The 144,179-nt window shown below is 37.6% G+C and overlaps 6 protein-coding genes across 13 annotated transcripts; 4 read left to right on the forward strand and 2 right to left on the reverse strand.

Annotated features, from left to right (window-relative positions):
* The first annotated feature begins 1,411 nt into the window (after positions 1–1,411).
* synj1 (synaptojanin 1) lies at positions 1,412–32,993 on the forward strand. Of its 5 annotated transcripts, none has more exons than XM_066650571.1 (31): positions 1,412–1,493; positions 3,453–3,606; positions 3,891–3,977; positions 4,469–4,736; positions 5,439–5,664; positions 6,206–6,289; positions 9,233–9,294; positions 11,630–11,726; positions 11,850–12,025; positions 12,205–12,286; positions 12,415–12,567; positions 14,542–14,707; positions 15,448–15,471; positions 16,198–16,389; positions 16,861–16,945; positions 17,076–17,216; positions 17,527–17,719; positions 18,249–18,407; positions 18,566–18,722; positions 18,815–18,932; positions 19,802–20,014; positions 20,603–20,681; positions 20,861–21,023; positions 21,977–22,162; positions 22,591–22,722; positions 23,836–23,874; positions 24,607–24,647; positions 25,234–25,423; positions 26,717–27,054; positions 28,662–28,685; positions 29,396–29,531. In XM_066650571.1, exons 2-30 carry the CDS (start codon positions 3,483–3,485, stop codon positions 28,680–28,682), a joined length of 3,996 nt encoding a protein of 1,331 aa, XP_066506668.1. In that variant the 5' UTR covers positions 1,412–1,493; positions 3,453–3,482; the 3' UTR covers positions 28,683–28,685; positions 29,396–29,531. The 5 variants fall into 5 exon arrangements, with proteins under 5 accessions (XP_066506668.1, XP_066506669.1, XP_066506664.1 ...); XM_066650572.1 differs by having other exon boundaries at positions 28,665–28,685; XM_066650567.1 differs by lacking the exon at positions 28,662–28,685 and having other exon boundaries at positions 29,396–32,993.
* A 1,683-nt stretch (positions 32,994–34,676) lies between these two features.
* On the forward strand, positions 34,677–38,734 carry cfap298 (cilia and flagella associated protein 298). Its single transcript, XM_066651242.1, has 7 exons — positions 34,677–35,184; positions 35,645–35,812; positions 36,211–36,278; positions 36,371–36,529; positions 37,309–37,440; positions 37,803–37,898; positions 38,060–38,734. The coding sequence occupies exons 1-7, from the start codon at positions 35,046–35,048 to the stop codon at positions 38,168–38,170; spliced, it is 873 nt and encodes a 290-aa protein (XP_066507339.1). The 5' UTR covers positions 34,677–35,045; the 3' UTR covers positions 38,171–38,734.
* Positions 38,721–50,189, reverse strand: eva1c (eva-1 homolog C (C. elegans)). Of its 4 annotated transcripts, XM_066651240.1 has the most exons (9): positions 49,839–50,187; positions 49,628–49,713; positions 47,161–47,330; positions 45,680–45,803; positions 44,358–44,510; positions 43,819–43,962; positions 40,955–41,032; positions 40,773–40,862; positions 38,723–39,527 (listed from the first exon to the last, which is right to left on the reverse strand). In XM_066651240.1, the coding sequence occupies exons 2-9, from the start codon at positions 49,650–49,652 to the stop codon at positions 39,157–39,159; spliced, it is 1,155 nt and encodes a 384-aa protein (XP_066507337.1). In that variant the 5' UTR covers positions 49,653–49,713; positions 49,839–50,187; the 3' UTR covers positions 38,723–39,156. The 4 variants fall into 4 exon arrangements, with proteins under 4 accessions (XP_066507336.1, XP_066507338.1, XP_066507335.1 ...); XM_066651239.1 differs by having other exon boundaries at positions 38,721–39,527; positions 45,680–45,800; positions 49,628–50,189; XM_066651241.1 differs by lacking the exon at positions 49,628–49,713 and having other exon boundaries at positions 38,722–39,527; positions 49,839–50,188.
* Positions 50,190–52,031: 1,842 nt separating this feature from the next.
* mis18a (MIS18 kinetochore protein A) lies at positions 52,032–56,271 on the forward strand. The gene is made up of 5 exons (XM_066651630.1): positions 52,032–52,352; positions 53,623–53,689; positions 54,206–54,328; positions 54,746–54,848; positions 55,841–56,271. Exons 1-5 carry the CDS (start codon positions 52,142–52,144, stop codon positions 55,931–55,933), a joined length of 597 nt encoding a protein of 198 aa, XP_066507727.1. The 5' UTR covers positions 52,032–52,141; the 3' UTR covers positions 55,934–56,271.
* A 13,098-nt stretch (positions 56,272–69,369) lies between these two features.
* Positions 69,370–79,011, reverse strand: hunk (hormonally up-regulated Neu-associated kinase). The gene is made up of 9 exons (XM_066651166.1): positions 78,357–79,011; positions 74,733–75,025; positions 74,269–74,324; positions 73,652–73,787; positions 73,414–73,541; positions 71,914–72,040; positions 71,635–71,803; positions 71,308–71,461; positions 69,370–70,153 (listed from the first exon to the last, which is right to left on the reverse strand). The coding sequence occupies exons 1-9, from the start codon at positions 78,579–78,581 to the stop codon at positions 69,507–69,509; spliced, it is 1,935 nt and encodes a 644-aa protein (XP_066507263.1). The 5' UTR covers positions 78,582–79,011; the 3' UTR covers positions 69,370–69,506.
* Positions 79,012–81,915: 2,904 nt separating this feature from the next.
* b3glctb (beta 3-glucosyltransferase b) lies at positions 81,916–124,683 on the forward strand. The gene is made up of 15 exons (XM_066651257.1): positions 81,916–82,093; positions 82,307–82,353; positions 84,464–84,503; positions 86,310–86,419; positions 103,028–103,104; positions 104,883–104,994; positions 107,818–107,954; positions 108,308–108,371; positions 109,281–109,412; positions 113,554–113,623; positions 116,827–116,940; positions 120,362–120,461; positions 122,256–122,375; positions 124,194–124,338; positions 124,486–124,683. Exons 1-15 carry the CDS (start codon positions 82,036–82,038, stop codon positions 124,648–124,650), a joined length of 1,491 nt encoding a protein of 496 aa, XP_066507354.1. The 5' UTR covers positions 81,916–82,035; the 3' UTR covers positions 124,651–124,683.
* The last annotated feature ends 19,496 nt before the right edge of the window (positions 124,684–144,179 follow it).

Consider the following 144,179-nt stretch of genomic DNA (forward strand, 5'->3'; position numbering starts at 1 on the left):
TACATTTTAACCATCAATTTGTATTTAAAAAGATAAGTCAAAAATGAATGTCAAAATTCAAATTTCCCTTGGGCATTTTATGGAATACCCTTATCTGCTACAGCTTTTAGAGGCTTCCTCCCTTAAGGGAAATTTTACATTAACACTGTAAATATCTCCTACGTTTTAAAAATTCTCTATATGTGTTAAAAACTTAATTTTGGACTTAAAATTTAATTTTTAAAGAATCGGTGAAATTACACTTTAATACAGGAGGTGGCAGCACACAGAAATGCATCCTTCAAATCTGGATGAAAACTCCACCCTTAGTGTTTGTACATATATATATATATATATATATGTGTGTGTGTGTGTGTGTGTGTGTGTGTGTGTGTGTGTGTGTGTGTGTGTGTGTGTGTTATTTTATCCGTTTAACTTTATCAACAATAATGGATTTGAAAGCATTATTTTTTCTCTTCATGTTACTTTCTGCCAAGTAGATTTATTACTTAAATATTAATATTTGAGACAAATCTCATATTTAATGCATATTTGAAAAACATTTTAATGTATTTGTAAGTAGACTGAACTTTTCACTACAACAGAAGATTAAAGGTCTACATTTAATGTTCTGAAAACGTACATCTGTGTACATATTTGGCCAAATACTGTACATACAAGAAATCTCACAATAATATGAACTGCTTCTCTAATGGATAACTTGAGCATTTTCTGAGAGGCTAAAGTTTTAAGATACTTGTCTTCTAAGAAAATTAGAGGAAGAATCTGAAGAAGGTGGAGAAAACTCTATGCCCTTTAGGCCTTTGTAATATTTTGACTCTCAGGAAATGAAGGGAAAAATCTAGTCGTGATGAGCGTCCTAGCGGAGATTCGGTTTATGGCCGAGTCTCAAACAGCCCCCTACACCTTACGTAGTGCACTTTTGTTAGCTACATGGCTTTTACACCCAAATGTTGCTCTGTATGTACAGTGCATGATAAAGCATTGATTTTACATACATTACTCAATGCCGTATTTATGGTTGTAAGACAGTGTTTGAATACAGGGCTCCCTGTTTTATATGCCTACATAGCGCACTAGGTCTTCAGTCTTCAGTGATTTGGAATGTAGCCTCTGTTCCCTGAGCTGGTTGAGGCCGGTGTTACACCAAATTCTGTGACCGCTGAGTTCTGTGACCCTAGAGGGAGCTACTTCATAGCTTGGCATAGGTTACAATTTCTGACAGCTGTCAATTTGTGACCCCACTGAATATCCATATACAACTAATAAACATTCCTGTTTACGTACATTTATGTAATTAATATTCAGTGACGCTGACGGCAGCTGTCAGAAACTGTGACCCCTATGCTGGACATGAAGTAGCTCCCTCTAGGGTCACAGAACTCGACGGTCACAGAATTCGGTGTAACACCGGTAGGTGGAGCGCTCTGAGCCGAAGAAGCGCTGTGTGTCATTCAACGAGTGTCAAAGCGGCGCAGGCACAACTCTCACAGGTACAGGCCCGTTTTTATACATTATACCTTTAACTTACCAGTACCGTCAGCGTTACAAAGTGTAGGTTGTGACCGTGTGGACAACAGATGCTGACATGTAAGAATGCGGCGGTATAAACAAGTTCCTGAGCCTGCGCTCTGCAGGTGACAGTGTCTATGAGATGACAGTGTTGAGCTGTGGCTGAATTAGAGTCGTCAGCTCGCGTTAACTCAGCAGCTTCAGAGCCGCAGCTGATATTCATCCAAACGAAACTCGAATGGGTTCATTATCCGCCAGCTCGTAGTTCGATGTTTCCGTTCCACCTTACAATTTAAGGTGGACCGATGTACTGGAATGACAGGGAAGCAAAATTAGCCTTGAATCGTTCACTAAGACAGTGTTCGGACGTTTTTATAAGTATTTACACTAACGTTAATACTACAATTCGATTGTGTGAATTCAGTCATTTAAAAAAATGCTTGTCCTGCTAGCCGCTTATCTCCACACACTCTGAGGAGTGGAGCGGGCTAACGCTAGCTAAGCTCCGTGGCCTGTTTGTTACTGGTTTGTTATTGAGCTTTACCTAAGCGCACTTCACTTGTTACAGTATGTATTTAACCCTCCAGTCGTGATAAGTGCACAATATATCTCCGATAATGTACCTTAAGGTTTTACATATTTTAGTTTTGTCCCTAAAATTGGGACTTAAAGCCTTTAGCGAGTCAGCTAGCTTTCAGTGCGCTTCTGAGCTATTCATAACAACTGAACAGGTACTTTTAATTTATACCAAATGTGTTTTTCATCAAAAAGAGTGATTTTAATTAATGAAAAGTTTTACAGTCGTTTAGTGCAAGCCGTTACATAAATACGCTGACTCCGTCTGGTTTGTTAGACAGGAACTGAGGATGGAGCAAGGACTAATCTTGGTTAAATGGTCGGTTATTCTGGTTCAAGTTGTCGTAAGATTTGTAACGAATTTATTTATGTAGTGCCTTTTATACGAGGCACTATAAAGCGCTTTGAACGCCTCATAGCAGTAAAAATCAAATGTGTAAACTTGATAACACGTTCCTGTGATGTTTTTATATAGTAGAAATAATCCATCAACACTAGCTTAGCATTTCTGTTTCGAAACCCCAGAATATCTAAAACAGTCTTAACTGGGCAGATACAAACAACCAGGATTTCCTGTGTCATAAACCTAAAGAACCAAATCTAGTTAACATGGTAGGCAGGGATTTCAAGCTGCAAGATGTAGGCATGGATTAATAGCATAAATGTATATTTGTCATTTTAAGGTATTGGGGAAATAACTTTTTAATATATAGTTTAAAAGGTATCTGATTTTGAAAAGATTCATTAGTTGTGCTTTAATCTATGGCTTTAACTGAATGTTTAGTGTTTTTAATTATAAGAGGTTAAAAAAACAAACAAATGAGAATTATATAAGCAAATAAAAACTAACCTTTTTAAAAGTTATTTGCTAAAAACCTGCATTGCAACATTGGATTTAAACAGCTGTTTTCAGTAGATTGCATATATAGCAACAAAATGCTTAAAGCTAGTTTCAGTTCATGAAATGAAAGAAGAGTCATTGTTTGTTTGTCCTCCTAAACCTTTACCTTACTGCAGAAATAAAGATGAGCTTTGTCAGTGATTGTCAGCATTCCATAGAAGATGCTTAAGGTGATATCGGATTGCACATAATGTTTTATGCATGCACCTGCTGAGCACCTTCTGTTTATAGATGTTGCGTTACATATCAGAATCAGGATCAGAATCTTAGGAATCTTAGAATATTAGTCTCACGTTTAGGCCACGCCATTAATTCTGGTTTATTCACACTTCAGAATTTGTCATTATGTAGTAAACAGAAGGGTTATATTTAAGGAGAAGCTAGCTCACTTCATTTCTTTGTCCAGCTCAATGAACAGCTGTGAACATATAGAGCTAATATGTCCTTTCCCTTTAATTGTCAGGTGTGAAGTAAGTTGTGTCCAACACCAGCTATGGCATTCAGTAAAGGATATCGCATTTATCACAAGCTGGACCCACCACCGTACAGTGTGATAGTGGAAACAAGGAACCGAGATGAATGCTTGATGTTTGAGTCTGGAGCTGTGGCTGTGCTGTGTAAGAGAACTTTTTTCATTTTGAATATATAGTGTACTTTAAATCATTTTCACTAAGTTTGATAGATCTGAAAAATAGTGATCCTCTTGATTTTCAATTCTGTTCAGTGTAGTTTAAATTGTATAGTGCTTTTTACAAAAGCCAGTGAGTAAGACATTGATTTTTATTTATATATTGTTTTTATTTTTTATACATCTTTAAAAGTTTAGGTGCATTTTAAGGTCGCACTGCTTTGATACTTACAACTAAAAACTTTCTATCATCACATTTCATTATATTTCCAGCCTCAGCAGAGAAAGAGGCCATCAAAAACACATACACCAAGATGCTGGACGCTTATGGTATACTGGGAGTTCTTCGTCTTAACCTTGGTGAGTACAGATTTTCTGGCTTTCACTAGAATACAAAAGGCCTGTCTATGATTTTCTAGCAGAAGTTAAACCGTTGGAGTTTCTGCTTTGTCCTTGTAGGGTTGTAGCCACAACAGGGCTAAATCCCAAAACAGATTAAAGCAAAGTTCTTTAAAGCTTTAAAGATATTTGACCTCTCTTCACACTAAACAGAGAGCAGATTAGTGTGTCTTGTGGAATCTGTAGTTATTACAGAAACTAAATTTCTCAGCCTGTCCCTCCATAGCCAGTAATTATGGTATTGACCTTTTATTACAATACCTTTGTTTATTACAACTCTCTCCAAATGGTGGTGCTTATTTTGGGGTGCTGTGTTACAATAAAATAGCGACATGAAATATTGCAAACCTCTATATTGGGCTAATCGCGACAGCATTTCCTGTTTCACAAATTGAACTCTTTCATGCTTTCTTTGTTTTTTTCATTTCCCTTTTTGTTTGTTCTGTTTCTAGGGGACTCCATGCTTCACAGTCTGGTAGTAGTGACGGGGTGTAGTTCAGTGGGCAAGGTACAGGATTCCGAAGTATTCCGGGTCACAGCCACAGACTTTGTCTCCCTTAAAAATGATCCGGCAGATGAGGACAGGATCGCTGAGGTGCGAAAAGTTCTAAACTCTGGGAACTTTTATTTTGCGTGGTCATCTACTGGAGTGAGCTTTGATCTCAGTCTGAATGCGCACAGGAGGATTAGGGAGGACACTTCAGACAATCGCTTCTTTTGGTAAGTTACATGATTTTTATGCTATTGTTTATAAGCTTACAGCCTAGAAGATCTGTAAATGGTTTGCATTTGCAGTGGATTGTCAGATTGTCTTTTCCTTGCAATATTTAAATGACATTTTGTGACTCTTTTTGCATGTCATAATTAAAAGTCCTTTGCAGCATTGGAGCAACATTTCTCTTGAAGAGTCAAATTACATCAATCTGTTGTTTATTAATATTGTTTTTATTATTATGATAATTACTAAGTAAAAAAAATGTAGTGCAGTTTTTAAATGGCACCATACCAGTGTGTCATTTCTCACTAGTGCTATTTGGCTGCGTTTTTTATTTATACCCTATTTTTCCTTGTCTTCCTTGTCAGTGCCAGTTCCCACCCACTAGCTAGCTGTCTTTTTGTCATGCAGTGATACAAAGCTAGGTTTGTAAAGGCTGCATTCAAGTGTCAGACCTGTCTTCAGGGTCCTGCCACCTATGTCCCCTTTTGTTGGATTGGAGTAGCAACATTGGGGGTTACCTGAAAATTAATGAAAATATTTGTTGTACAACTTATGAGTTAGCCTATGCATTTCTTTTACTGCCCCAAAATGACTTTGATTTGACTGTGATTTTTGAAAGTACTTTTGGAACTATAATTTGCATAAAGCCCACATTGTCATACATATTACATCAGGTTACTGTAAAATATGTTGCTCTGAATCAGGAATCAGTCTCTGCACCTGCATCTGAAGCACTATGGTGTGAACTGTGATGACTGGCTCCTGAGGCTGATGTGTGGTGGAGTGGAGATCCGAACTATCTACGCTGGCCACAAGCAGGCCAAGGCCTGTGTCATCTCCCGTCTCAGCTCAGAGCGTGCAGGCACGCGTTTTAATGTCAGAGGCACCAATGACGATGGTCAGGTGGCCAACTTTGTGGAGACAGAACAGGTGAGCCATCTTAATTTTGTGATTTGTTATCTCACATATATAAACACCCTTCAGACATGCGGAGTAACCCAGGACCTTTCCAGATATTATCTGGAGGAGCTGTATGTCTGAACATGTGTTTGTACTGGGCATTACCCGGATTTATCATGCCAGTCCCTAGGAAAAAGTCCGGTTAATGTCTGAGGGACTATGTGACTATGTGTGAATAAAGCAGGTCCTTTTCCTTAGTTCATTCCATGCCTCATGCACATGCTACACAGCCTTTGCCCCATTCGTACACCATGCAGAACAATTCCTATGAGACTGTATGTGGCTCTTCAATTGTATGTTACATGTGTGAAGGGGCAACTCCAGAAAATACCCGTTTCAAATGTGAAAATAGACTTAAACATATGTTTGGTCTATATCTGCATTAGTTGAATTTGTTTAGGCTGGAAAGGGTGGAATTTAGTGAGGATTGCTGACCTTACCCTCCTATCACCTCTTGTGTTCAGCGTATATATTTAATTATGCATATTTAAATGTGACTTATCATCCACAGGTCATTTTCCTTGACGACAAAGTGTCGTCCTTCATTCAAATCCGTGGATCAATACCGCTGTTCTGGGAGCAGCCTGGCATACAGGTAAGCCTGGTCATTGGCATGGTCCTTTCTAAACATCTTTGCTATAATATAGACCCTTAAAAGGACTCATTTAAGACTACTCACTACATCGGCGTGTTTAAATTAATAAATGCTTACCCATATTGTTCACTTTATTGAAAGAATTCTGTCCAGGACATTTTGTTGCATCTGAATCAAAGTCGCCATTCAGGCATGAACAAGAGGGACATGAAGCCACACCGGGTATTTTGAAGGGTTTGATTCTTAAATTCTCTGCAGTTGGTGAATGGTCTTTTCTGAAATTCTAAAAGCTTGCTGCAGTGTCAGTGGTGATATGAAAATTTGGCTGTGCATTGTTTTGCAAGATGTTCCTCATTCCTGGAATACCAACCCCTGCTTAAATTCGAAGAGAAATTAAGCAATTATTATATATATATTTTCTACTGACACTGAACAGAAGTTGTGGCTTTACATGTTCCATTTTAATGGCGAGCTGGTTAAGGAATGTCTGCTTCTGCTGCTGATTCTCAAAGGAAAACAGTAGATGTGATATTTGACCCAAAATATGACCTCTTTGGCTTCTACACGGCATTTAGTTCTAGGTTCTTAAAAACAGTTATTGTGGAAAAAAGAATAACATATACTTAGTTTTATTAATATATTAGATATTAACTTTCTTATAGAGAGGAAAGGAAGTGCTAAAATTTAAATGCATGTCAAAATCTGTGATTATCAGCACTCAAACTATCATAGACCCAAATAAATTATTTATTAAATGAGCAGATTATTGTTATTATTTCAAAAAGCATTTTTGCTGTGTCATTCTATGCCTTGTGGAAATCTGTGGGAGGTAGTATTTTACATTGTATCTCACTTTAGAGCCATACACCACATACATAACAACCATTACAATATCTAATTGAATAACAATGAACATAATTCATAAAACTGTATTGTTGGGCTTTGATTCTGTACTTTTTAGCAGTACAGCAGAAATAGGAAATACTCAAGCCATAAGCTAATTTGTTCTAACGAAGCATGTTTTTTCCTCCATGTTTTTGAATTTGAGCTAGAGAGGAAACAGTACTTCCATGAGGGAGGGTCATACCTCATTGTAAACTTGCCTGGTTTGTCATTGTATGTAGTACAATATAATCACTACTGGTACTTTTAGCTGGTACTTTACTGGTAGCTTAGAGTCTTAAATATTTATGGCAGAGACCTGCCCAAAGAGAGAAACTTGGGTGCCTCTTTGGGATATGCCTAGTACAGATCAGGACTAAGGTAAATAGAGGTTTAAAGTCCTTAGCAAACTGCCAAGTCACTGCCAGTGAGTAATAATTGTTGTTGACTGAAAAAAAAAAAAACAATGTAAATAAATGGTCATTATCTGGAAAAAATGACGACTGTTTGGTTGTTATATTTGTTGAGAGATAGTGTGCCATTAAGTTATTTACAGTTATTTAAGTTATTGGCATGGAGGATCCTGTGAGTATGGTGAAGTAGGGTGAGGCAGGATGTTAGCTGAGTGTGTCGTGACCAGCCTCTCTTTCACACTCTCTCACTCTTGATCTCACTCCACTTCTTCCTCCTCCAGAATGAGCGTAATCCATTCAATGAACATTCACAGTTAACACAGGAACTATAACAGATTAGACCAGGACTATGCTCAGGGTTGTGTTTATGGAAAACAACATAATCCAGTTGAGCTGTATAAATAATATATACCTTTTTTTTGTTTTCCTTGATTTAGAGAGACAGCCTAAAGATTTAGTTTCTTCATGGTGGCCTAGTGGTAGTGGTTGTTGGTTTGTGATAATATGTAAATGATCCTTTTTTACAAAATGCTTTAACACCAAAACAGCCATTATAATGACAAAGCTGGGGAAGGTTTTTTCCTTTTTCTTCTTCTGTCTGGTTAAGGGGCCTTTCCACATATTTTATTTAATATATTCTTGATTAGCCCACCAGTTTTTGTCCTTTAGAAAAGAGAAAGCATCTAGAGGCTACATGTCTTTGGGTACTTCACAATGAGCCTTATTTCCATTCACTTATTTTGGATTGTTAATATTATAACCATACCACATTACATTCAACACTGGGCTATATGTCATGGTAATCTAATTATTTCAGCTGTGAAGATATGGATTATTAAAACTAACCATTCTTAAAGTATTCTCACAGTTTTTCTTAAAACGTGACTAATATATAACCGACCATATTCAGCTCAACTGTTTAAGCTCAAAATGCTTTGTGTGCTGCATAAAGGTAACACTGGCTACACTTTTTGTTTGTGGCATATCAGAATAAACTTTATGATCAAACTCAGAGTTAGTATAGTGCATGAATTGGTTATTCATCCCCTACTGCTGTTGTGGCTTTTTTGTTACTGTGAGAATCCTGAATGAATATTTTAGTGTGTTCACAGAAAATGCTTAACATAAGCTATCTAGAGTTTGACGTTCATGTGCTTCAGTGGAAAGTAATGATGTAAAAATACATCACTATTTATATGTGAGGAGCAGTTAAACAGTCCAGGGTGTAATGTGTCCTTTTATTAGACCATAACATAAGAAAGAACTAATATTAGAACCTTAGCATATGCACTAGTGCAGGTTACTGTTTGGGATCCTCAAGGGTATCAGTTTGTTTTGCTTGATCTTTTTTTGTTCAACTTTAAGCTGCGTTCAGTACATCAAGCTGGTACTATCTAGAATGAGATTACCATTGATGTCTTCCAAAATAGATGTTTTCCAAAGTTGACAAATGCATGGCACAGAAGAGAAAGGTTCTGTCTAGTCTAGAACCGGATTTTATAGTCTTCTGCTTGTCTTTTTTTAATGATTTTTTTCTGTTCCACTTTGTTTCTTTCTTTACTCTTCTTCCTTTATTACATCTATATTAAACACATCTGCTAATGTGTATCTCTATCTGTGCTCTCTCTCTATCTCGTCTTATATAAAGGTCGGCTCCCATCGTGTCAAGTTGTCCCGCGGCTTTGAGGCCAACGCACCAGCGTTTGAAAGGTAATTAAAACTTGCTGCTGCCTCTTGGTGTGCCAACCACTGTACAGCTGCTTGTGAAAGGGCTTCAGCAACACTGCCGCATTAGAGTCTGCCTGCTCCAGCATGCAGAATGGTGTGAGCTCACATAGTCCGCTTTCATTTAATCTTGTCCCATACATATCTGCATGACTTTACCCATTCTTTATACACAAGGATGAATTACATTCTGTCTTTGTTGTGAAATGATAGCAGATTATGGGCAAAGTATTAATCAGATGGCTTGTATTAAATCTGGCCAGCCCTCTTCACTCTGTCAAAAATTTATCAGACAATGCTGACGTAGTGTTAGAGGCTGACATCATAGTTTGTTAAGGTCAGACAGGACATGGGCAAAGCCTCCTTTGGGGATCTCCAGCTATGCAGAGGAGGAGGAGGACAGCTTTGTACTGTGATGTATTTATTTTATTCAGAAGTGTCAATCATAACTGCTGAAAAAAAACAGTCTATACCTTGATCTTTTTAATATGTTGGGTTATTATTTCTTCATGAAATCTGATCCTAGATCAGTGTTTTGTTTCGTGTGAGAATGTGATTTTTTTCACTGAACAAAATGCTTAACTTTCGATAGGAAAGAGGAAAAATTAGTAGCCACCTATTTCACTTGGTTTCTTTTGCAAGGTGCCGATTGATTGCGATTCATAAATGACAATAGCTTTTTTAACTGATTGTTTTTGTTCTTTGTTTTAAAAACAAGGGTGAGTTTAGAGGAGATGATATTCGGTCTTTCTTTTAGTATGAGTCACCATGTGGATCTCCTGAGTACTGTGCTATTATGATGAAATCAGAAGAAGTCTTGTACACAGCCTACTCATTATTGCCTTTTCTTTTTAACATCCCTCTTAAGCTTGTTTCACACCAAAAGCAACACAATGAGGGAAGCTGAGGCAAATGATTAGCCGATTCTTCAGTTGTTTGATTGGCTGTTTCTCTGCAATCTATTGGCCATTTGGGAAATAACCCAACAGAGTCTTAACTTTTTAAAATGTGTTTTACCGAAAGGACAATAGACAGCATTCATAGCTTAAAAAGCTTCTTCTGGCTGCATTTTCACACACTCTTTAAAGAACAGAAGAAAAATGCAGTTTTGTTGCAAATATGTCGATATGTCTTTAGATATTTACACATCTTTAAATACAAATCCTATTTTAGCGTCATCTTTATTCCCAATGTTATAGGACCAGAGATATTTTATTCAATGTATTCTTCACCCAGTTATATATACCTCCCAATTTATATAGAATAAAAGAGCTTTTTCTTAAGTATATCAAACCTCTATATTTAAAGATTTTGGAATGGAAATATGTTGTTAGGAACTTTCAAAGTGTTTTCTTTTACTTTACATTTACTGTAATTTTCAAGTTACTGTAAATTTAAAGTTTCTACTAGAGATGCTGAATAAAAATAGATTTGTAACAGGTTTTAATTATGGGCCTTTACTGCTTGATATAGTGATTTAAAAAAACAACACCCTAGCAACTGTTAGTATGCTGCATGTGGCAAGCATCAATTTAGAACCAAAGTGTATTTTTGAACTTGATGCATGCTTTACCACAGCAGTGCTGTATGCTGTGGGTATGGCTGGTTTGAAAGGCTGAAATGAGCTTTATTTCTCTGAGACTTATGAAACACTGTACTTCTATTTGATCCCTCATTAGTTATCTACAACAGCTGACCCATTCAATTCTGTATGTACATAACTAATGCTACAGATCCTAACAGTGCCACACAACACATTTCAGTTTCAGTTCTGCCTGTGATGCTCTGCTGGCACATGTGTTAGTGATAAAAAATACTTGTCAACTTGAAAGTCAAGTGACAGTGAAGTAAATTTGAAATTCAACCTGCTCTTTGTCCTTGGTTCCAGGGAAATTATGCTGAAATGACACGTCTATGTTGTGTGGTGAATATATTTGTTAGCCTGCTTTAGTCATAACATTTTGTTTGATTTTGTTTTGTATTTGCATTTCCTGATTTAGCAGCAAGGCAGGTGGAAAAAAGAAATTCAGTCTTACAAAGCTGTACAGGAATAGCATGATATTGCAACAAGAAAATTAAAATACCAAATGGTTCTAATGCCCTTGCCTGAGCTTAAGGATGCCAAGCCTTTGGTACACTTTAGTAATACATCTGAATAATTTACAGTCCATGGGAAGCTAAAAACCCTCGTAAGAGCACTACTGGCCTATTGGCAGCTGTTAATTGTACAATCTGTATATTTAGATCACTTCTTTGGCTAAGTCTCATATATCTGAAGTTCATTCCACTCACACCAGCATGTGGAATATTACCTTTGCAGGCACTTCACAGCTCTGCTGAGACTCTATGGCAAACAGGTGATAATTAACCTACTGGGCATGAAAGAGGGGGAACACATGCTCAGCAAAGCTTTCCTGGTTAGTATGTGCTTCACTTGAAAAACGTACCACATATTATTTTGTCATCATTAACATACAATATTATGTGACACTGATGCATAAATAGATCACACGTTTCTGATTTATTTTTTTCCCATCCAGAGTCATTTAAAGGCCTCAGAACATGCCCATGCTGTGAAGATGGTCAACTTTGACTACCATCAAATGGTAAAGGGTGGTAAGACAGAGAAGCTGTCTATGGTATTGAAACCACAGGTCAACAAGTTCCTGGATGAGTGTGGGTTCTTTTATTACTCTGCAGAAACTGGAATTGAGAGGTAAGTTCACTAAGCTGACATATTTTTATTTTTTATTATTATGTTTTTTTAATTGTTTTAAAAAAAAGCTTTATTTAGTTTAAACTGAGCCCTTGAAGGGGATCAGTGATTCAAGCATTCTTCTGCTGCAGCTTAATCCATAGCTGTACAAAGGGTATTTTATATTTCTTTTCATGTAGATGCCAGACTGGAACCCTTCGAGTCAATTGTCTGGACTGCCTAGACAGGACAAACAGTGTCCAAGCATTTTTTGCACTTGAGGTTTGTTAACATGGCATGCACACTGGTAGACCTATATTTGTCAGAACCTGTAAATTCACCTATTTGTTACTAAATACATGGCAAAGGTAACTCAAGTAATAATATTGTTTTCTCTGTATTTTGTTTAGATGCTGCCCCAGCAGCTGGAGGTTATGGGGCTTACAGAAAAGCCTCAGTTGGTAGCACGTTTTCAGGAGGTGTTCCGCACCATGTGGTCAGTCAATGGAGACTCTATCAGCAAGATCTATGCTGGCACAGGAGCTCTGGATGGAAAAGCTAAGGTACTCCTGTTAATGTAGCCAACATATGAAAGGGAGATTATATTCTTCTGTTTTTTACTAAATGTAGCAAATTTAAACCTATAGTTACTTTATTTGACATTAAAAATGTAAAAAAAAAAACACTGAATCATGCTGAGTCTGCATGCATACCCTTTCAAAAATGATGTTTATTTAAAGAATGAATCTTGTATACCATATATATTTATAAGTACCCCTTTAAAAACACTTTGTAGAAAATAATGACCATGAATATTGCATCCATCAGAAGTCAGTTTAAAATTTAAAATATATGTTATCATCAAGTAAACAATGTTTGCGATAAACAATATAAAAGTGATTGAAATTTAACATTTAGTCTTAAAATACCACTTCTGAAAATCTTTTGCTTATGAAAGTGCAGCAGTGGTAAAAGGGTGTTTAATGCTCTGTGTCTGAATGGCTGAAAAAATTGTCAGATTTTTAATTTATTTATTTTTAACAGCTTGTGTTGTGCTTATGTTTGAAACTAAAAATTACTCCTCTAGCACTCATGAAGCAGGTGTGAAATTAAGAGCATGTATCTGTCGCCTTTTTTATCACATGTAAAGTATAACATACAAAGGTGTTTATTGAGCACCAGATCAGTGTCAGATCAGATTGTGCATATGTGCATTGTCACTAATCAAATAAGGCTAACTGGGGATAGCACTAGCTTGCTTAGCTGTTGGCTCTTTTTAAATATATTTATTATATAACACTTCTTTATGTCTTTTCACTTAAAGCTAAAACTGTTTTGGCTGTTAAAAGCTGCAGTTTAAAAAAGAAGGTAACAACAATTTTTACATTATCACCACTTCAGATTACCACAATTAAATCACCATCTCAGTAATATATTGTTGATTTAAAGAATGTTTGTTTATAAATTTTGTTATAATACAGTTTGATTATTATTGACACTTTTAATAATAGTAATTAAACTCTGGGAGTTGCAGTGGTGCAAGAGGTAGTGTCGCTGTCACACACTGGTGTCCTGGGATTGTGGGTTTGAGCCCTGCACCGGGCTTTGGTGTGTTCCCCCAGTTGGTTTTCTCCGGGTGCTCCAGTTTCCTCCCACGGTCCAAAAACACACGTTGGTAGGTGGATTGGCGACTCAAAAGTTTCCATAGATGTGAGTGAATGTGTGAGTATGTGTCGCCCTCTGAAGGAGTGGCACCCCCTCTAGGGTGTGTTCTTGCCTTGCGCCCAGTGATTTGCGGTAGGCTCTGGACCCACTGTGACCCTGAACTGGATAAGCGGTTTGAAAATAAATGAATGAATAATTAAACTCTGGTTATTATCCTTGTTTAAATAGGCCTTTGCGGTTTAGATTTGTGGCCAAGACCCAAAACACACCTGTTACTAACAGACTTTCTGGTTGTCTTAATTTTGTTGGATTCTCCAGTTTGAAGATCTTAATGCTAAAGGGGCACCGATTTTTACTTATAATGCTTTCTTAAACACTTCTGTGCACCTAGTCTGTCTCTTAACTTAATCTTGTATATGTGTGCTATTGTCCTCTGCTTTCCTCTGGACACTTCTACTGGGTTGGTAAGTTGGCAAGCCAACCATGCTGGCTTGATTCTTTGTTCTTTACGTCTGTGTCGTCTCTGCTTTTCTGTGCATCTGATGCTGTGAAGAGAAGGGTCAGAGAGAGAGAGAGTGCTGCTGGCTCTGCTGTCAGATTTAGTTAGGTCTTCTTCCACCCCACTTAATAAAGTTGTTTCTTGGCCTTAAACCGAAGGCCACATCATCCTCTCACCACAGATAGCTAGCGTTCATATGATGGAATGTGAATAGATGTAAACATTGAATGTGATGGTATTGCCTTGTGGTTATTTAAAATCATGAAATCATAACATGTTCAATGGTTATCTCACATACTAGGACAACAGCCTACCTGTAACAAGTGCTTATCAATTGGTGTATTCCTGACATGTGTTTTATGATGCTCTGCAGGCGGGAAAGCTAAAAGACGGAGCCCGATCTGTCACCAGGACCATTCAGAACAACTTCTTCGACAGCTCCAAGCAGGAGGCTATTGATATTCTGAGGCTGGGCAGCACTCTGAACAGTGATCTGGCTGATAAAGCACGAGCCCTCCTTACTACAAGCAGCCTGTATGGTATGTAGCCAGGAATTTTATTGGCAGTTGAAACATAAAAATAAATTGTGATTATGCTTCTCTTTGTTACAATTAAATATATATTCTATATTTATTATAGACACATTCAAAAATTAATATAACTTGATTAAAATGTTTTCGCCTCCAATCATCCAACAATTGTACAAACAACTGAAATTAGCACTTTGTTTTTCAATGCACCTTATTGATCACAATAAGTCTGCACATTATAAACCAGGAGTCCCCAATGCATTGATCGCAATGACCAGTTCAGCCATGCAGTTTAAATATTGTGAACTACTGGGATGATTTAAGGAAATTACATAAAACAAAGCAATTTTGATAAAATAATAATAATAAAAACAACAAACTTTAGCCCCATCAATTATATTTTTTGCATTGTTATATTTGTATACATTACACTGTATATATTAATCTCTATACTCCGATTTTTTAATCTAGCATTCATATAATACTACATGTTTAGGAATATGTAATGTTTTTTTTGTGTCAGAAGAAAAGGATTGGGAGATGAGCTGTTCATAAAGGATGGATTCTTTCTTGCAGAGAGGGATAAAATGGGAGTTACCACATGTTAGACATTAATCTGCCTGCTCCAGCTGCTTTGGGTGTGAGATTAGCTCTGAAAACCTCTCTGCTAACACTGTTATCTGCCTTGCTGTCTAACTGTTAACCATGCTGCCTCTTTGTCTCTCCCTCTTTACTGCTTACATGGTTAGTCTCTGAGCCCATTTTACAATCAGGTACAGTAAGTTAAGCTTAGTCATAAATGTTAATGATGTCTCATTATTTGAGCTTCATTGTTTTAAGGTTTTTTCATTTTATGTGCTTGATTGCCTGTTTATGTAGTTTTTATGACCCTTTCAGTTTTATCATCCTTTCCCTGAATGTTGTGCTCAAATATAGGCCTGTACCGGTGACAGACTAGTTTTATTTGCCTAACCCTACTTTGTAATAGATTAAGCTACAACCGCATGATATCACTCCTACATTCATTTCAAAATGGCTTGCTTTTTATAAATATTTTTTGTAAAGGATAATACATCATTTTACTAAAACGTTATCGTATTTGGACTTACTGTATGAGAATCAAGTCTCTGATATTTGAAACTTCGTCACCCAGTGTGGTCAAAACTCAAGTTGTAGTTATATTTGATGTATTGCTATGGCTTGCTTTTATTAAGCAAATAAATAAATGCCTTTTTAAATGGGTGGTAAATTCACCATCAGTGGAGGGCTCTTACCACCTTAACATTGTTACCTGTCACCAGGCACCAGCCTACTCAAATAACATGAACGTGTAACCTAACATGGATGTTCCAAATTGTACAGCTGTATCAAATGTCACACCTTTGTTTAAGTACCATTTGTTTAGTGGCCATATTTACCTTCATTTTATGTAATTTAATGCAATGTATTCTAGGTGGTTGAGATGTATTATCATGCCAATGTTGCTCCTCTTTTTGTAGCATCTCCCAGGGTGTTGCTGGGCATGTGTCAGAGCCACCACAGATACACCAGACCTAAGAAGATACGTGTGTGCGTGGGCACATGGAACGTAAATGGAGGCAAACAGTTCCGCAGCATTGCTTTTAGGAACCAGACACTCAATGACTGGTTGCTGGATGCCCCCAAGATTGCAGGCCACCCAGAGTTCCAGGGTCAGTCACTCCTTCAATTTTGCTGCTTAGTTTTTTATGTATTTTTTAAGAGTTTCTATAACCTAACATTAAAAAAAAAAACTTTAATGGAATACCCCTAATATCTTAATTAACGTTTAAATAATTTTTTTTACTTGTTTAATATTTCTTTAAATATTGTTTTTGAATTTAAAAACTATTTACACCAGATCCCATGTTGTCAGTATGTGTAAACTAAGACAAAAAAGACATTTTAATTGCTTTTGTGATATTAAAATCAGCAATGTGTCTCTACATTAAGTGTCCATTCTCACAGCTCAACTGACTATACATACATGAAACAAAACCAGCCTGTTTAGGTCTATGGGATAAAGAATAGGACAATTCAATATGATTTCAGCTGCTTTGTGAAATAGCAGCTCACAAATATTATAAGTAGATTTCAGACACTCAACTGTACACCACTCTGATGGTGATCATTTTTCCTTACAGACAGCAGATCTCATCCTGTGGATATATTTGCTATTGGCTTTGAGGAAATGGTGGAGCTGAATGCTGGTAACATAGTCAGTGCAAGGTACAAAAATCTCTTCTTTCAAACTCTCATGCATACATTTAAATAAGTAGAACAGTGTAGTCCGGTGTAGATTTGTTGTTGTCAAATCTACTTTTCAATAGAAACAAAATATGCCTCTTGTCCCTCACAGCACCACCAATCAGAAGCTTTGGGCAGCAGAGCTGCAAAAGAACATATCACGAGATCATAAGTACGTCCTGCTGGCATCAGAGCAGCTAGTGGGTGTCTGTCTCTTTGTCTTCATTCGTCCTCAACATGCTCCTTTCATCAGGTATTATATTACAATAAATGCCTTGCTGCACCTGTTCATCATTTGCATTGATCATTTTATTATCTTAGGCTTTTGTTTACTCTAAATTGGACAATGTTATATGGTAGTTGTCTGTTAGGTCATTTGAAAAATATATAGGGCAAATTCGTTTTTTAAGTTCAGTTTTTAAACATAATATTTTGCTAATTCAGTTTTTAAACATAATCTTTTGCCAAGCACACAGTCAAAACATATTAAGTATTTATTTGCTTAAAAATCTATCTAAATTAACACTTACTATAGAAGAGATCATTATTTATTTTTTGTACAGGGATGTTGCTGTGGACACTGTCAAGACTGGCATGGGTGGAGCCACTGGGAACAAAGGGGGTGTGGCTATTCGTATGCTGTTCCACACCACCAGTATCTGTTTTGTGTGCTCACATTTCGCTGCTGGACAGTCACAGGTCAAAGAGCGTAATGATGACTACACCGAGATCACCCGCAAACTCTCATTCCCTATGGTAACTATGGCAAAAGATATTATGTCTTAAAGCATCAAATTCCATTTAATTTAAGTATAAATCTAAATAACTTGTGGATTATCAACCCTAGATTTACAAAACTACTTACCCTCTGTCATACGGCCAATTTCAGACATGCACAGTAACGCAGGAATTTCCAGACATTACCTGGAGAAGCTGAATGTGTGAAAGCATATGACTGAATCATTTGTACCAGATATTGCCCAGACTTGATCCTTCTAGGCCCCTAGTACAAAGTCAGGGTAATGTCTGTTTGAACCCAGTGTTCTTTCTAAATAGGGCAGGTACATTTCACAATGAATTCATGTCTCGCCTCCTGCTCACTTTACACAGGCACCACCCAATGCCTAAACCACACAGAACATTTCCTGTATTAAAAACATGTCTTACATGTACTACATAAGTGAATATGAACATGATTAACCGCATTAGAGTAGAACATAAATTATATGATTTTTATAAGAAATCCTCCCCTGCCCCCCTTTACTAACATTTTTGTAAAACTCAGGGTCGTCTACTGTACTCCCATGATTATGTGTTCTGGTGTGGGGATTTCAACTACCGGATCAACATACCCAACGAGGAGGTAAAAGAGTTGATCAGGCAGCAAAACTGGGATGCTCTCATTGCCGGGGACCAGCTTGTGGAACAGAAGGCTGCCGGCATGGTAATCACCTCTCCAGTTGTTTATAGTGCATTAGGTCTGTTAACAAAAATGCAACTGATTTTTAGTGTATGTCACTTTTGAAAAGTGACAAACGAAAGAATGAATGATATAAAATCTCCTTTTGAGTGTCACTACACCCTTTTCTAACTTGCTTGCAGATATTCAGAGGATTCATTGAAGGAAAGCTGGACTTTGCTCCCACATACAAGTATGACCTTTTCTCAGATGACTATGACACGAGCGAGAAATGTCGGACACCTGCCTGGACCGATCGGGTGCTCTGGAAGAGGAGGAAGTGGAACTTTGATAAAACGGGTAGGATTGCTGTTAAGTTTTATATTCTGGGCTGTTTTTTTGCTGAATTTCAAACTGCTTGTATGTGATTGGCTAACTGTGTGTTTGTCTAGCTGAGGAGATGGAGCTGAATGTAGTTGGTGCTCCAGTAAATGAAGATGATTTGCATCCTTGGAGCCCTGGAGAGCTGAAGTACTATGGCAGAGCAGAGCTCAAGACATCAGATCATAGGTACAGTAAAACCACTGACACCTTAAACCTTTGTCTGTGGTGAGGTGATGCTCTTAATTAATAACTGAGAATATTTTGAGCATTGACATTTATAAACTTGGCTTCACAGTATAAACAAGATTGAATTCCATAACCTTTGAATTTTTAAGCATTAATATTGAGAGGTGCAATTTACAGAACGAACTGGTTCAAAGTCTTAACAATGCCTTGAATTGTTTTAAACTATTTAAAGAATGATAGTATGACTTTGTAATTTGCATTACTAAAACAAATATTGGCACAAGTCTAAAAATGTGAAAAGCTAATTAAAGGAAACATGGCATTTTCTATCAGTACATCTTCATAATAGAAGATGCTCATTGAAACAAGTGAAAAACCATTGGGCAGAAACAGAATTGGTTTTTGTGACAGAACTGTAAGGAATAGAAAAGAATAAACAAACAAAAATCAGCACTAAAGGTCTATTTATGCTTCTGAATTGACAAAGCAACGCATATGCCATAGCCTACTCAAGTGCCCAGTGCCGCATTGGTATGTCTGCATCGCCCTGCAATAACACTTCTAAAAATGCTTGGGATAAATTACGAATATCTTCTGCCACCTCATGTAGTACACAATGCAATGGTGTATTAGTATTGTAATGGGAATTGATATTAGTGTTTTGGAACAGCTATCCCATAAAATCCATTAAAATATTATTTTTAAAAAAACAATCTCCTAAAAAAAAGTTTTTGCACTGTGTATTTCTTGAATTTTATTTTACTCATTATTTCTAGGTTCTGCGCATTTGTCTTTTATAGGGTCTAACATTGGCCTAACAAACACTAGTACAATTGTGTCCTCATAATAATTCTCTGTGCTCCTTTCAGGCCGGTGGTGGCTGTCGTGGATGTGGATATTCTGGAAGTAGATCCGGAAGCACGTCACCAGGTGTATAAAGAGGTGATCGCGCTTCAGGGTCCACCGGATGGCACCATCTTGGTCTCCCTGTGTAGCTCTGGGCCTGACGACTACTTTGATGATGCACTTATAGATGAGCTGCTGGACAAATTTGCTAACTTTGGAGAAGTCATCCTGATCAGGTAAGATCATGGGCAGGTCATGCTGGTATGCTGAACACTTGACCTGAATAAGGCCACAGATTTGATCCCAGGGCCACCGCCGTTGAGTTTTGAGCTTAGGCTGCGGCAGGAAAACTACACCTACAGTAGCATGAGGCAGCCCTAATGAATAACTAAAGAGTCTATAGTGGCATTTTCTTTGATGAATAAATATATTACTTTAAAAAGTCTTAAAACTGAAGGTTTTTGTTCATGCTTATTTTTGCAAAATGTATTTACAAGCATGCATCAGACAAATATGTAACGTATATAGTATAGTGAAGTCCTGGCTGATAATAATTGTATTCAGGGTACAGCAGCATGCTCCCTAGCTCTTTCATTTTCTGCTTTGCTGTGGATGTCTGGTATCATCCAGTGCATATCGCCCTCTAGTGGCTGAGTATGATGCTTCCTCAAATACAAAAAACAGGATTTATACATAAATCTAATATGGCCTTCAGTTAAAAAAAAAAAGGAAAACGAGGATCATGTGTGAATATTAATGAGGACTTTGAGGCATATAATGACACTGTTTGGTCTAAATCATTTGTGTATTTTCTTCTTGAACAGATTTGTGGAGGAAAAGATGTGGGTAACATTTTTGGAAGGGTACTCTGCCCTGGCTGCGCTTTCATTAAGTGACTCCACTGTAAGTAACTGAATTTCAGGTGTTTGACAGAATCTAGTTTTTAGCTCTTACCACTTTTACTCATAGCAGTTGCATATGTGGCGGTGCTTATCTTGCAAATGGTTTAAGTTTAAAAGATTTATTGTGTCACCGCTCATTGTCTAAGTAGATTCTGGACTCACTGTGGATCATTTTTTCAGGTGCTGGGAAAGACCATAGACATCCGTCTGAAAAGCCCTGGTTGGATTAAGAGTCTAGAAGAGGAGATGAGCGTGGAGAGGATCTGTGGCAGCATCCCAACCTCTGCCAGCTCCACACTACTCGCTGAGGATACTGACATGGGAGATGAGTTTGATATGGAGGGTATGTGGGTCATGACTTTTTATCTCTAAGCAGGAGAAACTGAAGTAAGGAATGGGGTATATGTTTTGAGAGAGATAAGCAAGTAATTATTGTTGTTTCTCTAACAACGTTAGCGTCATAGCTTTAGCACATAATAATGATGCAGATTTGTTGGGCTGAACCCGAATCAATCATTCAATTGTTGGGTAGGTATTGGGACAAAATGTAGGTCATTGATAAAGGTAATGCTCCACTACACCTGTTTTCAGGCTCTCCAATTCTAAACAACAGATCTCAGCTTAGTCTCCATTGCCAGACTCTCTAGGGAAAGTCTGATACCTTTCACTAGTTAACGTGGCCTAGAACCACCTGCTAGTGCAGGAAAGCAAATTTAACTGACATGCAAAAGGACCAGACACAAGTCTGCTATTTTGGCATGACACGTAGAAGGAGGCAGTCTTCATGATTAACGTCAGAGTAGAGACATTATACCTGGACGTACAGCTAGCCAATCAGAATGCAGCTGGCAAAACCCTGAGAGATAGGCCAGATTAGTGCACTACAGGTACTACTTGTGGCGGCCAGAGTTTCTGTGGCGGAGACTATCCTCAACTCCCCACCATTCTCCTCCCCCCCCAACACCACACTCACACTCTCGAAGTTCAGACTTATCAACATAATAGAGATTTTATAATAGGCATTGGACAGGGATTTTCATAACCAGAGACATTGCTGCACCTCCTCCTGAATATTTGAATATTCACCAGATATTAGCTAATTGACTACATTTGCTAAGGGAAAATTGTATAAATTTGATATTTATATATCGATATTTATCACATTTATATAACCATTATATAGTTTTTACAGTGGTCAACAAAATAGTTAGGAACAGTAAACATTTCCTTGTTGTATGTTAACTGTGGCTGAGATTAAATCTGAATTAAATTAACTTAAATCTGCTGTTTTTGAAGGTGATGTAGATGAGGAGGTAGAGGATATTCTCCCTCAGCACTTGCAGCCTGGACTGGGCATGGGTCCTGGAGCTTCCCCTGCTGCCTCTCCTCGCTCCAGCCCCTGCCCCTCACCAACCCACGGAGAACCTGCACCTCCCTGCAGACCCAGCAGAGCCCCCCCACGTACAGCCGGACCCCCACAAGGTAGAGAAACTTGCTGTGTTTTTTTTCTGTTTTAAAATATAATTGTAAAATGCTGATCAAAGAATATAAGCACTGTTTTGTCTGCTATTGATATTTAGCTTTATCTAAACCCAGTTTAAACGTATTGACATACGTATTGACAAACGTAAACGACATACGTATTGACATACGACATCTTTTTTTCCACTGTGTGAAAGGCGGTCTAAGTCCAGTCACATGTAAGAGAGAACTGGAAGGTAAAGATTGAAGCTTGCAAAGTGTCACTGATGATTTGAGTATGTAGTGCAGGCTTCCAGAGTGTAATAGAGTACAATAAAGTTTGTGCTGTGCTTTCTTAGTGCACCGTTTTACACCAAAATACATTCTATATGGAAGCAATAATGTTGATGCTCACAATGGAGAATTTAATCAGTTATGACTCTCTTTAGGATCTCCTGTGGATAGTCAGGCAGTAGGAGCTCCTCCATCTCAAAGTCTGGAACCGAAACGCCCCCCTCCGCCACGCCCCAACGCCCCCCCTGCCAGACCTGCACCCCCACAGCGGCCCCCACCCCCCTCAGGTACAGCAGATGTCTCTTTTTTAGCATTTTTTGACATAGTTACTCAAATAACTATCATCTCGATAGCAATAAGTCAGTTTATCACTAAAAACAAATAGTATTTATGAAAAATTATTAATATTTTCCAGTTTATGCTTCATAGAATGGGTTGGCCATGTTAAAATAGGTTTAGGAAATAAAGAAATGATTGTTCCTTTTTTTTTGTCTGCATATTTAATTAAATATAACAGAAATTTAGAATAGTGTCTGTAAATGCTAACTATATTTCTGTGTAATAGAATGACCATAATGAAGCTTTACCAGTGTACATTGATTTTTAATTATTTTTCAATAATTATTATTACCTCAAATATAGATAAAAGCCCTTCATCTGGTTGGAGGGAGTCAGAAGGTAATTTTGTGTTTGTTGTAGCAAGGTGTTAAGAGCGTGATATGTTTTTTTCTTTTTTTTTTTTTTTCCTGTAGAAGTTTATTCATGCCTGGATCCAGTGTTATAGTCACTTGTCTTCTAATACTTCCTTGTAGACATTTTGCATATACTTACAATCAGCATGGGCCTGAATATTAAATACCACTGGGCAAATATTAATATTCCGAATAAGTATGTATAGATTATTTATGTATCTATGCAGATATTTCTCAGTGTTTTATCAGCCATTGCACTTTGTTGAAAACTTTGCAAATCCTTGTTTGAAGGCTTTGAAGAGCCTCTAAACCTATGTGACTTGAATGAAAATGAAGGTAATTATGACAAATATGTAGTTTCAGGGTGACACCCCCTAGTGTTTGTCATGTATAATTGTTATCCTTCCAAATGAAAGTCTGTGCACTTCCAAATGGTATTTGCTTAGACTGATTTAGATTGTTGAGAGCCCCTATTTAGTGCATAAAGTTCCAGTTGTTCTAATCATTCAGCTGTTGTGAGTTTTGTGTGAAGCTGTAGATATTTCATTCCAGCATAGTACAGTTTAAAGAGGAATAGTTGTGATAACTACTTTAATCAGCGTGACATGGTAAGAGCATTTCTCAAAAGAGTTTGCATATAAAAATATTGCAATGATTATGATGATAATGTGAATAATAGCGCATCACTTCCTCCTCCATGCTGCAAAGGACAAAAAAGCCCTGCTTTAGCCAGAGCCGACGTTGCTGGTAAGTATCTGTGGACTGAAATGTAATGTCATTCATTTCGTTACATTGTAGTGTAGGGGAAGCATACAGGCCTTATGCATGTCTCAGTGGCATAATCCTTGGCTAGACTTCCAGAGCACAGCGAGCCTTAGGAGGGTTGGCCTGTCTTCACGTGGCTGCAACAGTGATCCCAGCTTGGCCACTTTCAATAGCATTTTCCTGGCTTCCCAATTCGGGACATTTCAGTCATTTAAGTTGCGTGGGAAAGGGAGTGTACCTGGGCGCCAAAGAATAGTTTAGTGATCCGAATTTGCCGTTGGCCAGGTAGCTCCGCCTGGCAGCATCTGTTCTGTTTGACCCTTCACTGACCAGGAAGAAGGGAATCATACCAAGAGCCTTGCTGAGAACTAGGGAAGAATGGAGAAAGAGAAGAATCAGAAGTGTAGGGGAGATCAGCATGTGATGAGAGAACTGCAGCAAATCAGCATACAGTGGCTCAGATGTTTGCCTTTATTTCTAAATCCTTGTTCCTCCAGCGGCTTCTGAAAGTGATATGCATGAGCTGGTTGGTATAAATGTGTCTTTCTGGGCATGCTATCAAATCAAGAGAGGACTGAGCTGAAAGAAAAGGGTTAGAACGGAGATCACTGAAGCAGAGTCCGCTGATAGTATTAGGAATGTAATAATGCAGTTGTTTATGTCCAGAGCAAATATGGACTTTTAACCAAAAGCATTATTTTTGTTATGTTTCAGGACGAGGACAATCCACTGGTGCGCCAGGTGTCCCAAGACCGGTGGGTATAACTTGAATAGCATATAAAATAATCTTTAAAAATGAGAAACAGTTAGAGCCATTGTCAGATATTTGATATCGGCACTGTCCAGTGCAAGACATGTATCTCCAAAATAGCAGATTTACAGAAGGAAAAACTAAAATTTCAGTGGAAATCATTGTAAAAAGATTTTATTTCAAGTCATTTTTGGAGCACTTCTATTGATGCATTCATCATGAAATTTGACAAATAATGAGATACATGTTTTAGACTGGACAGCAATGATCTAAATATTATAGATATCTATATTTTAGATATAGATTTATTTGCTGAGTTCTGCCTTAGTGCATCAACGTAATCATTGTACTATTCATAAAATAATCATAGAATTATGATTCATAGAACAATCTGAAGTTTGTTTGCCTTTTTTATATTATAAAATAAAGTTACAAAATCAAATTATTTTTGTTTTTTTAAATAATCTTAATTATTTACTGATTTGTTTACTTTGGAGTGTTGACAGAGAGTAGGTATATGAGACGAGATGTATAATTTAGCCAGAAAAGGACATTTACTTGAGTTAAATCATTATTTTTTTTTATTTCAGAACATCCCTCCTAGAGCAGGAGTTATCAGTGTGCCTCCTCAGTCCAGACCTCCTCCTCCTTCCCACCCTGGTGCTCCCAGACCTATCCCTGAAGTTCATCCAGGAGCCCCCAGACCTGCCCCAGACAACCACCCAGGAGCACCAAGACCCATTCCAGAGCCACAGACCAAACCAGCAGAGCTCCCTCTAGGTAGGTGAACAATCACCAACATGATAATTTTGTGATTCTAGCCATCCCAATGTTTTTCTTATTTTGGCATTTTCCCTGCTCTAACGCACCTGATATTTTGTTAGAAAGGAAATGTATGATGTGCAGGACTGGGTACTCCAGCACCAAAGTGGGAAACACTACCACTAGACTAACATACAGATGCTTACAAATTTAATATTAATATTAAAATCATTACACTGTATTGCTCCATCATTTGGGCAAAATACTTGGATTGTGATTCTGTTCACATCAGGCTTTGTAATATATTGAACTAAATGGGTTGAATGAATAAATGAATAACTAGGCATGATTAGTGACTGGACGTTTTTATTTTGAACACAATTATTTACTTCCATTGAATTTTCATGAATCTTTTTTATTTATCGAAGCACCAATAATGACACTGGAACTGTAACCAGTAAATATCTTTAGTGCACACAATAAAGGATATGAAGATTGTTTAGAGCTCTCAGTCTTATACAGTGCTTGGAAGAAAAGTGTCATTCTTTACAAGCTGCTGCTAACACAGCTTGTGGTAATACGCTTGGAGGAGAACATTACCCCACAGATGTTATGTCTGTGCTGTTTGGCTATAGATCTTTTTACAGTTAAGGGGTCTATGAGCATTTTCTTACGGGATGTCCACTACAGTCTACTGGTGATTTTCCACCTCATAGGTCCGGCTCTACACGACACAACTTGACACGGCTCGGCATACTTAAAGCTTGTCACTTTCCCCCATCTCTTACAGGAATCGCTGGCTTTGAAAACCACAACAACGTAAAGTTAGGTGTTGTTTACTCATCATGTATTCGCGTGTTGTTTTTATTTTTTGGACTAAACACGGCTCTGTGCCCCAGTTCTCATAGATCAGTTTTACTTGTTGCACGCTCGGCTTTCACTGGAAAGAGCTTATGAAACTCTTCAAAACACCCCGAGGTAAAGTTAGGAGGTGCCATTGTGAGTCTGATAAAAATAAATATGAAAGCTGCTGTCTTAAGAGCTTTTACAAGCAGCGAGTTTGTGCTGGATTTGAATGAGCTCTGCATTTCATGGCTCTGGCCAATCAGGGTTTACACGTCACATTTTAGTACTTACTTGGCATGGTTGGAACCCGGAAGGAGCTGGGACTGAAAATGTACCGGGTTCCAGCAACCAGGTACCAGATTTGGCCCATGGAAAAGTAAAAGAGCCGTGCCTAATGGTGTGGGTTCCATGCAGTGAAAAAGCACCATATGTAACACAGCCCTGTTTTGTGCTTTCACCTTACAGGTCCTCCTCCTTCCATTCCTGGTCCCATGAGGCCACAGATGACCTCTCCCATGCAGCCTCCAGCCACTTCCCCCATGCAGCCATCAATACAGTCACAGCTTCCACCACCCATGGTGCCCCAGCTGCCCCCGCCCATGCAGCCAACTTTGCCTGCCCCAATGCAGCCTCAACCGGCTGCAGCTGCCACAGGAGCAGCAGCACCCCCTCAACCTGGTTTGGCCTCCCCAAAGCCCCCGCCTCGTAGTCGCTCCTCACATGCTCTTCCACGTGAGGCTGCTGAGGCCCCTGCTCCTGCTTCTCCACCTGTACCTACCACTGCCCCAGATCCTGCCTCTCAGGTTAGCACTGCACTACAATATACACTTCATTTAGTTCAGTTCTTGACCTTAAACACCACTGAAACTACATTAGTTTTACCGTTTTAGGGTCTGCAGTGTAATTTGTAAGAATTTCAGTTTCAGTTTGTACAATTAAACTCCAAATATCACAAAATGAAAAATAATAGCGTATATATACACCAGCATATTCAATAACAGAAACAAAAAACCTAACTTTTATCAGGTTATGTTTTTAAATGAAAGCTTGAATAGACAGTGCCTGGTAGCACATTAAAGTAGTAGAACAGGGTGCAGAGCCATTTCGACTAGCAAGTTTTCGAATTGCTTCATACCTTGTCCTTAATTGCTTAAACCAGTGGTTCTCAAACGTTCTAGACCAAGTACCACCCATTATCAAAACAAAACCTCCAAGTACCACCTATTCATATCACAGAAACGTGTGTCCTTGGTTCATCCTCCTTTACAGAGTAAAAAATTTAAATAATTATCTATTTTATTAATTTTAAATAATTATCTAATAATCTATGGGAAAATGGTATCAAGCATAAAAAATGAGAAGGGAGGTCAATTTCGTATTTTTCAATTATGAACTTTAATAAGAGAAAAAAAAAACAGCATGCTACTTGGAGCATGTGCTCACAGTGGCTCTCGCCGCTTGTATAAATAGGTCAAGGAGAAGGCATTTGGCCACGTTTTTTCATTCACCTGAGTGTTTTCTTCTATTTTTCTTCACATGTACAGAATCTTGCTTTGTTTCTCTGTTTTTGCCTCTGGATTTTGCCCTTCTCGGTTCATGAGTATCTCTGGATTTGTTCATGTGCTTGATCTCAGCTTGTTTTGCTCGTCATAGCCTTGCTCTTTTTTTTTTGTAATAAAATCCAAAATGATCACATCTGTGTCTAGCCTTTGCTTATGTCCAGAAATCAAGCTAATAAAACCATGGGTTTTCTTTACATGGATTTTGCAAAATACTGGGGGATTGTGTTCCCTCCCTGGAATAAAGCAGGAGAACCACAGTGGTTGCATATACTACAGTTTGAGAACCACTGGTTTAAATGGTGAACAGTGGCTCAGAATGACACATATCATTTCTAAGTTATAATTGAACTCTCCATGTGAAACTATTTCGCTTGAACAGAGTGTAAAATGATGATTTATTAGATTTACAAGCATAACTGTTGCACCAACTTGACTGGTTTTATTACTGTAGTTTAAAAAGCATATTTCCTGAACTCAAGCTCTGTTTCTGCATTAAAGTTTTGTGAGGAAAAACAACAGTAACTATAGTTTTGGAATGTCTTGTGAACTGTTATCAAGAATTAAGTTATCTATCTTTTTATTTATTTATTTATTTATTTATAAGAATTTGCTTATATCCATTTGCTATTGCATGAATGGTAGAACACTAAGGGTTTTGTACGTTTGCGCTTCAGGTCTGATCTATAATACAGATGAAAAATCAGACTCTTAAGCACCCCTGCTTTCTCTTCTTTTCTTTATTTCTGTGGTATCTCTAAATTGTACCCTTGCAACTTTCTCTATCAGTAATATTTCCAACCTTTTTGATGCATGTCTGTGTGTGTTTATCTTCTTCTCTCTCTCTCAAGCAGGAGCAATCCTCAGGTTGACAGGTATTTAATGCTAATTCTGGCCTCAGAACTGTCTTCACAGATCCATAGTTCTCGTTTACAATGTATGCTCATACATTGTAGCATCCTCCATGTTCGAGTTGATTTTTCACCTGTTTCACTTGGCTGTTTTAAGTCTGTAGATTATTTTGTAGTATAATAGTATGTACATCTTTGGTAAAACTTAACTTGAACATCTTTACACTGAGTACTGTATATTGGAAAGCATTTCCAAAATGTAGTTGCATTTAAAGAGATAAAAAAGCTTGTTATATGGATAAACAGAAGGTTCAAGGAAAGTTTCACCCAGTTTTTGTCTTAAGACATTTTAAGTTGACGTTTTATGCATTCCATATTTCACAAAACTATAATCATGGATATGACAAGGACACACCTTAAGTCCTAGTTTGTGAGATTTAATTTTTGTTTTAGAAAACCAAAAACAAGCATAATAACTCAGTTTGACAACTTTTCATGTTGTACTATAAATGTGTTATATATAATATACTTTAATATTTATTATCTATTATGTTTATGTTCAGTAATCAAATGTCTGTGTGCTGGGGATAGTACTAGTCACTCAAACACTGTGATATGAACAAATGATATTTCATAGTAATATACTTATTTAGCCAACTGTGTTACTTAAGTTTCACACCCTTCTGAAGCTTAAAGTTCACTGCTTCTACCTGTGTTTTTGTTTCTCCTTTCAGACCAATGGAATGAATGGAATCCAAAGAGAAGCACAATGGAAACCAGACCCCTTCGACTCGCTCACATCTGACCTGTTTTCCTCTTCCTCTTCCTCTTCCTCATGGCTGAACACCCAGTCCCTTTCACGGAATACCTCCCTCCACACCTCATCCGCTGGTTACACCTCTTCCTCATCCACCTTACCTAATACCCTGTCCTCTGGTCCTACTTCTCTGTTTTCCTTGCAGAGCCCAACAGCAGCTCTGGATCCCAGCAGAATTGCTTCTTTGCTGGCCCCGCCTCCACCTTCCCGCAGCCGTTCGCAGGAAACCCTTCGCTCTTCTCCAAACCCCTTCATATCTGACCTCCAGCCCAGACCCAACAGCACTAACCCATTCACTGGTTCAGTGTCCGCGCAGCGTCGCTCACTTACACCTGATTTCTACGCACAGCAGCAGGCCCAGGAAGCCAAGCCTGGCCTCCAAAAAGCTTGGTCTGCCTTGGGACAAAGCTCCACCCTCCCTCCGTCTTTTTCCAGAGTTCCACCCTCAGATCCATTTCCATCTTTGGGTCCACCCATTCGCAGCCAGCAGTGGGTCACCTTTGAGGACGATTCGGACTTCACCATATCAGGAAAAGCTAAAGCAGCAGCAGAATCAACAGGGCCTTCTCTGCTGTCTTTGTCCTCAAGTGTAATGGCGAACCAGCCCCAAAGCATCTCTGGCTTTGACTCTAACAGCAACTGGGCAAACCCTTCCTCCACACCATTCCCAACACTGGCCCCTCCCGCCCCGGTCAGGACTATTCCCAACATCACCCCAAGGAACCCCCCAATTCCAACCAGAACTAATGAGTTCACAGAAAGATGATGATGATGGCTATGATATTTTATTATGTAAAGCTCTACTGAATTGTGTGGGGAGACTAGAGGAAATCTGATTTCTGGTATGGTTTGTACAAACGTGTGCTGTCTCTGATGTTTTGACTTGTCCCTCTGAAATAACTCAACCCGGAGCAGGCCTTTGCCCAAAATAATACACCCCTTCTAGCTTAAAGTAATGGTTGGCAAAGAACTGGTGCCTGAATCTGGACATACATTTATGAATACATAGACGCACACACACGTGTATAAAAAATACTGTGCAATATTTTAGCGTTCTTTGGCCAGTTGCTTCCTATCTCAGATAATCATATTATCGTATGATTTGATGCATATTTTTGCCTGCAAGCCATACAGCATTAAAAGGATAGTTAGAAACGGCTAAATTGTAAATGTATCCCTTAAAAACAATAAGTTTTGCACATTATAGTATGTCTATGGAATCTTCAGTGTAGAGAGCCATTTTAAACATGCCCCTAGAGTTTTACACAAACAGAGCTTGATGGTTCTTTAACTCCCTTTATGTACTTTCTCTCATTATGAATGTATGTCCAGTCTGTTATAATGTCTACATTTTTATCACCTTAAATTGTGGCATCTTACGTCGCTGTGCTTTCTGGGTGGTTACGCTTGCAGTGATCATGTGTCTGATCATAATGGACTCACTCTTCTCTCTGTATTCTCTTGTAATTCTAAACCAACGTGCTAAGTATATAAGTTGTGAATATATATATTATATAGCTTTCCTTGTATGTTTTTCCCAGTATGAACAATGTAAAGTAGTCTAAAATGTGTACATATCTTTTTTTTTTTTTCATAATATATACATGCCATACTGGTGATGCACTGAAAAGCTCTATCCTTTAGGCTTTCACGTGTACTTTAAGAGCCAGAGTTTTTGAGTTTTCAGGTTTATAGTGAGAGAGCATATCAGATTATCTGTTGGCATGAGAGCTGTGTCTGCCCCCCCCCCCCACCACACACACACACACACACACCCCCCCCTCCTAAAAAGCTTTGTATTCTTGTGCTTATGTTTCATCTGATCCAAAGCTTTTCACTGTGCTACAGTACATTTTATTGAATGTGTTTGTTTTAGTGAGTTCTGATGTCAGTTTCGGGTGCCAAGACAAGGGACCCTGGCTATAGTTTGAAGCCAAGGCTGTGTATTTGCTGTTAGGTTTTTAATTTGTTGGTACTTTAATTTCAGTGGTAAACATCTTCAACACTATTTATTCTACTGTGGGGATTATAATGTGATGTGTCTTGGCTGGTGCCGTCTGTGTATGTATGTGTGCTCTTTTGTGTTTATGCTGTTGGGGAGAGGGGCTTCTCTATTTTTTCCATTTGTTGAAACTGGCCTAGAAGCCAGACTGGTCAGTGAAGGCTGTTTAGGAATCATTCTCCAGTACAGTACAGTAAAACAGCCTTTTCAGTACATGCAGATTGCCTTTAAGCATGCTGAATCACGCACATGGGGGGAAAAAATCATACCAATTTTATTCGCATTTTCTTTAACTAAAGGGCACTTTGCTCTGCTCACACTAATCAATACACAGTGTCGTCACCGACCACTGTACAAAGCATACAATTATCAGCTTGGAGAGGAGGCAGATCTATGTTATTAATAGTCCCAGCTTTTTGACTACTGTGCATTCCACACTGTATTGCTTTGTTCTGATCTGGTAATTAGCTCTCAGGCATGGATATATATTTTTTATTTGTTTTGGATATTGGCTGGTCCTTTATTTGTACTGCTGCGATTGCAGTATGGTACATGTGATCATGCTCTAGCTCCAAGGCCTATCTCTATGCTTTTAGATCTTGCTTTGGTATTTTCTCTTCACTCCACCTGAAAAGAGAATCTCTACATATAAACACAATCCGAAGGGGGAGTCCAGTGTAACCAAGACCAGCACTCTACTGTGAAGCGAGGGGCTTAAGTCTTATTTGAATGTGTGTGAATACGGAAACAAAGTGTTACATTTCAGTATGACCCTATTCCACATTCAACTTCACATATGAAGGGTTCGGATGTGGGATAGTCTTTACATCAGTTGGTCTCTATAGGGAAAACTGAGGAAGAGGATATTTTTGAGATGCAGGCCAGGTTTACATGTAGCTGTGAACAGACACTTTTTGTCACGGGCCAGTTTTGGTGTCAGAAATTATTTTCAAGATATAGCATGATATATTAAAAGTGAGGCATAGAGTCGTTAACAAAAACCATTCCAGAATTTCAGGGTTTAAGAATGCCAGCCAGCATTTTGTGTATTTTATGCAAATGGAGAAATGACCATTTACTGAAACTGAAATCGTCCCAAAATACGTATTAAAAACCTCCTCATTAAAAGAAGTTTTAAACAAAACAGAAAGGGGGTAAATCATTGAATTAATCTTCAGCTACTGGATATAATGTAACCACTGGAAAGCATTAAATGTACTGTTCAGATGTATTCAGCTACAATGACAACATTCAGTCTAAGTTATTAGCCAGTGCTTAAAGTCATGCAAAGGTTTTATAGGAAACTATTAATTCCTTTTTGTGAGGTTGATGTTTCTTTGTAGCTTTAGCTCAGTAGTAAAGAGAACCCTGTGGTGTTAACTGTAATCAATGTATACACACAAACCACGACTGCAATTCAGTACTAAGTATTCAATCTGTGATTTTAAGTGCATATCAAAATGCACAGATGTATGAATTAATTGGTGTTGTACGTATGCAATAATAAATGTAAATGGATATGTATTGGTCTTGGACCTTTTTTTTTTTTATTCCCTTTCAAATGTGTGTGTGTTATAGCTAGAGGCGTGTGATTATATTATCATTTCCAGGCATTCCTAAATTGAAAGTTTACAATCAATGCATTATAATATCAATTGGCTGAACATCCATCCATCCATCCATTATCTGTAACCGCTTATCCAATTTAGGGTCGCGGGGGTTCCAGAGCCTACCTGGAATCATCGGGCGCAAGGCGGGAATACACCCTGGAGGGGACGCCAGTCCTTCACAGGGCAACACAGACACGCAAATCGGCTGAACATGATAGAGGAAAATATCACACTGTCTGGCTAGCCCATGATAAAAGCTAAACTGACCTGACCACTCCAGGGGGCGCCAATCCTTCACAGAGCAACACAGTCACACCTATGGACAGAGTCGTCAATCCACATACCAATGTGTGTGTGTTTAATTTTTTTACTGTAAAAGGAAATCGGAGCACCTGGAGGAAACCCATGCAAGCATCTCCTCACAGACAGTCACTTAGATATTTGATCACTTATTTTTTGACATTTTAGGGGAAGCTGAGCTTCCCTTGCAGTCTTAGAGCAATAGCCTCTGATATATATATATATATATATATATATATACTTATATTGATTTACAATTCGTTCACACATTTTAATTCATTTGAGTGAACAAATTTAATATTCCTTCTATACTTTCTTTCTTAATTGTTTTTTTTTTTTTTATGTGAAGGCTGTTTCAGTTTGTTTCTAACTGTAAGCCTACATATTGTTCTTTATTCATTTATAATCTTGAGTTTAAAACATGTTCCTGCCCGGGGAGGCTGACCCTGGACAATTGTAGGAAATGTAGCTAGTGATCCACTGCAAATAATTATTATATTTTTGGGTGGTTTTGTTTAAATGTCAGCTGTCATTTTACTTCATAAGCAGTGAATGAATTAGTTTTGCACACACTAATTAATTCATTCATTATCTGTAACCACTTATCCAATTCAGGATCACAGTGGGTCCAGAGCCTACCTGGAATCATTGGGCACAAGGCAGGAATACACCCTGGAGGGTTTTTCGAGTCGCCAATCCTCCTGCAACATGTGTTTTTGGACTGTGGGAAACCCACGCGGACACGGGGAGAACACACCAACTCCTCACAGACAGTCACCCGGAGCAGGAATCGAACCCACAACCTCCAGGCCCCTGGAGCTGTGTGACTGCGACACTACCTGCTGCGCCACCTTAATTACTAATTCATTCACTTGAATTAGCTAAAATGTGTGCACGAATTACTAATTTCTATATCGCTACTCAAATGAAATGTAACCTGTGCATGAATTGCAATTAATGCACTCGTATTAATTAAAACGTGAACGAATTGTAAATCGTTCACTCGATTTTTTTTAAACCCACGGCCGTGGGTTTACTTTTCGTACTTTTCGCCTGCTGGTTCTGCAGTATTTTGAGTTTGTTAATAACAACTGGGTGTGTTGTAACATTATATTATACATTGTATTATATTAATGTTTTCACATCTTTCAAAAGTATTTTTAATTATTAGGAAAAACGTGTGTAGTATCGACTCCTGTCAATCGCTTGATATTGTATTCAGACAAAAACCGCGGGCTCTTATAGTAGATAAACTACGGTGCTCGGCTGTGACGCGATACATCGCGGATGTGGTCAGCGAAGACTGTAGTAAACGGAGATGTGATGAACTGCCACAGAGGCCCTGGAGAACGACATGACCACGTTTAACTGCTTCATTCATATTTAGTTTCTTTCTTCTGCGTTCTGTGTCACCGCCTCAGAGCTCAGCGTTTGCTCTGAAGCTAAACGCCTGAAGCGCGAGGGGCTGAAGAAATTTCTAGAGCTGAGAGGGGCAGGAAGAGAGTCGGGCTCCATGGCAACGGGGGCAAACAGTAACTTAGGTCAATAAAGCCCTGGGCTCGGTTGAGTGAGCTCTCTTCACTCTGCGATAGTTCGCCACAAACTAAACGCCTTCTGACTTCTTTTGTACCAAGTTGGTCCTCTTATCGTCAGCCATGGTCCAGCTTCATGTTAAACGAGGAGACGAGAGTCAGTTTCTCTTTAACACCACGGTGGACGTGTCTATTCAGGCCCTCATCCAACAGGTCACTGAAATATACAACAGCAGACTGAAGGTGGACAGGATTTGCTCTGGTAGGTCCAGCATAGCGTTATGATATTTCATATTTAATGTAACACTTAGAAGTTGCACACCTGCCGGACATAGTATAATACAGCTTATTAATTCACTTACTAATTGCAAGTGTAGGTTTAAATGGTATAGAGAACACACCAAACTCCTCACAGACAGTCGCATGGAACAGCGCTAGAGCTGTGTGACTGCGACACTACCTATATGTACATCATTTTCAGTGCATACATATTTATGAAATGTGATATGAGTCTACATTTAGCTGGATTAGTGCTGCAGAGAACTGAAACCCTTCTGTAGGGTTACAAATACAGTATAATTAAAAATGTAAAACAACAGCCCACCAGATATTCTCTTCAGGAGCACAATAAACACAATAAGAAATAGTGGAGATAAATATGTCTGATACTGAAAATTATGTGGTTAATTAAATATAATTTTTCTGTCTGTGTGCTTCTACAGAAATTCCAGAACTGGCAGATCATGGAGTCGCACTTCCCCCTAATATGCAAGGCCTTACAGAGGATCAGATCACAGACCTAAAATTGAAGGATGAATGGGAAGAGCAGTGCATCCCTAGCGGAGGGGCAGAGTTCAAGAAGGATGAAATTGGACGTAGAAATGGACGTGGTAAGCACTTTGTTCTTTGTACCAAAAACATTCTCTTCATTCATTATTTTCCAAAAGCTGAGCTGAAACGGAACAGGCGGCCCGGTGGCGCAGCAGGTAGTGTTGCAGTCGCACTGCTCCAGGGACTTGTGGGTTCAAGTCCTTCTCCGGGTGACTGTGAGGAGTTTGTTGTGTTCTCCCTGTGTCCGTGTGTGTTTCTTCCCACAGTCCAAAAACACACATTGGTAGGTGGATTGGCAACTCAAATGTGTCTGTAGGTGTGAGTGAGTGTGTGTCGCCCTGTGTGTTCCTGCGTACAGTGATTCCGGGTAAGCTCTGGGCCCACCACGACCCTGAATTGGATAAGCAGTTACAGACAATGAATGAATGAGCTGAAATGAACTTAATCCTTATTTCAGCTCCCAATGAAAAAATGAAGAATGTTTTGAAGAAGACTGTGGAAGAAGCCAAAGCTCTGGTATCAAAAGTAAGTAGTCTGAACTGTAAACTGCATGATTAATGTGAGTATAAATTGAGAATGTTGGCCTGTTACCTCTCATATTTTCCTTCCTCTTGAAGAAACAAGTCCAGGCAAATGTGTGTGTCACCATGGACATGGTCAAAGAGGCTCTGGACCAGTTGCGTGGAGCAGTAATGATAGTTTACCCAATGGGCCTTCCACCACATGATCCCATCCGGATGGAGTTTGAAAATCAGGAGGATCTTTCTGGAACACAGGTTTCCTACAATGTTTTGCACATTTCACAGGCTTGAGCTTAAACTCTGGCTGAATGTTAAGTTTATACAGTTATTTATGCTAACAGTTAATTTCTCACTGTCTTTCAAGCTTGAATCAACAAGACAGTCTAAGTACTCCACAGTTTTCACACCCCATTGCTTTCCTGCACTACAGTCTTTAAAGTCAACATGAATACATCTACCTTCACACTGTGACCTGGTTCCAAGGGAACACTATCAGGGAGGGTTTCTAGCTTAGTGATATGTGGGGTTGGTGGAAGGAGGAAATGCATATTTTGTTTTATTTTCCTGCCTGCTAGGGCATGGTGACAAGATCAGATTTCAGGAGATATTTCAAAGTTTATAAGAAAAAAATAACAATTATTTTTTGCAAAACTCAATATACTTTGGATGTGAACTAATTAATTATGATAATTATTTTAACTAATGTGTTACAATTTATTATTATTTTTAATTCTAGAATATCAACTAGAATATCAAACAGTTCCATGTGTGTCTCCATTAAGTACAGTACTGTTAGTTTTCAGTGTATATTTCAATGTTCATCCTTTCTCTGCAGAGCTTGTGGGAACTGGAATTACGTTCCAGTAATTCACTGAAGGAACAAAACAATTTAATGGAGCATTGGTGGTCATTTGAATTGGCCATTTCAAAATAAATGCCTTTTTCTTAGTAAGACAATGTAAAATATGAATATGAATGTAATTAAAACAGCCTAAAAGAAACAGAGGGTAAAGTAAATTCCATATTCTCTGAAGGCCTCTCTGCAGGTGATCCCAGAGGAAGAGGCTCAGCTGTGGTGGGCATCTAAAGAAATGCAACATGGCAAAAAACTGCAAGATTACATTGGAAAGAATGAGAAGACAAAGATTGTGGTGAAGATCCAGAAAGTGAGTTTAAGCCTTGCTTTGGCTTTAAGTAAGTTGTGGATATCTAGGTTCTGCATGGACATGATTGTGACTTGTTTTTGATTTTCTGGATGTGCAAAAAAAAAAAAAAGATTGAAAGATCATCAGTTGTGGAGTTTGACAGGAATAACACGGGTATGTTTTTGTAAAAAATATCGTATTAATAGGCCACTATTATGCCAAGCCCACTCCCATCCGATTATACATTGAGGGGAAAAACAGAATATCCTGTAATATTTCTGAACAAAACCCTTCAGTTTCAGTGTACCACTGTACTTTGTGTAAATTATACACTTAATACTTAGCATGATACCTGTATTAGTCTAAATTGTTCTTTCTTTCAGAGGGGTCAGGGGGCACCAGCACGGGAGCCTTTGGTCAGTGAGGAGGAGCAGAAACAGATGATGTTGCACTATTACAGGAGACAGGAAGAACTCAAGGTGAGACCCTGCCTGAGTTTGTTCATTTTAACTCATGCCATTTAAGGAAACTTAAAACTTACTTTAACACCAGCATCTGACATGTGCTTTATCTGACTCTAGTTTTCCATACAGACATAAAAACATTAACTATGACTTTTCCTGTATACTTTCCTTTGCAGAAGCTGGATGACGCAGATGATAATTCCTATTTGCAGTCAGAGTGGTCAGACAGACAAGCTTTAAAGAGACAGTTTCAGGGACTTACCAATATCAAATGGGGTCCAAGATAATCATCAGACCTGTGGTTATTCTACTGATGCAGATTTTGATGCCTTAGTGTCCACCTACAAACTGGATGACTTCACATGCTGCGAATCCAGACTGTTCCTACTCTTTTTAATAGTGATTTAATATTGTAAATACAGTTGGAAATGCTTGTTTTGTGCCATTTAAATGTGAATTATATATGACCTTGAATCACTACTCATTGAAAAGCATGGAGCTCTCTTGCAGAATTTGCTGAAATGAGGATGCAACACCTTTCCTCCCTTTGTCTGTGATGCTGGCACTTGCTCTATTGAAATGTGATGCTGTTTACTGGCAGGATGTTGCTGCATAGGTTCCGGAGCTGTGCCCTTCATTCAGTGGCTGTAAAGAGTTGTTACACATTTGTTCCTCAAGGCCAGGAGTGAGGTGTAGTGCAGTGAGATCAGAGCAACAGACTTTTGTACAACACCCTGTAAATGAGGAAATCCACAACTCAGGTCGAAGGAATTGTTCATTTCTCCTTGTGTATCTGTCAGGCTCCAAAGTTTAAAAGTGTGAATTAAAGCATCTTTGGGTTAATGATTTGTCCTTTTCTTGTTAGAAAGATATTTTATTCAGTATGAAATACTTACATAAAGTTTTAATAAGAAATATATAAAACAGTGTCAGGTGGATAAGTAAAAAATATATTTCTCAAATGACCACACAGTGATCATTACCTGAGGATCCATTTGTCTTCCTACATAACATGATGGCTATAGACTTATGCATGGTTGCTGTCCATATAAAACTGACAACTACCTGACAATGCCAAAGCATTCTTTCTTTTTTCTAATGCAATTCAGTGTTGAGATTTTATTCCAAACAATTTTGGAGCAGCTGATGACTTCAAATGTAGATGTAGAAAAATGGAGATACATAGTTTTCTTTGGACAGTGATGAGATATATATATCTCCATTATAACAAAACAGGCCAACCTGAATGGTCAAATTCATGTGCACATGTAGCTCACTGATTAGTACTGGAGGTACCATTGAGATACGCATTCATTCTGATCTCCTGGATGACCAGTTCCCTTCGTTCTAACCTCTCCATCAACTCCGCTGCCTCAGTGGTATAATTAATTTCTTCCCAACAATACACTTTCCTGCCCACCTCTGACATCATGGAACTGTCCATCAGTGGCTCAGATTCCTCTTCATCATCACTATCATCGTCCTCAGCTTCAGTCTTTGGTTCCTCTAGAGTTTTCTTGTGTAGAGGTTTTCTTCCTTCATGTTGTCTAGTACATGTTATCCTTATGGAAATGGCCAACAGAACAACAAGCAGCCCCAAACACACACTGGAGACAAAGAGCAGACCTGCCATTTCTGCATGTTCTAAAGGGTGAAAAAGCACAACGTTATTGGTCATAAAACAAGCTCAAAATATACAGAGCCAAATGGTAGCTTTTCTCCATTTTCTGCAGTAACACCCTTCACTCCTTCAGGGGAGCTGTATCCTAGACACTGAAATATTTCTTTGAAGATTTTATAGCATTTAGCCACAACATTAGTGAGGCCAGGTGCTAATATTGAATAACAAACCCAGTGCAGGTTATAGCCCTCTAACATACATTTTTGATTGAGCATGCTAACCTTAAGTTCATATACAGCTGCTTCAGAGTGTTGTATTTCATGTTTTTTTCTAGGGAGATTAATACAAGCAGTGCATGCACAATGTCTTTGTGCAAACTGTGTGCACCTTAAAGTAGTTAAAAGCACACAATTACAAATAGTGTCTACAAACCATTGGCTGTACTGTGTCAGCAAGAACATTTCATCCACAAAGACACAAAAAGGGAATTTTTATAAAAGGGTTGCAGTAAATAAACTCTACATTACAAAGACAAGTGCACATTTGAGAGTTCAGAAGTACACAAACCAATCTCTTCCATACCTTGTATTAACATTCATTGTCTATTTTATCAGCTCCACTGACAATACTGGAGCACTTTGTAGTTCTACAATTACATACTATAACATTCTTTTCCCCATTTCACCCTGCCAATCAATGGTCAGGGCCACCAAAGTACAGGTATGAATTGGGCGGTGGATCATTCTCAGCACTGCAGTGACACTGATGTAATGGATCAGACAGAGCAGTGCTGCTCGAGTTTTTAAAGCCCTCAGTGTCACTGCTGGACTGCAAATAGTCCATCAACTAAAAATATTCTGGCAACAGTGTCCCGTGACCACTGACGAAGGACTAGACGTCGACTAACAAACTGTTCTACTGTCTCTGAGTTTATACCTACAAGCTGGACCAATGGCATAGGTATGTCTAACAGAGTGGTCAGTAAGTGGATACAGTGTTTAAAAACTCCAGCAGCAGTGCTGTGTCTGATCCACTTATACCAGCATGACACACGCAACATATACCACTACCACATCAGTATCACTGCAATGGTGAAAATGATCCATGATCCAAATCCTACCTTCTATGTGGTGGTCCGATAGGGGTCTCATTGGCTATCATTGGGTTGAGCAATGGTGGAGACTCAAATGAGTTAAGACAAATTGTACTTAAGTTTATGTCTTTAAAAGGGAAACTAAAGCTATAAAATGGAAAAGATAATTCTCTACCTTTGATGTAGCCGTATACCATGAGAGAATTGCTCACAATAATTCCATTATTCTCTGGCAATCTGGAATCTCTGACATTGGGGAGGTCCTCTAGGAAGTTTGAGGTTAAAAAAATTATATGCAGCCATTCGCACAGTTTTGTCACACGTAAGTCACCAAATGATATAACTGCATGTGGTTACCTGCCTTGGTGGTCTCATGGGGAGCTGAGGTAGTTCTGAAAAAGTCAGGGTCAGCCTCTTTGAATAAACTCTGTGGAACTGAATAGAACAGCAAGAGTGACCACTATGTTGAGTAACATTAGTAAGACTAGTCATAAAATATATATTTAAGATAGAGTAACAGTAGTTTTGATCTTTATGACTCTAAAGACATAGAAGGAAACTATTATATTAATTATTGTTCAGTAAACATTTTCTCTTCTTAACCTGAAGTGTGTACAATACTGAAATGACAGAACATTTCATTTCTTCCTTCTGTGCAGTACTACTGTGAAAGCTAGGTCAAGGACAAACATGACACGGTTTTAAATTAACTGCACTATTCTCTGTTCAAATAGCACTGTGCAAACTCCCAATGTTCTGTCTAAGGAACCAAGCTGGCATGGGAATTACCAACCCAGTCTCACACTCACTCGTGATATAGTCACATATATAGGAGACTTCAATTCGTGACATAGTCGCATATTTTCGACATTTTATGTGACAACATCACAATCATAAGTGTATGGGTAATTATCATACAAACACTATGCGACAGAAACACGAAAACTCTCCCTCATTACAGGCGTCATTACTCATATAACATAGAAAAAGGCATAATGCGAATTACATAAATTAGGCATAAAGTGTTTTATTATAATATTTCTCCTAAGTAACGCTTATTATTGGTGTCCTACTTTAGCTTTAACTCTAACAAGAACATTTCTTTCACTTAATGTTATTTTGACTAATTTTCAAAAGGTTAATACGGAAAAGGACATTTCACTAGCCATTATTTGCTTCAATATTTTAGCAAATAATGAATTAGTAACGTTACATTTTCTGTAAATAAATATAAGACAGTGGTATTAACGGATGGTAATAATGCCTGTAATGCGACAGTGTTACTGTCGCATAACACGGGGGCTCTGGTATGACGGTTTGTATGGTAAGTACCCATACACTTATAATTGTGATATAGTCTCATAAAATGTCGAAAATATGTGACCATGTCACAAATTGCAGTCTCCTATGTATCCTATATCACAAGTAGGTGTGAGACCGGGTTGGAATTACAGCATCTCCAGGGCTGATGAGTAATTATATTATATATGTAAAAGAGCCTGATGCCAATCGGCAACAAAGGCCTGGCATTCAAACCAATTGCAGGAAGTCCTACAGGAAGGCCATTGGGTCTCCAGATGCCAGGGCATTTTCTCTGTTTCTATTCCTGAACAATGTTGTTTTTTGTGGCATTGTCCTTCAGGAAGAAAAGGTATTGATATGCCTGCAAACCAACATGTGGCAGGGGGAGTCCATGAGACTTTCCCCACTTTCCCACACTCAAAAACTATTCACAAAGTAAAGAACCGACAAGATTTAAGGTCAACATCACATCAATAATTCATTTTTGATAGGCATATGTCAGTGTTTCACTAGCTGTGTGGCAGGCTTTACTCTTTATCCTTTTCTGAAAATTCTGATATGAAGTAGGTTTGTTTGAGCTGAGAAAACATTAATATGAGTTGCCAGTTTATATGTTTATATGTTTCCAGCTAGCCTTAGCTAGCATAATATTTCCATTACTGTAAGAATACAGGGATAGTGGCAAATTAAAATAGTTGTTCTTTATTTGACAGGATATTGTTGTAGACAAAATTATAAATAATAATAATAATATATTTTTACAAAATATTTTTTCTTTAGTTGACAAAGAGAATTTTTATGTGCTGTCTGACATTTGCTGAAGGTTTTATTTCAAGTGGAAATACGTCATTGTGGTGTATTACAATTAATACAGCATAATAACAGCATAAATAACCACTAAGACTAGAAACAAATATTTAATTAACAAGATATTTAGTCCCAGTGCTAACTATATGTGTATGATGGCACCAAAATTCAGCCTTACTTGCTGTAACCAAAGCCTGCCTGTACTGAAACTGAAAGTACAGGTCTTTATTGTTTTGGCCTACATATGCTATTGCTTGGAATTATGCTGTATATTCTCAATGACTATAAAAAAGATAAAACAGGAATGTTTTGTAAAATTCCAGCAGTGATAAAATGATACTGACATGTTAGTGCATGTTGCTCTGGTATGAATGAATCAGACACAGCATTGTGTGCAATTACATTTGACACAATTGGTTTGTAATTTTACCTTGAACTAAAGCAGTGCTTGAGCAAAACAAAATAAAATGACAAATCACGTTTACAGTGGAATTATTACAAGTGTCATGCATTATGTATCTGATTCATGTGCCTTGCTGCGGACCCCCTGCAACAACCCTGCACCCACAACCTTGGGAACCACTGATCTAGAGGATTAACGATTCACAAAATCCTAATTTGATTTGAGACAAAAAGTTGTATCTTGATATGCTCAATATTTTCAGATACAGAAAAAAATATGGTATTAATGCCTTGTGTGCATATGTGAACTGTAATGCTATTTGCATATGATGGTAGTGATACCCATTTTCAGATTCAATAAGATTTTCAATTCTGAGTATAAGATTTAACTCTATATTTAACATTTAGTGTGTTAAAAGTGTCTTGGCTCTTTGTGTGTTCTACACGACTTCCTTTGGTTCGATTAAAAGTTGAAAAAAACTTTTTCAGTGTCTGAAGTGCAAAGGTCTAACAAAATAAACACCCATAAATCACTATTTAATTTATGTATAAGTGATTTATAGAAAGCTCAATGATTAAATTAGGTATGCCTGCATAAGCTCCGCCTGCTTTGTTATATTGTTTTTGTGTGTATAGCCAAATTACAGCTCCAAACTACATCCGAATGATAGATGTACATGAAAATAATATGTTCATAAAAATATTTATACCACAAGAATAGAGGATGGTGAGGTACTTTCTTGTTCCAGGAGCACAGGGATTTCTAAAATGCTGATCATCAACAGCAAGGCGGCACCGCTGCTTTCCATAACAGGCCCTTCGTACAGCAGTTAAGGCCCCATGGTATAAACACTCTGTCAAAACAAATACAAATTAATATCACCAGGGTCTGGACAATACATTTGGTAGTTTTTGCCAATTTATATTTTTTGATATCTCATGAAAAAATAACCAGTGAAAATGCTCCAAAATGATTAGGAATAAATGTTTCTACTAACTTCCTTTAAAAATTAAAATTGCTTTCAGCTGAAAAAAAGTTACTATTTTGTAGATACAAGGTTTTGTCAAACAGGGACATGTAAAAGTGCAGACCAACATATGTTTAAAGATCTTAAACGTATACACTGACAAAGTTCAAACTGTTCAAGTATAAACTGACATTGTTTTTTTATTAGCTCATTCTGGTTGAGAGAGACCAATCGCTCCAAAAATTAATTATTTCATAAGACATTTAGACTGATTTACGCACCAAAGGGAGGAGGCTGTTCTTCCTGTGTCAGACAAGCTTCTCTCTCTTCGAGTTCTCTCCCATAAATGGCCCAGTAGATGTTTAGCACCTTAGGATACTTACAGTGAAGCAGCATGTTATCTCCCTCACAGCTCGTCCTGTTCTTGTGTTCAGCTGAGAAGACAAGATCACAGCTTGGTTCATAGAGAAATATCTTAGTCTGTAGCCCAAAGAAATTAACACAGGCTTTCCAAACCAGGGGCCAGAAGCAAAGATACAGTCATTAAATTACAAATGGGATCTCTGGAGAAGTTCCACGTTTAAATATTATTTTATTTTACAAATCACCCGGCCGTTTACCCACAAATCTTTTCATACCCATGCCAGAGTTTGCTATATAGAAGACTGTATTTGACTCATAAGTTTCTATTTGTCTTAAAATGAAATAAACAAGCAAAAGAGCAAGATGTTGGGCTAGAGATAGAAATGACAAATTGGTTCTGGGTTTTTTTGTTTAACATGTTAGTAAAAATGACATGTTCATAAAACAAACGAACAGCTCATGCAGTAGTTTTCTACCATATTCATGTTAAAATCACCTACTCTTGCTCGTAGTGGTGCTCACAAAATGGATAATATCTATAAAGCCATATCCAGCTTTTTCAAATGCTGGTGTTCACAGTGCAAAGCATCGTCAAAAAGCACAAGGAGCTCCATGCTGCCAAAAATGTCAAAGGGCATGGTACGAAGTCAAATGTGACCCCTGTACTGGCCAGAATATTGATGAGAAGCCAAGAAGAATCCAAGTGTAACCACCACTGAGGCCATCCTGATTATTTTGAGCAATACTGGTACCAGCATCTCATTGCAGACACTCCAGCAGACACCCCAAAATGGCTGGTCTTCATTTCTCCAAGAGAATGGAACTAAAGACCAGAAGTAGAGCAAGGAAGGCCTCCAACCTCAAAGACCTGGTCAAAAAAGAGGAGTTGTCCAAAATCCCAGTGAAGACATGCAAAAAGCGTGTTAGCAATTATAACGACCAGTCAATGGCTTATGGCAAACAAAAATTTGCTACTGATTACTGAGAAATGTTAAGAACAAATTTCAACAAGGTATTTTTAAAAAAGTTTGTTTTTCTATCTCTAGCACATTGTCTTTTGTGTATGTCATTTTGTCCCTTGTGTATGTCATTTTGAAAACTTACGATTCAAATCAATTATTTATATAATTAAATTAAACATTTATTTCAATTATTCAATTATTCATTTAAATGGTATACTGTACATTTGGGGTAAGTTCAAAAAGAGAATCCCTGCAATAATACATGGGTAGCTACTCACTGGGTTTACAGCTGTATGACACATGAAGGTATTTAGGGGTTCCAGGGCAAGGGTCATATCCAAACATGTGATGATGAACCAGAACTTGGCAGTATCTACGGCCTTGGCATTCAGACAACATCTTCTGGTGGGGAGAAGGATGGAAAAGTGTTTCAGGGTAATGTTTTGGAGACTTATTTTGCACTATACTACAATTTAATAGTTTCTATAATAGTTAATGTGTTTATTTTTCAAAACTTCTGCACAATTCAAAAACATTCATTCAGAGTGATATGATTCTCCGTAGAGAAATCAGACTGAATGAGACCGCTCTGAATAAATATGTTTACATCTTAAAGGGAATGTCTACGATTGTGGAGAAATGCTGTTCTGTCTGGTTTGTTTATGTTCAGAAGCTCCACATCTTTTAAGGTGAAACAGTATGTCTGAGGAAGAAAACTATTGTTGTTTGTTTTTAGCTCAAGATTAACTTGTCTCTAAGTTTTTTTTTTTCACTGTTTGAATTACCACAGAATCTCATTTGTAACTCAAGTTGTTTAGTTTTGTAGCACTTTCGATCTGTTTGCTTTAATGCAGTTAGCGCTCTCCCAAATTTGGCATCAGTTCCACCTAAAGTAATTTGAAAAAAAAGTTTTTTGAAAAAAAAGTCAATATTTCCCACATAAGGAGCAGGAATAGAGCAATATTCTCATCTCGGTTCATGCTTTTTTAAAGATTAGAGTTCTCTCCATTGTCTAAAAAACTGATTTTTCAGTGCTGCAATCAGAGAGAGATAGAGAGTCTAGCATACTGGATGAAGACACTGTTTATTTTAGACACTTGATTTACAGAGACTCTGGGGCTTTGTAAACACATTAGACTTGTTTTGCGCACGTAAACAGCCTGGAGAGCTAGCAAATGGTGAAGAAATATCCTTAGGCTTTAACATAAAACCTTTTATTATTAAAATCATGAACGTCACCTTTAATACCTGGATAATTGCAGGAATTCCCCTTTGATATTTCGATTTGGGCTTATCTGATCTAAGAGATGCAAAAGCACAACTATCTTCTTGGCTCATACAGAAAATCCCCCAGTGATACAATCCATTTTACAGTGAATGTGTCCATCTATAGAGACAATGTAGGTTTTGGTTCTGCCCTGTTAATTTGAAACCCATGTTTTTCTCTGTCTGACTACAGATTACCTGCTTTTATAATGTGGTGACTGACGTCATGGATTTTATCTCTCGGTGTAGATCTTATGAGGCTTTTGTCTTGTTTTCATAACAGCTTAGGACTACATGACCTATTCTATGCTATTAATGAGTACACAGAGATATTAACCCTCTTAAATTATATGATTATATGAGTATATGATTGCTTCTTTAAGACATTTAAGACATTCATTATAAATATACTTAAATACATAAGATCATGGTGTAAGATGTGCTATATAATAAACAGTGTATCTGAGTGAAGCTCTGTGACAGGCCTCCTCACCTGTAAGGCTGTGTGCTTTGAGCAGCTGGCTGTGAGCTCCTTCCCAACATGCTCTTGCCCGTAGAAAGCTGTGTGCACGGAAATAGTGGAGTGGCGTGGGCAGGAGAGCAATGCATGTTCTCCGTCACGAGCATGCACAGAGTGACTGTTAATGATCCTATACAAGTAGTCTGGTGGAAAAAAAAAAAAAAATAAATAAAAAAACACTGTTTACCAGTTTAACTTGAGACATGAAAATTACTTCTTAGCTAGCTTGTCTAGTATTTCTCAATCATGATGAATCTCCAGAGAAAGCAAAAATAATCAAGAAAAAGTGCTGCGACTTCAACTGCACTAGTCAATTTCACCAGAGGGTTTGTGTTATTGCAATTCGTCTACCAAGCCACCAGTGGATACACATGCCAAATCCCAACAGTGTAATAATCAATGACCACCAGCTGCAAAGCTGCCGAATCACAGCTACAAAAGATAGCAAGGGAGTGGCATTTTTTAAACTGTTTTTCTGAGACACAATGCACGGGCTAAAAATAACTATTTATAGTGCAGACTAATATGCTATTGTTATTTCTTGTGATTCTTTTTATTCTAAATAAATCCAAAACCTTTAACACACATGCTCTATTCAGTGAGTTCATTCAGCTGCTTTATTGTACACTCATTGCAGAAACAAATGCCCAACTGTGCAAATGTAACTTGTATAACAACAGAAGAACATGAAATTAAATGGGAGGCCCTGGACCAGCTACATTTGAGTTTAAAGTCACCAGCTGCAGTTCTCTATGGTTTGTTTACAGTTAGAAGCTCTACGTCTTTTAAGGAGGAACGGTACATTTGAGGAATAAAATGACTGTTGTTGGTACGTGGCTGAATATTAACAAGTCTGTAAGTTTTTATTTATTGCTTGAAATACCTCAGAAACTTGTTCTAGCTGTAATTGTTTAGTTTTGTATCACTTTTTACTTTTTTACTTTCATGCAGTTAGTAGCCTCCAAAATTTCTATCTAAATAATCTGTAACAGTCAATATTAAAAAAAAAAATTTAAAAAGGCAATTTAACTTACTTATGGAGCAAGAATAAAGCAATATCCTAGTCTCTTTTCATTATTTGGAAATTTGTGCCATGTGCAAAAGAGGAAGACTGAGGAAGCATGTCTGACCAAACCACTTTGTTTGTTTTTTTAACTTGTTTACCAACACCATGGTTTTGTAAAAACATTATGCCAGTTTCTGGTTTGCAAACAAACCGGAGAGAAACAAAGGTTGAAGCAAAAATTACTCACTTGAATTTTATAATATGTGTTTTTTATTACAATCTTAGACTTTCCCTTTAATGCCAGATATCTATTATATATGTACTTAATTGACATGAGAATCAGTGGAACTGTGTTTATTTGAACTGTGGAGAAAAGTGCAATTCAAAACATTTGGGAGGAGTTGGAGTTGCAATAAACACTAATAAATATTCAACATCGGTACTTGACCCAAGTAATATTCTATAGGGTGAATACAATGAAACAATCACAGCAACCTTCCTATATTTACCAGAATGAATGCTGTTACTATATCAAATGGGGACTACTTATTATTAATAACCTTAAGCACAACAGGTAGTGGTGCTGTCACAAAGCTCCAGGGTCCTGGGGTTATGGGTTCGAGCTGTCTGTGAGCTGTCAAGGAGATTGGTGTGTTCTTTCCGTGTCTGTGTGGGTTTCCTTCAAGTGCTCTGGTTTCCTCCCACAGTCCAAAAACCCATGTAGGTAGGCGGACTGGCTACTCAAAAATGTGTCCATATGTCTGAGTAAATGTGTGAATGTGGGAGTGTGTGATTCCCTACGATGGACTGGTTCCCCATTCGGGGTGTGTCCCCATCTTGCTGCCAGTGATTCTGAACTGGATAGCGCTGTTACAGACAATGAATGAATGAATTAATGGTGTCCACACGACTTTTTGGCCATAATGTACCAAGTAGGGATCAAGAAATAAAGCAGAATTATCACATCCAAAACAAGTTTTTAAAGAATAAAGTACTTTAAGTACTCCAGTCTGAAAACATTAGTCACCCATTCCATTTGATTCGTTCTGTATCATATTCGCCACTCAAACTCATCCCAAAGCTAATGGATGGAACTCCATTACTTTAGAAATCACAATCACAGGCCAATCATGTGTATTTTATACCACACTGTCACTTGGCATTGAGTATGTTAAGTTTACAGGATCATGCTCCAGTGTGCAGTCCTATTGACAGTGCATAACTATATTAGCATAACTAACTTGAAAATGTAACTACTCTACATAAATACCTACAGCATTTTATAAAATATGTAGCCCAAGTAATTTTGTATTGTAATAAAGTGTATGTAAAGTGCATTTTAACTGTATGTCCTGTAAAGAAAGCCTTGTCCATATCATATTATCATTACTGTATTTATAACTGGAGTAAAAATTCTGAAATAAAGACACTAACTTGAGAAGTCTGAGAGTCCGTTCATTTCCGAGCTCCACAGGAGGAAGGTGAGGATTAAATAAAGAATACGCTGAGCTCTCCGGGGTCTGTGTGAACAGCAGGAGACCATACTCAACACCTCGGCTTCTGCATCAAAGCTTCATTAAAGCCCCGAGGAGGAGGGAATTTACCAGGAATTCCAATAAAAGAGTCCAGCCAACGCCTCCCTCACCTGTCATGGGCTTCAGTCTCAGTCTCAGTCTCAGTAATTGAGTGAAACCCCACAGTCCAAAAACCGCAAGCCAGACGAAACCCAGCAGAAAAACGCCTCCAGAACCAGAACCAGAACCATCCGCCGCTGACAAACACGATTCACAAAGTGATTCCGTGCCAGAGAAAATAAGAAGTGCGCCACAAGTCACATTCTTCTAAAAAAAATACCACTCGACTCTCTCCAAAGTGTCCCCGGAGGGTTCAGGAGACGATGAGCGGTTTTAGACAAGTACTTAGTCCTGGAGCTGCCATTACCGTCATGTTTACTGCTTTAAAGGAAAAGTGTCGCTCCTGTGGAAGGGGGCGTGGCACGGAGTTAGAGTTCCGAACGCTGATTGGATCCGAGGCGGAGGAGCGTTCGCCCTGTAAACAGTAGAATAAAGACTAAACACTTTAATATTTGTTGCAACAGATTTGACTCTGGGACAGCAAAGTGTTGCAACAGGCAGAATGACTGTCACACAGCTCCAGTCTGTGAATGTGCTGTGAGTGTTTTGTTCGTGTCTGTGTGGGTTTCCTCTGGGTGCTCCAGTGTCCTCCCACAGTCCAAAAACACATGCTGGTAGGTGGATTAACTACGCCAAATTGTCCAAAGCTCTAATGTGTGTGTGATACTCTGTCCAACACCTTGTCCAATATTCCTGCCCTGTGCACGGTGTTTCTGGTTTGGCTCTGGACCTACAGTGGTCTTGAACTGGATAAAGCCTACACAGAAAATGAATGAATGAGCAAAAAGCACATTTCTTGCTTTTCAAGAAATCAGCCTCTTATTTTTTAAATGTTCAGGTCAGGTTTTATTCCCATTTCCATAGCTAATTGATATTGCTGTACTATCTTGGTTGCTACAGCCTTAATACTATTGATAGATTGGTAGATGTTTTTTAGTGGCTTGAGCCTCCTGGGTCTTCAGATGAAGAAGGTTGCTAAAGCCTCATCGTTGGCCCTCCCCACAAATAATGAGACCAGGTGACAGCCAGAACTACAATGCTTGGTAAGGGGTTGCTATGGTACATGGTGTTTGCTAGGGTGTTGCTAGTTGCTAGGATATCCCAGGTAGTTACAAAATGTTGCTAGGCAATTGCTAGAGTATATGTATGAGTGATATTATGCATACACATAATGATATATGAATAAAGCCTACTTACTATTTGGCTATTTACAAGCTAATAAAATCTAATCTACTAACATTTAATATCTATCCCATGGTGCACTGTTTCAGGAGATGTCCACTTTGATGAAGAAAACATATAATATATACTAAAAACTGTCGTTATAGAATAAACCGTTCACACACAATGGGAACAAGGAGCCAATGATGTAGGCAGATAGACACCCACTTAACATTTTACCATTCCAGGGACCACCATATTAAACCACATGGGAGCCTGGGAAGTTCTAGCGGCAAAATTCTTTTTGCCTGTGGACCTATTGGTTCAGCCTGACACTGTCCATTCTCTGCCCATCTCATTCTCCTTTGGTTGGTACAACTGTCCAATTCAGACCTGGCAGACCACTTTGCTAAGGCAGGGAATGATATGAACAAAACACCAGAACAAACTAAACACTTACACACTATATAACATCAACAACCATAAACATCACAATAACATCACCCTTTTGGGGGTGTAGGTCATAGCTCCATATCCCATAGCTCTCAATAGGACCACAGAGCCCATGGCACACCTTAATACTATAAAATATGCACCTTAAATCTGTTAAGCCAGTAATTAGTTTTAAACTCAATGTGACATTTTGATCCATTGATTGATTTGGGTTGTAAATACCCTATCAAAAGCAATATTCAATATGTTTATGTTGTATGAGAAGGCATCCACAACTAGTCTTCTTTATCGGTGCTGTGACAAGAATGACACATTTGACAATGTTTGCCTTCATGTGCAGATCAGCCGTCAATCAAAGTTGGCTTTTACCAGACACCAATATATATCAATGTGTGTGTGTGTATATATATATATATATATATATATATAACAGGTGGAGTGTAACTGGAATTACAAATTGCTCCTGTATGGTCAGTGGAGCTGATAAAATGGACAATGACTGTAGATACAAGGTAGGTGTTCCTAATACAGTGATATTTCAGTGTGAATAACGTCGCATAATGTAGGCCGTCTCCAGTGCAGTAGTGGGCGCTGTAAATGGGGTTTGTTGTCCGGTGAACGGCTGAGAAGAAGAGCAGTGAAAATCGGCGGGTATTGTTGGTACTGAGTTGTAAACAAACCGTGGGAATAAGCTCCACGAATGGCGGGTAAGGCAGGCGGAGGGTCCAGCCTCGCAGACACGTTCGTGGTGTGTGAGAGTGAGAGCGAGAGCACGGTGGTTCGCGGCGGAGCGGCAGCGGAGGACGAAGACGCTCCCGCGGTGTTCCTCTGCGGGAAATGCCGACGGCCGGTGGGAGACTCCCTGAGCTGGGCCGGGAGCGACGAGGAGCTCAACCAAATCCTGCTTAAGAGTGAGTCAGTACATAAACACTGACATACATTAGTCCAGTGGTTGAACAGTGGTGAACGTCAACAGCACTGAAACAACAAACAGTCATTTCCCAGCCCTCGCACAAAATCCTGTTCTGAATTCTGCCAAATTCTGAAATGCACATAAATGATTGTGGTTATTTTTCATTTCGACTGAATTCAATTTCTAGCAAAGATTGATGCTGCCTTATTAACCTTTTATGACAAACAGTAAATGGCTTTTCAATTTTGCATTTCTAAACGGCATATTAAAATATATTTGTTGTCTCATAATATCCTGCTAATTTCCTGGACTTAACATTTCTGTTTAAACATTTAAAAGAAGTCAGTTTCGTCGTTCACTCATGTTGATTTGTTTATTCAGAACGCTGTATCTAACTTGATCTTCACATTCATTCATTATCTGTAAGCGTTTATCCAGTTCAGGGTCGCGGTGGATCCAGAGCCTACCTGGAATCATTGGGCGCCCTGGAGGGAGCCCCAGTCCTTCACAGGGCAACATAGACACACTCACACCTACGGACACTTTTGAGTCACCAATCCACCTACCAACGTGTGTTTTTGGACTGTGGGAGGAAACCGGAGCACCCGGAGGAAACCCACGTGGACACGGGGAGAACACACCAACTCCTCACAGACAGTCACCCGGAGCGGGAATCGAACCCATAACCTCCAGGCCCCTGGAGCTGTGTGACTGCGACACTACCTGCTGCACCACCGTGCCACCCCCCAAACCCATCGTGTGTTTATAAAATGTAATCAGCAAGGGAAGGGGTCCTTTAGAAAGTAATTAGTGAGAGGTGATTTTTTAAAAGGGCGGCACGGTGGCGCAGCAGGTAGTGTCGCAATCACACAGCTCCAGGGGCCTGGAGGTTGTGGGTTCGATTCCCGCTCCGGGTGACTGTCTGTGAGGAGTTGGTGAGTTCTCTCCCCATGTCTGCAGATGCTCCGGTTTCCTCCCACAGTCCAAAAACACGTGTTGGTAGGTGGATTGGTGACTCAAAAGTGTCCGTAGATGTGAGTGAATGTGTGTGTGTCTGTGTTGCCCTGTGAAGGACTGGCGCCCCCGCCTTGTGCCCAATGATTCCAGGTAGGCTCTGGACCGACTGCAACCCTGAACTGGATAAGCAGTTACAGATAATGAATGAATGATTTTCTAAAAGACAATGTCCTTTGCTAATGGTTGTGACTTAAAAGATTTGGTCTTCCTTGTATTATGTTAATTTTGACAGTGTGTCTTTATTTTTTCAGAGGTCAATGACAATGTTGTGATTGGCAAAGATCCTTACATGTCTTGCACACCTTATGAACCAGGATGGTAAGAATTAAAAACTTCTTTGCTCTGTTTTTTTGGTCTTCCATATCATTGAATTGTCTTGAATAATAAAACTAACCTGCATGCAAAAAAAGTCAGGACAGCACATGAGATTCAAATACAATCAAGGCAGTGATTTGTGAATCCTCTTATAATAAAAAAAAATAAAATAAATAAAGATAACATATATTTCAGCTCCTCATTCAATAGGAGGCTGAAAATATTCTAAAGACATCCTCACACCTAAAGACAATGAGTCACAGGGTATGATTTTGCAAAGACTGGGGGTATTGACTTACACAACATACGAATATTTAGAAAATCCAATGTTTAATTTTGGATAATTTGCTGTGTTCCATCCCCAAACAGACAAAAAAATCTAGAATTATTAATTGTTGATAAATTGCCTTTTTTTGAAATGTCGCTGGCATAAAACTTACCCCTAACCCCGCCCCCAAGACTGAGTCCTTGTATCATTTCTTAAAAACGTAACCCTCTTTGTTATTTAAAATTTTTCAGCGTTTTGTTGAATATCATGTGTCATGGTTGTGGCTCAACACTTGGGCTCATGTACACATCAACTCCAAAAGAACTGGATTTCAAGAGGTCACTTTACTGCTTTGGTGTTGAAAATATTGAGAGGTAAACAGAACATTCATTTATACAGTCATTCATTTTACTTTTTTCCACAAATATTTACTGCTCCCTTAGTATGTGGTCTTTTATTTCCTGTGTCCAAAAGCATTTGTGTGTTTATATTTAAATGTAATCTTTTGTTTTTTTATATTCCAAATTATTATTTATTTTTACATACATAGAAATCCAAGTGCACAAACGGCACCCATGATTTTTATTTTTGTATTATTATTCAAATTTATATTTTGGTAATTTTTCTTTTTAAAAATCTCTTATTTGGCTTTATTTTCATCTTTATCTATTGAAACAGAATAATTGTCCTTTATCTCTGCACAAATATCATGTATGATCCTGGTATTATACCAGAGTGATAGATTTTGTTTCAGAGTCTTGACTACTTACAAACTGTCTTTGTCTGTGCAGTTATGTGTTAGGTTCTTCTGACCAGCAGATGGCAGCCGTGGACAGTGGAGGAATGCCAGTGACATTAGAGTTTCAAGAGATCATTGAGCAGCAAATGACAAAGGTAAACTCAGTATGTGTACATTAGAAAGACAGAGATAAATATGATTAATAATTTAATTTTATTAGTAATCATAGAGTAATTCTTCCAGTAAACACTGTGTCCCTACAGCAATACACAGCAAGATTGATTTGTAATATTTTACTGTAAAGCTTTAATGGAAATACAGATTTATGTGTGGCATTATTTTTTACTGGCCATACTGAATACACTTCTGTTTAAAATAAAAATGGAGGTTGCAAACTAATGAAAACATAAGGTTTAAGTACTGAGCAAGAGAGCTAGCTGAGTTAGAAAGATTTCAACAGATGGAAAATACACATATTAATATTCTGTATTAAATATGGCTCATAAAGCCAGACTGAAATGTCTGAAGAGTCTGAATTTGTTCAGCTGTTTTTGATTGGGTTAGAATGCATGTTTTGTTTTGTTTTTTACAGACACCCAATTTAAATATCCAAGTTTAACAGTGACTCATTTAAAAAAAAATCTTTTGTTCTTGACAAACAGCTCCAGATTTCCCATTAAAGCAGACTGACTGAGACCCTTATTGTAAATACACAGGAAAGCGTGTGTTGTTTTCTGATCGTGTGCACAGACAGCAGAGGGCAGTCTTTCCGTGACGGAAGACTTCTTTGTTAGAGACGACAGTGGGAGCGTGTCCGGCAAACAAAGAGCTATTAGGACCTGTTCAAGAATTTCAGACACAATGATGTCACCTAGAGAAACCCAGCAAAGGCTTATGTTTTCATATTTTTAGAAATTAATATAGAACTGACTCATTCAAACACCAGGTGCACATCAGACTAGTCCATTTTTGTCTGATTCCTAATGTTTGAACAAAGATACAACATCAAACAATGTCTAGATTTATTAGGAATAGTTGACAGAATATTGTCACATGCTTTGTGTTTGCCAAATATGAACATATGAAGTCTTGTTTTCATGAGAGATGTTTTTGTCATTGCTCTCAATAACACTCATATGTTTCACAGATCAAATCTCTAGCAGTGACAATCGGACAAAGACTTTTGGAGGTCGAGATGGACATTCAGAGCAAGTCCGGAACAAGCGTGAGCTGTAATTAAGTGCTTTGTAAGATGCTGTGTTTTTCTGTAAATGTGATATTTTCTGTATTCTGCTATTTTGTTTTAATTGCACATCACTGAAATGTACATCACTTTCCTCATGTTTGGAAGTAATCAAATATGTTTGGCTGAAGATTTGGATACAGAGATTTGCAGTAGTCTATAACTCCTCTTCAGAAGTACATCCAGCTTTTTGTGTTGTTCACAGAAACCATCCAGAAAGTCAATGATGTCATCAGCCCCTTTTTGAATTTGTTGTTCTGTTGTTTATGGTCCTCCTGTACATGTATAGATTATAGAGTTTATATTGTATACTCTCATATGTGAATTAAAATTTGTTTGGTTTGCCTTGTTTGTGTTTATGTTCATGCTTTTTTTTTTTTTGTGTAAACCTTTGGGACCAAAACAATCCCCCCAACACACGTGTATTTTCACTCCTCAATAACAAGTGCCGTTGGTGGGAGGTGGGTGAGTAGATGGTGGGGGTGAATGAGGGCGGCTCGTGCTCTGGTTTTTTGTTTACGTTTCTCGGCGAGTGTGCCTAGCAACACGCCAGGGCCGGGAGGCGGGAGCATCTCTTGCACCGAGCCCCGCGAGCTGCGAGACGAGGCGAAGAGAAGCCCCCCAACCTCCAGCGCCGGGGAGCATAACAACAACAAGTCGCCCGGATGTTGAAGGCGATCTGTAGACCAACCAGCGCGCTGTATCCAAGGCACGGCTGCCATGGAAACACAGCGCGCTGTATCCAAGGCACGGCTGCCATGGAAACACAGCGCGCACGCGGCGCTGCTGCTGTTGCCATCGCGTCACCGTTTCCTGGAGCGCGAGCCGGCCAGCCAGCGCGCGCCGCCTCCTGTCCGTCAGAAAGCGCAGAAACACGCGCTGCTGATTGGCTAAGGGGGCGGGGCTTCCAGCCTCTAATTCCCCAGGGGTTTATTTCTTTCTCCTTCTCAACCGTCCCCACGTCCCCCCCCGTTTCTTTCTCTTTCCCCATCCCACCTTTTAACCCCCTCCTTTCCTTCATCACCACCCCGCCACTTCTCATCCCGCCAAAATAGGCAATAGTTGTAACCGCATCAACAGGGAAGGAGGAAAACCACAGGCAGCATGGCTCTTTGTTGAATGTATGGTTTGTGTGTTTAAGGGGTAGTTGTTTCACTCCAGTTCTGGTCCCCTAACAAAGTGTTTCTCAAACTGTTCCTCCTCAAACCTAAACCAGTTATTCATTGGTTCATTTATTCATTCATTCATTTTCTGTAACTGCTTATACAGTTCAGGGTCACAGTGAGTCCAGAGCCTACCCAGAAGCAAGGTGCAAGGTGGGAACACACCCTGGAGGGGGTGCCAGTCCTTTGCAGCTGATGTCTGTAAGGAGTTTAATGTATCCTCCCCATGTCCACATGGGTTTTCACAGGGTGCAACGGTGTCCTCCCACGGTTCAAAACCATGTTGGTAGGTGGATTGGCGACTCAAAAGTGTCCATATGTGTGAGTGTGTGTTGCCCCGCAAAGGACTGGCACCCCCTCCAGGGTGTGTTCCCACCTTGCACCCAGTGATTCTGGGTAGACTCTGGATTCACTGTGACCCTGAACTGAATAAAGCAGTTACAAGCAGTGAATGAATAAAAATAGCCAATGTTATTTTGTTAGTAGACTGAATTAGTCTTCTCTGTTGTCTACTGAATGAATATCTGCAAGCTAAAGTTACCTCTAATATATCATTCAGCCATTACAGCTTTAGCTAGAGCGAAATTACTTGAGGAAAATACTTTTGTTTCATCTTATTTTCAGTGGGACCGAATGGTCCACATCCATGACATCATGCATATAATTTTGTTTTTTGTGAAAGTCAGATTTCTTTTCCCCATTCAAGTTATATATTCTAGCTTATATACATGTTCCTATCTAAACAGTGGTACATTTAAATAAACTGTTACATTCAATAGGTAAATATTTGTGATTCTTTAAAGGCAATGTTGATGATTCTGGAGAACTCCTGTTTTCACAGCAAATCAAACACCCCCCTCCCATTGGTATTCATTCAGAAGCTCTGCATGTATTAAGCTGTAACTGTATGTTTGTGTAAGTTTTTATTTGCAGTTTGAATTACCACAGAAACCTGCTTCTAACTTGAGCTTGTTAGTTTTGCAGCACTTTCAGTAAATGTTTACTTTCACGCAGATTGAAGTCTCCTGAATTTGTATCTTTTAAGATGGAATGGTATGTACTCTCAACCAGTAACAATCGTCCACCCAGAAGACTGCATCGGGCCCTAGGATGGATTGTCAATCCATATCTGGACATACACACATATAGACATTCACATACACACTCATTCACTCACACCAAGACAAGTAGCCAAATGGCAAGGCCAGCGATGCACAGAGAACAATCCTGATTCATTTTAAATTGAGGCATTTTCTTTGTTTCTATTTACCAACTAAAGTGTGTGTGCAAAAATGGGACCTTTTCCAGTGTGTAAACAGACTGGAGAGCTAGCAAATGGTGAAAAAATATTCTCTACATTTTTTAAAACAAATTTATTGGATTAAAATCACAAACATTGCCTTTGAATCAACAAAATTGTCTTAGGTCTTTTGTTTAATTTTTATATATAAGAATATGGACAAAGAACACACTGATGCTACAAATTATGCAAGTGTTATATGAATTGTCGTACAAATATTACAAACACTAAAACAATCACAAAGCCTTTGTGATTTTTGTAACATTTATTAGCTCCGCCCTACATGTTTCCTATACCACAGTACAAAATAAGAGCAACCACATGTAAACAAAGACACTGATGTGAAGCACCAAACCACAACCCCTTTGTTAAGGGTGTAGTGTTTGAAGTCTTAATTAGTTGCTTATTTGTATCAGATTATTAGCAGGCAAAACGCCTTAATATACAGGGCAGGATCTCCAGCTATTCTCAGTCTACCAGCTTTCCAGCCTGCACTAGAGGTGGCATTGCCAGCCAGATGTTGGGCTGTGCCGCTCTTTGTTTGAGAGGCTGTGATTTTTCTTTCAGCCTCATTATTTCACCTGCTGCTCCAGAAGCTGTCGTGTTGATGAATGGGCTGGAGCTCTGCGCCTGCGCTCTGAAGACCCCATAGCCCCCCGCAGCCGAAGCGCTGATGCTGGGCACTTTTCAGTGTGATCGATGCAAACTGCCCCCACACACCCACCCCACACTCACCCACTCGCTCCCCTCCCTTCCTCTCCCTCACCTTGTCCAGACACGCAGGCCCTCAGTCGACGATAGGGTCTGGCTGTATGCTGATGAATAATGCAGACAGACTGTCTGGAGGCAAGTATCCTCTACAATCTCCTGAAGTAATCAGAGAGCAACCCCACGGTCACCGTCCCACCCAGGAACAGGCCATCGCCATAGAAACAACCTTCCAATCCTTGACCACTCCAAAGGAAGACCTGCTATACTCCACCCTTCATACATTTAAGAAGCTACATAGTAACAGTCTGGTTGTAGCACCAGGAGAAACCCATGCAGACACAGGTAAAAGACACTCTCCTCATAGACAGTCACAAAGGCAAGGATTGAACCCAGAATTGCGAAATCTGTGGTTTTAAGCGGTGACACTAACAGAAGTAACATAATGCTACTGGCTGTGCATTGTTCATTTATCAGTTTACATAAATACACTGATACACTGATAAGAGTCCTTAGGTAAGACTCCTACCGCTACATTCACTTCCTTCTGTAACAGGATTTGAATTGTAAGTCATTCTGGACATGAGCACAACATATCTCAGCTGTCCAAACAAAAATATGTATCTCAATTTTTGCCGATTTTTAGTTGACCACATCAATTCAACAGAGTAGCTTCTCATTGTGTGGAATTTTCGGGATGAATCGACCAATATCTATGCTCCAGAATTACTTGGAATAAAATCTTTTGCACTGATTTCCAATTAATGTTATGAGTGTTTTTGTTTCCTTCTCCTTTAAAGTAGTTTGGAGGAACTTTCTTTTGAAAATCATTCTTGTCATAAAGAAGAATGTTACACACCCATATTCTGCCAGAAAGTATGTTCTGTGCAGGGACATGTTTGTTCAATACAGGTGCAGACAGTGTTACAACAGTCGTCTTGAGGTTCAGCTGTGTACATTTAATTGACTCTGCACTCTCCTTTCTGCAAAAATATAAAACATAGTTAAAATGAATGAATGAGAAAATCAGTTCACATTTTACATAAAAAAATAAAATAAAAAAATGTTAAATATACTGAAGATGAACCCTTGATGGTCCCACCACAGCAGCAGTATTTTCAAATGTGAAGGATTCTGTCTTGGTGAAATGTCACTAATTAAATTGATACATGGGCTATTAACAATATCCTCAAATATAAAACATTAGCTAAAATAAAAAGTAAATCAAAAGATAAAAAGTAATGTACTAAAAATAGGCAAAAGTGTCCAGGTGAAAGGAGTCCAAGGAAAAAGATGAGAGTGTGACATATGCACAAGGTCTGAGCAGCATAAACTGAACAATTATTAACAGTATATCAGAGTACAGTAAAGTTACAGTATATTACAGTGTGATATGTACATTTTTTGTACATTGTTTTATTGTTTGTATGTTTGTTTAAGAAGGGGAAACATCATAACACATAATGTCTTATTTAATTTAATTATTTCTTTATTTAACTTATCTCAAAATTTCTCTTATACTGTATATTCAGATGCTGTCTGCAGTTAATAATATTTTAGATTATATACATCACTTTGGAAGGTTTTACAAGGCTTTTTTATAACAATAATAATTATGTGCCATGAATTGGATAATTGGAAAATATAATTTTTAAAGGGAATTAATAGAAGTAATTTATAAACAAATATATATATTCTTTATAAGTGAATGGGTCAATGTGTCACAGGGTGATATTAAATATGTTTAATAATTTATAATATGATTAATATATTATTATATATAATGTTTTTCATCATTATTATCCCATAATAATGACTTACTAAGGCAATTATAATTTTAGTACTATGAGATATTCTGTCATTAATATGGAAATTGTAGTCATAATAATGAGAAACAAATCCCATTATTATCATTAGCCCTGTCTTTATTCACACACAAACAAATGGATTGACAAAATCCAGAATTATTTGTGTATGTATGTATGTATGTATAGAATACATGAGTGCCAATTAAATTGCCAGATATGTTCATTGGAAGAGAGTGATTTCTTAGTAATTAACACAAGGAAATACATTCATTCATTCATTATCTGTAATCGCTTATCCAATTCAGGGTCGCGGTGTGTCCAGAGCCTACCTGGAATCATTGGGCGCAAGGCGGGAATACACCCTGGAGGGGGCGCCAGTCCTTCACAAGGCAACACAGACACACTCACTCACACATTCACACACCTATGGACACTTTTGAGTTGCCAATCCACCTACCAACGTGTGTTTTTGGACTGTGGGAGGAAACCGGAGCAACCGGAGGAAACCCACGCGGACACGGGGAGAACACACCAACGCCTCACAGGCAGTCACCTGGAGCGGGAATCAAACCCACAACCTCCAGGTCCCTGGAGCTGTGTGACTGCGACACTACCTGCTGCGCCACCGTGCCACCCCAAGGAAATACAGATACTGTCAAAATAGGACTACAAAAGAAAAAGGGCCAACTAAGGTGAAAACAGAAGATAAAGACTAAATCATGAAAACTAAAGCAAGAAACAAAGGTCAGAGAACAAGATAAACCTAAATAAAAGTACAGAGACCGGGCCAGAATATTAGATCAAGAAATAATCAAAGAAGTAAAGACAGAAGAGCATAGGACCGAGAAAGTGACTAAACATCAAACTAAATGTTAAGACTAAGAAACTAAAAAAAACAAATATGAACATCCAGAAAACAAATCCAGAGATAGAGACCAACCTGGAACAGTTACAAACCAAGAAACCAACTCTGGAACAAAGACTAAAACAGACAAAGGGTCAAACTGAGAAAACAGAAGCATAAAAAAAAATCCAGAAAACTAACACACAAGAAGACAAAGAATTGTAGAAATAATTGGACAAATAGACTAAGACACATAAGACTGAAGAACTAAGAAACAAGGAACAACAACCTAAACATGACTATGGCCCAAACCCACAAATACAAAGAAGGATACTAAAGACCATGCAGGGAATTAAATGAACAGATATACTAAGGAACATGAGAAGCAAGAATAAAGATAAGAAACACTAACCATCAGAAAACTACCAGAACCGTGAGAAACAGAGATGAACACCAAAACCCAAAAATGACTGACACACATAAAAACTAGGGACAAGCCTTATATACAATGGGCAAAATCAGAATACCCACGAGTGTCACATGAGGGACAGGGACAGGGGACATGGCTAGGACAGAAACATCAGGGTGAATCACATGAGAGGAAGGGGCATGACTAGGGAAACATGAAGATGAGGAAAAAATGGAAAAACCTCAAGCAAAAAAGAGGACGGCATGACCAAACAAGGGAATAAAACTATGCAATAACATGTTACTCAGGAAGAGACATGTACCAAATTACTCAGAATCAAAACAAGTAAATCCTGCCTTGGTTTTCCTTTCAGTTCCCTGGTAGCAATCTAGCAGGCAATCTCGGGCAAAAACATTCTCCACAGTCACCTAGGTATCCTTGGGCAAGACTCCTAGACTTAGATGTTAGTAGAATGAGATGTCTAGCAGAGTAGTAGAATTGCAATTTTAAGTTTGCCCTGGATAAAAGTGTCTGTCTGATTTCAGAATTGCACACGTATAGTTGCACATGCATTAAATAATATCTATTTTTTGTTTAAACATATTTTAATACATGATTTTTACTGAAAATATTATTTTGTCATTCTGCTATGTCATTTAATGGTAACTAAGCATTTGTACATTTAATGGCACAAAAAGTAAGGAAATTTGTGTTTGGCAGAGCTGAGCCTGTGGGTTTCGCCTATGAAAAATTTGCAAAATCCTCTCTGCCAATTCCAAACCGCTTATTTTGTGTGAGGGTGTGGGGTGGCATCTCCCTCACTGGAAAAAAACTAGGCTTTGTAACAACATAGAAATAATTTACCAAACACAAATTTCCTTACTTTTTGTGATAAGTTCATTTATACAATATGTTCACAATTACTGACATCAAAATCACCTTCTTTAAATCATCTAAACCAAAAGACACGTGTAATTTTGGATACAATATTATCCCCAGGAACCAAACAAATCAGTGCACTTGCTTTTGTAAGTCTTTTTCCGTGATGGAACTCATAATGAATGCAGTGAACCATAAAATCTTCTGACTTGCCATTTTCAGACTATTTGATTTATTAGGTTTTATTTTATTTATATTTTGTTGAATAAAGTTACACTTGTCATTTTTATTACTACACAACAGTCACCATAAACTGAGTGTCACTGAAAATGTCAGAATTTGGAATTACTATTATGTTACCCAAAAAATGCTTTAAAACTTATTTGTACAACTAATATTTTAAGTAAAGTTCAAGTGTGTTGTGTTAAAAAAAAAAGAAAAATTTCATTTAAAAAATTGTTTGCCCATTTTCAGAAATGTATATTATATTTAATAAGGACTTTTTCACTGAAAGATTAATAAAACAGAACACACTTGAATATATGAACGTCACTAAAAATATTAGTTGTACAAATAAGATTTAAAGCATTTTTTTGGGCAAGATATAATTGTAATCCAATGTTCTGACATTCTCACTGACATTCAGGTTATGGTAGTAATAAGAATGCCAGGTGTAATTTCATTCAACAAAATAGAACCTAATAAAATGGCAAATGAGAAGAATTTATGGTTCATTGCATTCTTTATGAGTTCTATCAAGGAAAAAGCCCTACAAAAGCATGTGAATTGATTTGTTTTGTCATTGGGGATAATATTGTATCCAAAAGTATGTGTACTTTTGGTTTAGATGATTTAAAGATGGTGATTTTAATATTAGCATTTGTGTACATTGTGTTTTAATATTTGATATTTAGGGTTTTTAAATATAATAATTGTGAATACTCAAAATGACAAAGGAGCAGGAGAATGTCTGAATTTACAATTTTTATATTACCCCAAAAAATGCTTTAAAACTAATAATTTGTATTAATTGTTCAGTGAGTAATCTCTGAGTTCTTATTTAATGCAAATATACAAGTGCAATTCTGAAAACAGGAAGACAAGTTTATCCAGGGCAAACGTACTATTACAATTCTATGACTCTGATGGTCTAATGTCTAAGTCTAGGAGTCTTGCCCAAGTTTTATGAATGGTGACTGTAGAGGATGTTTCTAAATAGAACATTATCATGTGACAGTGTCATTACCAGGGAACTCAAAAGAAAAACAAGACTGGATTTACTTGTTTTGGTTCTGTGTAATTTGGTACATATCTCTTCCTGAGTAATGTGGTATTATATAGTCAACTTTTTATGATTCTAACTAACTAATGGCACCACCAAATATGTTGTTGATGACTTCCTATGAAAACCTTGAGTAGCACTTTACATGAGAAGGAACAAGAAATTTTATTGTTAGCAAGTTTTTTTCAAGCCTTTCCTAGCCACGCCTATTGACCCATTTATAGTGGCACTTTCACACGAATGAAATAATAGTTCTTGTGACAAATCAAACCTTTTACCTTCACTTCCAAATGTAAGAAGGTCTTTTCCTTAGAGCAGCAGATGAGTTCAAATGATGTAGAAATACTTAAAAACCAAGATACTTTGGACAGTGATGACATACTGACAACCTGGAGAACACTGTTTGGAGTTCTGGGCAATTGTCATCCACCTCCAATTGTATTCTTTAATGGCATTGTGTTAGTGTCTAATCAATTTTAGATCATATTTTATCTTTAAATAAATTGATTTAATTAAAGAGTAGAGGTAGGATATGCATGATTTATATTTTTCACTTTAGTAAAGTCTAGATTATATTATCATATTTAAATATTTTGCTGTCATTAAAGACCAATTCACTTCAGTAAAGGTATAAGCAATCTGGTGAAAACTGAATACTCTGCTATGGATCAGGCCTGTGGATTGCTGTGATATGGTATTATATGGCATTATCTCTGTAAACAGAATCTCTGATTCAGATAGTCTTGATAAACCTGTATCTTCATTTTTGGTGATATTTAGTTTATTTCATAATTTGAACACAACAGTGATCCTTAACATTGTGTGAAAATTTCATGATGAATGGACCAATAGAAATGCTCCAGAATTACTTTGAATAAAAATTTTTGTAAAGTTAAGAAGATTTTTTTCCATGTCTTGTAAAGTTTCTAATTTGGAGTCACGTGTATTTCTTTGGACAGCGATGATGTGTTCTTTTATGTTTCTCACTGAACTCTGTACTGTTCTGGTGACTAAAAGGACTAATAAAAATGACTAATGTGTATTAATCTCCGTCTCGCGCCATGCTAAGCCCTGAAGACTTTGTGAGGGCCTGTTTACGTCACTGGAACTTCCACAGGATTTGAGACAACTGTACACTCCACTGTAAACAATTCTGGTGTCTCAGCTATAGCCAACATGTGGATTTGTCAATGATTGAACCTGAGGAGGAAAACCGGGTAACACAAACCAGTTGAATGTTTTTTCAGAGCATGTACACATGTAAAGCTCTGTGTCTGTAAAGAATATGTCACAGTATTTTAACTGTGACGTGTGACATCCATCACTCCTATGGCAACATCTGATTAATTGTCTGTTTTTCAGACCCTAAGAAACTGTTATTTTGCTCAACTGGAAAAGCTCTTTGAAAACAGGATTAGTCTCAGTGGATTTCTAAGCCTGAACAGATTGAGGAGGATGAGAGGCCACTACGCAGTGAGAGGTCTGTGGCCTGATGTTGACTCTAATGAAGGCCTTAGCATTTACACAGCAAGAGTAACACCCAGTAAAAGCTTACAGTGCCTTTAACAACCAGGCCGCAGTGTTTAAGCCACAGATTGGCTTTGTCTTCCTGCACTTATTGACATCTGTTTACTTTGCAGCGGTTTGTGGTATTGTTTACTGTTTTTTGGCGATGTTTTATCAATGGGTTCAAATTATGCATGACAGGAATCAACTCCAGGGCATGTTCAGGTAACGACAGTGCAGACAATGCTCTGCTGGCTTGTTTCCAAGATGTTTTTCCATAGACTTTCACAGTAAAACTTGACTTTGGTGTTATTGAATTAGTTATGCCTGACAAATCTTAAAGGAGACGTTTTTGAGTGCATTAGGTCTGGAGGTCCTACCAACCCACAAACTGAAAAAAGACAGCCCACTAAGACTGAAAACGTGTTCTGATTATTTGCTGTATATTATTAGGTGTACAAATATGTTTCCGGGTTTTATTGTGTAACATATAATTTTAATTTCCTGCTCTTTTTTCCTTTTAAGGCAAATTTTTGTAGTATTAAAATTGACAAAAAATGTTTATATATATATAAAAGACCTACTAAAAGTTAAGTATTAATATGATAATGATAATTATTAAAGATATTGACATATGACAAACATCCATTGACTCTTAAAATTATAGAAATTTCTGTATGTATAAACTTTATGGCATGGCTTAATGAATTGTGGTTGTATTGTGATGCTTTCATATTTTGTACTTTCATGAATTTTCTAATAAAGTATATTTAAAAAGCAAAATCATCATCTTTAAACCATCAAACCCAAAATTCAAATGTACTTATCTTTACGAAAATTTTACTCGCTTTTCATTTTCAAATTACGTAATTTTTAGGTTTTTTGTTTAATAAAATGACGGTTAATAGTTTAATACTACAAACACAAATGGGAGAATGTTTGAATTTTGAACTACAATAATATGTTACACAAATAAACACAAACACACACACACACAGATGCACACACAAACACAATAAATGTTATTTGTACACCTATGTATAGTGCACAAACTTTAGAACTGTCCTGCCTCAATCTTATTAAAAGGGCACTGAAAAAAAATTCTGAACATGGAACAGTGCTAGGTTTGTATTTTGACCAAAGCATTTCACAGACTCCAGAACTGTGTTCATTTGTGGGAAGTGTATATATTGTGTCACTTTGATGTCAAAGCCCATTGAGTTTCACTTTATTTGTGGCACCTCATTGCTCTAAAACTATATTTATATAGATCTTTGCTTAGATATCATCGCTGTCCAATGAAAAACATGTACCTCCATTTTTGTCAATTTTTAATTTACCACATCATTTGAACACAGCAGCTCTCCTTCACATTGGGTGAAAATTTCATGATGAATGGACCAATAGAAATGCTCCAAAATGACTTTGAATCAAATATTTTTACAGTCACTGTCATTGGAATTTAAGGTCTTTTCAATTCTTCTATAAAGTTACTATATTGAAGATGTTTTTCATTGGACAGCAAAAATATGTTCTTTCATATTCCTTAGTTAACACTGTTATGTATTGTCCTGGTGGCCACCTAATATGACTAATATGGCTATTATAAAGTGACTAATGTGTATCACTCTCCGTCCCAAGCTCCACTAATCACTAGGCCTGTTTGTGTCACTTGAGCCACCACAGGATTTAAGACAACTGTACAGCCCATTGTAAACAAAGCGCTTTGCTTTAATATACATTACAGCCACTATTGCGGCCACAGCTCTTATCAGCTTAGCTGTGCCCATTCATCTGGGTGTGGGTATGAGGGCTTACGTCGGGGTCCCCCCTTCTCTGTCCGTCCCATTTATGAGGAGTGTGAGAGTACATGTGTGTGTGTGGAGGGGGGCAGCTGACTGGATTAAATGAGGCCAGGAGGTCTTTCAGCTGTCACTCATTTCATGCTCCCCACAGGTGTCTCGTGGGAAAGGAGGACAGCGCAGCAAATGCTGCTGTTTCACATTACACCATACCATCTGAGGCAATTAAACACTGTACTACACGGGAACGTCCTAGTAAATCATTGTTTACACTTTTATTGTGTAATACGAAGTGGCATAAAAGGAAATAAGTGTCCAGTGGAAAAGAAAAACTCAGTACACAAATATTCATTTTGGAAATGTTAAATATTAAATATTTAAAATCTTTTTTTTTGTACAGCATAAAAATCTCTTCTCACTTAAGCACAGCAAACTTGTTACAAAAGCTTAGAAAAAGGATTTTCAGAATCCAAAAGACTTTTGACCTCAGATCCATTCTTCATCATAACAAAGTGGTGCAAAGGAAAGTCTCTGAAAACCCGACAGATTATTCCAAAAAGAAAAAAAATAAATCGTGTTTAATGCATGCAATGAAGTAGTTCACGTTGGAAAAGAGTTCTTTAACAAACAGTTCGTAGCCTTCTGGGCAAGTGAAGACTTTGAAAAGCCGATAGCTTTTTACCTCAACTACAGTAGTGTCCGATGAGAGCAGTCTGAAGTGTACGCATGAGATGAAAGACACTTGGGAGTTCGTATTTACAAGCGTTGTTCTCACATCACAGGACCACAGTCGTCCAATGAACAGCTTTTTAGCAATGTACAGCATGGGGACTATCAACATGTACGCACTATTGCACAGTCTACCGTATCATTCAACATGATGAATATGATGATGTGTGTTACACAAGTGACTATGACCCCACCCTCTTTATTCATTTAAAGTGATAAATCCTTCAGCCAAAGGGCTTAAAAAGCAAGATATTTAAGGCTATACAAGTTCAGCGACCTCCTTTGCTTGAGGCAAGCAAAACAGGGGAATGTTAACAGTTAAACAACAGGTTTGCAGCAAGGCTAAAGGGAGAAGACTTCATCTGTGAAGTACAGCTAGACCTGAGTGTCTGTGGAACTTGTGAGGTGTAACTACCCAGCGATTGCTTGACTCACATGGCTATGTACTACAAACAGTTGGTATACAAACATTCTCAGGCTGTATTGCTTCACAGGAGCTCCGAGGTACATGCAAATACCGTACTGGCAGTGGTGCAGCATCTCTGGATATTGTGGAACGTGAGCGGTCTAATGGAAAATATGTCTTTATCTGATGCTTGAAACAGGGATTGCAGTGACAGATGGTGCAGAAAAACTGCTTTATGGAAACTAATATTAAAGTCGGCATTCTTGATGCTCGTGAGGGTCCGTCTTAGTGACAGACGTGCCACTGGCAGTGTTGCGTAAGAGGTAATAAATCTAACACAGTGTTCGGAGCTGGAGTGTGCGTGCTCTCTCTACAGGCAGGCATCTGTTCTATCTGTGCATATCAAGGACAGAAGTCAGCTAACTCCCCACAGGGTTTATATTAAATCGCCCAGTCACGTTGGAAGCCCTGGTGCTTCATATCGCATTAAAGCAATGGTAAATATGATTACTGCATACAATTCTGTTTTTTTTTTTTTTTTTTTTTTAAGGAATATTTAAATAGGCAAAAATATGCCAATACTAGCCAATGATCGGAGTTGCACATTTTAAATGATGCTAACTTGTGGCTAAAATTTCCATTCATTATTAGTCATAATAGCATGTTTGGTCAAGCTATTTCTGGAACTGTTTACTTCAGAAGATGCTAAATAAGTTTTTACACAGTCTCATTTATCAGCACAAGGTCTTCAGGGCTCCAGAGGCGCAAAGTAGTGTCTGCATGTGGTATGGAGTTGGTGACTCCACCTCCACTGCTTTTTCTGGCCTAAATGGGGGCACCTGGAAGGTGAACGGTGGCACCTTCTTCTTCAATATCTGTCCAATGCCCATAGAGGGGAACTTGCTGTGGTGCTGTGGGCTGTCAGGCCCACTGCCCCCACTGCTGGACTCCGGGGGGCTAGAAGTCGGCCAGTCTGTGGAAGGGGGACTCTTCTTGGGCTGAGGTTTGACAATGAGAACAGGAGGGCTGGGGATGGTGGCCTTTTTCAGGTAGGAACTGTCCGGTTGGAATGCTGATACATGACGAGGTGGCGAAAGAGCACCATTGGTGAGTTTGTACCAGGGAGATGGGGGTGCTTCTTTACTGGGCTCTTTACTCGCTGAAGCCCAGGAATGAGCGCCGAGAGAGGAGGGCGGCCGCGCCGGGACGTCCACGGCTTTTACATCTTTGGAGCTCTCTTTCTGTGGTGGCTGTGTGTCAAGGCGCCGGGCTTCTTGGGGAAACATGGGATGGATTTCCAGGTATTCCAGCGAGGAAGAGGCTATGCAGCCTCCCTGGGCTAAGTAAGCTTCCCTGAGATCGGTCATTGCCTTAAGAAGCCCTGAAAGAGAGGAACGTGCTTTTAGTACAAAAGTGGTAATAAGTTACTAAGCAGTACATATAAAGGAGTCAAATATATGATTTAATGAATCACAAGTCAACTTGATTCTCTTTCATATGCAATAACCCTCCATTCAGCAAGAAAATCAGATGCATAATGCACAAAGCATAAAGACGAAACAAAAAGAGGAAATCAGTTCCAGTCTATAAAGAGGAAACGTAAGGGAAATCAAAAGATTCATTTATAAGTGGGTCTTTGGTACTGTTTAAGGCCAGAAAAGTTAGTAAGGCTTGTATCTCCAATCAGTGAGTCATCTGGCATACAACAAAAGTCAGAATCAACTGGACAATAAGTCCCCTATTTGTATTTTGCTGCTACTGATACTGCTACAGAATGTTCTCTCTGGACTGCACATACTCTGTGTCTCTGCTTTAAGTCACTGTCCACTTTAGTTCATTAAAAGAAGGAAAAGCACACAGGAAACAATGAGTTTTGGAATGGGATACTGCCCCCGGTGTCCCAGTGCATTAAGTGAAAACAGAGCTGTTTGTTTTTATTCTGGAAAGATCACAGCCTTTTTTTTTTAAGAAACAGATCTTCTTTTGATCCCAGGTTTAAATTTAATTTAAAGACATTCTTTGGGGCCTTGAAATGATAAGTGTCAGAAGAAAGGGAGCAGTAATGGGTCAATGTCAGAATCTAACCTTTTCTCTGATCCAGACTGTTCTGTACAGACAAGGCCTTAGGGCTTTGCTTTCCTGAGCAGCACAAACACGTTCCACATGTTGAACATACTTGTCTGGTGACAGCTTCCCATGATACATGAATTCTGCTAAGAGGTGGTGAAAATAAAAAATAAAACACTTCTCCAGAATTTTATTCCAACTATGTGGCTTCACTAATCACCTCTAACCAGTCTCAGAGGTGAAACAAAACTCTGTGCGGGGCTTTTATTTTTTTTCTGGACCTGAATTTGTCACCTCTGCTACTGACGAGGTATGTTCATTAAAATGTTACGCTGATATATCCATTGCACAATGATTGTGACTCACTTGAAGCTAATTTCCTATTGTGCTTAACATGTTCTTGTGCACTGATCTTTTTTAATTTAAGGCACAACTGGGTTTGGCCTTGGTATTCATCTAATCCCTCACCTGTTTTCTGTTTCTTTTCCTTGGTAGGACCTTTGCTCACAGCCAGATAGACTGGTGTCTGCTTGGGAGGGATGGTGATCTTCTCAATGTGTTTCCTCCACTGTGTCTGGAACAGCTCGCTATTTTTCTCCTTCTCCATACTGTATTGCTTCTCCTGTGCAGATTTAGATCCAAGATCAGTTAAAATGTACATTCTAGAACCCATCATTTTCAAATGTGTGAAAGTTCAGATTTCAGAGTTGCGTGCTTTTTTGGAAAGGTTTCATATGTACAGCCTCAGTTTGTGATAACAAACTGTTGCTAATTGTAGACAACTATTGCACTCACTCGATATTCTTTGGACAGCCTCTTCATCTTCTTGTTGAGGAGGAAATAAACGGCGAGAGTGTGGCAAGCTCTGTTTGTGAGAACAGCGCTGAGGACTTCACTGTGCTTGTAGCCCATCCTTTCAGTCATGTGCAAAAGAACTGTGTGGTTAATCTCTTCAATATGGATCCTAGAAAAGAGAACAATAGACATTACTCTCTCAAATCATATATTCATGGTCATATCTCCATTTATCCAATCATGAAAAAAAAAATTGACAAGACAAAGTCTTTTTTTTACCTATTCAAGTAAGGGATTCCAGTGTGCGGGTTGCCCAACTGTAGCCAGGAGTCTCCCATAACTTGGTGAATGTTGGGTCTTTTGGCAGGGTCTGGTTCTAGAAGGCTCTTCAGTAAACTAACTGCAGCTGTGGACAAAAAATAGTGAAGGGTAAACACACTGGACTGTCAGAATCTTTCTAAATCAGGTTTGGTTCAGTGACAGCCATGAGTATCTCATTCTCTGCTTCATTAAGCACAAGAACTGAAATCAGCAAATCTATAGTTTACTATCAATGCCCTATTCAGCAGAGCTCTGCACACAGACACGAGCTCAGTGTAGAGGAACAGCATATTCCATGTTCTCTCAGTATGAAGCTTTATAGAAATACACCAACACTTGATTATATCCAGGGAAAAACAAAGGCATACTGTCCTAACTCTGTCCAGATCTCCAGTTGACCGGGTGCCTCCCTGCAGTGTCTTACATAAGTAGATTGATAATAAGACAGCTCTTTGTCATTGATAATAAACACCTCTATTACATAAGGAGGCTAATCTCATTTCTTTAATGAATCATCCTATTGCTAAGCAGTACACAGAGACTGAGACATAAATTACCGTTGTACTTCAAAACCTGTCACTGTGACGTTCCCATCTGCTAAGATGCCACATTTTAACTGAATAAAATGAACACTAATAGAAATTTAACTAAAAATGTACTAAGAGTACTGAATTAAACAATTTTATTTATATTTTCAGAATGAACTATTAAAACAAACAAACAAACATTTCCATTACATCATAAGCTCAGTATGACTAATTGTAGAGAATTGCTGCGCTTTGGTAAAGCTCCTGTTTAGATCATCATAGGTAAAAACAGCTTAATAAGATGATGAATAAAGGAACCTGACAAAGTGAGCACATAAGAATAAAAAAATATAATAAATACCCAGCTGATTGAAAACAACAAATATTTTTCTTTGCAGTTGCCAGCTAATTCATTTATTCATAAAAAGAACCTATTATTCTGCAAAAAGTAAATGTTCATTTTCCTATGCTTTTAATTGACTATGTCCTAATCATGAATTTAAAGCCTACATATCATAGCTAACCCCAAAATAACTCCACAAGAGATAGAGACAGTTTGACTGAAGCCAGCAAGCAGGAACATTAAACCATTAGTCTCCTAACAAGACTTGAATCAATCAGATTTAGCTATCAGCTCCAGCAGTACATATAAAGTAGCGTGTACCAGTCTGGTAGAACATATTTGGTCCATCTTTTGCAATTAGTTTAACATCAGACAGAAGGCTAGACCAAAATAAGAAGCCTTCTAACAATGGCAGCCTTCATGTGAAATATATAGCGTGTGCTGCCTATTAGGTTCTAATTTACTGCCAGATGGAGGCTTAGGTTTTTCTGGAAAAGGAAAGGGGGGCCATTTTGAAAGGCTTCTTATTGTACTATAGATAAACAGAGGTTAAATTCAGCATCTTCTGTAATGCAGGTGTGGGTGTACCTGAGGAGATTGAAGGAGGCAGAGGGTTCATGTCCTTGTCTATCATTCTCTGGTGCAGGGCTCTGAGGCTGAATGGCTCCACCGTGAATGGGAGGGTGCCGGTGAGCATGGCATACATGTTGACTCCGCTGCATTGGAAAACACAGACTTATTATTGATGATGAAAGTTAAGTCTGTGAATATTTATCAGGGGGGAAAGTCTTTAATAGGAGTGTGAGATAGCGTTAAGTGTACTCACATTGACCAGACGTCTACTTTGGGCCCATATTTTTTCCTGGAGAGCAGCTCCGGGGCTGCATAGGCTGGGCTGCCGCACTGAGTACTGAATGGGTCTGAATATCCAAGGATTCCTGCACAGTTGCTCAGTCCAAAATCTATGGGAAAACAAAGGAAACAAGGAAGATATTAAACAGCTTGAACACCTCTCTAGGTTTTGTAAACAATGAGGCATAAATAGGTTCTGCGGAAGAAAGATATCAGGACTGGCTTCATGTCTGATGTCCCTTTATTTGGAATAAACTGCAGGAGGTTTACAGCTGTCTAAAACTAACAGACCAGCCCTCTCTTTCACACTTAGCTGTTAAGTAGGAACTTTGTATGCTTAGGTGGGCATTCACAGAGGTGAGAGGTTGTTTGGTTTTAATGAGATACTGATTGTTTCATCAGTCCTTGCCACATGCTGAAGAGGCCATTTCCTTGTGCTCTTTGTTTAGATTATTTGGGTCTGGTTTACCTTGCTCTTGCATAGTGGAAAGCCATGTCCATGGCACACTGTGGTGTGTTTGGAATAAATAAACATGAACATTACAAAGGAGGATATAAAAAAAAGATTTGTTAGGACATCAAGTTACTTACCTATGAGTTTTATGTTGTCCTGTTCATCCAGCAAAAGATTTTCAATTTTCAGGTCTCTATAGAAAACAGAAATAAACAGATTGTTGATTTAAACACGGTTCTTTTGTTGTTTTACTTTTACCAATCTTAGCCGCAGATAAACTAACAATGGTAATTTGTATAGAGAGAATTTCACCATTCTTGCATCCGGAAATATGACTCACACAATGCCATTTCTACGCTTATTGTGCCATAGCCTCTGATATTATATGAATCATTGTGTATCGACAAAAGCCATCTCAGTTCCCATATATGTCAAATTGAAATCAAGCCGTGCCTATTCAAAATGGCAATGAATTTGTGTAAAGGTTCCTCAAGTGAAGTTATATGTGCTATTTATTTGAAGCAATATGTAGATTCATATTGACATACTGACATATATTTTCTATATTTGCTGCTTTTAAGGCCATTGTAGGGTCTCCCACCTGTGCACTACTCCGGCCCTGTGTAGGTGCTCCACGGCCATAACTAGCTGGCGGACGTATTTCTGTGCTTCTCTCTCATCAAGCCGTTTCTTCTCGTAGATGTGGTTCATGAGGTTTCCTCCTGGGCAGAGCTCCATGACGAGGTAGTAGCTGTTCTCTGTCTCTAGGATGTCTAGCAGCTGGGTGATGTTGGGGTGGCGAATCATCTGCTGGATCTGACCCTCTCTACGAAGGTTTTTCGTGACGTATGAGTCCTTCTTGGCTTTTCTTTTATCTATTACTTTCACCGCCACCTAGGAGAGGGGCAGAGAGTGGAGTACAACAGACTGTGAGTCCATATCCTAAATGTTTAGGGCCTCACGTTAATGTGAAAGCATCTGGTCTGTGCTGGCAAAGGGGATAGCAGTAGGGAACAGGTGAGGGAGTCTGAGCTAAGCCTGTCTGGATTCTTGTTTCACATGAGAAACTGTGAGGCGCCCATGGTCTGACAATCAAATTGTTTCACACTGAAGTCTATAGAGGTGGGGGTGGGGTCTGGACAAATGACTATATGTAACAGCTAAGTTCCCAAGCCCTTTACACCAAGCCCACTCAGAGGGTAGGAGTCCAAATGGCTTGTTAATGCCAACCATTTGTCACCACAGACACCACAAACCACTAATGCTGGATAAAGACTCCATCTAACAAAGTGGTGACAAATGTGTGCATCCCACTATGTATGGTGGTCCGCCCTAGAAGAGTTTTAGGGTATAGGCCTATATGTGAGGACAAAAAGGAACCTACCATGGAGATCCCTGCCTTACTGGATAATGTGAGGTGTGTTACTGACTCTTTCTATTGCACACTTGTATAGAGTGTACATATACAGTTTAAATCAGTTTTTTTTTTAAACATGTAATTTTAATTAAAAATTCAAACATTCTTCTGCTCATTTGTCATTTTATAGTAAATGTTGCGTTGCCAAAAAATAAATAAATAAATAAATTTGAAGAAAAAATTTTTCACAAAAAATTGTCACATCATCCATTGTTCCATAAATAAAAACATGTGCATGTGCATTGATATGTTGTTCTTGGATAGGTGGATGTTAAAGATCCTGAATGTAGCATATTAATACATTTTTTTTTACCATAAAATGACAGAAGAGAATGTTTTAAATTTAAATTACAATTATATGAAAACACTATAAAATTGAATATTTAATATAAAATATTCCAAAAAACAAATAATTTAAATATGAGGTATAAATTATATGTAATTATTGCAATGTTGAGACTTTCTTACTTATCACGGATATGCTTCCTTTGTCTGAATTTAAATTCCCTCCTGAATACATTGAGTAGCCTCGTGCTATTTGTTCTGATGCTGATCAAAGAACTCAGCTCTGTATTGCCTGAACTAAAGCAGGTTCAAAAGGTGACCAGCCATGCCATGAAATCATCAAACAATGAAGGGGGCCGTGAGCAAACAAGCCATACATAACCAATTGAGCAAATAATTATATCAATTAGACTAACAGAAGAGCTACTGGGAGGTAAAGAAAGAGCTAAAAAGGCCCTCCCTCTGTTGATCCAAAACAGTCACCTAAATGCAAATAGAACACTGCCTAATCTTGACCCATCCGCAGTGATAACCCCCTGTCTCGCCAAAGCGGGGTGTAGGGGGGGAGGCTGATAATAGTAAAGAAGTGGGGGGTAAGGGGCACCCCGGAGCTTGAGGCTGACATGTTGTTTATCTCAGCCACAGACAAAGGGTTTGAGGGTGAAAGTGGGTTACATATGATGAAAAACACAGCGGAAGCATGTGCAGTCTCTCGCCCCACCCAACCCCCATGCTTTTTTTTCCCCTCCTGATGATGTCAGTCGGTGAGGGCGAACGAGGAGACAGCAGCACGAGGCGTGCACTATTCCTTGAGATTTCCACCGTTTGCATCATCATTGAGAAAAGAAAGCGTGAGAGAGGGAGTGCTTCACCCTGCCACAGCAACAGCAAAAAGGGGCTTGTTGGGGGGCTGAACTAATCCCCAATATGCAAAACAGAAATTTCAGGTCATTCATTCAAAACCAGAAACACTTGTTTTTCCCTGTTATATGCAAATTGATAAACCCAGTGCAACAAAAAAAAAAAAAAAAATAAAAAAATAAAAAATAAAACCAGACAGCAAGGGATAGCTGAACCAACTGCTGCCACACTGGACAAAGGGAAGGACGTGAGAAATATGGCATGGCCTATTAAATTAACAAAGCTTTTATGATGAATTGAGCTGGAAAGTAGGCATATCAATGCCCTCGCTGCTCATGCCTCTTCCAAAAACAATCAAGAATTTCATTGTGAATGTTCATTCCAGCTCAGTGGAGAAAGATGCTTATACTTTCCCACCTGCTGAAAACTCATAAAGCAGAAAACTCAAAACTCAAAAACTCAAAAACAGAAAACTTCATAAAGAAATAATTTCCCTTTCAACTGGGACGTCAGTGTCTAGTTTCTAGGGTAATCTAAGATTAATTCAGACACCTAGATCTAAATAAGCCCCATTGGATTGTCTCTGTTACCTAATGCCAGGTAGGTGTTAATGTCATTGAATAGTTAACACCTCAGTCCACTGAACTATAGGGATCTAATGGACTCTTTAGTTAAGAGAGGACAGACAGATCAATACATAATTATATTTCAAACAGTTACTGGTACAGCATACTATCTGTTCAGTTTGGTCACTTCCAGTGCAACTACTGTTTGCTGAAGACTCCTAATGGCTTTCATGAGCAGACGTGCAAACGGCCAATGTTAATGAACACCCATGCCCAAGTGTCACTATAGAGTTTGGCTGGTGAAACTGTTTGTCAGTGAAAAGTCAAAGCAATGTCATAGCCTATTTTTCAGTCAATTAACCAGCACATTTTATCATAAAGCTTTGTGCACTCAAATAACCAAGGGTGCTGTTCATCTTCAAAACTGAAGGTATGATGACATGAACTGCAATCATATTTAATGCTGCAGTAACCAAGTGTGCATAAGCTGACTCTGAAGAGAATACTAAACTCAGACTAATTATTCTGTGTGTTGAACTATGGTGTGACAGGGCCCATACCATGGAAAAAAAAATCTTATGAAGGAGTTGGGTGATGTAAAAATATCCATCCATTAACTTATCCTAACAGCAGTTTGGTGTGTCCATTCACACTGAAGTTATAAAGTATGTGTCAACCTAGACTTAGGAGTTATTTTTGGATGAGCCATTAGAGAGAGAAGTATCAGAACAGAGATAATGATATAAAGGTACTATCTAAATATGTTCAGTGCCAAATACCCCCTCCCCAAACACATAAAGCTCAGCAAGTAAACAGAAACCGTGTGTAAAAAGATGTGGGGAATAATACCCACACATTTAATTTTAAAGAACTTATCATCACTTAAAATAAATCACGAATCATGTCATTTGACCGTGATGTGCATTTGCATACAACGAAGCACAAGTCTTAAAGGGGAAAAGGGGAGTTTGCACAGTACAGCAGTCATGTAAAATTAAATATAACTTGTATTCATTACTTATTTGACTTAATGAATTAGAATGTCCTCAATATTATGAGGACCATCACTGAAAAAAAAGGGGCAGTTTAAACTCACCTTCTCTCCGGTCATAGCGTGAAGACCCTCACGGACTTTGGCGAAAGAACCTTCTCCCAGTTTCCTACCGATGAGATAGTTGCCAACTCTCTTGGTGTGGTAGAAATTCCGGAAGATGTCTCCCGTATGAGCACTGCTCAGAGACGAGGGCGGGAAGCTCTCGGGAGCCACGGAGCTCGGAGCTTTGTCTCCGTCCATGCTCATGTCTGTACCAGCCTCTGGCATCTTCGCGCCTTTTACTGGACCACAGGTCGGTACGAAGGGCTTTCGTTTAAAGTGTCAGTGTCAGAGGGTTGTCGCGTTTATCTCTGGGAAAGTCTCAGTCAGACAGGTCCCAGGACTCCGTTCTGAAAACCTGAGAAACAAAAGCCTTAACGGAAACTGACACACTGCCTACGCCACCTGTTCACAGCAGACGAGTAGCTACAGCTGGCAGAGAGTGCGTTAACGGCGGACACCAGTGAAGAGCTTTACGTAATGGCTGCATTTAGTGAGAGGAACAGAAAGAAAAGCGTAAAAAAGAAATTACAGCGGAACCCTCACTGGAAACCTGACAAATACGCTGTTTAAAGTTAAAATCTTACTGAAAGCTTCTCTCCGCTAACATACCTATGTTCTCTTCTACAGCTTTAACTGCGGTTAAACTCTTCTTGTCCAGCTCTTTGTGTATCTTAGCACGTCTTCCTCTGTCTCGGCTCAATTTCATCTGTTGACTGTTGACTCTCTCCGTGATGTTTTTAAGTTTCTTGCCCGGCTCGCGCAGGGGGCGTTTCTTATTCGGTCCTCAGTCGCTAGGTTGAATTTTGGTCCAATCAAAGACAGGGAGCTCCGCATGCCCCACCCAGTTGTAAAACAAGCCCCGCCCCTCGCCCATGCTCCTCGAGACAACAAAGAGCGTGTTGGAGGGCAGAAAGCGAGAGATTGCGCGTGTCCGTCAGCTTTACCCGGTGATAGTTTAACACGCGCGCTGCCGGTCAGCAGGTAAAATAGCCAGTCAGTTTAGAGAGATGCGTGCACCACACTACTGTGAGCTCACTGGCTTTAAATACACTTACCTCTGTGCACTGAATGCATGCGAAATAGCCTACATTACATCAGCTCAGTTACGGGCGTTCATTTATTTAGACTACTCCAGCCCAGAACGGCACTGATGTAATGTCTCTCTAGACGCCCTTTAATCAAATAAGCTCTGCCTCATAAAAATACAAAGCATATCCCTCTGGAACAAAGCCAACATCAGTCTTCTTTGTCATCTCTGAGGTCCAGGTCAATATTAGCCTATTTTTAAAATCACACTCCATAAACCACATGAGCTCCGACGTTCATATGTCTCTCTATATTTCTCATTATGTCATTTTTAAAGGAAGAGGGAGATGCAGTGTTTATTATTTCACCAGCAACAGATCAGGTTCTGACAAAATCAAACAATGTGATTAAGGTAGTATATATAAATTCACCAAGTTTATTCGTTATATATTACACATGAATTATTCTTAATTTATAATGTACTAATGCATGAATGGAGTTCAGTATAGTATCACTCTTCCAGCATGGCTCCACTGGGCCACACCTCATCGCGCGCGTCTTTCAGCCGTACGCATGTAAACACAGCCATGCGCTCATACATTAGACCCAACACAAAATGAAGTGCACGAGGACACCTCGCGGTAACAGTGGGTAATGCAGCTACAGTGACTCAGAAGTCAATTCCAACGGTTGTTTCAATTGTGTACAGGAACCCTCTTTCACATATATATGGCTTACTAAGGCAATTTTAATTTTAGTACTATGAGATATTTAGTCATTAATATCAGAATTGTATTCATAATGATGAGAAACAAATCCCATTATTATCATTAGCCCTGTCTTTATTCACACACTTAAAAGAAATGGATTGACAAAATCCAGAATTATTAGTGTATGTATACATGTCATTTGAGTTTTATGTAATGTTGGTAACAGTAAATATTAGGAAATCTTTTAAAAATAAATAAATAAAAAATAATACAATTAAAACAAAAAAGTGCTGAGCCCACAGTGGCCATGACAGAGGCTTTGTTCTCTTTATTACAGGTCAGTGAAGGTACAAATATAACATAGTGTTCCTTTAAACATTTAACATAGTTAAAAGGAAAACTATAAACAAGAATTCCTATAAGATCCATCGGGTTCTGTGGAAGAAAAAATTATATGGTTCAAAAGTCTGAGGTTACAGAGCATTAATAATTTCATTTGGAGAATAATTGCCCAAAAAGTTTAGGAAACCCTAAGGCATAAAGGAGTTAACGGATGTACACAACGATGGGTGTTGTAATGCAATAAAATATTGAACATTTATTTACTGGTTGATTGAGAGATATAGACATTTGAAACACTTATAAACTTGATGTTTTTTGGGAATCTTAACAAAGATCTGCAAATAAACACTTATTATACTTATTAATTAATTTATTTATTCATTGTCTCTATAATGGAAAGTGTTCGTATGAATAGTTTCAAATAACAAGGTAATCTGATTTTACATTTGAACTGTTTAGAACATATCTAGCAGAATGTCTCATCAAACCACAACAAATATAATGTAGAGTTTGAACCTTTGAATGAAATCAAGTTCTATTGTCAGATGAGATTTTTAACAGCAAACATTAGTGATGGCACAAAAAGTGTCAGAGACATGCAATAAATAACAAATTTTTCACATTTGGAGGTGAGGTGGTTGATGTGTGATTTTATGCATATATTTTTCTTTCAAAGTCCTAGGATTTGAATAATATCTAAGATCTATTTCTGGCTCTGAAATTCCTAAATATTTTTCTTTTTTAATCTTTCAGAAGAAAAGCTGGCTGATGGTTTACCTGCTCTTGGATACCTTTTTTTTTTTTTTTTTTCCTTTTACTACCTTGAATTACACATACTCTTGGAATAAACTGCAGAAATGGTGAACAAACTCTGGAAATTTGTTCACTATGTCACTAAAAAGGGCTGGGAAAAACAAGAGCGTCCACAAATGAAGACAAGAACTTTGAAGAGATCGGACCCCTTCGTACCATAAATGGTCAGTTTACACTGTACATACCCTCACTGACCATTTTATATATTTACAATATAGAGGCCCTTTAAAGGTATACTTATCTCAGCCACTTAACACTGAAATATTTAATAACATCAGTCTACCTTTTTATTTAATATTTTTTATCAATTCATCATAACACTACTGTTCTAAATCTGTTATAAATCATATACGTTCTCTGTTGGTGTGGACAGTAAATACAACTGATAATAATTTCCCTGATTCGTGATTCCTGGTTACTCTTATTTCAAATCCTCTCTTGAAAGCACTTTGAACGCGCATTTTTGCATCAGTTCAACGACTTTACTCTCAAAAAATGTATTAATATAGAAAGATAGATTTAATAGATTACTGAACTGACCTTAGCTGCTAGTTTAACTGATATTTTCTTCGAAAGTGGAAGTGTATAACTGTATGCCGAAGTCATGCGCTGTACTGTATGTAATGTAGCAGCAGCTGATCACTAGAGGCCGCTGTTTACGCACTAATTCTCTCGGCATCATGGAGGACTCAGTACTATCATTACAGCTTTGTGGATATATTGCTCATATAAATGCTCCTTGATAACGCAGACTTTAAATTTTCTGTTCACAGCGGTGAAGTTCGACTATGGCTGAGCTTGAAGGATGTCGAATTCATGTTTTGTCCTGTGTTCTGCTCTGTTTTGGTGAGTAGTGTCGGAAGCTAAGCTAGTGACTGATACACCCACTGACCCATTCACAAACAGCAAATGCGTTTTCTCTGTGCCGACGAGGCTAGTTCCCTCTTTTGTGGTTCTTTTCATTTGTGGTCACCTTTACTCTTATATCCTTTCATTAACATGTTCTGAGTGTGTCTATTTGTCCTTTGCTAAACATCAGTATCTTCTTTCTTTCAACAGTTGCTCTCCTTTGCTCCATTCATGATGTGACAGCAGGTGGCTCTCAAGTGAGAAACAGCTTCTCCAACTTCTCCTATTTTTTATTTTTTTTTCTTGGAGCTGACAGTGTCTTTATCCCAGTCCCAGATCGAGGCCTGTGGTTCTCATAAAAGTCTACAATTTGGTGACATCAACAACATGAAGACCTTTAGGGCAAATGACCCCACAGGCGCTTGGTCTAGACATGAGCATTTGGGATATACTTGTGTGATTGGCATGCTCTGACAGTGCCTTTGTGTTCTTATAAATACACAGTGGCTCAATACAGATTACAAACATAATCCATCTTAGTGTCAATTTAAATTAATAAATGTATTTACATTCACATATAAATACCCTTTTCATTGCCATGTTGCTAGAGGTCCCTAACGGAACACTAGGTAGTATTTTTAGCTCCAAAATCATTGTGACGATCCACTGACCTGTAACAGGGAGAGTAGTGTCTCTGTTGTAGCTGCATTGGGTTCATGAAAACCATCCCCCACCCCCCACTCTTGATTTCAGGGTGGTGCTGTAAATGTGAACTATAACCTGCAACTCTGGGGGAAGCCCACGAGCAACACAACCAAATCTCACCTTGTGTTCCTTTTAAATTAACCTCTCCATTCTGACTCTTTTGTCATTTTGTAATTTTGGGTAATAGGACTCAGCTGCACCAGCATCCCTGAAGACTGCAGTAAGGTTGCATAGAGGGTGCATAGAGGGCACTCACATGCCCTCTGACTGGAAAAATGAAGAGAATTATGTAACTGCAAAGCTGCAGCACCCCATTTTGTGCTCTGCACTTTTGAATAAACCCCCTCAGTTTATGACTCTGCCTGTAGTGGCCCATTTCATAAAATGATCCATAATATTAAACCCTCTTGTTTATCAACTTTGTGAATGCACATTTAGTGGCTCATCTAGTGGTTTGACCGAGACTTTCAGACACAAAAATTCAACTCTTTAATGAGCGTGCTTCTACAACTAAAAAAACAACCCAAGTATAAGAAAATACGACACTTATCTAACTACGTTTTTATGTCAGCTTTGTAATTTAACCTCATTGCTGCAGATTGCTTTGCTCATATTTGAATGAGGGATTGGCATTGGTCATTTGTGTCTTAATTTTATATATATATATGTATGTATGTATGTATGTATGTGTGTGTGTGTGTGTATGTGTATGTGTGTGTGTGTGTGTGTGTGTAAGTGTTCATTTAATGGATAGTTTAAAGTTTTTGTGTCCTCAATGTATGATAAAGGGAAGGGCACATAGCTCCGGATTTAATGTCACAGTCTAAACCCTTAACAATCTTACATACACACTCCCCTTTTGTCTTGTAGAGTTATGTTTGTAAAGGAATGTGGATCTGAAATTGTTGTTCAATACATTAAATGAACCACTAGAGGCACACTTGTAAAGGAGTTGAAAGTTTGGCTCTGCAGTTGGCTACTATCAGAAGTTAGAAATGGGACACCCTGCAGCTTCAGGGTCCTTGCATGCACATGCACATGCAGATGTGAACTGCTGGCTTTCGTTGCACCATGTGGGACAGGGCTGATTCCCCTAAATGTCCGCTCAATTCCATTGCTGAGATGTAATAAAAACTAGTCAAAAATGGTTAAAAGAGTAAGCAATTAGTCATTTTAACAACAAAACCGTCATATATTAATAAAAGTGATTGTGTTATTTTAACATTTTTTTTCTATAAAGTGCAACTCAAATGAAGTGACATATGGAATAGTTTAGTTATTCATCAACGAAACACTTTCCCCATAGAGTGGATCTTCCTGTGTGAGTGTCCAAGTTTAAAAGAGGTTTTGTAATTTCTGAAATATCCAGGCTGGGAGACTGGTGTGTGTGACACACTGGGAGACTGTGTGATGGCCATTTCATAAAGTGATCAAAAATGTTTACAAAAATTACTTATTGCTCCTTATATTGCTGAGAAATTTACCAATGGGATACCATACCATGATAATGGATGATTTATGATATATTTATATGTTTGTTTAGAAAATCCCCCTCCCCCCCAATATTATTAAGGCAATTAATTAACTATAATTAAAACATTAAGAATGATTATAGGATATTCAGGCTTTTGGCATGAAGTTCTGAATTCTTTTTTTCCACAGAGAACAGTGGACCAACAGTGGCCTGTAAACCAGTTAATTGGTGAGTTAATCTGTGTACAGGTATAGGCCATTTTCCTACTAAATTATTATTATTTTTTTTTCTCATAAATATTTCACTTATTTAATGAATGATCAAAAACAGAATTATTTATTGCTATTTGGATTACATTGGATTATGTTACTGCATTTGTCTAAGAATAACAGAATCTAACAATTTTTAACAATTTAATGTATAATTTAATAGTACCCTGTCACTGTGGTATATTTCTCAAGGGTACACCCAATTTAATCTCCAAAATTTATATTAATTTATTTAAATGTACAAAAATGTAAATGTAAAAAGTCATGTAATGAAATCTTACAAATATTCACCTCCCCTTCTGGAGAAAAGAATGTATTGTACCTTTAGGGAACACAACTGGACTTTAAAACCACTGTTGTACATTTAAAGGTGCATTTACACTATACATGATTGTGCAGCTGAACATCTGGCTCCTTTTTCCACACATTTTTTTTTTACTTGACATAGCAGTGTCACATTGTGGGATTTTTGTCCAACATTTCAAATGCTACCAGAAATTTAGCATAGGCTGTGTTTGGTTACAGAGGCACCAGACCTGCTGCTGTGGAGCACATAATGTAACAGGTAGAAAAAGACCAGAGAGATTAACTCACTATCAGAATTATTTGCTATTAACTTGCTGTTAGTGTCTGCAACTGTTATTGGTATGATTATGGTATACAATTACAGATGTAACAATGTTAGACCCTAAAAAAGATACCAATATGGTATAGTACACAATAATAATAATTATTTTTAGAGGTTAAAAATGCATGGGGCACTGTCTGTAAGCTTCTTGTCCTCTTCAGGCTGACCTTTTTTATTAGACTGAATATGCTGTGGAGAGAACATACCCCATTGCAAGCTGTGTCTTTGATGATACACTCTTAGAAAAAAAGGTACGGTGCAGGTACATTATTGTCACTAAAGGTACAAACAGTTTAAAGTATCTTTAAAGGTACAGCAGTGGTTTTAAAGTCCAGCTGTTGATCCCTAAAAGTACATTATATTCTCTTCTCCAGAAGGAGAGGTGAATATTTGTAAGCTTTCATTAGAAAAGGGGCCATATGAAATTAACACAACATTAAAATCTACAGTTATTATAGAACATGGTACAATTATGTTCTCTAACTGAAAATACTGAAATGTAGCCTTGAGGGTACCACCACATTGACAATTTTTCTGAGAGTGTAGTGAATCGAAATGAAGTAAAATGGCTAAAATTGTTAAGAAATTTTAAGTCATGTCTTTAGTCTTGCAGATAGTAATTTTAGGGTGGTAGAAGGATGTTTTATATAAAAATACAGAAATTGTAGCAGTGTCCTATTGTCAGTAGCAAATATCTTGTGTTGACCAGGTCATTGGCTGTATAAAAACAATATAGAGGGCATTTGTCTACAAAAATTTAAAGACTTTTTAAAATGTTGCACATTTGTGAGTCTCTTGCAGTGTTGTAATGTTCTTGTCTTTTTTTTTTTTTTGGTCTTAGGCAATGCATTATCAGTTTACTAAATTCATGTAGCAATTTTCCAGTCGAATTTCATTAAGAGGACTCAGCTCATTTATTACTTATACTCATCAGAGATTTGTTTCATCTTTATACATACAGATCTAAGTCAATTTCCAGTTTATGAGAAGCGTATTGGGTTTTGGAGAATGTTTGATGAGGTGTTGGAAATAAGACTAAAAGTAGTTTTTGTGGACGCATGCCTTCATTACGTCTAAGCTCTCTCTTTCTGTCTCTCACACCCTCTGTGTTTCACTTTCTCCCTCCCTGTGTTGCAGCTCTCCGAGAGGTTGTATTTGTAATTCAGAGCCAGAAAAACTCCTACCACATTCAGAGGGCAGAGCAGAGGAAAGCACATCTTTTCCACCAAGCACAAAGTCTTAAACAGGTACTAGCACATCCTGTGCTCACACGGTTTACTGCTCACCAGTTGTCTTGGATTATATCTCACAGATTTATGTTTAGCTTTCTAGCATCCACTGTATGTTATTTGAATGCAGATAGAGCATTTGCATGTCACACTGTAGACAATCCTTATTTATGGTCTTCTTTTGGATGCTGTGACAGAACAAAAGCTGCAGATACAGCCCCGGGAGTCATATTTACATTTACTATAAGGCACCATCTGCTGTGTTCAGGATAGCACTCCCGGAACTGAGCAAATGTTTGATTCAAAGCACTTCCTCAGGACCTTGGGCCACATCAATTAAATTTACTTGACTTTAATTCTAAAGACAAGTTTTCAGCATTTGCATACGATTGATTTATTATAAAAGCGTGTTTGTGAAATACGCCCAATGCAACCATTTGCTTGTGTTTTTCAAAAATAGTTTCCATCGCAAAATCTTGAATGCCACAGTTCTTAACATCAGCTGTCAATGGTAGCCTCTTGTTGAAGTTAGTAAACTTGGCATCAGTCAACTGCATACAGTGTCAGAAAGAGAACTATAGAGGGACTGAATAACAAAATAATAATAATAAATATTGTAAATGGCATGAAAAATTGTGCACCCTGAAGGTATTTTGCATCAAAGATTCTGAAAGATAATCTGAATATTTAGTGAATAGTAGCATGGGGACTTAAAATCTTACAATAGCAATGGAATATGTTGAAACCACGCTCATAAATAAAGGATTGAAGAGAGTAGTAGTGTGCACCAGAATTAACATATTCGGTTTCTATGTGCCGCATAACAAACTTTACCATTTTCCCTCAAAAATTTGCAGTTCATCCCTGTTAAAATCTACATCAAATGTTGATCAATGACAAGGTGAAGTAGGCTTTGATGTATTGAATATAAACTAAGAGGAGAAAGTCAAAAGCTGAATTGAAGGAGCAGTCATGCTTCTGTTGAGAGGCTGTAATCCAAGAGCTTTGCCTTTCCTCATGTACAGAACAGTAGGGGGAGGCGTTGTTGCAGTATTTGGAGGGACTTTGAATGCTGATTTTGGGTTTTGAAGAAACAGATCCATTTGTACTTACTTGTGTAACACCAGGCTTAGATGCACCTCAGCTAACCTTTGACTGATTAAAGGGTCTTGCTGTCCCTAATGACCAATGATGGCTGGGGATGTTCCGTTGTTGAGCAGACACTGCTAGAGATATTTGGGACACATCTACATTTGTGGTCATTCATTCATTCATTTTGTAACAGCTTTGTTCTGTTCAAGGTCGAGGAGGGAATCACTGGTTCCTGGACAGGGTGCTAGTCCATCACACTCATAATATGGGCAATTTTGTACGGGCAAGCCACCGACCAGTATGTTTTTGGACTGTGGGAGGAAATCAGAGCACCCGTAGGAAACCCACACAGACACAGGAAAAACACACCAAACTCCTTACAGACAGTGACCCAAGGCAGGGATTGAGCTCACAACTGCAGGAACTTGGAAACCTGTGTCAGCAACACTACCTGTTGCACCACCATGCTCCTCTCAACTGCCACCTTCTGTTGTTGATAAACTGTTCAGTTGGACACAGGCTGACTTTAATTTCTTGGCTTCTGCTGCGAGGTTGCAGAATTGCAGTCTCTTTTGCTCACTTCCCTCAACCACACCATCCTCCTAAGGGAGTGATAACCCTGCAATAAAGACACATAACTGAAATTCAGACCAGAGAATGAGATCTGGCCTAAAGCTGGTGCTGGCAATTTCAGTGTGAAACGGGAGTTTCTGACCTAAGTTCACAAACATTTTCGGAGGATCCACCTCAGTAGGCACTCTGTGTTAAAGTGTTAGACATGGGTACATTGACTAGACAATATTGGATGAAGCGTTCTTCATTTATTCTTAAGTACATTGGATGTAAACCTGTTTTAAATGCACCATGGGAGCCTTTAACTTTGCATTTTTATGTGAATGATCTCTGTTTGGCTATAATCCTGATTCTCAAAGACACACCAAAGTTGTCTCTATAAATGTTAAAAATAAAATAGGTTAATGTAAATAATAATAATAATAATAATAATAATAATAATAAATGGTATTTATAAAGTGCTTTTAAATGACCCAAACACGCTGATTACAATGGGAATTGGATTACATGTAAGAGACAAAAAAATAGTTAGCGTATAATATAATAACACAAAGCTTCAGGAAAGATGGAGGTTATACGCAGCAGAAAACAGGTGTGTTGGATTTAAATAGTGATAGAGCGTTAGAGTGTTGAATTTGTGGAGGGAGTTCCAGATGCATGGAGCAAGTCTGGAGAAGGCTCAGCCTCCAAGGTTGTGTATGTCAAGTGACATAAAGGGTTATGTAGGTGTCATGTAGTTTTTTTAACAATCCAATATCCAATATATGCTGTGCTACCTGAAGTTTAAGAGTAAATGAATAAAACAAAGAATTTGTTTTCTGAACTATTATTGTTACTGTATATTTACAGCAAAATATGAAACAAATACGTGGATAAATGTTTAGCGTATACATTTAAAGAAACAAAATGTAGAATTTATACCTTAAATTACAGCTTCAAAAAATAATTGTGATTCTCCAGTGACATGTAGTAGAAAGAATAGAGCCTCTGTCATTGCTGCTCTGGGCTCTCCCCTCTCTCAATTTTAGGGCAGTGCTGTCAATTTGAGTTACACTCTGCAACTGTAGGAGCAGCCCAGGAGCATAAAGTGTTGCTTTATATTTGAAGCAATAAATAGGTCAACAAATAAAAAGATGAATATATATAAAATATATATAAATATAAATTATATATATTATATATAATTTTATATATATTATATATAATTTTATATATATTATATATAAAATTAGATTTGTTTTATTTGAAGGCTGAATTAAAGAGAGATGTTTACTTTTCTCTAGTTTGAGGCAAGCTTGACTGCCTAATAAAACCTGGCTCTGTGTTCCATTGTTTAGGAACATAGTGATAGAAATAGATCTCACCCCTTTTTTTTTGTATATTAGCACAGGTGTTTGTAGAAGACTAGAGAGCCTGGAGATCTAAGATTGTGGAACATAAACATAAGGCAGACATTTTGTGAGGTACACAGGGTGAATTTAGTCATTTTAAAACACGTAAAAAACCATTCAAATCTATCCTAAAAGATACAGGCAGATATTTCAGACGTTTCTGTTAGGTACAAGCTACAGAGGATGTATTGTATGAGTAGAGTATGTATATATATATATATATATATATATATATATATATATATATATATATATATATATGTATGTATGTATGTATGTATGTATGTATGTATGTATGTATGTATATATATATATATATATATATATATATATATATATATATATATATATATATATATATATATATATATATATATATATATATAATGGAATAATCAATAATCAATGCTTTGTTAGTGAAGTATGTGTGTATACAATCTTTCCGGCCTTTGGTTTTAAAGATCGGAAACTGACTCCTTATTATTTAGTTGATCCTGTTTGCTTAACAGAAAGCAAGGGAAACTGTTTGAGGATATTTGTTTCCTTGTTTCCACATTGGACATCGATTTGCACAGTCTACCTACCTGCCACCTACACATGCACAATCACTCAAGAACTTTAGAGTTTGAAAGTACAAATATTTCTTCTTTTCTCCAAAGCAGTGTCCTTTGGCATGTCTGTAAAGTCTAACCAGATGCTCCTCACAATTCTTCTTTGCTATTCTCAAGGAATGTGTGGTCATAATTTTTTGTAAGTTTCATTGCATATTTATCTCTTTACTGCTCCCACAAACCTGTCTAAAAATTTAGCAACTATTTTAGAGTTATATTTAGAGTTGAAAATGGTGTGTTGAAAATTATAGACGGCAACCATAGGCATAGGTTAAGGGGTGGGTAAATCTCATCACTTCAGGTATTTGGAGAGGAGTGTATTGTCTCCTCCAGTAATTTTCACAGAATGCTTCCTTGTGACTTATGAATTCCTTGTGAAAATAAAATTTATTATTATTATTATTATTATTATCATTATTATTTTTTATTTTATATATATATATATATATATATATATATATAATGTATGTATGTATGTGTGTGTGTGTGTGTGTGTGTGTGTGTTTTAGATCTATAGGTTCTGGGTTTTATGGTCAGTTATACTCTGAATTACTGGACCAAAACAAAGCAATATTTTAGGTTTTTATTTTTTCGTCAAAAGTGTATTTAGGTGTGTGTGTGTGTGTGTTTTGCCCTGTGAAGGACTGGCACCCCCCTCAAGGGTGTAGGGGAAGCCATGGCCATTTGGCATGTTTTTGGCCTGCAATAATGTTCAGGTAGATATTGTGTATCGGAGTAACATCCACAGGATTGTCGATTGTCATGCCAGGTTTCACATAGATCAGCATGGGTATTCTAACTGGTCTGCTACACAGCCCCATATGTTGCAAACTGCAATGCAGTTTGGTTGCACCGATTCTTTTCTTTGATACCCAGCATTAAATAGTTTAGCAGTTTGTGCCACAGTAGCTTTACTGTGTCATCAGGCCAGAAAGGCTAGCCATCAATCTTGCCAGATCTCTTGTGTGTCAGTTGTGATGACAGCTAAGGGGACTTGTTCAGTGGGCAAATGAAAAGCTAGCCAATTAGACAGTTTGATGAGGCAGTATGAGAAACCCATAAAGATTTCACTTTAGTCTCTGCCATTCAAAAAATAGCCTAAATATTAGAGTTTTTAGAGCTGTCAGGGTGATTTTCAGAAATACTGAAATAGCCCAAAAGAGGCAGTACTTTATATAGCAAAACCTGGTGCTGAATGGACTCTCTTATTCTATGGACTATGAGTCAGGACAAAGCATCTATGACTGGTAGAGTTTCTATAATACTGCAGTAAAAGGTGACAGAAAAATGTAATTCCTTTTCCTTTTGGTGGTGCGTCAACCCAATGCCCTAACACACAAACTGCCCATGCTCTCCACATTCGTCTTTGAGCCTTAAGGGCCAGTCACCCTGTCACCTTTTCACCAAATGTCCTTCTTGTGACTTTAATAACTACTGCAAACTGGAAACATCAAATACATCTGCTGTCTCAGAGATTATCTGAACCATTCGACTCAGGCCCTTGTGCTTGGCAATTAATTTTCTTGTTTCCGACATGTCAGCTTCTAGAACGGACTGTTACTTGCTGCCTATAATATCCCAACTTTTTGACAGGTGCCAGTGTAATTAGATAATAAATGTTTATCACTTTGCCTGACCTGGTTTACCTGGTTTTAGTGTTGGGTATTTGCAATCTGTTGTTGTTCGCAAAGCAATGTGACCTTCCTGGATTTAGTTTGTAAAGAGGTCTTTTTAAGATGTCTGTTGGAACATTTCTAGTTTTAAATTGTCCATACCACAGTTTTATGAGTGTATGAGTTGACAAGTTTTACTGTTAAATGTCATGTTTTGTACTGTTTAATTTCAAATACGAAATTAACAAAAATGTGTTTTCTAATAAGTAAAGTTGCACCATAACAGTTTGAGAGCAGTAATAAATCATTTGGAACTGACTTTCTGTTTTATATATATTGCTCAGCATGGGTGAGGATAGACTATTCATTAAAATTTCTGGGGCATCCACGTGAGGCTTAATCATTCCCTCTAAATCTTGTTAACTGCTTTTGCACCAATTTTCATAATGGGTGAAATAGGCAAGATGAAAATCCATGAATGGTCTGCACTCAAACCATTTGTAGTAGCAAAAAAATATGATAGCAGTGGTTAAAAGCTTTTCAACCTAAAAAGACTTTTAACTGATCATTATCTGCCACATCTGTGGCATTTGATATATTGCTTTCTACTATTTTTGTAAGTATATTCAAATTTCAAGCTGAGTAAAGCCACTCAAAAGTTTTCTTTTCGGTACAATTGGAAATGTGGTTCTCAGCCCTGAACCTGAAGTACCACGGTTATGCACTTTTATGTGTTGTATGCTGATACATACCCAATTTAACTCAGATGGGACAGTTGATAACCTTTTCAGATGCAACATGTTTGGCAGGAAAACAGATATGCAATGAAACATGTAAATTATCATCAGTGTCCTCTTGTACATGATAGGACAAGATTGTCAGGAGCAGCAAGTTTGACTTTGTAGACATTGTGTACATTGCTGATCATAAGCTCCTGGTTGTGTAACACCACTGGGGCAGTCAAGATCAGGGTCTTTCATGATTCCATGTCAACTTCATTAATGCCTGTTGTAATTTGTTATGCATGGCAGGGGTGTGTCTACCAGTGGGGTGGAGTGGGTGAGCATTGCCCATCCCGAGGAATCATTTGCCCTTCCAATGAAAATCACTGTTATAGCTGTTGTTTGAGAATGGTCTTGTTCTATTTTACCCTTCTTCCTCCTCTTAGTATTTTAACCTGTGTCTTGTTTATTATATTGTTTATGAATAGTGGTAGTTGGTAGTTGCTTTTTTCTTATTGGCACTGTCCTTGTTTATGGCAAGTGCATGAGTGCAAACTGCTGCTGAGTGCTCCTATAAGCTCTGCACATGATTACATATCCTGTTTAGGAAAAGCAATATTATCATTGTTGGCCACCCAAATTATCCCAGTGCCCACTCAGAGATGATATTCTAGCAATGCCTATGATGCATGGAGGGCTACAGCGCAGCTGATCAGCAGTTTTTGGAGTTGTAAGTAACATGCATATGCAAGAAGCTCATGACGCAAGTTCAACTGTTTGTAACTAGAGTCACAAAACTGTCATTACATTCTTAATTTCTATCTTTTTTGCCAGCTCATGTAATTTATGTTCTGTCTTTTTCCTTGCATTCATCCGGGTGAGTGGGGGGCTTCTCTCTATGACTCACCATCTCCCTTTACTGTCAGCAGGCTCTGTCTTACATGCTGTCCTTCTTTTATTACGACCTCCATATTAGTCCTCCCAGCACTAACATCTTTTTTAACATTTTTTTCTCTGCGGAACTCTTTGCAGCATGCTTTTCTACCTACTTTTTCCTCACTCTCCATCTCATCCATTTGTTTAATCTCCTACACTTTCTTCACATTTTCATATTGCCTTACTGTAGTTTTATCACACTATTAAGCCTCAAGGAATCCCTCTGTTTGTTCATTGCTTTTATATAGTCATCACAGGAGTGTACGGCAAGGGATGTCTGAAATCTCCCAAAACAATGCAGAACATTCTAGAATCTCCCAAAGCTTTGTAACACTTTCTCTAATCATTTAGCCATTATTTTTTTCCACACGAACCAGCCTCAAGGATGGGAAAGTGTTCGGTTTTCTTTTAATTCATATTTTATATTTGATTCTCAACAGGAGGGACGAGATGCTTTAAATATTCTCTGATGTCTGCTTAGAAGGTTTATGGAAGTGAAAAATACCCTGATGCAATATTACAACCCTATGCTTTGGCCATATAACAAAACATTTTACCCTTATTTGGTGGGCTCAAGGATAATAAGCCAATAAATGTGGCTCACAGAGTCAAAATAAAAATATGAGGTTACAGAGAAAGTAATTGTGGGTGCCTGTTTGAAATAACACTTGTGTTCACTGTAAATAATATGTTGCTGTATTTATGCTTGATTCCCCTGTGTACATTAAAAACTACTAGAAGGACGGACTGTAACACTTACCAGCAGAAATAACCATTTGGGTATGGTTGGCAAGAGCTCTTGCTCTCGCTCTCTCGCTCTCTCTCTTTCTCTCTCTCTCGCTCTCTCTCTCTCTCTCACAAACCACTTGATCACAATGTCTTTTTTCTAGACGCCTTTTCATTTTGACTGATTTTTAAGCTCTCACTTGCCAGAACATCACACCAAAACACACATTATGGGTGGTGCCTATCACCCATATGGTGGTGCAAGCTTTTTCTCATTCTCGTCAGTTTTACGCACGGCTTGTGGAAGGCTCCTCTGAACTTTACTGGCTTTTTCTGGAGCCCGATTTTGTGGTCAACTCAAGCATTCAGCTCAGGGTTTTTTTCCCTTTCTTCTATAAATTTGAAAAGGTCTTAGAGTTAGCGTAGACAGATCATCCAGCCCATTACTTCATTTTGGAGAAGCAACATATCAGCATGCTGAAAAGTATTTCAGCATGCTAAATAGTTTTATAAGTGATAGATTTAAAAGTAAAACAGTTTAATACATTCACACAGAAAATAATCACAGGACCCCTCTCACTTGTTTTCTCTTTTTTTCTCTTTCTGTTTTCTCACTTATGTTCATGGAGTTTTTTGACTCATTTAATACATTAATGCATTAAACATTTAAATTCATTTAAACATTAATGCATTTAATGTTAAAAAAAAAGAATGTCCACCGGCCATGGATAAAACAATTAAAGCTTATGAATTTATTGATTGATAGGAGTTGTATGGTTTGCCTTCACAAAATAAATTGGTCCTACATGCATTTATCCAAAATACATATTTCTGACCACTTTAGTCTGTGATAAAATAAAATTAGTTTATTTTTTAATTTTTTTTCTTTTTGTTATACTTACTAAAGGTGATAGTTTGGGTGGTGGTTTACTGAATCATGTCAAAGTTTGTTGTTATGCGCACATGTATACAAAGACCCAAAACAGATGACTGAAGATAAGAAATGAGCTAAAACATATGAACATCACTTCACAGCACTGAAAAAATGTAGAAAGACGTGTTTTTTTTGTTTGTTTGTTTTTTTTTTTTTTTTGAGGTAACCAAGTTCAATTTCTCTGTGTCTGTTTCAAATAAAGTTAAAGTTTTTGTATTAGTAAAGATAATCATCAGGAACTTTTGCTAATGATTTTAATGGTAGAAATGTAATATAAATCTGACAGTGAATTTCTAAATCTTGGAAGCTATACATGTAAGACCTACTTAATGTGGCCACCTTTAAGTCAAATGCATTTACTTATGTGATTTCTGAAACACTAGAAACAAGGATACATCCCTGATCTTAAGCACTGCTAGCAAGAAGCACCAAAAGCTGCTCGAGATCTAACAGGACTCATGGTGTCAAAGCCAATTTACATCATAGAATCAGATTGGGGGACATTTTTGAATACTGTAATTAGACTCAAACAACACTATTTTTTTTGCCTGTTACTATAGGAAGAAACATTGTGTGATTAACATAACTTAATTTGATCCTATTGAAATAACTTAATACAGACATGGACATATTGGTTGGTAAAATTACAGCTCCTATGAAACTAGTGCTGAACAATAATTCAATATCAATATATAATGCGATATAAAATGTTTCAATTTGTATAATCATAACAATGATATGATTTTATACACATTTTTATTATTTTAATATATATTTTATTTACAGCACCTGTCACTGACTAACAGTTATTACAGGGCACTGCCATCAGTTCATTGCACTCTATTTTAAAGTTAGTTTAAAGTTTTTAAAGTTAGTGGTAATGTTGCTTTCTGTTCTTGGCAGCTTTTCTGTGGCTTTGTTCATTTTGACATCAGGATTGTATTGTATTGACTGAAATTAAGAAATTTAATGTGATATTAATTTTGTCCATATCATCCAGCTTTATTTGAAACCATGCTTATTTCCTCCTGAAAAGTGATGGAATTAAAAGCAATTTTCTTGTGTTTAACAGCATGCCTTTGGTATGTCATAGAATAAAGCCAAGCAAGTGTGAAAAGTGACGATTGCTTATTCTACAAATATATTCTACAACAGCCTGGACAAAACTATTAGAAAATAAATAGATATAATTGTAATATAGTAATATTTCCAAGTAACTAACTTCTTTAATTAATATTATGCACCCTCAATTTCATAATCAGTCATTTTGTCAGTTTAATGGAGAAAAGTAATCACTCTGCTGTTTAGTATCTTCTTGTACACCACAATGAACATACACCGCAGAAAGCAAAAGAGAGAGTTGTCTCAGGAAATCAGAAAGAAAAATCTAGACAAGCATGTTTGTTAAAGGTTATACGATTCCGGTTACTACCATTTCTAACATTAAGTTTTAAGTTCCATTGGACCATAGTCAACCTCAATTTCAAGGTTCCAAATTATTTCTGAGAAAATTGTGGGGTTTTATTTTATTTTTATGTCCAAGTCTGCATAACTATGGAATATCTGAGATATTTTTTTTACAGTTTTCCAGTTTAAAAATGAGTGCTGTTCCAGCATTCTTTAGTGTTCCAGTGATTTTCACCTCCTTTCCTGCTGAGATAATGCTTTTAAATTTTCTGCCATTCAGTTATTTTCACTACACTCGATCTAGCCCCCCTTCACATCTTCTGTGGCTCAGGGCAGTAAGGCATAGACATTAACAGCTGTCACTCTGTTTGATGTTCATGGTACAATACTGGTCTATGTGTTCTCTCTCTGCATAGCTGAGCATGAATTTTTGAACATCTTCCAGCATTTCAGTTAGAGATTTAAATAATTCTTTAGCTTATGTAGTTTTATGAAAGCTGATCAGGTTCCTCCCAGTATTTTCAGATTCTGTATGCTTGCAAGTACCATTGTAGTGCCTTTCTTTGTCTATTCTGTCAGAGCATTGAAATCCTCAGTTGAGTCCAATAAGTAATCCTCTTTAGTCCCCTTTAGTCCTTTTGATTTAGCCTTCCTATGTTTTTGAGCAATATTTAATGTATAGTCTGTCGTTTATTTTAGCCTACCTTTTTTTTGTTGCCATGGGAAGCTTTTTACACTTTTTTGAGCATTATTTTTTTTGCTAGTAACTGCTGATCTGTACAAGTCATCTCCTGCCATTGATATTGTTGACAATATTTAGTTTTCCTTCACCTTCTTGCGTAAACAGTCAAATTTTGATTTTTTTTGTACATTTCACTGTGGTAGTACCTTTACTGAATTGTAGATTCTAAAATTGTGTTTATATTATGTCTAATTTAATCTACAAGATTTATTTTATGTTGTATTATTTTACACATTTCTGTAATGAAAGATTATGCAGAAGAGAAGGTAATGGCTTTAAAACTGCTGTTGCACCTTTAAAGGTTCATTTAAACTACCTTTGGTGACCAATAATGTACCTCTACCATGTCTTTTTTTCTAAGAGTGTAACTCCGTCAGCCTCTTGTAGATCAAACGTCTTGATCAAACGCACTCATTCATAGAACTGAACTACTTCTTCTGCATCTGTTGTTTGTGCCTACACCTGGAAAACAGTTGGTGTCTTGTGGAAGACTACAGATCAAATGACTGATTGCTTTGTGTTTCATTAAAGCCTTTAAGCTTTTTTTGATTATGAACGAGAAGCTTGTTTCTTCTTAGCTCATCTTTTCCAGGCGTAGTATAACATGTAGTCATCAGATTTAAAGTGTCCAATGCCAATCTGTTTAAATTTACTGGGGCCCAGCACATCAGTCTGTTTCATTCCATTTTTTACCACAGCCAGATTTCCTTAATTCTTACTTACGATATTCCAAGTCACAATCTCTAGGGATGTTTCAGGAAAAGCAACATTACATATTAGATGTCCCTAAGGCTTTGATCTTAAATGGAGATGTTTAAGAGGCACACTCCATATGGTGTGCTAGGAATTCCTTGTGCAACCCAACCAACACTCAACAAGCTTTAAAGAATATGATAACAACTGCATTATTTTAATGTAGTCTTGATATATTTCTTCATACTTCATAACAAGCATAAACCTCACAAACAGTATTCAGATTTTTCAGTAGTTAGCTTGTAAATCACCCATTCCACCTTAAATTGTGAAGCATTTACATTCTGCTACCTCACACTACTGCAATATTTAATGTGGAATTGAAAGTTTCTAAAACCAAACAACTGAATTCAGCTTCATATTACAGATGTGTGGTAATATATAATTGTCAAATGCTTTTAACAGCAGAAGTCCAGCAGCTAGGTTGCAAACTGTACAGCTCCTCTGACATCACTGCAGACTGACAGAGCTGCTGATGACATACAAGGCTCTTAAAGGGTTGTCCTAATTCGAAGGGGAAGCTTTTAACCACTACATTTATTAAATCAATTCCAAAGGGCAAGATGACACTTGAAAACAAGGAATATGGACTTTATTATCCATGATTTTTGTGTCAGGATATGGAACTAGATTGCGAGGCATTTCTTTAAACATGAGTCTCTCCTTTCTACTGAGGCATATAGCTACTACACATTATGAGGATCTCTGCTAAGTTTGACTGCTAACCAGTGATCTTTGCAAGATAGTTAGAAAGGTGCTTTACTCCACTCAGCATAGCCCTTTGGGTCAGGGCAGTTTAAAAGCCTGACCAACACTACAAGGTGATAGTTTCGATCAGGAGATGTTTTAATGTGCACCAAGGAGGCCCATTTTATGTGTATATATATATAATGGGAAGTTTGGATCTGACATTGCTACTACACTCTAATCTCAAACTGTCACTGTGGTGGTAACCTCAAGGATACACATTCTGTACTTTTAGGTAGGGAACACAATTCATGTTGTATATTAAATATTGATATTTGAATATTGATTGATTTTGTATGCTCCATTTCACTTCCAGTACTTGTTTGTACCTGTACCATACCTTTTTTTTTCTGACAATGTACTACACTACTGCTTGACACTGGTTCGCTGTTTTCTGAGGCTACAAAAGCATCATAAGGCACCTGTTTGGCTGTGCAGATGTGGTCACATTCCACTCTGTGCTGTCCTTGCTTCACTGCTTGATTCTGTGGTTGAATCCGGTACCTTGTGAATGTAAATGAGTATCAGATGAGCCAGAGTTAGACTTGCGCCAGTTAGCATACTGAGTGCCAGGATTACCATGCGGAAAGCCCAGTCACTCAAATGATCTGTGTTTGCCACAAGTTTGAGCTGTGGCTGTTACAAGGCTGTTACAGAAAACTAAACTGAAATGTGTCCAACTTAAGTAAAAGTTTGTTTCTATTCATAAAAAAAATCAATGTTGTTTATTTGAGGCTTTTTTGCTCTGAATTGCAGATATGAAACTAATGAATCTAATTACCTGTTAATCTCATTAATTACCAGTGTGTAGGTTAGTGTATTACTGTTTCATAGATAGTCATAGTATATGTTAGCAGTGTGAATTATGAACAAATATTTCTAAAGAGGGAGTCTTGACAAATATGTAGGGAATTTGTCCTTTTTTACTTCGGTAATGGCCACTACACGTCTATCAAAAATAGATGGAGGAACATTTCTTGTGAGAATTTCTTAATTCACATGAAGTCAAGTACTGATGTTGAATGATTAATTCTGGATAGGGCTGGGCAATTAATCAAAAATGAATCGAAATCAACATTCAGAACTTCTAATTGACGTAATCTTGTCTATCAATTATATACATCTTTTTTATTATGTCCCCACTGCATGTTCATTTACTGTTCTTTTAAAACCACGCATCAAGCATAACACACATAATTTGCATGATTCTTCCCCATTTGCCACATGGAAGCAACTTAAATGCTAAGGCCGACCAAGGAACTCAAGAAGCCTGTACTGAAGAAAAACATCTCGTCTGTGTTTTGGACGTGCTGTGTTTTGACAATAAATAAGACGACACTGAACAAAGAAAATTCGAATGTAAACACAAAAAAAAAACACTCACACAAAAAAAAATGTGTTTCAGCAACCAAAGCACAATCACGGACAAAATATAAACAGTGCTCAAAAAATAAGTGAAGGAACAAGCTCCCAGCAATGTTAGGAAAAATATCCTAGCTTTAATACTGGAGCATATCACAGTCGCAGTTACACAGCTCCAGGGACCTGGAGGTTGTGGGTTCGATTCCTGCTCTGGGTGACTGTCTGTGAGGAGTTGGTGTGTTCTGCCCCTGTCCGCGTGGGTTTCCTCCGGGTGCTCCGGTTTCCTCCCACAGTCCAAAAACACACGTTAGTAGGTGGATTGGCGACTCAAAAGTGTCCGTAGGTGTGAGTGAATGTGTGTGTGTTTCTGTGTTGCCCTGTGAAGGACTGGCGCCCTCTCCAGGGTGTAATCCCGCCTTGCGCCCAATGATTCCAGGTAGGCTCTGGACCCACCGCGACCCTGAATTGGATAAGTGGTTACAGATAATGAATGAATGAATAATTGTAATTGTGGTAAAATATATTAATTAAACGTGATATAGATTTGCACTCATATCGCCCAGCACTACTTCTGAATCACAAGCACCATTGTAACTCAACAAAGGTAGCATTGTGTGCTATTTCACTCCAGAGAACACAGTTATGTACCTTCAAAGCTGTGTACCCTTCCAGTCTTTGTGTTAAACATGGTGATCATAAACTCAGGTGCAGCTATTTCATAGTCTACCTTTTTTATTTATTTATTAATTTATTTTTGCGTCTGTGTCTACAATGTGTTCACATGAATTTGGCTGTATTCACCAATAATAGTGGTGAATATATGTATGCATATATACACAGTGTCATGCCCTCGTCTCGTCATGTCTGTTTTCCCCGGTCATGTGCTCTTTTAGCACATGGCTATGTTTGTTATTATTCTAGTCCCGCCTTTGTCCCGCCTCCTCGTCTGTCATTTGTTAACCTGTCCCCTCGTTATCTGTCCAGGTGTGTCTCGTTTATGTCTAGTATTTAAGCCCTCTTGTCTCACATCCTCTTGTCAAACATTTCTCATTTGTCCTATGTCTAGTTGGTCGTGTTATATAGTCTGTCCCTGTGTCTCCACAGTTTCTCCGTGATTGTTTTCCTAGTCCTTGTTTCATGTCATAGTTTCTTTTCCTTTGTCGTTATTTTGTTAACTCTTTAGTCTGTCAGTCCCGTCTGCCTTGTTTAGCTCCCCGTGTTTAATTTAGCCTGCTTGGCTCCCTGTTTGTTTTCGTTCTGTTTAAGTCTCTTTGTTTTGTTATATTTCTATATTAAAAATCCTGTGTTTTAGCAAGTGTGTCCGCTTCTGTCCGTCCGCCCCGTGATCCGTGACACACAGATCTACCAAAACTTTAAAAGGACCTCCTTGTTTTCACACACATTGTTTATCAGCTCAACCATACAAGGTTATATGGCATAGATAAATGTGCCAGAATCATTTAATCATTTTTTTGTGCAAAACTGAACATCTGTGGTAGCAATATGTGCAGCTTAAGGTAGCTGAAGTTACTTATTAGTTACTTATTCAACAAACCTTTGGACTTATAGTCTACCTTGTCTTGCAAATGCTGACAAAAGTGTTTCATTATTACTTGAGTATTGTTTTCCTGGGCTTATGCTTATGAATTGGTGTAGGTAGCCTACAAATGTATGGTTTGGAATTTTTGCCCCCTTAGTAGCTTCTCTTCATCGTGACAGATAGGAATGGACACTTCTCACAGCTAATTATCTCGGTAAAGGCCATCCTGCATGAGATAGATGTGTCTAAAATGTCCTACCACCATTTCAAACAGCACTTATTTTCTTAACAATATAGTTTCTGAAATTAACAAAATCCACTAAAACTACGTACACATGTGGAACATTTCTTGCCCTGCTTTTGAAGAAACTGAGCAAGATTATGTTTTTATTTATTTATAAATATATTATTATTTTATATTATTATATTATTATTATTATTATAATATATATATATTATTTATTATATGTTTACTGACAAGCCAAGTTTCTACATGTACAATGAACGATCACTGTGGGCAGCCGTGGCCTAATGTTTACAAAGGAGGGCTTAGGACTGAAGAGTCAAATCCTGTGACTGGCAGGAAAAGTTGGGGGGAGGTGGGAATGTAGGAATCCACGGCTGATGTGCCCTTGAGCAATGAACTGAACCCACAACTGCTCCCTGGTGCTGGGGATGGCTGCCCGCCTCTCTGGGTGTGTGTTCACAACCTGTAGTGCACTTGTGTGTGTGTGTGTATTCACTGCTACAGATGGGTTAAATGTGCCACATTTTGTTGTACAATGACAAATAATTGCATATTTAATTTCATTATCATCTCACTGTATTAGGAACACCTACCTTGTATTTACATTCATTGTCCATTTTACCAGCTCCACTGACTATACATGAGCATTTTGTAGTTTTATGAACAATGAGTGTAGATACAAGATTTTCCCAATCCAGTGATTGTTCAGTATATTTGTTATTGTTGAGCTTATTGAGATATTGTTGTCAAATTGAACAACAAAAACACACTTTCATAGCCACTCATTCAAGCTAGAACAACACATATGCAGGTATTAACTGACAAAACTTGTGCCTAAATATTATTTAGAAAAAATAATCACAATATATATTACTTTGACCAATTATAGATATGAAAACCACAAGCAGCATATAATAACTATATATAGCATCAGACGATGTATGTTATTGGATGCCCTTCTACTGTGCCATTATTTTGTTTGTTTCATTTTTATTTTTTTGCCCTGTTGCCCTCTCTGCAATAATCTTTCAGATTATACAGCTGATTGAATCTCTGAGGAGTTATACATACTCTTGCCCATTTATCTTCATCAATAATTCCAGTTAGTCAGAAATCCTACACACACTTCTGTGACAAAATCAAATACAATAACAGTAAATATTAGTAAAAGCCTACTATCCAGGGGAATCAAAGGCATCAGCAGGTCTGTGTGTGTGTGGTGTTTTACAGGGCTCACCAGATGTTGTGTTCCTCCACGAGCTGTCAGAATACAGTGGAAACTGGGGAATTCTTCCAGCACTGCCTCGGTGAGTGCAGCGTTTAATCTAAGTAAAGAAGCCTAGGCACACACAGTGCACATACAGACCATTTCCATAAACCTACGTCTTAAAACAGATGATAAAGTCAGGGACAGAACAGGCAGTACTACACAGTAACTCACTTAAATGTACATTTTTTTCACCACAACAGACATCAGAGTCAGTTTTGAAAAAAAAAATGTTGGGACTTAAATAAAATCAAATGCAACAATGTGCAAATGATCTAAACTGGAACTGTAAAAAGACTATTTTTAATGTTGATTAATATAATGTTGGGCATGTTTACCACTGTATCTCTTCCTATTAACAACACTCTGTAAACATTTGGGAACTGAGGAATTTTCTGTTATTCTGAAAGTTTTCCAATTCTTTTTTGTTAGAGGATTTCAGATGCTTAACAGCTCTGGGTCTATTGTAGTGTTTTATAATGCTCCAATTGTTTTTAATGGGTGACATGTCTGGACTAGTTAGCATCCAGACACTTTTACTAAGGAGCCATGTTGTTGCCTGATGTCTTGATGGCAGCATGTTGCTCCAAAATCTGTATATATCTTTCAGATTTAACAGTGCCTTCACAGATGTCCAAGTCACTCATGCATTCACAGATGTTTTCTTTTGAATTGTGCGCTTATACCAAGCTTAAAGGTAGTGTTCTTTTTTTAGTCCAGAGGATGTGACATCCACAATTTCTAAAAAGAATTTCAAATTTTGATTTTTCAATCCACTGGACATTTTCCATTTCCCCCAATCCATCTTAAATGGGCTTGGGCTAGAGAGGTTTATCCTGTTTATATGTGGTATTTTATTTTATTTTTTATTTATTTATTTTGAATTTGTGAGTTTTAACTGATGACTTGTGCTCACACAATGTGGATTTGGAAAGTGTTTCTGAGCCCATGCAGTGATTTTCTTTACAGGAACCTGTCTGTGTTTAATGCAGTGACACCAGAGGGCCAGAAGATCACAGTTAGCCCATACTTATTTTGGGCCTTGTCCCTTGCACTTAAGAGATTTCCCCAGATTCTTTGAAACTTTAATGATATTTTGCACCATAGATGATGAAAACTTTATGTTCTGTACCATTTTAAGTTCAGAAATGCAATTCTTGAATTGTTTTACTCTTTGTCCATGCAGTCTTTCAGCCCATCTGACCTTTTCAGTGACATGTTGCCAATTAACCTAATTTGGTTTTGTAGAATTACACAACTTTACCAGTCTTTTGTTGCTGCAACCAGAATTTTTTTAAACCTGTTGCTAGCATACTCAATGTTTATTAGTAGGTCAGTGTTTATGAACAAAATTTACAATGAGACAAGGTTAATAATGTTTGATTTCAAAACAGGCCTTGGATGAGCCCTTGTTTATGTTATAGACTGTTTTTCTCATAGGTAAATTTACAACCACCTCATCAAACACAACTATAGGTTTGTGGACTGGCTTTAACATATATTTCAGTGACAATATGATGAATGTTTAACTTCGAATAATGGATTACAAATTTGAATACAACCTTTGACTAAAATTCCCATACCTACAATTTATTTCTCCAGACAAATTAATTTGAATAAGCTTCTGGTGAAAGTAGCCTGTTTTCTGATTTCTGAATAGAATGTATCCCCCTTTCAGGCTGCTTAATGTAATTTGGCTTGTTAAATCTGCCTCGAGGAATTGGACCAAAAAATCTGACCTGTTTGGGTTTGCTGCTGTTTGGTTAAACAATGTGGAAGCCTTTTCAACACTTAACAATCTGTTTTATTGTTTCTCAGTTTGGCTGAAGGCTACTGCCGTAGTTCATCCTGGATCTTCTTTCTGGAAGAGGAAACTGTTGTGGATTTGGCCAGATTGCTGCTTGTGCTGAGCAAATTCAGCTCAGGGAGGGTGAGTTTGGAGCCAGTGCTTACTTCTCATCTTGATCATACATGGCCCAATTGGGCCTGTGCCCCATAGCTAAATTAAGCTCACACATTTTTCTTATTCTAAAGCATAGGATTTTAAATTTAAATTATAATCCAGTCCCTTTCTAGGTCCAGGGAATTCATATTTCCTACACAGTGATTATGTAAAAATGGAAAATAATCACATTACCAATCATTATATAATTGGATTAGGCATGTTTAGCACAACCTGTCAAGGTACATGCAACCATTGTGCATATGATTCATACTAAGTTTACATAACACCTTTCTTCTTAACTATTAGTCCTAGGTACAGTTTATACAGATTTAAAAAGAAATTAGATGATAATTTTACTGTGTGTCTGTGGAGAATCTGATAAAGTTCCTTTAAGATGTTGGATTGTCACACTTTCTTTTTTCATGCAAAAACTCAGGAGTCTTCATTATGTTTTTTTTTTTTCATGTAACCTCTTTTTTAATACATTGCTTTCTTTACAGATATATTACTATTTTATGTAACATTATTATTATTATTATTATTATTATAGGTAAAGTAAATCTAAAATGTTTTGGTACTGACTCAATAATGAAGAATTCATAAAATAAATATCTGTAACAGAATTTGTACTAAAAAAAATAGGGTGCCTAAAACCTTTGCATAGTACTGTATTGCATCATTTGACACAGTAATTCTTGTACATATCTCTAAATAATACTATAATTTGCATTTATGTGTAGATGCTAATTGTGATTTTGAAACTTTGTACTCATACTCTGCACAATGATAATAAATGTTAATCTGACTTAATCTACAAACCGGATTCCAAAAAAGTTGGCAGATGGCAAATATCAATATTTTTTTCGTAATAGAACATAGATGACTGATCAAAAGTTTAATCTCAGTAAATGTAACATTTTAAAGGAAAAATATGTTGATTCAAAATTTCAGTGTCAACAAATCCCAAAAAAGTTGCGACAAGTAGCAATAAGTGGCTGGAAAAAGGAAATTGAGCAATTCCACCATTGTTGCGCAGAAACATAGTGCAGCAATACCAGAATGGTGTTACCCAGCATAAAATAGCAAAGACTTTTAAGTTATCATCATCAACCGTGCATAACATCATCAAAAGAGTCAGAGAATCTGGAACAATTGCTGTGCGTAAGGGTCAAGGCCGTAAAACTCTACTGAATGCTCGTGATCTCCGGGCCCTTAAACGTCACTGCACCACAAACAGGAATGCCACTGTCAAGGAAATAACACAATGGGCTCAGGAATACTTCCAGAAAGCATTGTCAGTAAACACAATCCACTGTGCCATCCGCCGTTGCCAGCTGAAACTCTACAGTGCAAAGAGGAAGCCATTTCTAAGCAAGCTCCACAAGCTCAGACGTTTGCACTGGGCCAGGGGTGTTTTAAAATGGAGTGTGGCAAAATGGAAGAAGTTTCTTTTGAAGTTCTTTATGGAACACTGGGACGCCATGTCATCCGGACCAGAGAGGACAAGGATAACCCAAGTTGTTATCAACGCTACGTTCAGAAGCCTGCATCACTGATGGTATGGGGTTGCATGAGTGCTTGTGACATGGGCAGCTTGCATGTCTGGAAAGGCACCATTAATGCAGAGAACTATGTTCAGGTTCTAGAACAACATATGCTTCCCTCTAGACGTCATCTCTTTCAGGGAAGACCCTGCATTTTTCAACAAGATAATGCCAGACTACATTCTGCAGCAATCACAACATCATGGCTACATAGGAGAAGGATCCGGGTACTGAAATGGCCAGACTGCAGTCCAGATCTTTCACCTATAGAGAACATTTGGCGCATCATAAAGAGGAAGGTGCGACAAAGAAGGCCCAAGACGATTGAACAGTTAGAGGCCTGTATTAGACATGAATGGGAGAGCATTCCTCTTTCTAAACTTGAGAAACTGGTCTCCTCTGTCCCCAGACGTCTGTTGAGTGTTATAAGAAGAAGCGGGGATGCCACACAGTGGTAAAAAATGGCCTTGTCCCAACTTTTTTGGGATTTGTTGATGCCATGAAATTTTGAATCAACATATTTTTCCCTTAAAATGATACATTCTCTCAGTTTAAACTTTTGATCTGTGATTTGTGTTCTATTCTGAATAAAATATTAGATGTTGGCACCTCCACATCATTGCATTTAGTTTTTACTCACAATTTGTTTAGTGTCCCAACTTTTTTGGAATCCGGTTTGTAATATAATCCAAAGAGCAATACTGTATTACAATGAATAATCCCTCTGTCTTTAGCATTTTATTAACTTTGCTAGTGCTGGTGCTAATGATAAATCTCAGATTGTGAGAACATTCATTCATTATCTGTAACCGCTTATCCAGTTTTTTTGGGCAAAAATTTAAGATTGCCAACACATAATTTTCCACAATTGTCTATTTATACAAATTGATCAGCCAAGAAATAAATTAAGGCTTTAATTAAAATATACATTTACTAAATTTCCCATAGTCAGTGAGCCAGTACAAATTTGGTGAAGCCATTGTTTGCTAGTTTTAGACTGGTGCTTTGAAAATTATATATAACTTACAAATCTGTTTCTCACAATCTTAGACTCCTATTATTGTAGCATATTGCTCCAGTGCAGAAGCGCTGGACATCAAACATATCTTGTCTCAGTGACTGATTGAGGTAAAGAGTTAATAGAGTAAATTGGATTTTTGGTTAAATCCTGTCCTATTTTGTTATTACTTTTTTCTCAATTGGGTGCCATTTTAAGGATCTGTTGTGTTGGAAAATCATTTTTAATGATGTCCTGTTCTGACAGGAGTGGTTTTTGGGAAGGGCACTGCATGATAATGAAGCAACAATCATCCACCACTATGCATTCTCGGAAGAACCAACTACTTTTGGCTACCCTGACTTTATTGCTGGTTGGGCCCTTAGCTGCCCACTTGTCAAGAGGTGAGATTGCTCATAAAGATGTTCCATGCTTTTGTTTTGTTCTCAGTGAAATCCTGTAAGGATCATTTAATTTAACAAGTCACTAATAAATTGAGGTGATGAGGATTTATAAGCTTTAGCAAAAAAAAAAAAAAAAATCCTGATAAAGCACAAATATATACCATTATAGATGGCATCACGTAGATAGATAGATACTTGCATACCCTAGAGGGTGAGACTGAAGTCAGGGCAGAAACTGGCTGATTTTCTTGTTTAGCTGATCAATTTCCCCATATTTAGCAAATCAGTCAGGTTCTATTTCACGGTGAGAGGGAACATGACAACTTAACAGCTTTTTTTGGCTTTGATTTTAGACTGGCTGACTATGTGAAATATGAGCCACCCAAGTCGGATTTCACCATTGACCTTAAACATGAGGTATGTTGGTCTTAAATGTACAAATCTGTTAAAAAATTAAACATCACCTCAAGTAAACCTCTCAGTTCTCTCAATTTGTTTATTGTATGCTTTTAATAACTGTGACATTAGAAAGGTTCTCATTTACCCTTGCTTACACACAGTTTTCTCTATCAGGACAAGCTTGTTTAAATTAATTCTTATTAATGATGGATGATATTTGATGGGATGAGGGGAAGGTCATGTAAATTTCAATGTGGCAACTGATTTCTACAATGTCTCAGCAGGTTCTTTTATTCTGATTTTCCTTGTCCTTGACTGGATATTTTTCACAGATATTTGTTCCTTTTAGCATCTGGCTATGAGTTCTACAAAGGAAACAACTGTGGATAATGCACATTTCTCCCCAGCTACCCTTTCATTCAAGTTTCTTCATGCTCTTGTAATGCATGCCTCCAAATTCTCCTTTCAGTGTCTTATCCTGTTTCACACATTATCCACCGTACACATTTTACCTGCTCCTGCAAACTTGCATACAGCCTTCTGCATGGATACTGATATGAGAAAATGTCACCAGTGGGGAGTCTTGAATGCTTGTGATAGTGAGAGATATTGCGCTCTCTCTCTCTCTCTCTCTCTCAGGAGTAAAAAGATTGTCTGTTCTGAAAAAGGCTGTCAGGGTGCTTCTCTGCATCGCTTTCTCATTCCCTCTATCGATTTGGAGTTCCAAACTGTCTCTCCTCTCGCTGACACCTTCCTTTTCACTAATGCTCCCCTATACTATTCCTCCTTCCTATAAACAAGTAGTTCTATTACCTCTGTCTCTGAGGCAAAGTACCTTGTGGAAAGGTTTTTTTTTTTTTTTTTTTTTTTTTTTTTTTAATTGACATTAATTGGGCTAATGGCAGATTTCTGTGATTGTTCTTGTAGATTGCGCTGTATATTTGGGAAGAAGGAAGAGGACCTACTTTGAACAATGTTGATGAGTTCTGTTCAGAACTGACTGGCTCTCCCAACACCAACCACTGTGTTACCACTGTCAACACTTACCTGCCCAGCTGTGTATGTAATGCTTAATGATATTTCACTGCCTGAGTTCATAACAAATCTTCAGCAGACACAATCAATTAGCAACTGTCGAATAATAATTATTGTGCTTTTTTATCATTAATAAGTTGTGCTAACATTGTACAATGTACATTAAAATATATACACTGATCAACCATAACATTATGGCTACCTTCTTTCTACACTCATTGTCCATTCTCTATGTTCCACTGACCATAAAGGAGCACTTTGTTGTTTTATAATTACAGACTATAGTTCATTTGTGGTTCTGTATATTTTAATTTCACTCTTTCACCCTGTTCTTCAATGGTCAGGACCCCCATAGGACCACCACAGAGCAGGCATGATTTGGGAGGTGGATCATTCTCAGCACTGCAGTGACACTGATGTGGTGGTGATGTGTTAATGTGTGTTGTGCTGTGCTGTGGATCAGACACAGTAGTGCTCCTGGAGTTTTTAAACACTGTGTCCACTCACTGTCCACTCTATTTGACAAACCTACCTCGCTGGTCCGCCATATAGATGTAAAGTCAGAGACAGTATCTCATCTATTGCTGCACAGTTTGTGTTGGTCGTCATCTAGTCCTTCATCAGTGGACACAAGACGCCGCCCACAGGATTCTGGTGACTGAATGTTTTTGATTTGTGGACATTGTTGTGGGCAAACAATATATACAGGGTAACTTATGGGACTCCCATAGAACTACAATGTGATCCAGTGGAGCTAAGAGAATGGACATTGAGTGTAGAAACAAGGGGATGATTGAAGTAATTGGAACATTATCTCAAAAGCTATTCAATGGGCTGCTTTTCTCTTGTTAATCCGTCATCAAATGGAAGAAATCCATCAGGGATAGCGGAAATGTTAAGAATGGCCAAATCAACAGTTTAGTACATTCTGGGAAACATCCACAACATCCGCCCAAGTAAGGAACACTCTCCAGGATGTAGGTGTATCGGTATCTAAGTCTATCATAAAGAGAAGACTTCATAAGAGCAAATACAGAGGGTTCACCACAAGGTGTAAACTATTAATCAGCACCAAAAATAGAAAAGCCATATTAGACTTTGTCAAAAAACATCTAAAGACGCCAGCCTAGTTCTGGAGCAGCATTTTTGGACAGAGGAACTAAGATCAGCCTGTACCAGAATAATGGGAAGAAGAAAGCATGGGGAAGGCTTGGAACAGCTCATGAACCAAAGCACACCACATCCTCTGTAATACCCACTGGGTCACTAGTGTTTATTGGTGATGTGACAGAAGCCTAGTTCTTAAGTGTACAGGGATATATTTTCTTCTCAGATTCAACCAAACGCAGCAAGGTTAATTGGACGGCACTTCACAGTACAGATGGACAATGACCCAAAACATACAGCAAAAGCTACCCAGGAGTTTTTTAAGGCAAATAAGTGGAATATTCTGCATTGGCCGAGTCAATTTTACTTGCTTAACTTACTTACCTAAGGAAGAAAGACCCACAAACAAGCAACAACTGAAGACAGCTGCAGTAAAGGCCTGACGACGTGTCACACAGGAGGAACCCCAGCATTTGGTGATGTCCATGGGTTCCAGACTTCAAGCAGTCATTGGGGTTCTTAACAAAGTATTAAAAATGAACGTCTTATTTATGGTAATGTTAACTTGTCCGATTAATCTTGAGCCCTGGAAATTAGGAGGTTTTTCTTAAACATTTCATAGGATATTTGTCTTCAAGCCCTTGAATTAAACCTGAAAGTCTACACTTCGATTGCATAGCAGTTGTTTCATTTCAATTCCAATGTGGTGGCAAACAGAACCCAAACCATTAAGATTGTGTCTTAGATTTCTTTCTTCCTACTGCCTAGAATGCCAACCAGTAAATTGACCCAAAATGGTATTTCTGAAATGTTCTTAGCATTAATATTTCTTAAGTGTATCTCAATGATAGCAATGCAGATGTTTTTATACCAGTATTTATACCAGTGATTTACTATCAGTGTGAGTGCTGGATGTTTTTAGAAATCACAGATTTATACTGTACAGCAACAACCTAAATCAGGTTCAGTTTTATTTAACTTTTTATTGATAAACATATAAAAATGGCACATGATAAGCGAAGCCACTTATCCACTTAAAGGAACAGTAGTAGTATTTTTACATTCAGTTGTGCTCTCTAAATTCACTGTGATGCGTCAATGACATTTATTATAGCTCCCCTTTTGGAGCCTCTGTCAGTTTTTCCTAGAAATGTGCAGGTATACTTCCTTGTAAAACTATTTTACACTTTAGAATAAGTATTAATTTCAATCCTAGGTATTGTATGTGTTTCCAAAATAATAGCCCTTAGGATGCATTAAGATGCCAGAGCATATACCACTTCTTTGTATCTTGGCATGTTCACAGATTATGTATTATCTGCATTTTTTTTTTTTTTTGTGAACTGACTTGAATAATATTCAGCTTAATGAAACACAAGGTATGATTTGTTATTATTGCTCCTCGACTCCCCCTACAGTTTCAATATGTAATTCATTTTACAGCTCTATCCTCAAGCCAAGGGGGAGGGGGGTTTCCTACCCTCCTTCAAATGTTACATAGTGCAGTTTCTGAAGTGCTGAGCCCAGAGTAGCAACAACAGAGATTATTTTCTCCTTTTACTATATTTTAAATAAAGGGCTGGATACACTAATACTGAAAAGCCTGCTGTTTTTAACTTTCTGCTCAATTTTGACAATGAAAAATAAGTAATCGATATATATTTGTCATTTGACTGGATGTAACATAAATGAAAGTCTGGTCTTTGACATTTATACAGTATTTCCTTAGGTGAACTGAGACTTGGAGACAGTTCTCTAAATGATTATTGGATGCTCTGTCTCTCTTATTATCACAGGAGCTGCATTTTTCATTATTGTATTTTTTGTGAGATGTCTAGATGTCTTTTTTCATCCCATCCCATCCAACATATTGTGTTCTGCCAAACACAAACACGATGCCAGCAGTCAGAGCACTGAACATGGGCAGCCTGTCAGTGGGCTGAAATTAACATCCTTTGTGAAATGTCCTCTGTGATTTTGGATGGTGTAATTTCTTTAACAGCAAACCGTATATAACAATGCCCCAAAACTGGGGCGCTGGGCATCACAGCTCTTATTTTGCCATTTGTGGATTTTGCTTTATACTTATGAAAAGTGCTTCTCAGGCCAATATGTAAAATGGAACCACCAGTACATCAGATTTAAACATTTTCTTGTGCCTCTCACAAAAATGACGCAGTTGGACCAAGAACAAGATTTCTTCATTTAAAGAATTTCCTCATTATGTATATTAAAGGTGGAAGAAACATTTTTCAGTGAAGTTGTATTTTTGATATTGAACATAAAGTTAAATGAAAGTTAAACTTTCTCAATCTGAGGAAAAATCATGGACAATATAATGGCCATGATTAGCAGATCCTACAGAGGAATGTAGAGAATTTCTTGTTTTATTCCTGGAAGGTGATTAAAAAAGGAATGGAGCTGGGTTTGATTTACATGTGGAAATGAAAGTGTGCCTAGAGGTGCTAAAAACCATGCCACACATTGGATAAAGAAACTGGTACTGAATGAACCTTAGACTCCTGTTCTCCAATTTCTCCTCATCAAAGTTAGCATGATTTTGAAGCTGTTTATTTGATTCCTCATGCCATAAAGCATTGAATGAAAATAGGCTTTAGGAGTCAACTCCAGAAGCATTCATTCTTTAACTATGATGCATCTGGAAGCTAGGTTAGACTCTAAAGCTGTAGTATGGACTTCATGAAAATGGACACAAGGAGTCGCTTTTGTCGACTCCAGGAGCAGGATAGAAATCTGGATTTTTTACTAAATAAAAGCAGAAACATTGTAATACAAGTGTATTATAATAAAAGTGAATTGATAGTAGGTCATAGCAACCATTTCATTTCCTATAAAAAAAAAACACACTTTATTAAGGTAAGATCTTGTTTATACCTGACTTCTTGCTTTTAATAATAACAATAATATATATTGTATGACCAAATATTCTGGTATATGGCATGCATCCCATAGAAAAAAAATTACCCTCTCTTTAACCCTCTCTATAACAAAATGCTGTCTTTGTCCTGCTGGAGCTGTCTGCTGTGTCTTTCCATAGGGGAAGCCAGTGGAGAAGGACAGCATCTTTGTTGGCGTGAAGACCTGTCAGAAATTCCACCATGATAGAGGTATGCTATGTCAACCTGCAGTGTCTACCCGTATAAATACAGTCTTCTTTGGCCTGTTAGAGTTTCTGTATGCATTTAGTGTTGCAACATTTGACAGATGCTCTAATCCAGGCTGACCCTGTTTCGACAGGCAAATAAGACTGCAGATGTTCTATCAGCAGTGGTGGATTAGGTGCACAAATAAGTTTAAACCTTTTTTGTGTAGAGTATAATTGTAATTCAACGTTCCCATATTCTTTGTCATTTATGGTCACAGTTTCATAGTATTAAAAATAACAATTGTCATTTTAATCTGAAAAAAAAAAAAAATATATATATATATATATATAATACTTTGAAAAGCAAAGGAGAACATTTTATTCTGCTGCAAAAGCATGTGTGTTGATTTGTTCTGTTCTTATCCAAAAGCATGTGTGAGTTTTGGTTTAGATGATTTAAAGGTGGTAATTTTGATGTTAGCAATCATGAAGGTAGCGTCTTAATACTCCATTTTTATTTTGTTTATTATTATTTTTTTTAATAAAATGACAATTACAACTTTGCAAGTTACTATAGAATAAAAAAGAACTGGAGACATTTTGAATTTTGAATTACAATAGTATGTTGGAAAAAAATGCTTTAAAAATATATTTGTACACATAACAGAACGAGTATATTGCAAATTAATGCCCAGTTAACAAAATGTTATTTTAATGTAGGTTACTGATATGGTTGTAACAGCTTTGTCCACCATTTCTCTGTATTTGTCTTAGGTCAGATTTAAATGATTTATGAGTGTATTTCGTTGCTAATGTGGGCCCTTGTGTTCACTCAACCCTTCGTCAATCTGAGGGCTCATCTACCACAATTAATTTGAGTTAACGAAGTAATAGAATTGTCTTTAGGATAGCATTACAAATTATACTTGGAGGATACAGCAAGACCAAATCAACAAGGGCTTGTTTTTAAACCTGTATTGTAGTGTGTGCCACATTTGGTGATGTTACTGTCACACACCTCCTGGGTCCTGGGGTTGGGGTTTCAAACTGAACTTTGGGTCCCTGTCTGTGAGGAGTCATGTCTGTATGGGTTTCATCAAGGTGCTTCTGTTTCCTCAGGTTTCCTCCCACAGTTTTACACCTACATGTTGGTAGGTGTAGTGACTATGCAAAAGTGTCCATAGGTATGAGTGACTGTGTAGATGAGTGTGTGATGCCCTGTGATGGAGTGACACAGTCCAGGGTCTGTTTTTGCCTCGTGCCCTTTGATTCCAGGTAGGCTGCAGACCAACGGCAACCCTGAACTAGATGAAGCTGTTACTGAAAATGAAGGAATGAATGAACACACATTTTAAGTTTCAGTTTTTTTTATCTGGAGTGATGCTGTAGTATATTTTCAGCAGATATGTTGCACTTCTTACAAATAATATTTTACTTGATTAGACAATCAGGCAATGTGAATGTGAGCGCTGTGTTTATAGGTGTTAATGTTGACTTTTGTTTTTGGCAACATCTAAGCTTGAGATATTTTTGGCATTATAGCCTATACAAACTAGCTAAGGATATTTAGCTATTTATTATGTGAAGTGAAGCACTTTTGTAAGCCGCTCTGGATGAGAGCATCTGGTAAATGGCTTAAGTGTAGTATAAAGCCTAATTGAAATCTGAAGACTTTAACAAAGAATTATACTCACTGTTTACAATGTCTTGGAAACATGAGCACCATGACTATCATTAGTTTGTCAGGCTTGGTCAGTAGATAAGTGAGGACACTACATATATTCAATAATAAGGTTTATAACACTATGCTTAAAATAATTGTTTATCATACGAATATCAAAAACCATGATCATTATTCACACCATGATTATTATTCATATTATTTTCTGCCTTTATTCTTCATCATTTTTATGTCTAGGAAACAATTTCAGATTGTAACATCATGTATTTTGGAATATGCTTAATTCTGTTTCTGGCCACTCTTTTCTAAGGAGAGGCCACTGAGTAAAGCAGGCAGTTAATTTTACAAATATTGTTCCCTCTCTCTGTGGAATGAACCAAATATAAGTGGTATGTATTTAGAAAAGTTATCCTGCGAATCAGCAGGTGCAGTGGCCAGGCCTAATTGCAGCGATTTGCATGGTATTCTTTGGTGTTGATTTTTGGGATGAGACCACATTTTAAAGAGATCAACCATTAGCTAAAAGCATATTTCATAGCAGCTGTGATAGGAATCCAGTAATACCCCCGAGTGATCATGTGTCATTGTGTTTTGGTGTCTGTTATTGTGCCATTGTGTGTATTTGTTTATCTACATAATCTTTCAAGCAAAACTGATATTAAATGTTAACATTTAGATTTGTTAAAAAATTTGTATACAATATGGTATACTTAGTATACAGTAGTGCTTGTGATAATAATATTAATATAATACATGTCTGAACATATGTAGGTAGTTATATTATATCCAGATACAATTATATTTAAACTTGTGCTCAGGCAAATGAATAAGGATGTGATTTAGTTATTATAATTATTATAATATAACATTATATATATATAATGTTATATTATAATATATATATATATATATATATAATTATTACAGAGCATTCTCCTACAGAACTATTTCAATAAATGTTTTGTCTACCTAACAATATCCATCAGAAATCACAAGCCCTAGATTTATACACTCATTAAAAAACCTAGTCATTTCAGTCTGTCTGCTTTACGCTAATAGGGTGCATCCTGATGAAAGATGACACATAAGAGACCCTTAAAGGAGATTAAGGAGTATATAGTTGATGCAGTTTAAAAATTTTATGAACTATATCAATCATTCATTCATTCTTTGTCTCTAACCACTTATCCAGTTCAGGGTTGCGGTGGACCCGGAGCCTACCCAGGATCTCTGGTCACAAGGCGGGATCATACACTGGAGGGGGCGTCAGTCCTTCGCAGGGGGACACACACTCACACATTTACTCTCACACTCACACCAATGGACATTTTTGAGTCACCAATCCACGTACCATCATGTGTACCCGGAGGAAAAACACACGGACACAGGGAAAACTTCTCACAGACATTTATATATATTTATATATATATATATATAAAGAATATAATTATACTGAGGATCATTTAATCTGGCCTTTATCCCATTTTCCTATCTCTGCATAATCATAGACTTTCTGTCTGTCTGCATATGTCTGCTTTCCTCAGTGTCAGTCGTGAAGAAGACTTGGGCTAATGATACTGCTTTACTGGAGTACTATAGTGATGTCACAGACCCAGCTGTCCCCACCATAGACCTGGGAGTGCCCAACACAGAGATGGGTCAGTTACATTCTCTATTTTGTTTGAATTATTACAGCTCTGTATTTGTCCAGTCATTACATTACTCTTAGTTAAATTTGCACTTGGTATACATTGTCAAAGCATACCCTAAAAGTAACTTTCAGATGTCTACATGAACTTTGTCAGAAATTCTTCCTGATAAATCAAGAACTGGGAGTCCTAAAACAAAGTATAGCCTGTATGAAATTTGCACTAACTTGCATAAGCTTTAACCTTACCAATCACAATGTGATGTCACATTTCAAGATATCAAAACAAGAGACAAAACATCTAAAAGTTTGCCTGAGTATTGAAGTTGGCTGAGGGTGTTGAACATAGAAATGTCAGTCAGTACGAAAACAGCCCCCTTAAACTATGCTGAATGTTTTATAGAACCCTGGAGTCATGTTATCACTATAGTTTATGGCATGCCCACATTAGGAACACTAGCTGACATCTCTATAAGAAAATAATAAAAACATTTTTATTAATCATTGTTTTTGTATAAACAGCCAACTTTCCAATAATAATCATTAATTTTACCTCCAAATATCACCTGAACCTTTGAATAATAAAGTATATTAAAGAGTAGAAATTCAAATTTACAATATGCTGCATTCTAAACTATCATCAACAGCCTAGGAACCTAAACAATTTAGTAGTTGTAGTCTACACATTTTGAGTTGTCTGGTGGTATGGGCATGGGTCTAGTGGTAGGAAGGATGGGTATAGCATTATTCATATAGAATTCTGTGACAGTTTTCAGGGAAAAATTTGCACTACAATATGTATGAAATTTGGGACAATTGTTGGTAGCACTTATTTTAATGGTATAGTAAATACGTAATATTTCTTAGGTAACTATATATTAAGTTTTAGCAATTTCATCATACACATGTACAAGTACTTAGTAACATCAAAAAATGTTTAGGTATTAAGAGGTTGAGTATGTAATATCTTTCTCCTATCTTTGCCAGTTCTGCTGTACAGACCATGCTGTACTATTTGTATATGCAGGCCCAGATTGAGCTCTTTGAAATGTAAAATTGATTCTGATCACTCTGTGTGTGTGATTACCGTGTACATGGTGGAGAGTGCTTTAATTTCCCCTCTAGTAGGTTGTAAACACATTTGGGTATATGTTTATACACTGAAATTGGACTGATGGCTGATGGCTGAGTTACTCCTGATTGTTTTTGAGAACAGGGCTTCAGTACTCAGTCACTGTACAGTTACTGTACAGACAGAGAGAGAGAGGGGTTGTGCCCAGTACTTTCCTGGCCTTTGTCCCTTAAATTGTTTAGAGATAAAAACCCGTACCTTTACCGTTATATTGTACTTGTGAAATATGTACCTCAAAACTACTAGATATGACAGCATATTGGTTTTATATGTTTGCATATTTTTTTCTGAGTAAATACATACTTGGTAGATCCTATGTTATGCATGTGCAATATATCAACAAAAAATTACTTTGTACTTCCTAAGTTTGTACAATTAAATTGCTGTTGTTAACACGTTAAAACTGAAACACCTGTCATTTTAGTGTGGGAGGTGCCATGGCTAAATTGGACCAGCCTGGTGGCCAATCTTCATTAATTGCACATTGCACCAGTAAGACCATGTGCATCCAATGGTTCAAACATTGTATCCTGAAGGTGGTGCCGTGTATCAGGATGACAGTGCACCACTTAGTAAGACTGGTGAAAGATTGGTTTGATGAACATGAAAGTGAAGTTGAACATCTCCCATGGCCTGCACAGTCGCCAGATCTAAATATTATTGAGCCACTTTGGGGTTGGAGGAGCGAGTCAGGAAACGTTTTCCTCCATCAGCATCACGTAGTGACCTGGCCACTATCCTGCAAGAAGAATGGCTTAAAATCCCTCTGACCACTGTGCAGGACTTGTATATGTCATTCCCAAGATGAATTGACGCTGTATTGGCCGCAAAAGGAGACCCTACACTATACTAATAAATTATTGTGGTCTAAAACCAGATGTTTCAGTTTCATTGTCCAACCCCTGTATATATCCCTATTAAATTCTAGGGACTTACAATACAAGTGGTAAGTGTTACCATTATTGCTTACTTCTCTCTCTCTCTCAGCCATTAATTGTAGCTGTTTGCACATTGGTAAATGTAAATTTCATGTACATTTCTCTGTGAATAACCTAATGTTTCATTCATGTTATGCGTTCATGTGATACATTATTATAATATTATTGTCTTTAGAACTACAAAACACATGAATAAGAATATAATTAACATGTTGGTCATTTTTTCTGTCACTCTCATTAAACAAAACTGGGATACACTTGTATGGCTCCAAACTCTGGGCGTGGCTCTATTTTTATTGCAAAGAAGACTTGTTGTCATTTTCTTGATCATAGATCTATTGCCAGAAAAACTTTTATTATATAACTTTACCTGAAATATAACTGCATTCACAAACACTGCCACAGAATTAAAGCAAGTTTTTTTTTTGACATTCATACAATAAACACTATCTGCAATGGCACAAAACACAGAAACTCCATGTTTGAAGAATGAAATATCCCCTTTTCAGGTTATTGGTGTTGTAATAGTGGTTAATAAATTCATGTGCATTTTATATCGGCCAACTTATCAGTGGTGCTGTTGTTTAAGTGCAAGTGTGTGAAAAAGGAAGACCGAATGGCTTCTAAGAAGAAAGTGACAGACTGTCCCTGTGCTGCATGTTCCGCCTTTGTAACACCACTCCCTCCTTCCCCAGACACATACACTCCCCCATTAACACCAGAGCCGTGCAGCAACATGATTTCTACTAAAGCCTTTTCCTTTCCCCTTCTCTAAATTTCATGCCTTTTTGACCAAATTAAGATCTTTAGGGCACTAGTGGGTGCCAGTACTCTCTGTACACAACACCTGCTGACCTCTGGGAAATAATTACCAAAGCCCTAAAGCAGATGTATCCGCTCCACTGTCAGTCTCCTTAGCAGTGGTGTCATTTCTATTGCTTTTTAATGTGCTGTTTTTTGCCAAATGCTATCTCCCCTCTCTTCCAGTATTATAATTTATGATGCTCTTTTGCTTTTGGAAAATAAAAGTTAGCAGTATGCAGCATCATATCATTTTGTTGGCTGAGGTTAAGTCCAGTCACTTGGAACTCATAGCTATCCGAGTGTGTTAAGTTTTTTTTTATTTCTTATTATTATTTTTTTTTCTTCTCTCCCCTTTCTTCCTCTCACTCAGCTACTGTCATTGTAGAATCTATTTTTTCCCCTCAGATACTGCCTCACATTTGATACCTATAGTGTTTGCTCCTACAAACGTTTTCAGACAACGTTCACATTTTGATGTATCACCATATGGTGCACAGATGGGATCCTGTAATTAAGTGATATTTTATGGTTTCTGTGCATTTTGTGTGGGTTCTCAGGGCACTGTGAAAAGACATTTGCCATCTTGAGGAGGTTTGCCAGTGAAGGAGGGATGCAAGCATCATGGCTGCTGTTGGTGGATGATGACACGTTGATCAGGTAGAACATAAATCAAAATCAAAATCAATATCAAAAAACTGAAGTACATGTGAGAACCTTCTTTAATGGTTCTTTTTTTAAAGAAAGTGGTTCTGTATTGACCCGTGAACATTAGGGGTAGTAGCAGTACACAAACATACTATTACACTATTTGAACACAGCAACTGCTCTTCACATTGTGTGAACATTTCATCATGAATGGACCAATAGAAAAGCTCCAGAATTACCTGGAATAAAATTGTTTTACACAGACTTTCACTGAAAGTTATGAAGGCTATTTCCTTCTGCTGTAAGTTACTATTTTTAGAAATACATGTTTTCGTTGGACAGCGATATGTATTTTAATTTTACAGTATGGTGTAATTAATTTTTGATACAGAGGACGACTTGAGTTTTGATATTTTGAAAAAGTCAGATCGCACTATTGATTCTATTCAGATTGCTCAGATAAACATTAAATCATTACATTACAAAACATTAAACATATTGAGTACATATTTAATATTCAAACACACAAAACCAATACAAACTGTGATGTTTATATAGTTTTATTATTTCTGTCAACCTTTTAGTCCTCATTTAGACATTAAAATAAAAAAAAATCCTCACTATCAATTTTTAAAACTTCTCTTAAAACCCATTTTTATTCCTTGGCTTCCAGCCCAGCATGAGACTTCTGCTTTGTTTTATTATTATTTTTTTTGCTTTATTTGAGTTATTTATTTCTCCTTATTGGTTGTTTTTTGTTTTATAACCATTTTCATACAGCACTTTGTTTCAGCTGTTGTTGTTTTTTAAAGTGCTTTATAAATAAAGTTGAGTTGAGTTAAACTTCAGATTCAAGTCTGCCTACAGAAGAATGCTCACATTGTGAGGTAAAGTACAGTTAATCTAGTTCCTATCATCCGATAAGTGGCTTTGGGTCGCTTAAAGTTTGACTTAAACATGGATTAAATGTTTTAAGAAATTGGCACTGTTTTCTGATGCTAGTACTGGAATACAGAGTAACAACTGATCTCCAAATATGAGTACATTATTTTAAATAAGTACTAGGTTTTCATTCATTTATTGTCTGTATCTGCTTGTCCAGTTCAGGGTTGCGATGGATCCAGAGCCTACCCAGGCTTCCCATTAGGCAAGGCAGGAACACACCGTGGAAGGGGCACCAGTCCTTCACAGGGCGACACGCACACATTCACTCACACCTATAGGCACTTTTGAGTCGCCAATCCACCTACCAATGTGTGTTTTTGGACTGTGGGAGGAAACTGGAGCAAACCTATGTGGACACGGGGAGAACACACCAAACTCCTCACAGAGCAGGACTTGAACCCACAACGTCCCTGGAGCTGTGTGACTGCGATGCTACCTGCTGCACCACAGTACTAGGTTTTAAAAACATAAATTCATTTTCTTAGTATTTTTAATACTCTTCACAGTTAATCATTTATTAATACACAAGAAGAGTGTCATGATCAAAAACATTTGAAGATTTTAGAGTTATGGCATGTGTCGGATGCTTTTATCCCCCAGTTTAATTGTATTAGAACTAATGGCAAATGCAGATTTACAAGTCCTGCCCAAGTACTATTACTGGTACAGAGAAGTCTGCTTACCCAAGCGGGGACTCAAACTTCAGTCTACCATGAAGGCAGCTGTGATACCCAGATTTTTGCATTTTTGCCTTCTGTGAAAACTCCTCCACTGAGTATTAAAAAACATGGTGTCAGTTTTCTTTGTACAGTGATGTAGGGAATACATTGTGTAGTTGACAGCTGTGTGACTGATCTTCAGTTTGCCCAGATTGCGGAGGCTCCTGAGTTGTTACGACTCCAGTGAAGAAGTAAGCATCGGAGAGCGTTATGGCTACGGTCTCAGCCAGGGTGGCTACAGTTACATCACTGGAGGAGGAGGGTGAGCATTTCAAGCCAATGACACACACACAGTATCTTTTGATATTTATTTGCTTTGAGTTTCAATTGTGTTTGGGTATGTCAAAATAACGTAGGATGTTTAAAGTCCTTTTATCAACAAGTCAAGGCAATAGTTCAGCAAACAGTCTAAACTGTTACCCTAGAAACTAGATGTTTGGTGTCTGAAGTTGCTTCTTTCCTTCTTTTTACTGGAGCCAGAAGTCTGAATTATTAAAGTTTTCCAACAACTGTAATGGTATTTAGGCTAACATATGACCTCAGTTGTTTCAGTTACCTCACAATATATATAAAAATGTAACAATAAATAAATAGTGTTGCCATAGATCACCATAACAGAGTGTAATTCAAGTGCAGGTTTATTAATCCAAATGCCTAGTTAGAAACAAGCCAGGTTGAAACCACATAAGCAGGTCAAAGATCAGGGCAAACAATCCATAAAACAAGATCTAAAACTCATAACCTGAAAAGTAAAGCAAAAAGCTCAAAACCAGAGGAAAAGAACACAAGATATAATGCTCAGAATTGTCTGACATAGCCAAGAACCAGACTTCACAAAGATCCTAGTGCAACATGTGCTTTATGTATACACAATATGCCCACCAACAGGAACATGAGTAAAACAAACCAAGTATTCTGGAGAGAGTGACCTCTGCTGGCGTGGAGGGCAACTACCTGCAGCAGACATGACAAATATTAACTCAAATAAGCTTGTGTAACTTACAATTCTAAATTTGCTCTTTTGTCAATTTTGGTAACAGATGTGTTAAATGACAAATGACAGTTGTCATTTTATTCAACAAAAAATCACAAAAAATAATTTGATTTAAAATGGTGAATGAGAAGTATTTATTTGTCACTGAATTCATTATGAGTTTCATCAAGGAAAAAAGTGAAGGAAAAGCTATTGCATCCATTTTAGTTCTTGGAGATAGTATTGTATCCAAAAGTATGTGTGGGTTTTTGTTTAAACTATTTACATTTATGTTTGGAGAATTATTATAATGTTAGCAATATTGAATGTAGTATATTAATAATCAATTATTTGTTTAATAATATTTTCTTTTGAGTTACAGTTAGAGCCATAGAACTTGTTGACCAAACTGTAATCTTTAAGTGAATGGATAATAGATGGCAATAGATCATGATATTTTTTGAGATCCTGGTGAAACATTACCTGATGAGGTTTACATCCTAGTGACAGATGCTTCAATTTGCATGCTAAAGATTCATGAATCAATTCAGACATGAATGTGTCCCCCACCCTAGTGACTTGTGACTTAAATCAACTCTAGTGCAGAACTAAACATACTTCAGTCCTGTTTTCTACTAATGGAAAACAGAAATGGGTAAATTTGCTTTTTCACTACACTGGGAGCACTTTAACCAAAATGTTTATGCTTCTGTATGTGTGTGTGTGTGTGTGTATATATATATATATATATATATATATATATATATATATATATATATATATATGTGTGTGTGTGTGTGTATGTGTTTAATATGTCTTTAGTGTGTTTAAGTTTATTACACTGGCAATGCTTTGCTTGTGAATGTATGTTAATTGCATAGAATAAAGACTTATTCTAAGTATAAACTAAGTAAAAGTAGTTTCAAGTACTGAATAGCTGAATAATACTCATTGCTTCAGTTCCTCTGCTGATAGATGCTTGATGTATTAAGATGTCCCACAGCAGCTCTGGGAACTATTTAGTTATGCAGTACTTGAATTTCTTTGTCTTGTCTTGTATCATGATGTCCAAATACATCTAACCACACACCTTTTGTTTTCTGGCAGAATGGTGTTCAGCAGAAAAGCAGTGCTGAGGATCCTCTCCAGTGGCTGTGCCTGTTATAGCCCAGATGCCCCAGATGACATGGTGTTAGGGATGTGTTTACATACACTTGGATTATCAGTCACACACAGCCCTCAGTTTCACCAGGTAACAGACACACACCAGAAAACAAACATTGCCAAGTGTTTATTAGCAGATTCTGATTTTAGAAGATATCATATTTCAAAAGAGATAGTTATTATATTATATCATAACTCATTATTGTCATATTTTAATTCTCCCTGGGCCTCTTAGGCCCGCCCAGAAGATTACCCCAGAGAGGTACTGATTCGCCAGAGTCCCATCTCCTTTCACAAACACTGGAACATCAATCCTGTGGCCGTGTACCAAGAATGGCTGATGGAAACTGAGGAGACATTTCAGTATTTCTTAGGGAGAGAGTACAGGCAGGAACTTTAATGGTACAAGCGCATTTGCAAGTTTTTCACCATATTTTGCCACACTGGATCTCTCTGCTTGCGACACGTAAGCGTATCTGTGACGTTTCTATATGTAAATAAATGGAATGCATTGTTTGAAAAGGGTTTGTTCTTTCTGAGACACACTCGTGGGATAGACCATCCTACTCTTGCCTGATTGGCTAGACGCAGCATACTCATTTGTATAAAGATGTAGTCTACTGAAATTTTTAATCATACAGCAAGGCTGCTTTCAACAAAACACAACCCACCTTGCATCGTGCACATGAGGCAGCTCTGTCCAAAACAATTAATAGGATGCTGTGTGACAAAGTGGCAAGTGGACACGTACCGTAAGTTGGCTTATGACAGTAAATTTGTGGAAAAATTCCTCTATAATGCTTACATTGGGTTGCATACATCAACCCAATTTACAGCTACCCTGCCATGAATATAAGGATGCAGATGAAACATCCATCCATTTTCTGTAACCGCTTATCCAATTTAGGGTCGCGGGGGGTCCAGAGCCTACCTGGAATCATTGGGCGCAAGGCGGGAATACACCCTGGAGGGGGTGCCAGTCCTTCACAGGGCAACACAGACACACACACATTCACTCACACACTCACACCTACGGACACTTTCGAGTCGCCAATCCACCTGCAACGTGTGTTTTTGGACTGTGGGAGGAAACCGGAGCCAGATGAAACATAATTCATGGTTGTTGTGGAGTGGGAATTTTCCAACCATATTTTTGCAATCAAGTTCCTTATCAGCAGAAAGAATCAAGAGGCTAGATTATCCTTTGCTCTGTTGGGTATTGTGTGGAAAACTGGTCCACTGTTCTGCATTAAACTAGGGAAAGACTAAACCAGAACTGTGAGATTTATTGATTTTTTTTTTTTTTATGTGTTGGGCCTCAGTTACATGGCAAGTTGAATGCTAATGAATGCTAATGCCCTGTGAACATCTCCAAATCAGTCAGCAGTTTATATGCAAGTGACTCTTGTCACACTGCAAAATACATAAAACACCTCCTTTATAATATCCAATAACAAATGTTTCGCATCTGAACCACCACTATCACACGCTGAATGCATCATTCTTCATAATCTACAGGGAAAAGGCCAGATCTATTTACTTTAGGCAGTTGTAATATCACATAGTAAAGAATCTGCAAGAGATTAATTAGAAGCATGGAGAGTAGATATCAAAGAAGATATAAAAGAGAATGACTGGGAAAGGGCATGTATAAAGGTTCAGAACCAATCCATTAGTACAAAAATGAAGTTACTACAATATAATTGGCTGATGAGAACGCATGTTACTTCAGTTAAACTCAACCAATGGTCCCCAGGCATTCCACATACCTGTGTTAAATGCTTGGAGGGGAAAGGAACACTGTTTCATTGTATGTTGGATTGCACAAAATTACAAGTATATTGGAAAATAATTGTGCAACCAATATCTGAGATTACTGGTGGAAAGGTCTCTCTTCAGGCCAAATTGTGTGTTTTGGGTATATATTTTAACTGAAGACAGGCAATTTTGATTGACTTTGGACTTTTGCAAGCAAAGAGTATGATACCCCTATCTTGGAGAAGTGTGGAGACACCCTTTATACATGGATAAGAGAGATGGCATCCTGCATAGCACTGGAGAAATTAACCTACATAATTAAAGGAAGAGCAGGAGCTTTTGAAAAAGTGTGGCAACCACTATTGGAGTATCTTGGACGATACGGACATACAACATATGGAGATTATTGTGGATGGCTACAAAATGCTGTGATTTATATATCTTTTTTAAAATTATTTATTTATTTATTTATTTTTTATTATTATTTTTCTTCATACTTTGGATATTTAAATTTGCTGTTGTAAATGTTCACCTGTTTAAATAAAAAAATTGAAAAATCAATAAAAATATTGTTTAAAAAAAACCTGTTATAATAATGACTGAGCTGGCAAGGGCTTTATTTTGTGAGAATTTTTGCTTAGACCACCTATTAATACTGTTCAATAAGTAAACAGTTGTGTTAATAATTGTGCTTAATAAAAGTAGTAGCAGAAGTAGAAAAAATTTTGGTAGAGTATGTGTATGTATTTTCACATTGAATATTTTCAAAGCATGCAATTTCATCATTGGCACCCAAACTGTCGCGCTTGCCCTGTCTCATGCTTTCAAGTCCTGTTTTTGTCATCCCCACCATGTGCTCATTTAGCACATTAGCTCTGTTTGTTTTGTTCTTGTCTCCGCCTTAGCCCCACCTTAGTCCCGCCTCAGTCTCATTAGTGTTTCCAGGTGTTCCTTATTTGCACGACTGTATTTGCAAAATATTTTTGTACAGAATCAAGTGTAACATTAACTTTACTTGAAACTATTGACCATATTGACTAACCATGTTTACTATCCATGCACCTGACAATTTTTGACCACAAGACCATAGTTAAACAAATGTTATTTGAGTGGTGAAGCATTCTCCGCACAGCACCGACACTGACACAGTAGTGGCAATAGGTCATTAAATAATTCCTCATCTGGTCAAACTTGACTTTTATGTCTATTGATGATCATTTCGATTTAATTGTATCTTTACTATGCCCTGTGAAGGACTGGCACCCCCTCCAGGGTGTGATTTTGCCTTGCGCCCAATGATTCCAGGTAGGCTCTGGACCCACTGCGACCCTGAACTGGATAAGCGGTTACAGACAGTGAATGAGTGTATGTTTACTAACAGTTTTCTGGTGATGAATGTTCAGACTCTTTACAACAGTGAGTCATCATAACTCAATAACAACTTCACCATCAGACAATGACAGTGTGTTGTGCTTAAATGGGATGTTTCTGTAGCGTACTTCAATATTTACTTCATTCTATATAATATGGCCCAGACGCCGCTTATTTAGAATTTCTTTTTAATTAAAGGCCATTATTAGTGTTTCTTCACTTTTGCTACAGTTACAGTTCTACTTTCTTTCTGTGAAGGAGTTAGACTATATGTTGGAACCTTTCTCTGAGGATTTCATTTTATTTGACCATGAGAGCAAAAGTGAGGTCAGGTACTGTTGTGGGATGATGGATGATGTTGGATGGATCAGAGACACCAGTCCAACTCAGGCAATCTCAAGACAGAATGGAAAAAAACTTCCACATCCAAGTTCAGGGGGTCTTTATACCTCTTACAACTAATACTTGATGTAAAGCTCATGTCTGGCTGCTTCAGAGAATAATTTTACTGGTGTTCTTTGCTGCAAGCTGAAGTGCTCAATATTCTATTCCTAAAAGCACTACAAACATTATCTATTGCAGAGTGTTTTGAGCTGATTCTGTTCCCTTAGTAATAAAATCATCCTTTTCCTTTTAAAACCATTTTTGTTTGTTTGTTTAATTGCTGTTGTGCTCATATTTAATGATGATCAACATCCAATCCTACAAGGGATTTCAGTTAAAGCCCCAAAGGACCGAAATCTATTGTTCTAGGACAGTTTACATGTACTAAACTTGTTCTGTATCCACTGCTCATTAAAAGGCTTCTTGTTCCACCCACAACCACACTATCAGAAGAATAATCGTGTAGTGTGGTATGATGAATGTGTATTCATATTTAATAAGAAATTTGACTTTTTGGGATTTGATTTTAATACTTAGATTTTCTGCTGGTCTATCAGAGACATTTCGTCTTCACCCAAGCCCAAAGTGGAATTTGAGAAAACCCTTCCACTGACCCCAAATTGGTGCCTGAAGGCCAGATCATAAAACTGACACTCCAGGCCACTCCAGGACGGTTTACGACACAAGGTCTAAAGGTCTCCTCGGTGGAATGCAGAGAGACTCTCAGACTCACATAATATTCAACTTTGATTCAATGTTCTCTCACACATCTTAAAGACTGTTAAAACTAAAAGAACATTCCTGAATTCTTAAGTTCTTACCTGGTAAACAAGTTGCATATGGGAACAACTGTGTGAAATTAATTCCATTCAGACATGCAAAACAGGTGGAATTAATTTACATATGTTTAAAATCACTTTTTTATATGAACTTATGTAGGAACCAAGGTAGCCTCTGTGTATCACATACTCTGTGTGTTATTTTGATAAGAATTATGTAAAACATGGTTTTGTTTGAATGATATTACTTTGTGTTAGCCTATAATCTTTTATATTGCAAAAGCCTGATTCAGAATTCTTGGATATTCATTCAACAGAAGTCTTTTTTTTGGCAAGTGTCATAAATTGGGTACAGGAAACATCCAGTCAGGAGTAAGAGATGCTACAATCCTCAATTCCTGAGGACCAATCAGGCCTTCAAGGCGAGTTTCTTAAAATCTGGTTAAAACCAGTGGCACAGAATTCAAATGCTTGGTTTTTTAGTGAGGAGCTGTTCTCAACAACTCTCTTAGTTCAGAGATCAGGCTCAGAGTTCAGCTCTTCAGAAAGCTCTTCAGCACTCTTCAGGCTTCTTCAAAAGCTCTTCAGATCTCTCTTATGGCTCTCTCCTAAAACAGGCTTAGGGTCTTCCAGCAGGATCTAGGCAGAACAAATATATTAATCTCCCTGCTCCCTCATATAATTGCTGTAAAACATTTCATTATATGAATGTATAATCAATATCCATTTTTTGATATTACATTTAATAAACCAGTTGTGTGATAAAACCAATCCTTAGTTATTTGTGTGTGCACCTTTCTTGTACAGAATTATTACTTTTGGGTCAGATTCAATTTCGGAGCCAAGAACCTACAGTGGGTCAATGAGCATATTTCATTAATAGTGATTAATTCTGGCTAATGGGCGGCACAGTGGTGCAGCAGGTAGTGTCGCAGTCACACAGTTCTAGGGACCTGGAGGTTGTGGTTTCATGACTTGTTCAGAGTGACTGTCAGTTTTTCCAAGTCAGACAGTCAGAGGTGTTTGGTGTGTTCTCCCCGTGTCCACGTGGGTTTCCTCCGGGTGCTCCGGTTTCCTCTCACGGTCCAAAAACACACATTGGTAGGTGGATTGGCGACTCAACAGTGTACGTAGGTGTGAGTGTGTGTTGCCCTGTGAAGGACTGGCGCCCCCTCCAGTGTGTGTTTTTGCCTTGCGCCCAATGATTCCAAGTAGGCTCTGGAGAATGTGGTCCCCTGTGGTCCCTAAGACCTCATATGATTTTACATAATCTTTATGGGGAATCAAGTCATGGTCTACATAAAAAAAAGGACTCCTGTCTTAATGGTTTATGTGCCATTAATGAATATGCCGAAATGCAGAACTGCAGTTGAGATTTTATTGAAGTTGCTATTTCTCTTCCAATTTTGTTGCCAAATTAATTCTGAATTAGAGGGAAGGTATAATCATGAAATTCCAATGACCTGTTGGCAAGAATACAGTCAGTCTTAGCAAACATGAACCTTACTTGACACATAGCCATACAAAAATGTAATACTGCATAGTTTGTTGTATCAAATATGCAGGAACTTTACCTCAAATTGGCTCATTATAATGTTTTGTTAAGCCATTTCAGGTCCTCGCCTTTAACCCTGTGCAACAATCTATGGGAGCTGTACCTGAGGTGTTTTTACTTGGTGGTGGTCCTACATTAACCTAACTAAATGTATCTGAGCAATCACTTTGTTCACATTGTTGCCACCTAAATATGCAACAAACACTAACAGAAACTGTATTTCTCACTCAGGGAGTTAACCCTTTGTAAAGTTGATAAGAATGTATATTTGTGAACTTTTATGGGTTTGGGGAAATGGTAATATTGCAATATTCAAACTTAAATAAATTATATTCAACTGAAATTATTTATATATATATATATATATATATATATATATATAAAATTTCAGTTGAATATAATTTATTTAAGTTTGAATATTGCTGAATATTGCAATATTACTGTTTCCTGTGAACAGAAAGATAATTTATGGGTTAGTTAAGCTTTAATCATTCAGCTATGACTCTGGGGAGATGATGGCCGTGAATGTTACAGAACCTTTGCATTTTTATTTAAGAGGCATTATGGTCTAAAGCTAGTATTTAACAGTTGTAAATAGTTGTGTAATATCAAAATTTGTCAGATGTCTGTTTCTGTGCTCATGTCTGACTCATTTTGTTTTAATATTTGTATGTTAAGACAGCCGATACAGGTGGGAAGATACAGGTTCCATCCATCCATCCATTATCTGTAACCGCTTATCCAATTTAGGGTCGCGGGGGGTCCAGAGCCTACATGCAATCATCGGGCGCAAAGCGGGAATACACCCTGGAGGGGACGCCAGTCCTTCACAGGGCAACACAGACACATTCACACCTACGGACACTTTCGAGTCGCCAATCCACCTGCAACGTGTGTATTTGGACTGTGGGAGGAAACCGGAGCACCCGGAGGAAACCCACGCGGACACGGGGAGAACACACCAACTCCTCACAGACAGTCACCCGGAGCTGGAATCGAACCCACAACCTCCAGGCCCCTGGAGCTGTGTGACTGCGACACTACCTGCTGCGCCACCGTGCCACCCAGATAGAGGTTCCTCTCTGGAAAAATAGCAAAATGCTCTTGCAGAGTATTGTAGTTTTACTGGAGTAATTTGGCATATTAACTTACCTCTTTCCTCATGTTACTCAACCAAAGCTGAGCTCTTTCTAATACAATCATTTAGAAGGCTCCTTTAAGCATTATGTTTGGAAGTTTTGGTCTATCAAATGTATGTAATCCTTCACATACAGATGCAAGTTTAATTCCTTTTCACTCCTAGAGTGAAATGCTTGTTTTAAATAAATAGATTTCTCATAGTGAAGGGAAATTAATTCTTCAGAATAATGATGCAGTTTTAAGGCTGCTATTCAAATTTTCATTTGAACATTTTAACCTAAGCTGAAAACCCAAGCTGTATTCCTTTAATGCATTTGATAAAGTTTAACCTGTTTGCTGTTTTCATTATTAAGATTTTATGGATGCACATATCTGAGCCATTCTTTCAGTCATTATAGAAAAAAAAATGATTTATTGTAGCTGAATATTTCTAAGGGTAACTGTTTTTCTCTTCAATTAAATAAACCTTTCCTTCAGAGTCAATGCCAGACATGTTTGAAGTAACGTGGCATAAGGAAACCTAAATTTATCTTTGAAAGTGCCATACAATATTTGATAAAGTAATGTTGTCTTGCCAATGTAATATAAAAAACACTTTCCTCATGAAAATGATATTAAGGTCCTCAGCAAGGAATTTTTGAAGAATGCTGTGCACTGAGCTCTGGGTAGTCCAAGAAGAAATGATAAATATATTATACTGGCCCTACACTCTATTGGTCAGAGTGTGTCTTTAAAGCCAGACAGCAAGGACACTACCTGAAGACATATGAGGCCATCTGTGACTCTCAGGAAGTTACAAAACTGTTACTGGAGGCAGTATTTATGGATTATTAATCCCCAAGCCACTTGGAATAAAAGATTTAGTTCACTTGAAAGATTGTAGATGCAAGGCACAATTCTCTGTGGCCTCGTCTGTTCAAATGTTTGCCCAGTGTTCCTCTTTTATCACTTTGGAGTGTCCTGCACTTTTTGGTGTTATGCTGCTCCACTTAATGTAGCAAATAAGCTCCTTTACAAGCCCTTCCATAGCTGAGTTTTCTAGATTTGGGCATGGTATTGCTGGAAAAGTCCAGAAACACTGCCTCAAGGCAAAGGTTTTCAGTCTGATTCAGAAATTGTTCTAAACAAAGGGGCTTCACAGATTAAACACCAAGTAACAAATGCCCTCCAGTGTATTGTATATTAATAATAACAACAACAACAACAACAAAGAGAAACTAGGCAAGCCTAGATTTGCTGGACTGCCATTAGCCATGTTTCTGGCATTTCAAAAACAGGAAATCCCAAAATACATACCCTTGTCATTGGAAGGTCTGGAGAAGTTTTGGTGCTTCATATCACTCTTTGTGATGTGTTTTTACATGTGTTTTTTATTGTGATTGTGTGTGAAAATATGGAGGAGAGGTAATAAATGCAGAAATTAATAAAGGAGTGCAAAGTTTTGTTCATAATATATAACAATGGCATCAGTGTTTTTCTTGTTCATGTAATTTAAAAAATAAATACTAGATGATTTACCAGCAAAGAAGACCAAGAACATTTTGTTGATTTTAAGAATTAAAATTACTTATTTATTCAATGTAACATGTTAGAGTAAAACAAGTGAAGTTTAAGGAGGCTGTGCACAGCTATATGGAGATTTATAAACACACACACCACAAAATGTCTCCCCACCACTTCCCTTTACAATATTTCAGGCAAAGACACACACTCACTTGAAATAACATACCTCCTCTCTCTGTGAGATATAGTACGTGTGTAAATGTTGCCGAGTTCCAAGTCACCCTTCTGAGCTTGTGAACTAACCAACACAGAGCAGAGGTGGAGCGTTTTCCTGTCTTCTTTCCAATTATTCAGCCATGGTTCACGCGTTTCAACATTAGGTGTCAGTCAGTAAGTTAGCAAAAGTGCCTCTTCTAGGCCGGCCCGGTAGGCAATCCAGCAAATATAATACATTTTAGGTACCATTCAATATACAGGATATAATACATATTTTATAGATACACTGCATCCATTTCCCCAGGAAATATATATATATATATATATATATATATATATATATATATATATATATATATATATATATACACACCTTTCTATAACTTCATTTATCAACATTGGCATTGGAATCGATTGAAATTTGAATTGATTGTTGACTAACAAAATCTGTGGCATACACTTACTGAGGAATGCAGTACTAGGTAGGACCTCCCTTTTTTTTCCTCAAAACAACCTCAGTTCTTTGTTGCATGGATTCCACAAGGAAGTCTGATTTGTTTTAACATGACTGCATCACATATTACCTGCAGATTTTTCATGTGCTCTTTCATGTTGCCAATCTCCCGTTCTATCATATCCCCAAGGGGGACATTTTGATTCAGATCTGGCAACTGGGAAGGGCACAGAGGAACATTAAACTCATTGTCATGTTCAGTAGAATCAGTTTGACACAACTTGTGCTTTTGTGCTCTGTGACATTGTGTAATAGCCAGATATAACCTTTGGGTGGGTTTGGGCAAAAAGTTGGTGCGTACAATTGTTCTTTCTAGAATAATAAACAAATGCAAACCTTAGGAGTGCAAAGGAGTCTGTTTCTGGTTTTGGCAAATCCAACATACCGAGGTTGCTGTCAGGGGGCCTTTATTGTCATCACAGATGTGTTGAGAGAGAATGAAATGAAGTTTCTCCAAAATACAGCTTTGACATAAGTTATATCTAAAACAGAGCTGAACCCAGTGTTTCAGAACTGACCTGTTGCTCTCAGCACTGCCACAAAAAATCCCTCTTGGATGGACCGTGACTCCATTGCGTACAGCACTAAATGACAAATACCTGGTGCACAGTAAGTGATATTTAGCCTGATTTCAACCCAAAATTTGCCCTTTCAAATTTTCCAGTCAGAATCAATTTCTTGGTCAGAAAGTGAATCGGAAGCAATTGTCCCATATATAAGATAGTAGTGCGACAGCAGCAACAAGTCAATCCTAATCCTTCTGATTAAGCTCCCAAAATGATCAGTGGCCCTCAGATATTTTAATTCATTCATTCATTGCCTGTAACTGCTTATCCAGTTCAAGGTTTTGGTGGGGTCATCTGGACTGAGCTGTTTGATGTGTAGTTTCTCAAATGGATTTTGGAAAAGTGGGAGATTTTAAATGATCTAGAAGCTCCTGGATCCTATGTCCAGATTAAACATCAATGACAGTCAGGTCTGCACCACAAATAGTCTCTGTTTGGGGCAAGAGATGAAGCATCCCCAAAGGGTCAGATCTGAGGATACCAACTAAATTTATGTTGCTATGTGCATGTTTTCTCTCAGCAACTATTTTTGATTGGCTGTGCTCCTGTCATTCAACCAGGTTCAGAACATTTGCCTAAAAACTCACCCATTGCAGCAGGAATTATTGTCAAATAGCAACTTAAATAAAAAGGATGCTCCCTTTCCTCAAATAAGTAGTTCATGATCATAGAATCATATTTATTTTATGTAGTAAAAATATTACCACAAGGGAGGGTGGTGCCCTATTGAGCAGCTGCATCAAAAAGTGGCATGAATTCTCTTGAAAGTGTCTGTTTCTCAATACCAAGAACAACCAAGAATGGAATGTTCTGGAGAAGTCATCTTGCAGGAGCAAATATGTGATGCCGCAGTGAATAGTGGGATTTTCAGTCCGTTCTCTTTGGCAAGACATGATCTGATGCATCCTGGTTATTTTGGGTGGTGCCAGAACAGTACCATAACCGTTCTTGCTGTTTGTGTTCTTGAGTACTGGGGTGTAAATTTGGCAGTGGAAGATGATGTCCAGCAAGAGCTTAAGAAAAACAGCCAATGTTGAAATACCTCCAGCTCTATATAAAGTATATCTGCATTTTCCCAACCAGAATTTCATCTATATTTCTTCTTTTCTCTCTGAAAGTGCCAATAAGGGCAGTCGTGCACATTTTCCACGTCCATGTTTACATGCACAGTGATTCCCATGAGATTGAGTGTAGGATATTTTTCGTGTGTGTCATACGAACGCTAAGTCTGAGATATGCTCAAGATTTATATTGGTTATGATTTTCAAAACCCTGTAATGTGTGCTTAGCAACAAAGCATCTATCTGTGGAGATCTGACATTTAGTGTGAGATGTGCTCCAATATTCAAATCTGTCAGGATTTTCAAAATCCTGTAGCATACGCCAGTCTTCAGTTGAGATTCATTAGACCAGACTACATTTTTCCAGTCTTTAACTGTCTGGTTTTAGTGATTTTTTTGGTGCAATGCAGACTCAGCTCAATTCTTGGCTGACAGAAGTAGAACCTGATGTATAACCCCAATTCCAATGAAGTTGGGACGTTGTGTAAAACATAAATAAATAACAGAATACGATGATCTGCAAATCCTTTTCAACCTATATTCAATTGAATATATTACAAAGACAAAAAATTAAATGTTCAAATGGATAAACTTTCTGTTTTTATTTATTCTGGTTTTATGTATGTTTTACACAATGTCCCAACTTCATTGGAATTGGGGTTGTAGTATTTGGGTTTAAAATAGGTGGAAAAAATACATGTCTACCATGCTGTATTGCAACAGAAATCTTATCTTTGTCAAAATCATTTAGATCATATTTTTTTAAGGGTTGATAATAACGCTACCCAAAGCTGCTAGCCTGTATCTGCATGATTTGATGACTTGTACTGTTGCCACATATGGGTTGATTATATAGTTCCATGAATGTGTAAATGCTGAGGTGTTCCTAATTAAGATCTTGGTGAGTGTAATTGTGTCAACATTAACATTACCTTTACCAAAACGTGGGGCCATGCTCAAACCCTGAAAAACAAGCCCAGTCCTTTATACCTACTCCACCTCCTTTACAATTTGCACTATGCATTCCAGTAGATAGCATTTTCCTGGCATCTGTCAAACCTATATTTGTCCTGAGAACATGTTTCCACTTCTCCGGAATCCAGTGTGGCATGCTTTTTACCACTTCAGCCTTTAGGCTTGTGTGCTGCATCTCAGCCATGGAAACCAATCTTATAAAGCTGCCATCACACAGTTCTTGTGCTGGTTTTGCTTCCAGAGGCACATTGTATCTGTGGTGAGTGATACAACAGAGAATAAGCAGTTTTCTTAAGCTGACTTGTCGCATAAGCTGTCATTCTGTGACAGTGATATGTTGAAAGTATCTGTGTTCTTTAGTGTTAATAATCTGACTGACAATGTTTGCCTATGCAGATATAAAACTGTCTACATTATGTATGGCTAAAACAGCTGAACTTAGTAATTCACAGTTGTTTCTTAACTAATCATACAACCTCAGTGATTTGAGGGAGCTACCCCAGTGACCATTCACTACTTTTGTTTTAAAGAGTGTTTTCCTTGAAAGTAACTGAATAATTCCTGAATATGTGTAGTTTTATGTTTAATAGTGTCTGAAATGCTGATGTTTTGTTGCAGATTTTTTCCACAGTACTGCTGAAAGCCCAGTCATCAGTGGAATATGTGTGTGGAAGCAGAATGGTGAGGAGATCAGCATAGTGTAGAGGCAGAGATCATATGATGGAAATGTGTCTGGCTTTTAAATTGGAAAAATGTTGTTTTAGTTTTGTTATTTATATGTGGAATAGAAGAGTAGCATCTAAATTCCAGATTCCTGACCACAATGGCCTGTCCCATTAGTCACATTCGTTTTGCGCATGCTCACTTGTGTTTGCAATGCAGTAGGACTCCCTCTGATGGCTATTACCTACAATCCAGTTTGATTTTATAAAACACCAATTAAAAATGTTTCAATATTTCAGCAAAACATGGTGAAATTGGAGTCTATTGATTTATATTTTCAGGACTGAGTAGTAGTATTTTCAGGATATCTTCCAATATACGGTTGTATATTGGAAGATGCTGAAGTCATTTGGGCATGAGCTGAGCATGAGTTAAGTGTGTCCCAATTCTGATTTTAAGCTTTCAGTACATATTATTCTCCCTTAATCCTTTAACAATGCCACAAAACATAGACTATGTTAGGTTTTAGAGCAAGGATTAAGACAGGACATTTGGGGACTCAGCACTACAACCCATTCCTTATTTTTATTTTTATTTTTCCAAGTTGCAATAAAAAATATGTAATTTGTATATTCACTTGAACTTCTATTTAACAAAAGAAAAATGGCTAAGAAAACCTAAATATAAATAAATTTGATGTCTGCAGTAGACAAGTTGGGACAGAAGCATGTTTACCACTGGTCACATCACACACTCTTCATGATGCACCATCCATTTCCAATAGGAGACAGATCTGGACTGCAGGCAGGCTACTCAAGCACAAACACTCTATGTTTACTGAGCCATACTGTTGTAACTTGTGCATAATGAGACCAAGCATTGTCCTGCTGAAATCGGGACAATGCCAGGGAAAATATGTTGTCCTCATGAGAGCAGGTGTTGCTCCAAAACACAAATATAAGCTTCTGCATCAATGGTACTTTCATATATCTGAAGATCACTCATGCTGTGGGCACTGATGCATGCCAATGCAATCACAGATGCTGGTTTTTACACTTTTTGTTGATAACAGACTGGATGGACTTTGGCACAAAGAATCCATCTGGTTTTCCCATGCTGATTTGTCTAGCCATATAACATGTTTCCCATGTATTTTGGTGCATCTCAGATGTCTCTGGGCTCAGAGAACTTTCCAGCATTTTTGTGCAACATTAATATATGGCTTCACCTTCGTATAATACAGATTCTGGTTGAATTTCCAGATGCAGCAGTGGACTGTGTTAAGTAAAAATGATTTTCCAAATACTCCTGAGCCCATGTGGTTTCTCAGACAGTACCTCCTGGGGGCTCTTTTAGCAGCGTTTTTCACCCTTGAACTTTACACTTCATGTATCCCCTTGCACTGAAAAGCATTGTCTTTGCACACATGGTTACAGAAAGTTAAGTAATGAATGGAAGGGTTTGGCATGAAGTTATACCATGGCACAAAGTTGAACCATGAGCCATCCTTTCTCTTTTGGGGATGCACCTTTTATATCCAGTGTTGATTACTTCACCTGTTACCAGTTAAGATTCTGATTGTGGAACTTTCTAAAACATTGTTATTTCTAAAAAACATTACAGCCTTATTTTGCCTCTGTCCCAATATATTTGAGTGTGTTACAGGTATCACATACTATTTTTTTAATTTACAAAATGCAGTTAGATTCATCAGTGAAATCACTGAAAATATATTTACTGTACTTTCATCAGTTAAATAAAAGTTCAAACACTTAAACATATTACAACTGTTAGCTTTTATTGCATTTTTAGAAAGTGTCCCAACTTTTCTGGAAATAGCGTTTGTAAATCTGGGTATCATTATGAAAAAAAAGTCAGTGTCTTGTTTACTCCACAGCATCTCCCCCAGGGGCATCATATTAATGGAAAATAATATTGGTCTTAATACTAATCCCTGAGAACCACTTTGTGGAGCAGAGGCACAGCAGGATGCACCCAGACACATATTCCCTGTCTGAATATGTGAAGTATTGTTAATTCTCTTGAATTAAGGCTGTGTCCCAGTTAATCAAAGAATCTTTTTCCTTCTGCTTTTATAAATTTGGCCTGATCTGACAGATGTGTACATTCTTGTTAGTCAGCTCTAGCAGTATATTTAGTGAGGCCATGAGCTACAGATCAAGCCAATTTTCTTTTAAACTGTTTGGATGCTGTGCAGTCATATGATGCAGCTGGGAGATGAGAGAGAGCAGTTCTGTTTGTGGAGTCAAAGAAGAGTTTTAAATTTTGCAGAGCAACATTTTAAGCATTTAGTGCTCATCCATAAGGGATTGAGTATTTCAAAGGTTGTAATGGTAAAGTCTGTTTATAGTTGCAAAAAGGCTCCAGGGATTACAAAATCTTATAACTATTACTGTACTGAGTCTTTTAATTTGAAAATTAAATTTATTGTCATTCAGACTATGTAAGCAGTGCACTGTTGAATGAGTTTGGATTTCTCCAGTCTCATATACAAGTACATCAGACAGTGTGCATATTCAGGAGGTAAACAATTGGGATAGGCCAAAATGTTTTGTAATACATTGAGTGTATAATGCTAAACTAATACTAAATTGAGTGTATAATGCTACATTAACTAGTACTATACTGTGGGATTACAATAAGCTTGAGCCTTTCATCTTTTGTTCTTCTGCTGTAGAGACAGTGGGTAGTTTGTTTTAAACTGTGGTTTTACTAGTACATTTTGGAGAGGCATACACCATTGTCTGTAAAAATAAATAATATACCTCCCTTTAAATTTTGTTATATTAATTTGCAGCTACATACATTTCTTGCAATAAATGTAATACAGAATACAGAGTGACCCAGAGTAGCCCCAAATAAATCTCCCCAAATAAGAAAATCTTCAACTCAAATTTAACTCTGGGGTTTATCTTTATTTGGGACAGAACAATAAAACACTGCCAGAACAACACTCAAGAGGCTTAAGATGGTAAATGCCTGTTCAGATTTTAGAACTTAACACCACAACAAGAACCAAACAAAGTCATACAGATTAGAACATTTTTAGGTGTTCCAAGATTGGCTATTGATTGTCACAGCTGTTCAAGAGCAGAATGAACCAAACTTTAATTCATCCACTTAATGCAGGCATGGCTTCTGAATCCATTAAACACAAAATGTCAAAGTTCAGGAAAACTATTGAACAAAATCAGAAAAATTATGGTTACAACATTTAAAAAAGTGACATTTCTGTGTAATCCTGTTGTTTATATGTACAGTCAAAAGTATTCAAATTTTACTGTTTTTGTTGACCATCTATTCTTAAACCAATATATTTGCAGTAGTAGTTAATGGGTTTCAGGGAATTTATTCTCATTTTCACTCAGATTGTCTTCTATTGACAGTCACAGGTTTGCACTGATTAATTTATACATTTTGTCCAAACACACGGCCCTTTCCATTCTTTTATTATATCTTCGCTGTTGTATATTTGAACACACGTTGCAGGTGGATTGGCGACTCAAAAGTGCCCGTAGGTGTGAGTGAATGTGTGTGTGTGTATGTCTGTGTTGCCCTGTGAAGGACTGGCGCCCCCTCCAGGGTGTATTCCCGCCTTGCGCCCAATGATTCCAGGTAGGCTCTGGACCCACCACGACCCTGAATTGGATAAGCGGTTACAGATAATGAATGAATGAATGTTGTATATTTGTTGTAAATCCATTATTCTTTTGTCATTTCACTCCATTGTTCACCAGAGAGGAGATTCCTCTATTTTCTTCTACTTCATTTTCTGAGAGGGTTTTTCTTACTTCACTATTCTTAATAATAGAACAAAATAAAGGTGATGAACAAAAGTCTGTCACACGACCTAATATTGTGTAGCACAGCCTCTTCAGACAGCATCTCAATTTTCTCATTTTTTCTGCTGTAGCTCTGAATGAATCTCTTAACTTGTAGTTCGGCCAGATTTCTTTAGCAGAATGCTTCAGTTCTCTCAGGTTTGGCATTAACAGCAGAATAGGCCTGTGTTTTCTTCTCATTCACTCTTGGGTACCTTCATTTATACAGCACATTTAAAGACAAAAAATTATAAACCAAAATGAAATCAGTTTTTCTTAAAAGACAAAACTAAAAATTAAAGCGCTCAAAAGCCTGGAAAAGAGGTAGGATATTGTAAAATGTGGTCTTATTTAAAAAAAAAAAAAACAGTCAGCTGTTACATGTTTTGGGGGCTGCCAAAGAAAAGGCTCCATCACATTTTTTATCTCAGCCAAGAGAGTTGTAAGCAGCTGATTGAGGACCTAGGCACTCTGGAAATGAAGATTGAGCAAATAAGGTTTTAAATATAGCTTGGAGCCATGCCATGAAGAAATTAATAACAAATAAAAGATTTTTAAGCTGTATTCTGTACCTCACTAGTCAACAGTGCAGTGAGGCTAGAACAGGTGATATACTTTCTATTTTTCTGCTATCAGTCGCTGCTTTTCGGACCAGATGTAAATAAGATAGATCCAGATAGTTCCAAGGGAAGGGAAATCCAGTAGTCAGTAGTATGTGAGAAAATAAAAGCATGAATCCCAGTTTCTGTATTCTTATATGAAATGTTTCACTTTAGCCATAACTCTCTGTTGGAAAAAGCTACTTATTTTAAGAGAGGCTGGACAATAGCTAGTTTAAGATAAGTTTGAACATTACCATTAGTTCAACAACTATTAATTATAGATAAAATACTGTGACGTACATTGTGCAATTGGGTATTGTGGGTCTAAAAAAAAACAAAAATCACACTCCAAAGTAGACTGATAGTGTGTCCAAAATAGACTGATAGTGTGTTTTTTAATTTGTCCTACACAGGTACAAAGTATTCATTTCCAGAGGCAGCAAAGCAACCTGACCACAACAGTGAGCCTTCTCTAAGTTTCACATTAAACATGTTTTTTTTTTGGGTTAAACCCATGGTAATTCAGATTTTAATTTATCAAAAATGATACAGTTTTGTTGTTTTGCCTCTGGGTTCTAGTGTGATTTCTTTTTAGAAGTAACTGTGACAAGAAAGTTCAATACATGTAATAGATGACATGTGCAGAAAATAGCCTGATGACCCCATTTTTGCAAAGTCTTTTGAACTCTTTGAATTCTAGGGCCATATTCTAGATTTTTGCATATTTTTTATATGTATTTGACACCTGTAGGTTTCAGATCAAAATGTTCAGAACAAGCTCAGCTCTCTCTGTAATAAGGCCCCATTTGACCTAGGGCTTTGTGATTTCAAACTAACAAAAAACAAACAAATAAAAAACAACATAGTAGTTCTCGCTAATGAAGTAGGCAATGCCTTAATTCATGAAAAGAAATCCATGTTCTCTTTATCAGAAATTCTTGGTCACTGTGTATCAGCGACATTAATCTTTCAGTGTTTTAGTTATTTATAGTATACATTTCTAAAGCATTTCTTTTTCCTTTTCCTTCTCCCCAAAACACATAGTTTAAGTTACATTTCTGCATGTGCTGCAGACTTTAACTCTCTGTGTATTGCAGTGGGTGAATCCACTACCACTTATTTCAAATAATGGACAATTCAGCAGATAGTGAGAGATTTTTAGACTAATTTTATGCTTTAGAAGCTGGAGCTAAGAAATAGGACCATTAGCTATAGCTCATTCCTCTTCCCAGAAGAATTATATTCCTCTGTAAGATTGACAGGTGATAATGATGAACATGAATGGCCCAACACATTGGTGAGCCCTTGGGGTTTTCTAAGGAAGTGTTAAAGAAGTGTTAATGATTTCTGGGAACTACAAAATATATGTAGTCTGTTTTTTAATTAAAACAAATAATTATAATTGTCTGATCTCTAAAGATCTTAATCTAAAGATTGCCCAAGTGAGTTCTCCCTCAGGTCTTCAGGAGCTGGACAAAACTTTAATTTCAGGTGTACTATAACCATGCACTCAGTGTCCAAATATTTAGACTCTGGATAATAAATAATTTCCAACTTCATTAAGTTTAACTCATTGTGGATGCATATGCGCACATACAGATTTTATAATTTAAATTGTTTATTATTTACAGCATTTTGGTCTCTCACATGGGAGCCAATAGTATTACCACTGTACCACACCAAATACTATTAAGCAAAAATTATTATGATATAACCTGGAAGACCAGAATATTCTGGAGCAAGGATTAAAAATTGTACTGCAAAAGGAGCAGGTTTGGGACTGGAACATAGCTGGTTTTATCCTTACCAACCTCCTCCCTCAATCCACAGTTGAAGTGACCTTGAGCAAGGCACTGACCCCCCTGCTGCTCCTAAAGCTCCGGCTTTAGCTGCGTGTGTGTTCACTGCCCCAGTGCACACGTGTATGTGTGTTTTCACTGCCACAGATGCTTTAATGCAGAAGACACAATTGGTTGTTCATTGTATAATGACCAGTAACTGCACAATTCATTTCATTTGATTTCATCTTCAACCTCGGCGCTATCATTGGAAGATCTCTGGTTTGATCCTTGACGATAACTCAGCCATCAAGGCTGGTAGTTTAAGAGAGCATAAATTTACTTTATTCTTCCACTCATCATAAGTCCCAGCACAGGGGTCTGTTTTTCAAATGTGTCTAAAACTAAAAGTGTTTGAACATGAATGCTACATTGGAAAGAACTTTTGTGAAACTATGCTTCTGTGGTACAAGCAATGGCAGTTTCTCACTGAAGTATAAAGTTACTAAACAAATAAAAGGCAAATTATTTCTTAGTTTTCATAAGAGTCATCATTTTATAGCTATATGTGGTTTTTGGTTTAAATCAGAACAAGATAAAGCCATTTGTTTACAAATGTGTAAAAAATTAAATTAATTACAATAATATTTAGAAAATTCAAATTCTGTTGTAAATTCATGTTTGTATCTATACAGTCATCTCGTCTGAGCAAGAAAGCAACCAAGCTTATTTGGGGGTGTGCGGGCTAAAGACCTTTTAGAGTAGACACACACAGCTACCCAAAATAGGTCTGACAACACCACTGATTTACATCATGTTTGTGCTCTTCTGTTAACAGTGCCTTGCATTTCTATAAAGGCCAAAGTGCTCTGGGATCAGCTTATTTTGAACTCAACATGGAAACGCAGCTGAGTTTCATCAATACACTGAGTTGGACACATTCAAGAACCAAGGTGTGAATCAGTCAGGAACTGGTTTTGGATTATTTCGGTTTGGCACAGCAATGGAGCCCTTAATAGTCGGATTATGCACTCAATAACACAGAGATCTGAGGAAGCTTGGCAACAGGGAGATATTATATCACTAGGCAAAGATAGAAATTCTAATATTTGATATATCATGTTATGATTTTTACAAGGTTAGACTGTAAAACCTTGTAAGAGTCAAATTTTATTACAGTGATTCAGCTTATTTATTGCCTGGAATCGATTGACTGCAAATT

Source organism: Hoplias malabaricus, chromosome 18 (assembly GCF_029633855.1).
Source record: "Hoplias malabaricus isolate fHopMal1 chromosome 18, fHopMal1.hap1, whole genome shotgun sequence".
Classification (NCBI taxonomy): Eukaryota; Metazoa; Chordata; class Actinopteri; order Characiformes; family Erythrinidae; genus Hoplias; species Hoplias malabaricus.

Coding starts and splice junctions, on each gene's coding strand:
- synj1 (XM_066650567.1), top strand. CDS start 3,483: ATGGCATTCAGTAAAGGATATCGCATTTATCACAAGCTGGACCCACCA. Junction 17,217..17,526: donor CAACATGCTCCTTTCATCAG/GTATTATATTAC, acceptor TTTTTTGTACAG/GGATGTTGCTGTGGACACTG. Junction 21,024..21,976: donor AGATGAGTTTGATATGGAGG/GTATGTGGGTCA, acceptor CTGTTTTTGAAG/GTGATGTAGATGAGGAGGTA.
- cfap298 (XM_066651242.1), top strand. CDS start 35,046: ATGGTCCAGCTTCATGTTAAACGAGGAGACGAGAGTCAGTTTCTCTTT. Junction 35,185..35,644: donor GGTGGACAGGATTTGCTCTG/GTAGGTCCAGCA, acceptor GTGCTTCTACAG/AAATTCCAGAACTGGCAGAT. Junction 35,813..36,210: donor TGGACGTAGAAATGGACGTG/GTAAGCACTTTG, acceptor TCCTTATTTCAG/CTCCCAATGAAAAAATGAAG.
- eva1c (XM_066651238.1), bottom strand. CDS start 49,736: ATGGTCTCCTGCTGTTCACACAGACCCCGGAGAGCTCAGCGTATTCTT. Junction 47,331..49,627: donor CGGACTCTCAGACTTCTCAA/GTTAGTGTCTTT, acceptor TTTTTCCACCAG/ACTACTTGTATAGGATCATT. Junction 43,963..44,357: donor AGAACAGCCTCCTCCCTTTG/GTGCGTAAATCA, acceptor TTGTTTTGACAG/AGTGTTTATACCATGGGGCC.
- mis18a (XM_066651630.1), top strand. CDS start 52,142: ATGGCGGGTAAGGCAGGCGGAGGGTCCAGCCTCGCAGACACGTTCGTG. Junction 53,690..54,205: donor ACACCTTATGAACCAGGATG/GTAAGAATTAAA, acceptor AAAATTTTTCAG/CGTTTTGTTGAATATCATGT. Junction 54,849..55,840: donor TTGAGCAGCAAATGACAAAG/GTAAACTCAGTA, acceptor TATGTTTCACAG/ATCAAATCTCTAGCAGTGAC.
- hunk (XM_066651166.1), bottom strand. CDS start 78,581: ATGCCAGAGGCTGGTACAGACATGAGCATGGACGGAGACAAAGCTCCG. Junction 73,542..73,651: donor AAAGTAGACGTCTGGTCAAT/GTGAGTACACTT, acceptor TTTCCAATGCAG/CGGAGTCAACATGTATGCCA. Junction 70,154..71,307: donor GGAAAAGAAACAGAAAACAG/GTGAGGGATTAG, acceptor CCTCTCTTTCAG/GGCTTCTTAAGGCAATGACC.
- b3glctb (XM_066651257.1), top strand. CDS start 82,036: ATGGCTGAGCTTGAAGGATGTCGAATTCATGTTTTGTCCTGTGTTCTG. Junction 107,955..108,307: donor AGCTGCCCACTTGTCAAGAG/GTGAGATTGCTC, acceptor CTTTGATTTTAG/ACTGGCTGACTATGTGAAAT. Junction 120,462..122,255: donor GATGATGACACGTTGATCAG/GTAGAACATAAA, acceptor ACTGATCTTCAG/TTTGCCCAGATTGCGGAGGC.